At 45.3% G+C, this 111,910-nt stretch overlaps 3 protein-coding genes, 1 long non-coding RNA gene and 1 other non-coding gene across 11 annotated transcripts; 3 read left to right on the top strand and 2 right to left on the bottom strand.

The window, feature by feature from the left end:
- Window positions 1-10,552: 10,552 nt before the first annotated feature.
- Window positions 10,553-10,685, bottom strand: LOC127696888 (small nucleolar RNA SNORA42/SNORA80 family). The gene has a single exon (XR_007980337.1). It is a non-coding gene; the product is annotated as a small nucleolar RNA SNORA42/SNORA80 family (small nucleolar RNA).
- Window positions 10,686-21,199: 10,514 nt separating this feature from the next.
- On the top strand, window positions 21,200-40,246 carry Abraxas1 (abraxas 1, BRCA1 A complex subunit). Of its 3 annotated transcripts, none has more exons than XM_052199595.1 (9): window positions 21,200-21,336; window positions 23,566-23,656; window positions 24,262-24,298; window positions 27,750-27,816; window positions 30,576-30,769; window positions 33,072-33,191; window positions 33,326-33,410; window positions 35,780-35,891; window positions 36,229-40,246. In XM_052199595.1, the coding sequence occupies exons 1-9, from the start codon at window positions 21,250-21,252 to the stop codon at window positions 36,657-36,659; spliced, it is 1,224 nt and encodes a 407-aa protein (XP_052055555.1). In that variant the 5' UTR covers window positions 21,200-21,249; the 3' UTR covers window positions 36,660-40,246. The 3 variants fall into 3 exon arrangements, with proteins under 3 accessions (XP_052055555.1, XP_052055556.1, XP_052055557.1); XM_052199596.1 differs by lacking the exon at window positions 21,200-21,336 and adding an exon at window positions 21,343-21,640; XM_052199597.1 differs by lacking the exon at window positions 21,200-21,336 and adding an exon at window positions 21,655-21,742.
- Mrps18c (mitochondrial ribosomal protein S18C) lies at window positions 38,877-44,566 on the bottom strand. The gene is made up of 6 exons (XM_052199598.1): window positions 44,381-44,566; window positions 43,293-43,354; window positions 41,195-41,278; window positions 40,098-40,155; window positions 39,083-39,142; window positions 38,877-38,997 (listed from the first exon to the last, which is right to left on the bottom strand). The coding sequence occupies exons 1-6, from the start codon at window positions 44,469-44,471 to the stop codon at window positions 38,921-38,923; spliced, it is 432 nt and encodes a 143-aa protein (XP_052055558.1). The 5' UTR covers window positions 44,472-44,566; the 3' UTR covers window positions 38,877-38,920.
- Window positions 44,567-44,643: 77 nt separating this feature from the next.
- Window positions 44,644-85,780, top strand: Helq (helicase, POLQ like). 4 transcript variants are annotated; one of them, XM_052199590.1, is made up of 18 exons: window positions 44,644-44,953; window positions 46,151-46,823; window positions 50,778-50,956; window positions 51,590-51,790; window positions 52,153-52,225; window positions 54,187-54,284; window positions 57,369-57,467; window positions 59,384-59,529; window positions 61,836-62,075; window positions 67,030-67,171; window positions 67,425-67,529; window positions 72,551-72,764; window positions 74,868-75,025; window positions 76,067-76,165; window positions 78,922-79,095; window positions 80,568-80,681; window positions 82,422-82,556; window positions 85,293-85,780. In XM_052199590.1, the coding sequence occupies exons 1-18, from the start codon at window positions 44,771-44,773 to the stop codon at window positions 85,428-85,430; spliced, it is 3,171 nt and encodes a 1,056-aa protein (XP_052055550.1). In that variant the 5' UTR covers window positions 44,644-44,770; the 3' UTR covers window positions 85,431-85,780. The 4 variants fall into 4 exon arrangements, with proteins under 4 accessions (XP_052055550.1, XP_052055551.1, XP_052055552.1 ...); XM_052199591.1 differs by lacking the exon at window positions 76,067-76,165; XM_052199592.1 differs by lacking the exons at window positions 44,644-44,953; window positions 46,151-46,823; window positions 50,778-50,956; window positions 51,590-51,790; window positions 54,187-54,284 and having other exon boundaries at window positions 52,155-52,225.
- LOC127696681 (uncharacterized) lies at window positions 69,222-70,253 on the top strand. 2 transcript variants are annotated; one of them, XR_007980302.1, is made up of 3 exons: window positions 69,222-69,344; window positions 69,501-69,604; window positions 69,657-70,253. It is a non-coding gene; the product is annotated as an uncharacterized LOC127696681 (long non-coding RNA). The 2 variants fall into 2 exon arrangements; XR_007980301.1 differs by having other exon boundaries at window positions 69,813-70,253.
- Window positions 85,781-111,910: the final 26,130 nt, after the last annotated feature.

The raw sequence follows: 111,910 nt of genomic DNA on the forward strand, positions 1-111,910 counted from the left end.
TTACAGTGAACAGTCGGGAGTTGGTTTTGGAAGTAGGAGGGCCAGCAAAAACGAACTGAAAGTATTTACAGCAAATATAGCAGAGAAAGCCGCCCCTGCCCCCAGGAGGAATGGAGGAAGAGGGAAGCCGCCCTCCAAAGACTGTCGGAGTTTGTTCTCTGCGCCTCCTGCCAGGTGCAGACACTCTTCCCACTGAGAAGGGGGAGGGGAGGATAATGAAGTTATGAAGGAAAGGGCGTCCCGGGCTTACTCTCAAAACAGCTTCTGGGGCCAGTGAGCTGGCCCATCCCCAAGGGTGCCTAATGCCAATCAGTTATGATGAACGGTCAATCTTAGGACACCACCACTACCCCTGTATAAGGGAAGAAAGAAGCAATTTATGTCCTGACCACATGTGCTGGGTGGCATGCCTTGCTAGGCCGGTCATAATATGCCTCCCACACACACAAAATAAATAAAACATAGTACAAATTGTTTTTTGAAAAGCATCTACCAGGCATGATGTGGAAAACCTGTAATCCCAGGAATGGAGACAAGAGGCTCAAGAGTCCAAGAGCAGCATGGGCTTTTTTAGACCCCATCTAAAAATAAAACAATGTCTGTGTATGCGCAGAAAGAAACTGGAAGCTGGTCAACATATCCCTGTGTATGTGTGTGGTTTGTACAGTTAGGCCACAAGCTAGGATTTATTAGCTCATTTAATGTTGCTCAGGTAAAATATTTAAGCTCTGTTATTTCCTCCTGAAACAACTGAAGTGATTAAGGGCTCCTGAGTGGTTGCTCCCTTGTCTGCCCTGCAGAGGAAACCAACAGGCGGCCCCTGTTTCTGCTTAACCACGCACTGGTGTTCAGCACACACACACACACACACCAGCACCCAGGAAGGTCTGTTGTTCATAGCCAAATGTGTGAATGCTTTGATTTGAGGTTTTGATTCGGAATGTCTTCATAAGTAAACCGGAAATCAGAAAACAGGAGAGCAGCATTCCTTCCCACCTGACGCCCAGCAATATCAACAAAGCCTGCTAAAAGACACAGGCTCACCTTGGCAGCCTTGGAAAAGCAGAAACTCAGGGCTTGCCTCTCCCTATCTCCCTTTACCTCCCCAGAAATTCCTTCCCTTCCTGGAGTGATACCCACCTGCCTTAACAGATCATCCCTGCAGCCTTTACCTATAAGGAAGCCAGAAACCTGAAATTAAGGTGTCTGTAATGCACTGTCAGGGTCCTCGCAAGAGCTCCCGGGGAGAATCGTTCCTCTTCAAGCTTCTGCTGTTCGAAGAGTTCCGTGGTTTCTGTGACTCTAGTCTCTGTTCTCATAACCTTCTCCCTGGGCATCTTTTTGGCATTTAAATGAACTGGAGGAACAGATAGGAATCTGTCCGGTGTGGTTCTGTTACTTAGGTCTCTTATTCTGGGACAGACTGAGACCTCAGGGTCGGGTGGGAGACAGGATGCAATCTGACCTTAATGCAGATAAGGGGTTCCAGAGAGGCTCTTCCTTCACGTGCAGTGCTTTAGGTCAGATGTGCAACTGAAGGGCAAGATCTCCACTCTTGGGTTTTTGCTCCCTAAGCCCAATAGCAGACAGCGGTCCAGGGAAAGATCTCCATACTGTGTTTGAGTTTCAATCTCAATGGTCATCATTTTGATCTTCTGTTGAGGGATAGAAGGAATTGTGTTTCACCGGGAAGGAAAGGGAAGGAAAGAAGGAAGGAAGGAAGAATGGAAGGAAGGAAGGATGCAGCCTGAGAATGCCAGGGGGGCACATGTACAAGGCCCTGGGTTCAAATAAAATAACATAGCAGCAATTCTATTTGGTTGGTTGGTTATTGAAGTACTAACAGTCAACCCCAAGGCCTTGCATGATAGAGCTAAACCAATGCTCTATCATGAGCTGCAGCCCTAAGATTAGAGAGGAAAATCACTTTTTATCCTCTCTCTCTCTCTCTCTCTCCCTCCCTCCCTCCCTCTCTCTCTTTGTCTTTTCTTGTTTGTTTTGAGGTTTGTCTTTTTATTTTGTTTTGTTTTGTTTTTAGGCAGGGGCTGTCTATAGCTGTGTATATCAGACTTTCCTTGAACTCACAGAGATCTACTTACCTCTGCCTCCAGAGGCTTGGGATTAAAGGCATGCACCATCACATTCAGTTTCTAAGTTGTTGTTTGAGACAAGGTCTTCTATAGCCCAGTGTAGCAGAATTTTAATCCAGCAACATGGTTACTCTGGCAAGGAATCACATCTAAGGACCTTCTAGGTCTGTGTGATCTAACTGGGTTTTTTGGTTTGGGTTTTGTTTGTTTGTTTGTTTTATTTTTTCGAGACTGGGTTCCTCTGTTTAGCCCTGGCTGTCCTGGAACTCACTCTGTAGACCAGACTGGCCTTGAACTCAGAAATCCCGCCTGCCTCTGCCTCCCAAGTGCTGGGATGAAAGGCATGCACCACCACTACCCAATGATCCAACTGGAAGAACACACGTTTTATCCCTCTGGCTGGAACTCAGGCAGCCCTTAGTACATACCTTTAATTCCAAACAAGGAAGATAAGGTTAGTTAGTAGAAGGAAACAGCCGTTTTGGAAGGGGCATACACGACGTGACAAATCACAGAAATATTTGACAGAATGAGTCAGAGATAGGACACACCCAGCCCTCAGTAGAACAGACAGGAAAAGAGGCGGCTTAAGAGCAGCAGAGAGTGAGTGGTGGAGGAAGGCAGTTCAGTTGAGTTTATGCAGTCAGTGAAGTCAGTTCTATTCAGTTTGTGGAAGTCAGAGGCAGTTTTCCCAAGCAGAGCAATTCAGTGAGAAGCCAGTTTGAATCAGTCAGCTGGAAAGGAGTTTTGAGCCAGAACAGCTGAGTTGAACAAGCCAGCCAGAGTTCAGAAAGCACTAGAAAAATTGAGCTTACTCAGCAGTAAGTCTCCAAGATGACAATTACATCTAGAGAATAAAAGCAATCCTACTAACTATGTGAGGCTAGACTTGAACTCCTAATCCTAATTCCAAAATAGGATTATAGACCTGGGCCCCAACACCCAGTTCAGTTCCCCAAGGCATCCTAATTTAGCAAGACAGCATCTTGAATTCTCCACATTCCGCAGTTTGTATTAACTTGAACACACTGCAAACAGACTTTTCTTGTGTGCTCCCTCCAACCCCAAATCTCATACAGGGGTTCTTCTGTAGGTCCTTTTACCAGAATGCAATGCTTTTCTCTGTGGCCAAATACACATCTTTCCCTCAAGTCTCTAGTGCTACATGTCATGGAGTCAATGCAGACTATATCAGTTGCTGAATATAGGACAGACCTTGAGCATTCTAGAACTGAACAAAACAACCACTGTGTGTTTAAGGGCTCATTGGATCCCATGCAAATGACCTGAGCTTAAAATCAATCACCTCCATAAGCTCCAAACTTTACTACTGGACAAAGTGACGTTTGGGGTATCTGAGCATTGGCATTGATCTAAAGACAATATCAGCATTCCCTGAAAGTCTGACTATTTACCTTTCATTCAATGTGTGGTCAGGTCACTTCATGGGTCCCTTTGGGGAAGACAGAGAAACACACTAGTAAATACAAATCTTGTCAGGGTTCCAGTAGCCTGGCTTCCAAGAGGGTCTAGGTCTGCACATTGGCTCAAGTTAAAGAATTAAGTGAAGGATCATGACTGTTTTCTGATTCAAGTTGGACTTCCATGCTCTGTTCAAATCATATGGAAATACTGTAAAGCATTGGTCTATTTCATCATAAACCACAATCCAGTGCTAAAGCAGCTATTCTGATACAGCACCACACACAGCACATCTATAGACCCTCTTAGCCTTTGGAAATCTCTGGAATTCCATTCTCCCATCACATCTATGGATCCTACTTCAAAGGCAGTAGTTCTCACTGTAAATGCTGACCTGCAGAGAGGATATAAAGGGATAGTAAGCGATACTGGGGCCACCAGGGACCAGTTTGGTGTCAATTGTCTGTGCTGTCACCAGAAAACATGTGGAGGTCCAGGATCTGTGCAGGCCCTGGCTGTTACCGGTGAGGAATCTCCTTTGGCAATGGTATCAATGGCTGTGGACAATGAGAGATGTGGAAGGCTTTTAGGACAAAAGAAACACTATAGACAGAAAGCCATTAAAAAAGAATCCTTTAAAATTTTGCTAATGATGCTGACATGTAGTTCTTCAGAGCTGATGGCTTCTGGATAGGATGGGGACTCAGTTATCTTTAAGGGGCTGGCCACAGAGAGATTGATCGTGCTTCAGTGGGTATATGGACAACACAAACTGGACTTGGTGTATTTTTTTTCTTTTTTGAGGGAAGGGCACAAAGGTGGAAGGTAAACCTGAAAGGAATGGAAGTGAGAGTGGTTGGGCTGCACTGTATGAAATTCCCAAGTAATTAATAAAAATATTATCCTGGGGTGGAAAAAGAGATACTTAAGAAGGCTAGAATGTAAGTTTGTAAATTAAAGGTCAATAATACATTGCATATACCATGACAGCAAGGGTCAGCCAAGGCTACATGAGACTTTGTAGAAAGAGCAAATACCAAACTATGTCTTTAATTCCAGCACTTGGGAGGCAAAGGCAGGTGGATCAGAGTTCAAGGCCAGCCTGGTCTACAGAGTAAACATGTGGTGAACGAGAACTCTAGGGGATATTCAGTCTTAGCCCTGGCCGGTCAGTAAAAGCCGTTCTGAAGAGGTCTTAATTGAAATGAAGAACAGTTGTTTTTGGAAACTGGAGGGAAGACCACCAATACTAATAAGATACCCAACAGAAGGAACTTAAGGAAGGATTTATTTTTGGTTGTGTTTGGTGATTTACTATTCTTTCTCATTTTGATTCATAAACATATACCACACACACACACACACATTTCACACACAAACACAAACACACAGAGACATATATATCACACACAAACACACACAGACATATATACATATACCCCACACAAACATACATGTACACACACATATACACACATATATACACATATACACTTACCACACACAAACACACAAACATACACACACACACACACACGCGCGCATACACCACATACACACATGTACACACACGCACACATATACTACCACACATACATGCATGCACATATATACATGTACAAATTTACATACACATGAACATATACACATGTACATACACATATGCACACACATACACATATACACATACACACATGTACACACACACGTTTGACCATATTCCCTCAAGTATTCCCTCATACCTGCCTCCCAATCCCTTTCTTCCCGACAAGTCCTCCCTATTGTACTCATGCCTTTCTTTTTTTTTTAATGTGCCCTGATACTTTTAATAAGTCGTTACTTCCTGAAGATGGAGGATGGGTGGGGTGTTACTTATTTGAGAAATTCTCAATGGCTACACCATTGAGAAATATGGCCCACACCCCCACTCTATGGTGGTTTGAATGTTTATCATAAGCTCATGTAGCTGAACACTTGGGCCTCAGTTGGTGGTGCTGTCTCTCCTTCCCTCCCTCCTCTGTCTCTCCTCCTGCCCCCCACCCCCACCAATCCCTCCACCCCCACCCTCCCACCCCAGCTTTCATGCTTGTGATGTGAGCTCTGAGCTTCCTCCTGCTGTAAGTCTGACCCTTGCTGTCACATTGTCTCAGCCATTTTGGGCTCTAGCCCATAAGCCTGTTGCCTCTGTCATGGTGTTTTAACATTGCAATATAAAAGTAACCAATACACCTCTCTCAACAAAGAGTAACTGCTTATAGCTCCTCAGGAGAGGGAAGGGCCTGTTAGCTCTCCCCCATCCATGATGGAATGTTGATGGGCTGCATTTTTGTAAAGGTAGCTGCAGCTGCTGTGAGTTGGGGGAGGAGAGGGGAGGGGAAGAGAAGGGGAGGGGATAGCTATGTATATATGTATATACATAGGAGAATAAATTGTAAATCAGACACCAGGAACCATGTACAACACTGTATGTATTTTTCAAAATTGTCCTTCACTGTGTCAAAACGTGACATTGAGGGTTCTCTTGGTGAGCCAGGAACAGGATGGGTGCTGTGTGGCCAAGAATAGGCACATCACCTATCTTACGTTTTTACTGCTGTGAACAAATGCCATGACCAAGACAGCTCTTATAAGAACAACATTTAATTGGGGTTGGCTTACAAGTTAAAGGTTCAGTCCATTATCATCAAGGTGGGAACATGACAGTGTACAGGCAGACATGGTACAGGAGGAGCTGAGAGTTCTACATCTTCATCTGAGAGCTGCTAGCAGAATACTGACCTCTAGGTAGCTAGGATGGGGGTCTTAAAGCCCACACCCACAATGACACACCTACTCCAACAAGGCTACACCTTCTAATAATGCCACTCCCTGGGCCAAGCATACACAAACCATCACATAACACAAGTCAGCACCTCCTTTCTCCTCCTTCCTGATACCATCTCGGCTCCTCTTTAACAAGACTGATAATCAGAAAGAGTTGTTTCTCTTATTTCAGTCCCATTCTTGTCAACCCTAGGAAAATATACTTGCTGGGTGTTACCTCTCGTCAGCAACACACTTACCAGTTTTGGTCTTGGGTGCAGTTTGTCTGTTTCGAGACTGTCTTATGTGTATCCGAGCTAACCTTTTACTCAGGATCCTCCTGCTCAGCCTCCCAAGTGCTGGGATGACAGATATGTGCTCCAAGCCTGCTTTCCCAGGTTGTTTTATTCATGTGGTTGGTTGGGTTTTGTCCTGATGGACTTTATTGGTAGAAATGTCTCATCATGCAGGATTCATTTGTCCTCTTGGATCAAAATAAGTAATTGGGGGAGCTGGTGGAAAGTCTGTGTTTATAATCTCACCACTCCACAGGCTGAGGCAGGGGAGTTGCTGTACTTTCTAGATCAGTAATATGTCCCCGGGACTATGTCGTGAGACCCAGGCTGGCCTGGGGATGTGATTTAAGATGCTGTCTCTGGGAAAAAATATAACAGAGAACTGAGAAGAAATAAGGAAATAAATACGATTTTGAATTCTGGTGATCAAGGTATATCTTCACACTCTGTATAATGATTTTATTAGCTATATATAATGAAAAAATCTATTTGTTCAGAAAGCAAGTATAGAGGACACTGGAGATAGATAGATATGTAAGGGCTCATGATTCGCTGGAGAATGATGCTCCAGACTCAAATAGTATGTAAACACAAAGAGTGCTTGATTCTGCAGCAGTCCATCATGCTGGGCTCTCCATTACCAGGACAGAGAGACAACCAAGTGAGTGCACGTGCCTGGTGTTATTATTTGCTGCGTGCGTCATTAATCTTGTTTCTACAATCCTTCGACTCGACAACAAATACAAAAAATTTCCAACCAAACTATTAATTAGTTCCTGTTACAGGATTACCAGCCTTTGTCCACAGAGGAACCTGATGCGAACATTTACCAAGTGGATCCTGTTGGTAAAAGTCAGCTACACCCCAAAATTGACGATGCCCCTAGACAGCAGGGAGCAGTTTAAGAGACACAACACCCCTATTCCCTTTTCACCATCGGCTTCTCCCTCCCCCCTTTTCCTTCTCTTTATGATAAGAAAAAGGGAGGTATGTCGGTAACAGGAACCAGTGTGGCATCACACATAGGCGAGAGAGACCCACATACATCTGTTGCCATGGCTACCACCATACATTCCCAGAGTCTACTTGGCTCACCTCCCACCTTTACCACCAAGCAGGGAGCATGGCAGTGGTAAACATGGGGCTGGAGCAGCTGCTGAGAGCTCCCGTCTGGAGACGCAAGCATGAGTCGGAGAGGACACTGGGAATGCTGTGGGCTTTTGAAACCTCAAAGCCTGACCTCAGTGACACACCTCCTCCAACAAGGCCACACCTGTGATCCTTCCCAAACAGTTCCACCAATTGGGGCTCAAGTATTCAAACTCATGAGCCTATGGGAGCCATTCTCCTTCCAGCCGCCACCCCAAGTTTCTAGTTGTTCTTTCATACAGTCAAGTCGGCACCTGTAACTAAGCACAACAGAGGTGATAGGGCTGAGAGCTGCAAACGGAGCTTCCCTAGGCTCAGCGACCCGCCCTGTGCCCTGCACTGTTCCAGAGACACTGGCTCACCCACAGGGAGCTTAAGAGAAGCTCAAGGACTTGGAGTCAGACCACAGGGAGGATTTGGATCACAGGAAGGCATCTAGGCTCACTTGCTTCCTAGTTTATGAAAAGGCCCTGGCCAGATTAGTAAAGTTAGTCCAAGGACTGTGGGGTGCTGATCCAGAGTAAGCATTTGCCTCCAGCTAATTGCAGGAACAGCAGCGCTCCCCAGCGATGACCTGCTGTAATCGCCTCCCCAGGGACTTGCTCTGAAGGGACAGAGCACACAGCCACAGCACACATTCTTTCTCATCCCCACGCCCCCCCCCCCACCCCCAGCCAGCCAGCTCTTAGGTTACACAAAACCCTGACACGTCTTTGGGAAGAGCAAGTTACCTTAATCAAAGCAGTGAGCAGAGGGCGTGTGGGACAGCTTAGTCAGTCACGTCCTTGCTGCACAAGCAGAGGACCTGAGTCTGATCAGTTAGCCCTCACCTACAGAGCTGGCTCGGCTGTGTGTGTGTGTGTGTGTGCGTGTGTGTGTGTAAGCCCTGTGACTGATCGGTGAGACGGGAGGACCCCGAGGGTTACTGGCCAGCTAGCCTAGTCAAATCAGGGAGCCCCAGGTCTCAGTGGGAGACGCTATCTCAAAAAACAAGAGGACCACCATGCATGGTTGATCTCTGGCTACACACACACACACACACACACACACACACACACGTGTCAGTTCAGAATAATACATCAGACACCAAATTCTCAGCACAAAGGAGATTAGTTACCCCTGGGGGCCAGGGGCCCCTGGATCAGACAAAGGTTGACAGCAAATAGCAGGGGTTTTTATTTTGTTTTGTTTTGTTTTGTTCATTTTTTTTCAGGGGTGAGTTTTGTTTTTTTGTTTTTTGTTTTTTGGTTTGTTTGTTTTTTTGTTTTGTTTTGTTTTTTTAAAGGAGAAAGGGGGAAGTCTGTGCTAAGGTAAGTCCTGATTGACAGGTTAGCTATGTAACCAAATAATGAATTTTGATTACTGGACCTTGGTGTTTAGTCTGGGGAATGAGTCAGTGGCCAAATGAAGGAACAGACCTTGGGGCCTGGCTTTAGCCAAGGGAGAGGGAAAGGAGTGTACAGACCCATCAGCAATGCTTGGGCCTATTAGAGAGAGCTCTTCAGTATCCTTTTAAGAAAACCCAGGCCCACATAACAAGGCAGCACACAAGTATCCTTCCATGTGCACCAGGAGGGCATGCAACAGGGCACTGAGGTCTCCTCTGATGGCCAAGAAAATTTGAAAGAAGAACCAAACTCTTGCAAATTAAGCTACTTCCAACACTAGCTTTTCTGACAAATCCCACAACTGTTGAGTGGGAAGTCATTTAGGTTACCTCTCAGAAAGATGGAGCAGGAGGATTACCTTGGGTTCAAGACCAGCCTGGGCTACAGAGTTCAAGACAGTCTGGCTATAGAGTGAGATCTCTCTACCCCAACCCCAGACCACCACCCCTAAAAAAAAAAAACAAGGTTGATACCATGGCTGAGCAGGTAAAAATGCTGTGTAACACACACGCTCACATACACACACACACATACACTCACAAACACACACACTCACATACACACATATACATACACATACTCACATACACACATATACACACATACATACACACACTCACAAACACACACTCACATATACACATATACACACACATACACAGACACACTCACATACACCCACACACACACACACACACATACACACACACACACACACACAGGCACCCATGTGCACCCACACACATGATGATGCTGCCTCTGATAATAATGTTGCTGACTAGTACTGACTGCTTGCTTATGCTTGAGGCCCTGTGTTCTCAGCATTGAAACAAAGATGGCTCAGTGGTTAAAAGCACTTGCTACTGCTACAGAGGACCACAAGGGTAGTGGTGGCCAGAGCTCCTGACTTCCTGTGACTGTAGGTCCATGGAATCTGGTGCCCTCTTCTGGACTCTGAAGGTGCAAACATAACACCTGCACAACACTACATTCAGATACACACATACATTGATAATTGAAACATTTTAAAAAACAATATTTTAACAGAAAAAACAAGCTCATCTTAAAAATGTATTTTTTTGTGTGTGTACACTAGAACCCATATGTTTCTATGTTAAAAATATTAATGAGTCCGGCAGTGGTGGTGCAAGCCTTTAATCCCAGCACTTGGGAGGCAGAGGCAGGCGGATTTCTGAGTTTGAGGCCAGCCTGGTCTACAGAGTGAGTTCCAGGACAGCCAGGGCTACACAGAGAAACCCTGTCTCAAGAAAACAATACATATATATCACATATACATATCACATATATAAATATGTGATATGTATAAATGATATATAATTATTACAAAAGTTTTACAATCAGTTTTACCCAACAAATTGTTTATTATTTTTTCTTCTTCCCTTCTTCTTGTGTGACCTACATCGCTGCCAGCAGCCTACAGACACAGGCAGGCAATGGTTCGGGGCCGCGGGCTGCTCCAGCACAGGATACTGTAAGACACCCAGAGGAACGGGCCTGCCATAAATACAAACCCATGCACTTGACCCGACGAATTTAACATTCTCTCTGCCTTTACATGTTTTTATTTGGTTATGTAGTTTTCAGAGAAAAAAAAAGGTTAAGGAGATTAAAAAAAGTCATCTCATAAAAATTTTTAAAAACTCATTTTTATGCTATTTTATAAGTAATATTTCTACTTCAGTCTAAACATGATTTACAAAGGAAGAAAATATGCTAACATTCTCTTTATTAATTCATTAAATATTCATTTGTGTAAATTTTTTTACATAAAGAAATGTTTAATGATTATATATCATGTTACATATATGTGTGTATAAATTATATATAATTACATTATATATATATATTATATTATATATGTGTGTGTAAATGAGAGGCAAGGTTTTCCTGTTTACTCCAAGAATTCAGTATTCTCCTGCCTCTACTTCCTGAGAGTGGGGGATTACAAACGTGAACCATTATGTCTGGCTACTCTTTATATATCTTTGAACTACAACTAGAAACTTAGTTACAGCTCAGTATGTGACTATTGTTCTGCTATTATTCAAGAGAAAAATAAAAGCTGGGCTTTAAAAATTGTAGAGATGGCTCGATGGTTAAGAGTACTTGTTCTTGCAGAGGACCCCGTTCAACTTCCAGACTCACACGCCTGCTCACATCTGTCTGTAACTCCAGTTCCAGGGATCTAATAATGCCTTCTTCTGACTTCTACAGGTGCCAGGCACACACATGGTGCACACACATGTATGAACAAATATTCATAGACATAAAAATAAAGTAGATAAACCTAAAATATTTTAAGTTTAACTTAACAAATATTTTAAATTTGACTTAAGTCTTTGTGACATTAAAAAAACTTTTTCATATTTTTATGCATGGTAGACAGTAACAGAGAGTTTTCTGTAAGCAGTAACAATGTTTTTCTTTGGACATCAAATATTCTTAGTAATTACAAAAGACTGAAGGTTGTTGGGGTTAAGCCTTTTTATTTACTTACTTTTATTTTTTATTTTTATTGGATATTTTAGGTATTTACATTTCAAATGTTATCCCCTTTCCTGGTTTCCCCTCCAGAGCCTCTTCTCCCCTTTCCCTCCCCCTGCTTCTATGAGGATGCTCCCCCGCCCACCCACTCACACCTCACTGCCCTGGCCTTCCTCTACACTGGGGAATCAAGTCTTCACAGGACCAAGGGCTTCTCCTCCTATTGATGGCAGACAAGGCCATCATCTGCTGCACATGTAGCTGGAGCTAGGGGTCCCTCGCCTTTTTATTCTTTAACACTGAACATTTGGATCAAGTGAAGAAAAGACACTTCAAATCCTTGTCAAATCTAATGTACGCATCAGACTGTCGGATTGAAACATACACAGCTGAATATTTTAGGCTTTTATACCACCAACAGGCTTTATATCATCTGTTTCCCCTCAATATTAAAAACTCCATAAATCAACTTGATATACAAAAGGTAAAAGCACAGACCCCAGCAAAATCCAGCAAGTTCTATAACGTGGGACACAGGTATCTCAAAGATGCAAGGGAATCAGAGTTTCTCAGAAGCGAAGGTGAGGTGAATTCTATTGCACAGACTTGTGTGGTACCACTTTCCAGGCCTGAGCGTCTGTACACTGTTAGCACATTGCAGATGTTCAGTGTGCTAAGCAAATGAATGTGTGGATGGATAGATGGATGGATGGATGGATGGATGGATGGATGGATGGATGGATGGGTGGATGGATGGACGGACGGACAAATGGACAGCAGAACAGATGGATGGATGGACAATCTAGGTCAACAGGTGCCCCACTTCACCAGACACCAATGACACAACAGACGTCCTTAGTAGCTTCTGTGCTTAAGCCCTTGACAGTTGCTACTTCCCACCTCTCTTTACAACCAGAGACTTAAAAACATTCCTCGAACCCCTGAGCCAGTGAGTCAGACCTATTACATGTCTGTGTCTTGCTGGAAGCATTTGGCAATCTTGGCCAATTGTGGAATTAAAACAAACTTACTTACATAGATGAACTATGTGGCTTCTCCAGGAAAGGGTAAAATTAATGCCTGCTCCTATTGCTGCAAAGGTACCAACAATTTCATGGAGCCCAAGTCTACAGGAAAGCTAATCTGAAACCTAGATTCGGAGTTCTACAGCAGTGGAGGCAACTACAGACTCCCCACAGACAAAACCAGTGTCTGGGAAGGTGTGCTGGCTGCTTTTATGTCTGCTTGACACAAGCTGGAGTCATCTGAGAGGAGGGAACTCAATTGAGACATTGCCTCCATAAGACTAGGCGGTAGACAGACAGGCCTGCAGGGTATTTTCTTAATTAGCGGTGGATGAGGCATCCCTCAAAAGTCTGTGATTCAGGATATGTAAGGCAGATACACCCTTTTTTCTCCAAATTGCTTTTGGTCGTGGTGTTTCCTCACAGCAGTAATAACCGTAAGACAGGGGTCACCAGTTTATGTGCACCGCACTGCGCTTACCAGCGATTCCGCTGGTCTTGGCACACACTAACCTACCTTGCCAGGGGGATTTGTCTTGTTGTAGTTGGGCACATAAAACAGCTCGGTGGTAGCTTGCTGTAAGATACAGTCACTCTAGGTGGGATTCAGAATACTATTCTCACTACAAGAAATTTTTACGTTTGTTTCTCTCTAAATCTTGTGTCTGTGTGCAGGTATGTACAAGTGTGGACATGTGTGACCACAGCACACATGGGGGGGTCAGAGGACAACCTTGGATTTCGGTTCTTACTTTCAAGCTCATGTTTACCACTGGGTATGTCAGGCCAGCTGACTTGTGAACTTCTGGGGAATCTCCTGCCTCTGATCCCATATTGACATAGGAACATTAGAACTGCTGGTATGGTGTGGGCTGCAGGCCCAGCTTAGAGTGGTTCTGAGGACTCAGACCCAGTTCTTCACATTTGCATAGTGAGTGCTTTACTAAGTCAGACATTTCCTCAGCCCTTTATAAATCTGTGTGTGTGTGTGTGTGTGCGTTTCATATGGTATGTAGATGTGTGTAATATGTATCTATGTGTACATATGTGTATATTGTGTATGTGTAGGTGTGAGTATGTAAAATTTGTATTTTTTATATAATCTGGTGATGGTTACTATCAGTAAAGTTGTGGCACAGGAGCTTGTTCCAAAGAGAATGATTAAAAGATCAGTGGACACTTCAGAAATGTCTACGTCCATTTGGTTAATCAAGAAGTATGCATCCAGATGCTACATACCATAGAACTCTTGCAACTGCAGTGTTTTAAATCTGTCCTTTAAAGGATGATGGGGCTAGAGGGATGGCTCAGCTGCTAAGAGCAGAGGTCCTGCTCTTCCAGAGGTCCTGAGTTCAATTCCCAGCAACTACAGGGTAGGTCACAACCATCGGTAATGGGATCTGACGCCTTCTTCTGGTGTGTCTGAAGACAGATATAATTGTACTTATACATAAAATAAATCTTTAAAAAATAAATTGTGATGATGATGACAGCTTTATTAAGATACAATTCAAGAATTTTAAAATTCAATCTCAACATGTGCAACAGTTTCTTATGAAGGACACTAAGATCCACTCTGAGATTTTTTTAGGCTGGAGATATGGATCTGTCGTTAAGAGCACTGGCTGCTCTTCCAGAGGACCTGGGTTCAACTCCCAGGACCCCTGGGGTGGCTCATGACCATCTGTAATTCCAGTTGTACAGGATCTGACACCCTCTTCTGGCTGTCACCTGCACCAGGCATGCCCACAGTATACAGATAAAATTCTCAAATACATAAAATTAAAATTGTTTTAAACGTATAAGAAAAGAAGCTTGAGGACAGCTTTCTTATAATTTAAGTGAAAACAAACAAAACAAAACAAAACAAACCAGGACAGACAAGTTATAAATCTTGGAGAAGAGAAAGGGAAGGGCAAGAGAAAGAATTAAGCCACCAGCACTGGCGGCCGACAAGCACCCAGGTGGAAAGAGAGGGGACTGCGGGGAAGTGGACAGGCACAGAGCACGCCTGGGAAAAGGGAGAAAAGCTTACACTTCTCTGAGTAACTTAAGAAAATGGGCAAGTCTTGTGGTGGATATCCTGACAGTGACTTCAAGGGGGCTTCTGGGAAGGAAAAGTGTGCTACCTCAATAGAGATGAGACAAAATACGTGCTTGTCTATTTACCCCCAGTGGGGAACCCACAACAGACCAAAGTACAGACAACACGAAGTCCAACTTGGTGAACCATGAGTTTTATCGGGGTTACTGACAGGAGCAGAAACCACTCAGAGACGGCTGCACCCAAGTGTAGCAGGTTTCTGGAGAGCTGAGCTGCTCTCAAGAGTCCCCTTCTTGGCAGCTTGGCTCTGCTCTTGTGAGAGAGATCACCCTGGCAGGGAGGGGCCTAGTCACTGCGCTGGGTTTGGGGACTTCCTGAAGCTGTTTTGTTTACCTTCCTGCTTGAGGAGCTTCCCTGCATTGTTGTAGTAAATATTAACTGGGGGTTTCTACCCCCCCTTAGATCATGTAGTCCCCAGCTAAAAGACACAGAACGTTTATGTATGTATAATAAGCCTTAAAGCACCAGAGCTGGGCTGCTATCACCCCCCCTGTGCTAGTCTGTCTCCTTCCCTGTCGGTAACCCTGAGACATCACGTGCCACCATCACCTCTTACTCCAACTGGCCAGCCCTCATGGTCATGTTCTCATGATTCACCTACCTTCTCTTCACCTCGCTCCTCTCCACGTGATCTCTGCTTCTGACCCCAAGCCCTGGGAACCAAGGCCCAGCCTACTTCTCTTCTGCCCAACTATAAGCTGTAGGCATCTTTAGTCAACCACTATTTTCAAATTAAGTAGCAAGGTTACATAGTGTTACTTAGTGGACTGAGGATGTCCTCATCCCTGGAGGGGGGCAACCAGACCCTGGGGGCCAGTATTTATCATCACAATTGACAGCAACAGTTCAAACTTCAACCCTGCAGGGTGGAACAAAGCTAGACACCTCCGCTTGCACATATGGGATTTTAACTTTCAAGGAATGGTAAAACGGGTGCTTGCATTTCTAGTGTTACTAGGGAAACGACTCTGTGTTTGTGTGTGTGTGTGTGTGTGTGTGTGTACCCGTGCACTCAAAGCTCCAGTAGTCTAAGGCTACTTGGCAAGGTTTTAGAACACATATGTACTGTGGATCATGGTGCCTGCTTTGCTGAGTACCTCTGTTACTTTGTGACAAGTACCATGTATCACGGAGAACAACCACAAGCTGCTTGCTCCACAGGTTACAAAGTGTTTGTGTTTCTGTTATCTCAGGTGCTCTTGCCACACCCACCTGGAGCAATAGTCAGAAATAGCTGGTGATGAGGTCAGCTTGACTCACTCCTCTAGTTAAAGACTGGAGTGAGGGGTGGAATCAACAACAGCTTGTTCTGTCAGGTCCGCTGTCTGGAGAGAGCTTCCACACGGCAGTCAAACTCCAGAGGAAGGACAGCCAGTCCAGAATGCAGCATTTGAAACCCAACAGCCCACTTCCCAGCCAGCCAGATGAACAGTCAGCCCACTCCTCCACTGAGTGGGCAAGCCTGTCTGTGGACTGCTGTCTGTGGGCTTCAAAGATAGAACTGCCAGGACTCAGGAAGACTCATCCTTTCTCCCTGGTTCTTTCCCCATAGAGCTACTTATATTGTCTTTATATTGATAAAGGAAGACTTGCCCAAGCTTATTCATGACCCGCAAGATTATCCATTCTTAAAATTATGACAATAGCATGAATATTCTTCTAGAAATCAGTTATTTATAAAATTGGGCCTGGAGTTCAGTGGTTAAGACCACCAGCTGCTCTCTCAGAAGACCAGGCTTAACTCCTTTTTTTTTTTTTTCGAGACAGGGTTTCTCTGTGTACCCCTGGCTGTCCTGGAGCTCACTCTGTAGACCAGGCTGGCCTCGAACTCAGAAATACACCTGCCTCTGCCTCCCAAGTGCTGGGATTAAAGGTGTGTGCCACCACCACCCCGCCAGGCTTAACTCTTAATACCCACGTGGCACCTCACAACTATCTGCAACTCAAAACCCAAGGGATCTGATGCCCTCTTCTGGCCTCCAAGAATATTATACCAGAGCTTGGTGGACAGACATAATGTAGATAAACACTCAGACATATAAAATAATGAAATAAAACTTAGGACTCCCATCATCATCATACTGAAAAGGTTTCAATGCTTGGGCATCATCCTCGGTGATTTTGATTCATTTCATCTGCAGGACCTGGGAACAATTTGGCTTTTTTAATTAATATTTGGGGGGGGGGGTATGGTGTTCTAGTAGCTTTAATCATTACCTGAGAAGGGAGGGATTACCCAGATTATTCTGTGAACACTTTCGTGTGGGACTGTCTTGGTTGTTGTTTTATATAAGAAGGCATAGCCCCTGTGGGTGGTACTGTTCCTCTAGGCAGGAGGTCCTAGCATAAGCCTGCTAGCAAGCAAGCCAAAGAGCAGGGGCTCTGCTTCAAGTTCCTGTCCTGACAGTCTTCATTGATGGACTATAGCTTGTAAGCGTGTATAAACTCTTTCCTCCCCTAAACTACTTTTAGCCAGAGTTTCTGTTCCCAGTCCTTCAGTATCTCTTGCTACTTTAAAAAGCTGCTTTTGGGGGGAGAGGGGGGACTGGATAGACTAGCGGTTAAGGGCACTTGTTGCTCTTCCAGAGGACTGAGATCTTAGCACACACAGAGTGGCTCACTCACAGCCTTCTGTATCTCCAGCAGATCAGAGGATCCGAGGTCCTCTCCTGGCCTCCAAGGGCAGCAGGCGTAGACATGCATGCAGGCAAAACACCTACACACATAACAATAAACTGATTTTAAAAGTTTTTCTGGTTTGTTTTTTTTTTTTCCCAGACAAGGTTCCTGTGTCCTGGAATTCCATCTGTAGACCAGGCTGACTTGAACTCAGACATCTACCTGCCTCTGCCTCCTGAGGACTGGGGTTAAAGTGGAGTGCCACCATGCCCAAATGTCAGAGTGCTTTTTTGTTTTGTTTTGCTTTGCTTTGCTTTGTTTTATCATAGCAACAAAGATGAAACTAAAACCAATGTTCCTCTGTGTTGACCCAGCTGGGTTCTGAAGTCTTGGGCTCCAGCAAGCCTCTTGCACCAGCCTCCTCAGGAGCAGTGACCACCTAAGCACAAACCACCCCAGTTTTATAAAAAGCAACTTATACTTTTTAAATCAGTTTATTGTTATGTGTGTAGGTGTTTTGCCTGCATGCATGTCTACGCCTGCTGCCCTTGGAGGCCAGGAGAGGACCTCGGATCCTCTGATCGGCTGGAGATGCAGAAAGCTGTGAACGAGTCACTCTGTGTGTGCTAAGATCTAGGTCCTCTGGAAGAGCAAGTGCCCTTAACCACTAGTCTATCCAGTCTCCCCCACCCCACCCCACCCCCAAAAAGCAGCTTTTTACAGGTAGCAAGAGATGCTGAAGGACTGGGAACAGAAATCAGAAAGATATATACCCGTGTATGCTCAATTGTACCAACTGTCTGGAAGGGAAACCACATGTCATCAAGACCCCTCTCACAACCACAGTGGTCTGCGTGAATGATACACATATGAGGTTGCTTCTGGTGGAAAGTTCAGCCCGAGAGCTGTGTCAGCAGTGAAAATGCATTCAGACTTCAACGCAAAGCCGACGGACCCAAAGCAAAACTGAATATGTCAAGCTTTCGCCCTGTGTCTCGTTGCCCTGGAGACGAGTCAACGCTCATTACCCTTGGTGCTTGTCTTACTCATGCTGCAAGCCTTCAAGGTGAATGAGGGAGAGTTTAAAGGACAAAATCCTGGGGACAAGAAAAATACCTCCCCAATATCAAAAATCGGTTTCTGAGTGAGTTGTTTCGAAGCCCCTTCATCAATTATGGCTGCTGCCAAGGTGCTTGGATGCCCACTTTTGACTGGTCAGGCTGGCCTTGTCTTCTTGCTTAACCAATGAACTTGCTAATTTTACATTACTCTAATTCATGCAGAAATCCTTTTCTTTTTAAAATTTTTATTATTTTTTTTTGTAATTATTGCACACTGTCACTGTCTTCAGACACCCCAGAAGAGGGCATCAGATTTCATTACAGATGGTTGTGAGCCACCATGTGGTTGCTGGGAATTGAACTCAGGACCTCTGGAAGAGCAGTCAGTGCTCTTAACCACTGAGCCATCTCTCCAGCCCCAGAAATTCTTTACTATCAGACAACAGGGACCTGGGTGAACTAGAAGAGTATCACCCCCAACCCCAGGCCAACGTGTCCAGTTACGTTCCTGCTTCCTGTGTCTGGAATGACCTTGATAATGATTCCTCGGGTGAAGTTTCATGGCATTTCCTGATGTAGTCTTCATGAAGCAGACGAACAGACACTCATGAAAAGGCAGGGCTACCTCTGCAACTTACAGGGATGCAAGTAAGGAAGGTGTCCAGTGAGCTCAGCTAACTGCTCAAAGAGTTAAAAAGCATTGACTCGTCTCCAGGGCAACGAGACGCAGGGAGAAAGGTTGGCATTTCTGGTTTTGCTTTGGGTCCGTCTGCTTTGCGTTGAAGCCTGAATGCATTTTCACTGCTGACACAGCTTTCAGGATGGACTTTCCACCAGGAGCAACCTCATATGTACATCATTCACACAGGCCCCTGTGGTTGCGAGAGGGGTCTTGATGACATGTGGTTTCCCTCCCAGACACTTGGTACAACTGAGCTGAAAGAATGGCCTCTTATTTTCTTTCTGCACAGGGGTTAATAATACAATATTAGATTTCCCTCATCATGCAACCCACAGATTCATACTCGCACCTTTACTTTTAGTTCTGCGAGGGCTAAAGTTGTGTGTTAAGTTTTAACTACTGTGCTTAAGAGATCTATAAAACAAAACTGCCTCTAGCCTGTAAGCCCCACTTGCCCAAGGACAGACAACTTCCTGGACTTCCAGGGGCTGCGGTTCAAGTAAGATACCAAGCCAGGTGTTTTCACTTCCGTAAAGAAGGTTGGTTGCTCCAACTGCACAGGATGTGCTTGGTCACATGTAGGCTAAAGGTATGTAGGCAGGAAGCATGTCAGAAGATGTGTGCTTGCTTCTGATTGGACGAAGGCGGGAATACTTACTCCTGTGGAGTTTGTAAGGTTCCTTGGTTGTGGTAGTTTATCATAGCAACAGAAAAGCAACTAATACTCAGCAGTAATGCCACCACACCCAAGATCATCTGCTCCATCCTTAAAGCTAATATTCAGAGAATGAGAGTTAGTGGAAGGAAATCGGGGTTATTCAAGAGTTAATATTCTGAGATGAGGGAAACTGTCTCCCCTCAAACTTCCGTATTGGGGAACTCGGGTACATGAAAATCCTTTTACAAGGAGGGAAAGGAGGTGCAGAGACCAAAGGGCTGGAAATGTAGGACAAGCTGGGTTGGACCTTTGTCATCTAGGACTCGTCTTTATTCTCTTGTCACAATCAGCCTTGAACTCCTGTGGCTAGCTCATGTAATTCTTCAGATAAACATACTACTTTTCTGAAAATTAAATGTCATGGCACTTTATATATATTATGTATAATTATATATGTGATACATATGATACGTACCACAGAAATGTATATCTATTAACTATATACTTGATGTAGGTACGGCTCTCCTGTAAGACATTTGCACCTTTGCTTGGGTATTGCTTATCCTTTCCCTGAGCATTTCTGCTAACCCCTATGCTGAAAATCTATGTTTAAGTTGTCTTTTAACAAACTCTTCCTCTGCTCCATACTGTCATCCTGAAATTCCCTGGGAGGAAGAGAACTCTACAAGCAATAAGTGGCCACAGAGTGGAGCTGTGCCTTCTTCCATGTTGCCACTGACAAGCCAATCCTGGTTATTGCACAACAAAACCCAGACATGCAATACTAACTCAGTTCAGGAGCACGCCACTTTGCCAACTTGCAATTATTTAAAAACCATCGGATTCTTAATTGTGTATGTGCACACATGTGGAATACATATCGAGCCCTCCCCTTTCCACTTAATTTTCTCATATCAAACAATCCAGCACAATATGACGGTGCTTATCATTAAACTGTCACAATGTTATAAACATATGTAGTCCTTAAACTAGACTCAGTTCATAATTTTCTAATTGCAAGGAAACAAACCAAAGAATCAAATACACACAGACAGTATAATGCAACATGGCTGGAATACTCTAGAGAATATAATCCCCACGCTCTGGTTATTGGTCTTCTATCAATTCGAATAGATGAAGGGCAGTGGAATACAGTTAGAAATCCCAAACAAGACATATCCGTGGTATTAAAATATTGCTAAGTGATGCTTACATTTAGAAAAATTAGTTGCCTTAAACTAGCCATAAACAGGGTTTCCGTGCATCCTGCAGGAGGTGTCAGAGCCAATTTGATGAAAGAACCGCCCCCTGGGCTGGAGGGCGTCCGCATTCCAACACGCCCCTGCCGGTGCGCAGGCGCAGGCGCCCCCTTAGGTCCCGCCCCCAGCCTCCAGCCTCCCGTCATGCGCCGCGACAGTGATTGTGGCGGCAGCGACTGATACGGCATTATGGAGGGCGAGAGCACATTGGGGGTGCTGTCTGGCTTCGTGCTCGGCGCGCTCACCTTCCATCATCTCAACACAGACTCAGACACGGTGAGCCGGGCGCGGCTGCCGACTCCGCCGTCCCTACCCGCGGTCCCGGCTCGCCCCGCGGGTTCGCGGACCAGGGCGCCTTCCCCTGCTCTCATCCGGGCTCTATCTGCTCACGCTTGGACGTGAAGTCCGTCCGGCTCGGCGGGGAAAGTCGGGCCGCTTTCCTGCCTCGCTACCCTGCTATGCGCGGGATCCCGGCGTCGGTTCCTACCCGCAATGAGCGTGCATCGCCAGAATCCGGAGGACGACCCCGCTGCCAGCCGCAGGGGGTTGGCCAGTTCTAGGGCTAACCTGGCATGAGGCAGTAAGATCCGACTACTTGTGTGCCATTTTCCGTTACAAACGCAGTTTGTCCAGGACCAGATGTGTAAATGCATTTTTAAGCCTTTGCCTACTTTCAAAACCAGTGAGTGATACTGAAAACAACTTTTAAGCCTGTTTTTTAAAACGTAGGTTAAAAACTTTCTGTAAAACTTTGAGGTCTGGCAGTAGCATCTTGTAATAAGTTCTTTAGTAACATAAACTTGAAACATCTAAAGTGAATTTGGGGACAGCACGAATACAGTGCATCCTGACCAGTGTAGAGTAACGTATGTGAAGTGTTGGGTCCTTCGCTTTAAGTGTTAGATTTGCCTTGCCTAAAGTTGAAAGTTGCTTCTCAGCACAGCCCCAATGATAGGAGTGTACAATAATTTAATGTAAATTACATCAAAATACCAACTAGAAACAAATGACATCTTCGAATGTGCGTTGCGCACACTGGACAGCAAATAATAATGGACTGATACTGAATTGGCAAGGCTCTACAGGAGAATGTTATACAAATTGAAGCACTTTATGTAAAAAAAAAGTACATGCTTATCTGTGGGACTTATTTTAGAAGATGTTAGTGTGAACATAAGTAACCTGCCCTGAGCCTGTATAGGATTAGCTCTTGTGAACTACATTTTGGTGTTAGACCCTAGTTTCTCAGATATTTCAACTATAGTTTTTTTTGTTTATTTGAAGATTCATTTATTTTTATATGTGTGTCTTACCTACTGAGCATCCGTGGGTCGTGCATGCGCAGTGCCCATGTGGACCAGAAGAGGCCATCACACCCCTGGAACTTAGTGGGCACTATGGATGTGGGCGCTGTGAACTAAACCCTGGTCTTTTGCAAGAGCAGCCACTGCCCTTAATGACTGAATTGTCCCTTCAGCTCTACTAAAGTTTTTAGAGTTGGCTTCTGAATAATTGTACTTAGAATTGACTAGTACTTTTCCTAGTTTTTAACATTAGGAGTATCAAAATCAAGAACCTTTGCAATTACAAATTTTTACCCTCGTGATACTGTTAAAAGACTGGGACATTCCTCTGTGGTCTTTTTTGTTTGTTTTGTTTTGTTTTGGTTGATTGGTTAGTCTATTATTTTCATAAAATGGAGGCAGGGCATTATAAACTAAATTTAATGAATAGAAGAGTTCACTTGATCTTTAAGTGCACCTAAAGGAATAACAAGTCACTGAAAAAAAAAAACAAACAAACTGCCTGTGTTTTAAAAGAAAACAGGCACACAGTAGGCCCTTTGGGAGGCAGATGCTGTAACTGAGGTACAATCTTTATTTTTTTCATAATTTTTAAGGCAGATTTAAATCTGAAAACATTGATCACTTTGGCCTTCCATAGCTAAGAAATCTCCATTGACGCTCATAAATATGTGTGAAGTCCAGGCTTTGGCTGCTCATTTGGACCTGTCCACAGGAGTTTCAAGACAACCTGCTCTGCTGGGCTCTTAGACTTTAAAAAGCTTTTATGCTTTTGACTTAGGGGTACTTCTCTCTGCCTTTCCAAGCTATTACCCAGCCCCTTAAAGTCAGTTCCATTCTCTCTCCCTCACAGCCTTTCCCAGTTACCCATATGCCCACTACCTGTAACACACTTGCACGTCGTTTTTTTTTTAATTTATTTATTATATGTAAGTATACTGTAGCTGTCTTCAGATACACACCAGAAGAGGGAATTAGATCTCATTACATCTCATTACAGATGGCTGTGAGCTACCACATGGTTGCTGGGATTTGAACTCAGAACCTCTGGAAGAGCAGTTGGTGCTCTTACCCACTGAGCCATCTCTCCAGCCGCCCCCCACTTGCATATTGTGAAATGCTGAGACGATATGATGAAGAGACAGAACATGGATCCTATCCAGTGTGTTTCATGTGCTGCTTCTTGTGTTTACTCTCATAGGAAGGCTTTCTCCTCGGCGAAATGAAAGGTGAAGCCAAGAATAGCATTACTGATTCACAGATGGACAGTGTCAAAGTTGTTTATACAATTGGTGAGTCACTTAGTTCTGTGGTTCTGGTCGTTTACACGCCAAGTGTAAAGCAGCATCAATGTTACTTTCACATTTTAGTTGTGAGGAATATACATGTGTCTAGGGGTGTGTGTGTGTTTAGAATGTTAAAATGTATACTGTAATATTTTTAAAAGCACTGCAAAGAATGGAAAAGAAAGAAAGAAAGAAAAGAAAGAAAGAAAGAAAGAAAGAAAGAAAGAAAGAAAGAAAGAAAGAAAGAAAGAAAGAGAAAGAAAGAAAAGAAAAAGGAGGAAAAATACCCTAAAGCCAAAAGCGTGGGTGCAGTGGTACACACTTGTAATCCCCACACTTAAAAAGTGGAGGCAAGAGGGCCAGAAGTTCAGCTCTGCGCCCTGCCCTTGCCTAGGGGGTGCAGCACTGGGTTCCAGGTGGGACCCCAGGCTGGACTTTCAGCCCTGCATGTCTGGGGAGTCGCTTGGTTTCTGAGTAAGAGTGGTCTGTCTTAGGGGTGTGAGGAGGGAGTGGGCTCTGCACAGCGAAGCTCCTGACCGGAGGTAAAAGGTTGCTCAGTGTGGTGGGCAAGCCATCAGTACACTCATAACTAGAAATCCTTTCTCTCCTAGACATTCAGAAATACATTCCATGCTACCGGCTTTTTAGGTGAGTAATAGTATTAGTAAAAACAAGTAAATTACCCATTATGAAAGTTGTTTGCAAATTAAATAATTTTAAAAACTAACAGTGTCTTAGTAGCCAGACATCATAACTTAGTGTCTTGGTTACATGGAAGAATTTTTTTTCAGAACCCAAGGTACACTAGTCTACGTTAGCTGCATCTGTAATTCAGTGGTTGTATTACCTTTAGCTGCTTTCCACTGAAAACCCAGTTTTCTTTGAGAATTGCTTTATCTTCCCACACACAGTCCTCTCGTTTCATATTATAAACTCATGACCGATGTGTATGCTAATGTCACTAACAGCCACCATACAAACAACACGATGGTGTCATTTTAAAGGCTGTTTTATGATTTATATCAGCCACACAGAAAAATAATGACTGTTGTACACTCACATACAGTGTCTACCTGTGTAAGACAGTATGAGTTACAAAGGCATTCATGGTAAAGAAGGCTCTGTGTGGCCGGGCAGTGGTGGCGCGCACACCTGTAATCCCAGCACTCTGGGAGGCAGAGGCAGGCGGATTTCTGAGTTCGAGGCCAGCCTGGACTACAGAGTGAGTACCAGGACAGCTAGGGCTATACAGAGAAACCCTGTCTGGAAAAAAAAAACAAAAAAAAAAAAAAAAAGAAGAAGAAGAAGAAGAAGAAGGCGGCTCTGCGGGGGAAGAGGGTACGATAAGACAGCCTGGTGTGTTCTTAAATTAATATTCCAGGAACATTGGTCAGATCTATTCACTGAACGAGGAGTTCTTAGTGGAACCTCCTGAAAGGAACTTCTTGAAGGGCCTTCTGGACCAGCAAAGGATGAAGAGAACTGTATTTCTGGGTAACTACCTTAAGAATCAGGCTAATTTAATAGTGCCTGAGCTGCAGAAGCCACCTCATCCGTTAATGTCTGGGCCTTGTCAGAAGACATGAGGAGAGCTACTTCTCATTCATAAAGTTACTGTACACTTCATCTTCAGTTAGAACCATAATATTAGGCTGAAGTTCATGATTTAGTGGAAACCACAGAACTCCTTAGTGTAGTGGTTCTCAGCCTGTGGTAGTGGCCCCCATGGGGGGGGGGGGGTTGAACAATCCTTTTACAGGGGTCACCTAAGACCATTGGAAAATACAGATATTTATTTATTCATTTATAAAGATTTGTTTATTTATTATATATATATATATAAGTACACTGTAGCTGTCTTTAGACACACCAGAAGAGGGCATCAGATCTCATTACAGATGGTATTGAACCATGTGGTTGCTCAAGACCTTCAGAAGAGCAGTTGGCGCTCTTAACCACTGAGCGATCTCTCCAGCCCAACACAGATATTTATATTATGATTCATAACAGTAGCAAAATTACAGCTAGAAGTAGCAATGAAGATAATTTTATGGTTGTGGGTCACCACAACGTGAAAAACTATATTAAAGGGTTGCAGCACTAGGAAGGTTGAGAACCACTGACTTAATGGTAGGACAAACTAGAAGAAATGGGGATGGGAGTGCAACCTAGACATGTATGCTGAGCCAAGGCCCAGCCCAGCCTCTGGGTTCCTAACAACCCACCGTGCTGGTGTGTCCCCTTACAAATAACATAGGTGAGTATATGGAAAACTAAGTCTTCCGATGACATCTCTTCAAGACCAAGCTAGATACGTATTAATGCAGTTTTATTTGACAGCCCTACAAAGACTGTGGAAACAGAGCCCCGTGACCTGTTTTAATGTCATGGGAGAAGTGAGAGAATATATGGTAGAAAGCAGAGATGGTGGAGAAGCTTAAACTGTTCAGCTGGCTGTTTACAGAGAAGTTGTGCCAGCTCTGCACTGTATTGCCTCTCAGACTTTTCAATCTAAGACACTGATTTGTTCATCTCCCAAGTCTACAAGTTCCTTGAAAGAAGGTCATTGAAACCTAAAACTTATTACTATTATTTATCCTATTATAGTATTATTTATACTATTATTAGCCCGTGCATACACACCCAGGGCTCTTACTACCTTCGGCACCAGGTGGAATGCTTAGCGATGGACCGCGCTAGAGAAATACAGCACTATTCTTCTTGTTATTATTTCTCCTCTCCTCTTTCTTCTCTCTGTTCCCTTCTCCTCCTCTGGGGATTGAACACAGGAACTGGGCATTGGTTTCTGGACCTGTCACAATTTCAGTCTTTATTGAAGTCACAAATGTCACAGCAGATCTTTGAGTGAACCCAGCTACCCCTCAGCCCATTAAAGCATTTTTAATGGGGAGTTTTTTTTTTTACTTGTGGTACTGAGATTGAACCAAGGGCTTTACTTGTACTAGGTAAGCACTATGTCACTAAGCTGTAATCCCGGGTGTGTGTTTGTTTTGAGACATTGTCTTACTAAGTTATTGCCTGGCCTTAAACTCACTCTTGTAGCCTAGGCAGGCCTTGAGCTTGAGATCTTTTTCCCTTCACCTGTTTAGTAGTTGGTTTTATAGGCTATACCACCAAGCTCAGCTAAACATGTTACCAAATAGGATATAGTTGGTCAGTTCCATGTAAATTAATGTTTCCAGTATATACTTAAGGATTTCAAGGGAAAAAAAAACCCTAACAAATTCTATAGGGTTTTGTTTAGTATTTCAGCATTATAAACAGGAATATTATCTCCTCAATGCTGAAGAGAAGGACTAGGACTGAGGTGGCGGCTCCGCTGCTAACTCCCTGCCACACAGGAGTGAAGATCTGAGTTTGGCTCCAGGTTCTGTGAGACACATGATCAAGCAGTAAGGTGCCGGCTGATGGAGGAAAGCAGCATCACCTCTGGCTTTTCTGTGTATGTAAACCCAATTACACAGTGCACACACACGGACTCCACCCACACAGGGAGGGAACTATTACTTGGAGACTCTCACAGGAAGAGAAAACAAAGCTAAAAGTAAATGGTGTAGAATAATTGGAATTATTCTTTCTATATCTGAGACAGTCCAGTTACAAAAACCCACTGGACTAAGTCAAATTATTCCCCCCTTCCCAATCTCCCCAAATACTCTAAGCATACAGCTTTTGGAATTAGCAATGAATCCTTGTCCTTTTGTACTGTTCTTCAAACTCATTGTATATTCTACCAAAGGTTATCAGTTATCAGGAAGTAAATTGTGAACTGGCTATATGAACGGTCTGACTCTTGTATTAATGAATAGTTTATTGTTCTGATTTAGTTTAAAAATGTGATAGACAAACTCATACCTGGAAGTTTTTCTATTTTTGTTATTGTTGCTTATAGATATAATGTTTCTACTATTTAAGTGTTAATTTTTAAATTTTCTCTATTATTATTGGAGTTCATATGATAAGCAAGTAGATGCACATTTTTGTTGGATAGTGTGGGTTAAGAGTAACTAAAATTAAAAATGCTAATAAAATTCTATTTTACTTGAAAACTCTTTAATTTTTATTTTTATTTTTATAGCTTTTATAATTCTTCAGGTGACGTAAACGAACCGGCACTGAAGAAAATTCTTTCAAATGTCAAAAAGGTATTATTGTTAGTATTATTTGTGCTATTTTATGATCCTAAAAACTAGTACTTTTACAGAACTTTTAAGCAGTTCTGGACCTGTCACAATTTCAGTCTTTATTGAAGTCACAAATGTCATAGCAGATCTTTCAATGAACCCAGCTACCCCTCAGCCCATTAAAGCATTTTTAATGGGGATTTTTTTTTTTTTTTTTACTTATGGTACTGAGATTGAACCAAGGGCTTTACTTATACTAGGTAAGCACTCTATCGCTAAGCTGAATCCTGGGTGTGTGTATTAATGGCATTCATTAGAGCATGTAAGAAAAAGACTTATTCTTCCCAGAAATTCAAGCAGTATTTCTCTGAAAGCAAAACTACTCATTTAAAGTATCCAACGTTGCTCTTCCAGAGGACTTGGATTTGGCTTCCCAGCTCACAATCAGATATAAATCCAGTCCCAAGGGATACAATGCTTTTTTCTGTCCCCTGGATACATGCATGCACATGGTACACAGACATACAAGCAGGCTAAGCATGCATAGAAAACAAATGGAAAAGTGTCATCTTACTGTTGGTTTGACTGCTATGCTACACTCACTTCTCTGGCCTATTGCTTAACCACAGCCTTTTCCAGTCTGATTTATTCTAGGAGTTAACAATTTCTGTTATTTTCACATGACTAAATTTTATTATTGTTTCTCTTGTTATTGTCTCAGACTGCTGTATTTAAGTAGCTGGGATTCAGGTGTATATCACAGACCCTGGCTTTGCAGTTACTGTTTTATATAAATGCAGTTTCCTATACAGCAATTACGTCTAAACCTTCATGTACTTTGTGTTCAGATAAAAGTTATGAAACATTCAGAATCCTACCCCCAATCTAAGCTTTTTCTGAGGTATGCATTTTTGTCTTTAAAATTTTATATGTCTGAGAATAAAAGAAAATTTCAGGAAAAGTTTCAGTCACTTGGGATGGTAACACACGTCTGATTTTAGAATGGAAGTAGATTTAATAATGTAAGTTCTTTCAGATAGTGGGTGTATACATGTAATCCCAGGTCTGCAGGAAGCCAAGACAGAGGAGGATTTCAATTCTGAGGCCTGCCTGGGCAGCCTAGTGAGACCCCTGTGGACATGTTCTAGTGGTCACCTGACTTGCATAGAGGCTCTGGGTGCACTTCTCTAGCATTAAAGCACAAGGCCTGACGCCTGAGTTTAATCTCTAGAAACCATCCGGTAGAGGGAAAGAACTGAGTCCTGTTTGCTATCCTCAGACCTCCCCATGGACAAAGCATTCATACATAACTGCATACATGCATAAATACACGCATGCACATGTAAAAACATCTTAAAGTGATTGAACTTAAAAATAATTATTACTTGGAACCAACAAGATGGCTTAGTGGGAAAATGCTCTGGCTTTGTAGCCAGATGACCCGAGTTTAATCCCTTGACTACCAGGATGGATAGAGAGAGAGAAGTGACTCTGACAAGGTGTCCTCTGACCACACTTTATCTCTGCATGCACATGCAAGAGTGCACGCATGCTGTAGAGAGCCATATTGGGGTGCTATGCCACCTGGCAGGAACTTGACATTGACCAAGGTGAAGTTCCTCTCCCAGCCTATGAGTGGGAACTCCTGTGTTAGCCATAATCCCCTCTACCTAGGGTGGAGGCCTTAGACCCAGGCAAAGCCCATTGTTCTCCAAGGACCTGCAGTTTCCAGCCTTTGGGGGAAGGGTCTTCCCCTGCCTATATATATTTGGAGACCCCCATTAAATTTCGAGCCTTGATCAGAAAACCTATTTGTCTTGGCTTCAGTTTCCTCTTGCCACCGCTTTCTATCCCCAGCTTTCCTTCCTGGTAACCCCGTAACCTGTTCAATGAAACTGCGGGCGGTTACAGCATGCACACACCCACACACATGCACACCACATGTACACAAACACAGGAAATGTAATTTACTCTTCATTTGTTTAGGAAGTATATCTATGAGAACATTTTCCTTCAAAATGAGTATGTTTGGTTTTTGAGATGACCTCACCATACAGGCCACTTCATCTTTGAACTTGTTATCCTCTGAATTCCAAAAACTGAGATTACAAGTTTAAGAGCCATTTCTAATTTCTTGACTTTGTACAAATAAATATATTTTTTGTTATAATTACTATTCAGTAATGAGAATTATTTTTCAGTGTAAGAGTTTATTGATTTAATCATGGATTTGTTGGCCCAGGTCTTCATGAACAAGCACTTTACAAACTGAGCTACACCCACAGCTCCTACTGATTCAACAACCACAACCACAGTGCTGCCTTGCAATCCCTAAAAATACCAATGCTATTATTTTACACAGTAGGGAGTCACTCCCTGAAAACATTCATATCCTGGGTAAATACTTGTTAAATGTTAAACTCTTTAAATTGATTTTAAGATCATTTGAAAGGTTTCTGTTAATAAGTATATTCTTGACTTATTATAACCCAAGCTTTACCAACACTTAGAAAAGCCATTTTAAGACAGGTTTTGCCAAGCTGGTGATGATGCCTTTAATCCCAGCACTTGGGAAGCAGAGGCAGGTGGATCTCTATGTTTGAGGCCAGCCTGGTCTACCAATTGGGTCTCGGACAAAGAGACCCTGGCAAACTTGTTTAGTTCTGTTGAATCCCCAGGCTACATATACCACAGTCTGTTGCCTCAGCCCCAGTGTCCTGGAGCCACTGGGTACCTGCAGCTACTGCCTCAAGACTTAATTTTTCCTGTATTCTCTTCAGACTGTGGTGGGTTGGTACAAGTTCCGTCGTCACTCGGATCAGATGATGACATTTAGAGAGCAGCTGCTCCACAGAAACTTACAGACGCATCTTTCGAGCCCAGAGCTTGTTTTTCTGTTGCTAACACCAAGTATGGCAACAGAGAGTTGCTCCACTCACTGCCTGGAACATGCCTTGTATAAGCCTCAAAGCGGGTAAGTGCTGGCTGGCCCTGGCTGTCTTCATAGAATTCTTATAGTGCTTTGTAGCTCTAAGTGTCTTCATACAGTGTTGCACTGGGTGTCATAATAATAGGAAAGTAAATCTTAGTATTAATAATAGATGAGAAAACAAAGGCTAGGCAAAGAAGTGGAGCCCAGGGGCAGTGATGACTTGGATTCTTGTGTTCTGGAACCGAAAGTTATTGTACTCATGTGCGTATGAACCGCTATGGACACAGACTCATCAAAGTCTTCACTCGAAAGACTGCAGTAAGTCCAGGCAGTTCCCTTGGGTATAATTGTATTCTCCTTGAATATAAGAATTAAGTTAAAAGAGCACTACCAATTAAGATTCATTTTATTGCTTATGGAGGATAAGATAAATCTCAACATAATACCTTAAAATTGAAATATCGCTTATCTCAAACACATTTAGGACTACACAGAACCAGACACTTTGTTCAGATTTTGGAATATTTGCATATACCCACTGAAATATCTTGGGATTGGGACAAGCTCATGTCTGAACAAAAGTTCAAATATATCCTATAAATATAACCTGAAGTTAATTTTTTAACAATATTGTACTTTTTTTTTTTTTGGAGACCGTGTAGCCTAGGCTGGCCTTGAACTTGAGGTTTTATCACCTCTCTACTGCTAGGATTACAGATAATGGATTATCATACAAAGCTTGGAACATATTGGCACTAATCTGGCGCGTGAAGGTCAGATGGGCAATCTTCTTTTGTTTTTGTTGTGTTTCCTTGAAACATGGCTTCACCATGTGAACTGAGCTAGAGAAGGAATCAGTAGATTGGCCTGTCTGGCTTTGAACTCACAATCTTCCTGTGTTAGCCTTTCGAGAAATTTTTTGTGTAACAGTGTTCAGAAGTTTTCACATTCTAAGCTGTGTGTAGTGGTGCACACTGACAGTCCCAGGAAGTGGAGGCAGGAGGATTTCGAGTTTGAGGCTCAGGTTGCAAGCCTTTGGATCAGGGATGCTGAATTTGTTCCTGTTCTGCCCTTTTGGAGGGCCAAGGACACAGTGCAGGCTTCACACTGGCGGGGAAGCGTCTCCGCTGAGCTGCATCTCCAGCAACATTTCTTTTCCTTCTTTACCCCCTTCCTTTAAGGGTCTCATGTAAGTATAGTGGTGCATTCCTGTAATCCTTGTGCTTGAGTGAGCGCAGGATTGTGAGTCCAAGGTTATGCTCTGCGGGAAATTAAGTTGGACTCAAAACAAAAACCACCCAGAAAACCAGTGCCAGTGCTCAGCTGGTGAAGAGCTTCGTCCCACAAGCCCAAGACCTGAGGTCCGAGGTCCATCCCTAGAACCTTCATTGGAAGAGAAGGACCAACTTGTGACATTGTCTCTGACACTAAAACACTGTAAACATACACACAGGATGAAAGCAGGGCCGCAAAGCGCATGGTCTCACCCGTGTGGCTTGTCATGGCCTTTCAACTCCGTTCTCCCAGCCGCTGGGGTAGCTTTAAGTCCCTGCTTTACATGTCCCTGGTAGGAGACATAGCCATTGACCTGTCTTCACACAACTCTTACGCTGTGTACATCTTGACTGTGTTCTGTGAGACAGGGTTTCTCTGTGCAGCTCTGACTGTCCTGGAACCTTCTCTGTAGAACAAGTTAGCCTCAAACTTTGCCTGCCTCTGCCTCCTGGGTGACATCTTTTATTTTTATATACATACATACATACATACATACATACATACATACATACCATACATACATTTGGTTTTTTCGAGACAGGGTTTCTCTGTATTGCCCTGGCTGTCCTGGAACTCACTCTGTAGACCAGGCTGGCCTCAAACTCAGAAATCTGCCTGCCTCCGCCTCCCAAGTGCTAGGATTAAAGGCAGGCGCCACCACCACCCAGCTCAAGACATCTTTTAAAAGCTAGTTGCTTCAGGAGCTAGAGATGGGTTAGCACTTAAGGGCATTGGCTGCTCTTCCAGAAGACTCCAGTCCAATTCCCAGCACTCATCTCACAGCTGACAACCATGTGTAACTCCCGTTTCAGGGAGATGTGACAGTCTTTGGCCTCCAAGGGCAGCAGTGGTGCACAGCCATACATACATGCAGTCAAAACATCCATATACATAAAGCAATAAAAATTAAAAAACAACTAACTGCTTTAATCTGGCTCATCTGGGAAAATTATTCTATCTTGCTAAATAATAAGGTGGGGGAGTATTTTAATGCTGTTAGAAAAGTGGCCTGCTCTGATGGCAGATAGCCTTTTATTTGAAATTCTATCTTACATGTTTTTTTCATCAGGCTTTTTCACAGGGTGCCTTTGGTGGTTACCAATCTGGGAATGTCTGATCAGCTCGGCTATAAGACAGAGTCTGCTTCCTGCACGTCCGCTGTCTTCAGTAGAGCTGTGAAGATACACAGGTGAGATTTGCTCACAGATGATCAAGGCTAACAAATCCTCACCTAACTGAACATTTTCACCTTCATGTTTCCTTTTAGACCTGTCTGCTTAAAGTTCTGTTTATTTACCAAAGGAAATCATCATTTTCTTACAGTTCTCAATTTTTTAATGAAGATGGATCATTAAAGGAAGTGCACAAGATAAATGAAATGTATGCTGCTATACAAGAAGAATTAAAGGTAAGCTAACACAAAGCATGCAGGGACCACTTCAGAGCTCGCATGAATAGATTGCTATGAATTGTTTCATAGAAACCTTGACATTTGTGGGCTGGAGCGATGGCTCAGCAGTAAAGAACGCAGGCTCTCTTCCAGAGGACCCGGGTTCAGTTCCCAGCCACATGGCCATTCACAGCTGTCTGTAACTCCAGATCCAGGGATCTGACACACACACACACACACAGAAAGACAGGTAAAACACCAGTGCACACAATTAAAAAGAAAAGAAAAGTTGACATTTGTGGGGTGTATTGTATTCCTATGACTGCCATAATAGAGACTCCAGCCCCTGGGAGAAGCTGTGCAAGTTTAATTTTATTCTCAGTATTCATGGCGATATTTTCTTCTTTTTTTGAAAAATGGTGTCACTGAAGCTCTGGTCGGCCTGGAACTTGCTGTGTAGGCTGAGCTGACTTTGGAGTCATAGCCTCCTGTCCCTGACCCCAAATGCTGGGACTAAAGGCATTTGCCACCAGGCCCAGTCTTTTTGCAAGATGAAGGGGGAAGCAGACATTTAGAAGCACAGCCGTCACTGCAGTATTATAGTCTGTCTTACTGTTTCAGTGCAGCCCACTGTAGTGACGAATTCTAACTGCAGGACACTTACCCGGCCAGTGTAAAGAAGGGGATGGGATTGAGAACTGTAGTATAATCTGACCTGAGAGATGGAGATTGTACCATTCTAAGAAAGCTTACCTGAGCATAGCCTCAACTCTAATCCTCCTCTCACCTAAGCACAGGGGTTACAGAAATGCACCACTTTGCCTGGCCAAGACACACACACACACACACACACACACACACTCTCTCTCTCTCTCTCTCTCCCTCCCTCCCTCCCTTCCTTCCTCTTTTTTCTGTACTATGGGTGGGGCTGGGAGTCAGAATTCTGATCTTAAGCACAAAATAGTGGTGCTGTACACATATGTTTGCAGCATTGGGAAGGTGAAGGCAGGAAGATGAGAAGCTCAGGGTCATCCTTAGCTGCATAGTAAATTGGAGACCAGCCTGGGATACACAAGGTTTTCTCTAGTAAGTTGAAAAATCATGAATCCAAACTGGGAACATCAGTCAGTATCCTTAGTTGGATATCTAAAAAGTCTATTTTCGTGGCAACCATACTTGTAAGAAAAAAAAAGGCTAGTACATTTTTATATACTACTAACATTACATACTATTTTTTTAAAGATTTATTTTGATGTGTGTTTTTGCCTTCATGTTTTTGTGTACAGTGTGTATCTAGTGCCATCTGAAGCCAGAAGAGGCATTAGTTCCCATGGGTCTAGAAGTACACACAGTTAGGAGCTGCTGTGTGAGTCCTGGAAACCTAACTCAGGTCCTGTTAACTGCTGAGCCATTTCTAGCCCCACAGAGCATTTTATGGAATGAGTAAATAATACAGAAACGTTGAAAATAACACTGAGAGTGGCAGAGAAAGTGACTGCCCAGAGCTCCGACCTTCACTGCATCTCCCACGTGGATGTATGTGCTCAGCCTCTGAGGCCTTTCAGTGGACATGGACACTCATTCATGTCTGGTTATCTAATTGTTCTGGGAAAATACCCAACGAGGATCTGCTACAAATGGTATACTTAAATTCTGATCTATAATTTGACATTAATGATGTTTGATTTAGACATCATTATTCTGCAAAAAACCTTTATTAGGTATATTTCCAAAATGGAATTACTTGTTCTTTTAAAACTGAGACACAAGGCATCAGTTAACTTTTCAAATGTAGCTTTTCTTACAGGAATATTGTCTCCATGATTTCCTTAGAGCATAGTCACCTTTTGCCTTATTATTTTAGGTTTTTGGTTTTGTTTGTCTCTTGGGTGTTAGGACATAGCCTCTCCTGTAGCCCAGGTTGGCCTTGAACTCCCCTCTAGATCAGGATAACCTTTAGCTGCTAATCCTGCCTCTACATCCTAAATCTGTTCTGTTTGGGGTATATGTGTTGGGACTTGGATCTAGGTCGCACATGGGCTAGGCAAGTGCTGTATCCCTGAGCTCTGTCCTCAACCCAATGTGTATATTTTATTTCAAAATTAATTTTATCTTATTTCTATAACCAGCAAAATATCTGGTATATAAGTCCAAAAACAATGCAAAGTTAACACATCCAAAAAGCATGTCATTGTCTACAAAGCAACATAAAACTTGTTATTAAGGCCCTCCAAAAATAATTCCAAATAAAAATAAGGTTTGCATGAAAGATAAATGTTATTTTGCATTCTGTGCCACTGAAAATTTTATATTGTGAGCTTAGATTCCCATTAGTACAAAACTTAGATTTTTTTTTTTTAAATCTGTGCCCTTATTGTATTTTGTAGAGTATATGCAAAAAAGTTGAACAAAGTGAACGAGAAGTGGAGAAACTATTGATGGATGTAAACCGATTAAAAGAAGTTAGGAAAAAACAGCAAGCACAGGCTAAAGGAGCAGGTAAGCAACAGATGAGCAGCCTGTCTTCACTCTGCTGTGCCTCAGAGTGTGAGCCGGCTGCCCGGACTCATGACCTGATGTGCTGGGATTGTGAGCGGTGACTCCACTGCTCTTCAGTGTTCCCAGAACAGGGCGCTGTAGTGGTTGTGTTGGGTTTGATAAGAAAACGAACGACTGACGTTCTCATAGAATAGTATGGCACATAAATAGAGATTGGGTGTTACATCATTCTTATTCTGAATAATCAATTTGTTGGGATTATTTTGACTTTACTGACCCAGCTACTTACAAAAGACTGTGAAATAAACACGTACCACACTTGTCCTTGTTTTCTTAGGAGAGAAGACTGTCCAGAAGAATCCCCAGGAGAACAGTCTTCTTTGTCAAGCTTTACGAACGTTTTTTCCAGAATCTGAAGTTCTTCATTCTTGTGTTATATCTTTGAAAAATAGACTTATTTCTCACAGTGGGTGTAACGTTAACCACCATCTGGATGTAGTGGATAAGCTGACCTTAATGGTAGAGTACGTTTCCAGTCCTGAAGCTAGTCCAGTGCCCGCAGCCCAGCTCAGTAAACGGAAAGCTCTAGACACACAGGACCAGAGGCCGGGGAAGAAACCACGGATGCCGGAGACGGAACGCAGACCTTCTGCAACAGCATCCCGCAGCAGGCACCAAGACAAAGCTTCCTCAGGCAGCCCGGAGATTGACATAGAGATGGGGAGCCTGGAAGACGACGCTGGCTATCCTCGCTCTCCCACATTTTGATTCTTTTTAGATGACATTTTTACTAGACTGAGGTTTAGGGCACTTGTTTTATTTTTACTCTTTGCCTCCTGGAGTAATACATAGAAAAGTTCATGTTTTCACTCTGTTCAGCTGTTCATAATACATGGATATTTTTACTGTTCAACTGCTTATAATATGTAGGTAAGTTAATATTTTATACAGTATCTTAAACTTCTTATTTATAAATAAGAATGTTATAAATGCTATGGAGAGAGAGAGACAGACAGACAGACAGACAGACAGAAAGTAGTTACATATCTAAACTTGTGGTGTGGAAATTGTGAATGGTAGGCAACTTCTCTACCACTGAGCTATAGTCCAAATGTGTTTGGTTGGTTGGTTGGTTTTGGGTTTTTTTGGTTTGGCTTGGGGTTTTTTTGTGGGTTGGGGAATGCATTGGACAGGGTCTCTGTGTAGCTCTGGCTATTCTAAACCTCACAAATATCTACCTCCTTTGCCTCTCATGCTGAGATTAAAGGTGTGTACCAGCTAAAATTTTATTTCAAAACCACAAAACGTTCAGCTCCCTCCACCCCCTAACTGTTGAGGGAAGGACTTAAATAGATACATTCTTTTCAACTAGAACACGCTTCAAGTTGGGAAAAGAGAAACTAGCCGTATTCACAGCATGGAAGGAAGCGCAGATGTGCACAAACCTGGGCCCGGACTTGGGTCAGCGGGCACAGGCATCTCCTATCAAGACTGGTAACCTGAGTTTCTGAGAATCTCACAGTGAAGGAAAGAACCAACTCCCTCAGGCTCTTCTGACTTCCACATATATATAGACTGTGGCATATACATGAACCCCATATATAAATGGAGTAAAAATGTTAAGTTGGTAAAATCTTATTTTTATCTAAGTTTTAAAATTCTTACTGAAGAGAGCCCAGCAGTTTAGAGTGCTTGAAGCGCTTCCAGAGGACTGGAGTTTGGCCCCAGCACTCACATTAGGCAACTGTAACTAACCACAGCCTAAACCTCTAGCTCTGGGCATCCAGTGCCCTCTTGTGCCTGCCAAAGCATGCCCGCATGTGCACACTCACACATACATGTGCATGCCACACACATAAAAGAACTCTGACTTAAAGTGACAACAGCACTTTAAGGTAGACTTACTGGTATGTATCTACAAGCACTTCTATTCTACCAGTTCAGGCTAGATGACTACTTGAGCTGAGGGAATCTCAGAAACGGTCCTTGTAGATGTATTTGTCTTCTCACCTGTTTTATGAGGTGTACACTTGGCACCTTCCTGTTTCAGTCAGTGGGTGCTAACACTGAGTGCACACTCTACCCTTGGTCTTCCACTTGTTGCTTCCTAGAGAAACTACATAAGACACAGATGGCAGTGACACTTTGGTCGGAGTGTTGCTATGCACTGCTTAGGTGAGGTCTGAAGCCTGCCCAGGGGAGACTGCATATATTGCTGGGGTGTTTCACTGGTGATGTAAGTAAACTGGTACTGTGCAGGGCAGGAAAAGGCGGGCCCCAGCTGTCAGCTGAGCCTCCTCACATCACAGGCCATTGTGTGCTGTCCTTTCCTTAAGGACACTATCTAAGGATAGGCTGGTCCAGGGCTGGCCCAGTATCAATCCCAGTGCACATCTCTGCAAAGAGAACCCTCACAATCAGGTACAATAAACATTTACTAGTTATTCTCTGGCATGAGCCAAGTACACACAGTTGTTCTGTTTAAACCTGGGCTAAGTGGTGTACACATGGAGTCCTAGCACTGACAATGCAGGGTAAGAGGGTGCCTGGGGCTTGTTAATCAGCTGGTCTAGCCTAAGTGTACTTTACAATCAGTTGAGACACATTGAGGAAGACACCTGATATCAACCTCTGGCCTTCATAAACCCCTGTGCACATGTGCACAACAAACAAAAATCAAAATGACTCCAAGCAAACTTAATGCCACAGCCATTCCCGTGGGATTCAAACACGCTGGCTTTCTAGTACCATTCACTTAAAACCATCCCATTGTAAGAACAAAATCTGGGCTGGGTTGGAATTCTAATAGAAGCCCTCTCCTTCCATACTCTGTACTATATAAGTTGTGACAACCAGGGGAACCACTGTTACCAAAATGAACAACATCACATTACCATCAAAAGCACTGTCTAGAGAAGACTCACTGGTGTGGAGAGGACTGATCCACTGAAAGACATTTCTACTCAAATTAGTTGGAGTCTGTGCTGACATAACCACTTACAGGTTTATTGGCAGGAACTTCACAAAATTTATTCTCGGTATCTAATGTTACAAACTTTAGGGTCTTTGAGATATGCAGGATCCTTGTATGTAACCGGCATAAACCCTGTAAAGAGATAATTAAAGTTCTTGAAAAAGACAATGAGCAAAATCTTAAATTGAGTACAACTCAGTCGTGCAGATGAACTTACCCATTTTCTGAGCCCTTTTAATGGCTTTAGTTATTTCCCTCTGTTTCTTTCCACAAAGTCCTGTGAAAATAGAAGAGGTGATTTTACATGCCAGAGAATGTTATTACTACATTTACAAGTTTTCTTTTTCTTTTTTGTTTTAAGATTTATTTTATATATGTGAGTACACTGTTTCTGTCTTCAGAAGCACACCAGAAGAGCGCATCATATCCTATTACAGATGGTCGTGAGCCACCATGTGGTTGCTGGGAATTGAACTTAGGACCTCTGGTAGCGCAGTCACTGTTCTTAACCACTGAGCCATCTCTCCGGCCCTACAACAGTTTTCTACGTTGAAGATGCCAAGTTTTTTCTGTGAAGAGTCAGAAAAGTCCATCTCACACACTTGACTCTGTTACTGCAACTGAGTATCGAGTGACAACCATGTGGCAAAAAACAAACAAAAAACCAAACAACAGTTTGGATATAGCTATCAAGTAATTTAAAAATGGATTTAGTTTTATTATTTTCAGTTGAGTGCAGATGCTTGTAGAAGCCAAGTGTGCTGGGAATGGAGTATTCTCTAGTCCTCAGTAAGATCAGTATGCATTTTAAATCACTGGGCGACCTGTCTAGACCCAAGACACAGGTTTCCTGTTCTCCTTAAGCCTAGCTTTCTGTATTTTGTCACCCTGTAGTTACTGTGAGTAACGGCAATGGCCCCTTACACTGAAGACAGTTCTCTCTAAGGACCGCATTCCAGGCCCTGTGGCAGTGGGTTTAATAGTCACTTGGCATGATTTGAAATAACAAGCAGTCAATGTTATTCTTATCTATACTTAAATTTATTTCTTTCTGTTTCTCGTTTTCGAGTCAGGGTTCCTCTTTGTAGCCCTAGCTGTTTTGGACTCAATTTGTAGACCAGGCTCGTCTTGGATTCAGAAATTCCAGGGCCCTGTTTCCAGAATGCTGGAATTAAAGGCATGCACCACCACACCCAGCTTACAATTAAACTTCTATGTTTTAAAAAAAGTACCTGTTATGTGCCTTCCATAAATGCATCCGGTAAATGGAGAAATAAACTGAGACAAAAGCTGTTTGGGGTTATATAGAGGAGGAAAAATAATATTAGTATATTTGTTATTCAACTAACTCTAAATGAATAAATTTACATTTTTTAATAAACGACCTTCAAGTTATGTAAACATTTAATATGTTTCAGACAAAGTTCGTAACGTGAAATAAAATACTTGTAGCAACAAGCCATCTTTAAGAGTTAACATCTAGTGTATCAGACACTACACGTGATCAAGTAGCATGGATCAGCCTGTGTGTTCAGTACTGTGCCCACAGACTCCCCACACTACAGGCATCTACTGCTGCTCAGTCAGTGGAGCAATTTCCTGTCAAGGCAGCCTGTCAGTCACAGGTTAGGGCAGTTACTCCCACTTTTATAGAACCCTTTAACAACACTTTCTAGGTACCAGGCACTGTATGGCTTCTCCCACAGTTATTGCTGCACTGTAGTTTTTAATAATTTGTTGCATTTTCTCCTTCAAAAGTGGCTATCATTTTACACTACTGTGAAAACACTTAATTGTAATATATCATTCACTTTCCCTAAATTTGTTACTTTGTTTTGTTTGAGATAAGGTTTCTCTGTGTAGTCCTGGCTGTCCTGTAACTCACTCTGTAGACCAGGCTGGCCTCAAACTCAGATCTGCCTCCTCCTGCTTCCCTAGTGCTGGGATTACAGGTGTGCACTGCCATCGCCCAGCTAACCTTGCTATTTCTAATTTGCCAGAAGCTTAAGGAGAAGCAGTATTTAAAGCAATAGCACATGATAGTGAACTGCAAAGGTCAAACTTCCCAAGAGGAGCTTTTCCCAAAACACATGACTATCATGTGCAGTGAGCTTCTGTGCAGAAACAGAGAAAAGGAAGAAATACAAACCCAAATACTAGTGAAATGAGAGTAGGGGGCTCCAAATTGAACAGAGCTAACATAGGAAGGCATAACAAGATTTGATATCCTCAAGTTGCTGAATCCACCCTACATAAAACCTGCTGACAGTGACAATCCTCTGAGCAAATGAACAGAGCAGACTCCTAGGCAAGTGTTCCCAATGCTTACCTGGACATTCTTGTAATCTACACGTTTCTCACACAAGACACACTTCTTAAGAGGCTCCTTATAGGGGTTTTCCATTGGGATTGGCTAGGATAAAGGACAGCCTCATGATGAAATGTGTTAAGACTGATTCAGAAAAGCTAAAGCTACAGTTATACGTTTTTATTTTTTATATAGGTACTTTATTTTGGGTCAATCTGGCTAAAGAGAGATTGCCACATTAAATGTTCTGCCTTGAAGCAGAAAAGGACTTCCAAAATTAGCAACTTGATAAAAGGATTCTTGTTCAAATGCTGCCTTTCAATCGCATATAATCGAAGCATCTTAGTTTATTTTAAAATTAATTCAATAAATTTATTTCAAGACAATTTCTTGGTATAAACAATTTTATCATTCATTTTCTTTTAATTTATTAAAATTATACATGCGCTAAGTCATTTATCCATCCACAAACTTCCTGTCAGGTGCTTTTCACCATTTCACTTTATAAATAGACAATGTTCCATGGTGCACTGCAATAAAAGGTTTGTGAGTCTGTATGGCCCTTGCAGTTTTTTACCTTGCTGTTCCTGACACAACGCCTCCTTCTAACTATGAGAATAGTTGTCACCAATATAGTGACATTTAAGGTTTTGGTGAGCATACAAACAGGATTCAGTGTGTGTGTGTGTGTGTAATTATGCTTTGTTCTTACCCTCTACTGCTCTCCCTGCCGTGCCCCTCCCTCTCTCCTCTTGCTGGTTCCCTTCTTCATTCCTAATAATATTCCTTTCTGCTCTTACGCTAACACAACGTATATATTCCATGAACCTCTTTTGTCTTCCTGCCCTTTCCAACTCTTTTCTCACCACAGTCCCCTTTCTAGGTTCCTGTTTCCTTTTTTTTTTTTTTTTTTTGAGTGTGTGTGTTTCTTGAAATAGGGTCTCCCTATGTAGCTCCAGCTGTCCTACAACTCTCTCCATAACACATGGTAATCTCAAACTCCCCATCCTTCTGCGCCAGCCTTCCAAATGCTGAAATTGCAGGTTATACCAACACACCCTGGAACAGGGTCTTATTTTAGAAAAGGCTTTGAAATCTAGTTGCCCTTAATTGTGATAAAGGAGTATGACTAGGTGCATTTTTCTGTGGAAAAGAAACAAAATTTTCATTAGTCACATGATCTAAAAAATGTAAATTTCCTTTATTCTTTTAAAGTATGATGCATGAATTAGATGACTAAGGTGAATTCACATGTGTTTAGACAACTTCCTTGGTATTTAACAGTCCTTTAAGATTTGTTTTCTTGTTTCCTTTTTTTACATTTGATTTAGCCAAAAGGCCAAACAGTGATTGTTTTTGTTGTTATAGCCCAGGATGTATCCAACTTACACACTCCTCTTGCCTCAGCTCCCTAAGTGCTATCACAATATCTAGCTTGCCTTGAATATAAGCTGTATCCTTCTCAACTCCAGCTAAGTTCTCGTGTGCTGTGATTAGGCACACACATTCATGTTCACACTTTAAACCCATAAAAATACACCTACAGTTAAGAAGCAACTAGTAGAATGTCTTACTGTAAAACTTGAATTTGGATCTTTTATCAAGGTAGCCTGTCAGATCTAACAAATGAGATGAAGATAGTGCCTCCCAAATTTCTATTACCTACAATTATCCTATCCACCGAAGCTATCTTTAGACATTCCCAAATCATGTATCCTTATATTTAATATCTAGGAAGAAAAATACATTACAGACTGAATCTAGGAATTCTTTTCAAAATCCAAGTGACTATAGTAACTAAAAGGTAACCATTAATTTGTCCTATAATTGAATTCTAAATAGTAAAAACATAAAAAATTAGGCTGAATTTGGAAATGAATTAGTAATATAGGCGAGGCAGTATCTGGGACTGGACAGATGTTAGTGGTTAAAAGCACTCCCTAATCTTACTGAGTACAGGGTTTGGATCTCAGCACCCACATCCAGGGGCTCACAACCACCTCTAATTCCAGCTCCAGGAGAATCCAGTACCCTCTTCTGGCTTCCACAGCTCCCCTCCTCCAGGTTCACACAAATAATAAAATAATGTTTTCTTTAAAAAATAAAAAGGAAATCTTACCAGGTCCTCATTGCTGGTTACCTGTTCATACTGTGAAACATATCTTCTCCACAGCACAGAAACTAAAGAGAAAATGGCGACAATACAATAGTTTTCATTCGCTGAATATCTAACCAAGATTTACGTTTTTAAAGAGGCTGGGTGATCAAAAGGCACAATATGAAACGTTCTTTACACTCATTGATTAGTTAGCATCCAATGATTAGTTAGATTTGGGACACAATAGGGCTCAAAATGAGCGATTCCAATGGCTTTGGATAAAGGAGATATATATTTCCTCTCATAAATCCTTTCCCCTTTCTACAGTTACGGATTGAAATGCAAATATGTACAGAGAAAAACAAAATGGTACTGTCACTCCAAAGAGAAAATAAAAAGATTCAAGCCGTTGACAAAGAAGCATAAAAAACAGAAAAACTAAAAGAGTTGGCTACACCTTGTAGACAAGAGCCTAAATAGCCTGTTTCCTGAGAGGGAGGCTTCATCCAGCAGCAGAGGGAAACATGCAGAGAGCCACAGCCAACAACAGGCGGTGTCCAACAAGTCTTATTGAAGAGTCGAGATATGTTTGAGCGATTCAGAGGGGTCAAGAACACCGCGAGAAAATCTGCAGCCAGCCAATCTGGGCCCCCTACCCATATGTAGCAGACGTGCAGCTTGGTCTTCATGTGGGCCCCCTAACAGCTGGAGCGGGGCCTGTCTCTGACCGTTGCCTGCACTGCCTGGTCGGGCCTCAGTGGAAGAAAATGTGCCTAGTTCTGTGGTTTAATATCCGAGGCCGGGGTGGTACCCACGGGGGTGGGGGTGGGCATACCCTTATCTGAGAATGGGGGAAGTGTAAATGAGAGAGGAGGGGTTTGTGAGGATAGGACCAGGAGGAGGGGCCTGCGATCCGGATGTAAAGTGTATAAATAATGGGCAAAAGTAGTTGGCTACACCTCAAAGTCCTCTTTAGCTCCAGGAAACCAGTCTAGAGCGACTCGAGCCTCCCACTTATCTCAAACCTAGTCGTACAGAAATAGTCATTTTGCTAATGACGAGGACCCCACCGACAATCAGCGGCTACAATGCTATGCCGGACTTTTTACCCGCGTGAGTTCCGCGATCCGTGAAGCAGCCAGCCGCGGTTCTCAAATTCTTCCTCCCTATACCACTGCACACAGCAACCATAGCTGCCATGGTTCTCCGCCCTTTCTCTTCCCTTCCGATTCCCTAAGCGCCCCGACAGGTCCCTTCCGGTGCTCTTCCCCTGCCTGCCGGCAATGCTACGCAAAGGTTCCGGTGCGAATGCGGCCGGGGTCTCAAAGCACAGCACCTTCGTGTTCCCGCGCTCCCCGGACCGGAAGTCACGTGACACGGGGCTGCGCTGCGGAGAGATGGAGAGCTGATGCTGGGTTACTTAACTTACGCTCCAGAACGGCGGCACCAGCCCCGGTCTGCACCGAGGGCGGCTGTCGCAGGGACTCTGGGCCGTTGTCATGGAGGGCGGCTGTTCCCGCATCCGCCGGCGGGTGTCTGTCCGCAAAAGGAACCGCGGCAGCCCAGAGAGCCTCGGTGCCTCCCCGACCCGGGCCGAGCTCCAGGCCACCGAGGACACGGAGGACGAAGCTGCAGCCGAAAGCCGCCGCCGCCGGAAAACCGGGAGCCCGGAGTCCGCCCAGGTACAGCCCTGCTGAGTCCCCGCATCCCCGCTGACTCGCCCGGTCCTGTCATCCTAGGGCCGCGGTAACAACCCCTTCCTCCGCCCCGGGCACGGCTGCGCCGGCAGGTGCACAGCATGAGTAGCCTTCACTCGCTTTTCTCACCGTTGTTATCCTTGATCTCCAGCACTTGGGAGATGCTGCTTAAACCCCGGACTTCTAGATCGATGTCAAACCCACACATTCCCTCCATCCCCTGTCGTAAAAAGTTTTCACGGAGCAATTAACTGACGTGACAGACAGAAAGCTAGCCTTCCAAATGGCTTGTTTCTACTTTACTAATAAGTTTTTAATGATGACCCATTAAGTGCTAGTTACGTTATTAAACTAGCCATACTATGTAGATTTTACAACGGTAACTAAGTCCTAGGAAGTTGAAAGACTAAGTTGTGACTCAATAAGTAATTATTATCTCCCAGTTTACATCTCTGTTCTGTAAGCCTCCCTACATGAGTGTGCACATAACTGCCTCAATTCCAAGTTCAGAACAGAATTTCATTGTAGTGTCTAGTGGTAAATGATGATTTTGTAGCAGACCAGCTTCTACCTTAGCGCCTTGGCCGGAATTACTGCAGTTATCAGAAGCATCTATTGAATGTTGTAAATGATTACTGTTCTTTCGGTCCTTAATGCTTTAGCATAGGTCTGAGAATTAAAATGCCAAAACCTGGGGTTTGAGCTCAGCAGTGGAGCCTGGGGCAGGCCCTGGGCTTACACCACATCACTGGAATATTTAGAATTCCGGTATCACCCCTTGGGCTGAGCTGGGGATATAGCCGAGCTGGTAGAATGCTTACTTAGAATGCCCAATGCCCTGGGATTGAGCCCAGTACCTCATAAAACCAGGTATGGTGATGTGATGCACTCAGGAGACTGGCAGGAGGAGCAAGACTGTAGCCTCTGGTAGATGAGATCCTGTCCTGGTTCAAAAAAAAATATTTTTAAGCATCCTGATATCCCATAATAATCCAGCAGTACTGTTTAGGCAAGACAGAACGACTCTCTGGACTTGTTTCTTTTATTTGGTGATGATGATAAGTATTCAGAGAATAATTTGTATATGGTGATACTTTTGGGATAGTCCTTTGCCAGAACATTCTTTTTTTTTTTAAAAAAAATGAGGATGGAATGAATGTGTGTATCTTTGTTTCTTCTCAGGGAAATGACAGTGAAGAGGATATGTTTGGTGACTATAACAGCTTTACAGAAAATTCCTTCTTAGCTCAAGTTGATGACCTGGAACAGAGATATATACAACTGTCTGAATGTGGGAGCCATGGCGTCAAAGACAGCCTCGGGGTTGCTGCTGTGAACGACGCTGCTGACTCTGAACCTAGAGAACACATAAGGAAGCAGACTGATCAAGGCAGCCCTGCTGAACCAGAAGCTGGAGATGATCTTTCTTTTGATGTGCCTTCTTCTCAGATTTTGTATTTTGAAAACATGCAGAACTCTTCAAAAGCTTTGGGTGACCAGTCTACTAAGGAAAGAGACAGAAGCTCACATAAGTCATCAAATGAAGAATTGGCCTGCAACCACCTAGAGCAACCCCGGCAAAATGCTGACTCCTCTAACGTTGGGGCTTCTTCAGAGACAAACAGGAGAAAAAGCATTAAAGACCGTCTGAAAAGTGCCATGGCCGAGAACGCCAGGGCCCAGGCCCCAGTATTCCCCAGGAGTAAACAACTCAAAGAGACGCTCCTGTCTGAGGAGATCAGCGTCGCTAAGAAAGCCATTGAGTCACCATCAGATGATCTTGGTCCCTTTTATTCGCTGCCCAGCAAAGTGAGAGACCTTTACATTCAGTTGAAAGGAATCAAAAAACTATATGGTAATACTTTTTGTAAAACGGAAACCAAAGTTATAATTCAAATAGTATTATAGTTTTAATCCAAATCGGTGGAGACAGGTGATTCCCTGGCTCCGTTTCTAATCTTGAAGGACCAGAATATGAGCTGCGTTGTTAACCCTGCATCCCTCTCCTGGACTTCCTTCCTTCCTTGTGCCCTTATGTCCTTCTCACGGCAGGCATCTGGCTTTGTCTCCTGCCTGAGCAGTCTTCAGTCAGCTCGCTTCTCTGCCGTCACCTAAGGCATGCTTCCAGAGCAGCTGCAGGGCCTGCTGTGGCCCACGCAACAGCTTCCGTCCCTTCACATCTGCTTCTGGCTCTCCTCTGGTTAGCTCTTACTGTTTCCTTGGCATTTGGTTGTTGAAATTCCTTTGAATGCTCAGAATCTCAAGTGAAAGAAGTCAGTCGTAGCCGCTAAAATTAAACACATTTAAAGACGGCTAAGATTTAAGTGCAGAAAGACTGCAGTAGGGTGCTAGAGAGTTGGCTCAGCAGTTAAGAGCACCAGCTACCCTTCCAGAGGACTCAGAACAGTAGCCAGTTCAATTCCCAGTACCCACACCACAGCTGTCACTGCCTGTAACTCCAGTTCACACACATACAAGCAAGAAGAACACCAATGCACATACAATAAAATTTTTTTAAAACGACTGCAGTAATAATAGCTATGTGATGTTTTTCGAAAGTCCTGAGTCCTTGCATATATTTCAGATAGACCATGGTAAACAAGGGGACAGCAGCTGCCATCCTAGGAGATGAGTCTGTCAGCCATCACTGACAGCATCCTTGGGAGAACTTTTGAACTATTTGAAGACATGGATTGTCAGAAGACAGGTTGGAGAAGTAGAATGATAGGAAAATAAAGGCTCCCTTCCTTCAGACAGTAAGAGTCTAGACATTCTAGATGGCTCCGCAGCTAAGAGGCCTGTTCCCTCAGGACTGTCTGCTCACAGCGCCCACACGGTGGCTTACGGCCATCTGTAACTCCAGCTCCAGGGGATCTGAGGCCCTCTTCAGACCACTGGGACTAGATATACACTTGTACACATAAACATGGAATCCAAGGCATTCTAAGTTGTGAGGCACGTGGCTTGGGAGCAAACAGTCCAGTGCTGGGTATTGCGTACAGCCCTGCAGTCCTAAGTACATGCTAACTTTCTTCCCTCTGCCCTTCTACCGCTGCTTCATTGAGTCTCAGTCTGCTACCAAAGGGGTTCCTTGAGGGTAGGACTGTAGGACTCTCCTACTTTGTCTTGCTTTTGGAGTAGGTAGGTAGTCTGTGGTATTCAACACTGAACCCATGACGTGAAAGCTACCCTGCCTCTGAACTACATTCCTAGCCTTCAGGTTTTAAAACAGGATCTCGTAGCACAGGCTTGTCCCAAACTGATGCTCTTTCTACATTGGTGTCCCAAAGACTGAGGCTATAATACAGTGCTCGGCTAGGACATGGATGGAACTCTACGTTTAAGTATCTAGCACTGTACTTAGTCAATTGTGCTTTATAGAGTCCTCAACTGCCAGATTTTGTCAGCCTCTAACTCTGGCCTTGTTACTTAAACAGTGCCTTATCTATTTAAAAGGGGGTGGGGGTGGGGCAAACAATTGTTTTGTAGTGTAGTTAGATACTTTGCCAAATATATGATAATTTAATTATAATGACTGTCAGTTATATATATCATGTCTAAGTAAAAGCCTCAGCACACAGCTTTGCATACGTGAGGGTAATGCATGTGTGCACATGCCTCTGTGGCCAAGTTTCCGTATGAACACCTGCAGTTTCATAACTGGTAACTGATACCAATCTGAAATACTTAATTTACATTTTAAATATTTTGGTTTATTCGTCTTCTAATGCCTTGCACATTAAGCACACACTTTACTACTGAGATGAACCTCTCAGCTTAATTTCTTTTTAAAGATTTATTTATTTTATTTATATGAGTACACTGTAGCTGTTTTCATAGATATCAGAAGAGGTCATTGGATCCCGTTACACGTGGTTGTGAGCCACCAGGTGGTTGCTGGGAATTGAACTCAGGACCTCTGGAAACAGCACTCTCAACTGCTGAGCCATCTCTCCAGCTTAATATTTTCAAAACAGAAAGTCATTATGTGTATTTGGGAATCACTAAAAAATAAAGTTGCATTTGTTACTCAGGCATAACTATTTTAATGCCTTGTTTTTAGGAGGAGGAGGAGTCTCACTGGCCCTGGCTGCCTGGAATTCACAGCAGCCTACCTGCCCCTCCTCCCTAGTACTAGGATTAAAGGTCTGCATACACTTCCAGTCTCACTTTTTAAAACAATATATTCAAACCCTTTAAGTTTGGGGTGAGTTTTCTTAACCCACAGAAATGTGTAAATTGCCCAAATTTAGACTCAGTTTTTAACTTTTTTCCCATTTATTTTGTATACTTGTACGTGTGGGGTGCACATGGGAGTCAGGCAGCACATGGGACTTAGTTCCGTCCATTCACTGTGTGAGTCCTTGGGATAAAGCTTGGCAACAAATGACCTCACGCACCAGACCTCCTTTCTCTCTGCCCCGGATTCCCATTTTTAAGCTTTGAATTGCTTAATTGTGGTAGCATTTTAACTTGTCCTCACCCTATCCCACAGTACCTGTTAGACAATGATTTGATTAACGTTCTATTCGTACTGTTTGCGCCCTCCTCTGTGTCAATGGAGAATCCCAGAGGAAACGCCGACTTCCCAAAAGAGCCTGGCAGCTGATGTTCTCACAAACCGTACAGTGGTTTCTTCCCTCTGTACTCTGCTCTGGGTTTCTGTGTGCAATTTTTTTCCCTTCCTGTTGGTAGTTTGTTTTTATGTATTGATTACTTTGCCTGTTTCTCTAATGATAAAATACTGCTGCTCGGGCTAGAGAAATGGTTCAACAGTAAAGAACATTCACTGGGTCCTGGGTCCAAGTCTCAGCACCAGGCAGGGTACATGTAAGTGGTGGATGGCATATATGTGTGTATTCATATACATACATGCAAGCTAAACAACCACACAGAAAAGCATACTAACATTCACTGTTGATATTCACCTCAAATTACTTCCATTATTATTTTAAACCAGGGCCTGGTGGAACCCAGTCTAGCTAAGTAGTTGGGGATGAACTTGCACTTCTGATCTGTCTCCATACTCAGGTGCTAGAATGACAGGCATGAGCCCCTGTCCCTCAGTGGGTGCTGGAGATGAAATGCAGGCCTTCGTACATGCTGAGTGGGCACTACCAGGCCAAGTGCATCCCCAGCCTTTATTGCATGGAGTGCCAGTTTTTACAATGTCTCCCTGCCCTACTCTCCTCGATTATTTCTCACTGACTGGGGGCGGGAGCAACATGAGCCTGGGTGTGCCAGTTAGTAACCGAAGCCTTTTATGCTTTAAATCATATGCCTTTTATGCCTCACTTAAAAGGATGTCTGGGCTCGTCAAAGGCCATCTGGATGCAGAGGAACCAAAGCACCATAGGAATTTGAATTGTCCGTAAGAAAGCTAACTGAAGACTTGTGGTTTGTGCTAGAGCTTGCAGATTTTCTTTTCTTCCTCTCCCTATTTCTGCAAAGAGACTCTTCAGTGGGTGAGGGAGGTAAGCTTATATGATCTTAAAAAAGAAGGAAGGTTTTAAAATGGACACAGGTTCTCATGCTGCTCTTGGCCACAGGCAACTGTCTGCCCTGTTGGAATTTGACCCCTTCGACTGTAACTGTTGTGGGGTGAGCCGGTTTACTACCTATTGACAAGTCTGAGCTCACCTGAGCAGACAGCAGGCTGCACACATTCAGGGTTTGGGGCATTTACCATCCCTAAGAGTCACATTTCTCCTCATGAGAAGATCGCCACATCTGGATTTCCTCCCAGGAAAAAAATCCAGAGAGCATAGAAGGGAAAATAATCTCTTGCATTTTTCTTTAAATTCTACAGACTGGCAGCATACATGTTTAACGTTAAGTTCTGTGCAAGAAAGAAAAAATTTAATATATTCCTTGCCAACGAGTGGCGGAAAGACCCTTGTGGCTGAGATCTTAATGCTGCAAGAACTGCTCTGCCGACAGAAAGATGTTTTGATGATCCTTCCGTACGTGGCAATTGTCCAAGAAAAGGTCTGTGCTTAAGGAGTTGTCACTTTCTAATATGACACTAAGATCTAAAAACTAACTTTGAGCTAAGTCATATTTTTTCAGTATGTACAAAACTAATACCAAGCACTTAACTATTTTCTAGTAGCAACTGCATATAGTTTTTCATAAGTTACTTTGCACTGTGTTTTAAATGTTCCATTAACATTTAGCCTGCTTTTTTAACCAGAAACCGGCTCTTTACCTCATCAGGATAAATGATGTAGCTTTCATAAGAAAGGTGACGGGTAAAGCCTGTTTTCATGTTGTAGTTTAAAAGTTAGCACATACCGGGGTTGGAGAGCAGGGTAAGAGTCTGGCCACTCCTCCAGGAGCCTTAGGGTTAGGCCTGAGCAGCCACTCGTGGCTGAGTCCGAGGGAATCCATCACCATCTTTGGCCTCTGGCTCTGCATGCACTGTGCACGGGTGTGTATGCAGACAGAACACCCGTCCTCATATAATAAAGTGTTGCACATACTTATTTGGTAAAGATCAACCAGCAGTTCCTAGCTAGGCGATCCTAGATTGGACCCACAGAGGGGGACGATTTTAGATTAATGGGATCCCTCTGACTTTTAACTCAACCTCTTACTGTTTTTGTTTATTTAATATCCTAGATTTCTAGTTTGTCGAGTTTTGGGATAGAACTTGGTTTCTTTGTTGAAGAATACGCTGGAAGCAAAGGAAGATTCCCTCCGATTAAAAGGAGGGAAAAGAAGTCGCTGTATATCGCCACCATCGAGAAAGGGCACAGCCTGGTGAACGCTTTTATCGAAACCGGAAGGATAGGCACTCTGGGTCTGGTCGTCGTCGATGAGGTTGGTTAATGTCATATTTCTGATACTAGCTCGTTTCCCCAGTTTGGATCTTCTTAGTAACTAACAACGTGCAAGAGAGCACAAGGGGGCATTCCATGGTGGATAATCTTAAATTAGGTTTCTTGCAGATGTTTCTGAAATGTGAATGTGTATCTGTGAAGATGTTTTATAATGCTACTCATCAGTCCCAGATGTATCAGGATCCTGCCCCAATTTTTAACAACCTAAGGCATTAGAGAAATGGTATATATGTACTAGAGTTCCAAAACCCAGTGTATGCTCATTCTGCACAAAACAGCCATTTTATATAAACAGGAAATGAAATCTGACTTTCACTCCCCACCCCCACCTTTAAATCACAGTTGCACATGATTGGTGAAGGGAGCCGTGGTGCCATACTGGAGATGACCCTGGCAAAAGTCCTCTACACCAGCAGTGAGTATTGACCTGTAGTCAGCTCTGTGTGTAAGCGGCGTGATTCTATCGCTAGATTACATCGCCTCGAACAAGATATTTAAGCTTCCTGCCTCAGCCTAGAAGCTCATAAATTTCTGTTGAAAGAGTATGGGTGGGTGAGGGCTACAGCGGGCCTTGAAGTGGGCCTGTTCCCAGACAGCTGCCATTGCCTGCTTAGGCATACCAGGGGCCTCCATGTCTCTGTGAGATGGGGACCGTGGCGGGGCTGGCCTGGCGAGACAGTGGGAAGGTTACATGAGGACCCGTGCTGCTCCTCCGTGGCACACGTGGCACTGGGCACGGCCTGCTTCCATCACCACTCCAGCGCCATCACCATCCTCCCAATGGAGCCATATGGACTTATTTTGAATTTTCTTTTTTTTTTCTTTTTTTGTTTGGTTTTGTTTGTTTGTTTGTTTGTTTGTTTGGATTTGGTTTTTTCGAGACAGGGTTTCTCTGTATAGCCCTGGCTGTCCTGGAACTCACTCTGTAGATCAGGCTGGCCTCAAACTCAGAAATCCGCCTGCCTCTGTCTCCCAGAGTGCTGGGATTACAGGTGTGCACCACCACCGCCCGGCTTTTTTTTTTTCTTTAAGACAGGGTCTTACTGTATAGCTCTGGCTGGCTTGGAACTTGCTTGTAAACAGGGTAGCCTCAAAGGCCCAGAAAACCTGCCTGTGCCTTCTGAGTGCCGAGATACAGAACTGCACCACCCCACCTCCCCACCCCCCCATCCCCTAAGCCCCCCCACCCCCCACCTGGCAAGCTGCATTCCAGGGGTCACATTAAGGGACTATTTTGCAGCACCCAATTGTCTTTTAATATTCATAAAATGTTCTAAAGACATCTGCTTATCTATGTGCTGTTGTAGTGCTTACCTTATCTATGGAAAGATCATTTGATATAATGTCATTTCGTTGGAGGGTGCTAGCACTTGAGTCCAGTACATCACATATTCTGATCATGTGCTCAAGCACTGAGCTACACCCCTGGCCCCAAGAATAGTTTTTTTTAAATTATGAAAAGTAATCGCACTTATGCAGATTGTAGCACCATGCAGTCTTGTCTTTTCTTTCCTTTTCAAGTTACCAGGCAGCTACTGTTTCTAGTGCTAGAGTTGGGGGGGGCAGCGGGGGGGGGGGGGGGGAGCTGCAGTTCCTGCCGGCATCCAACGAATATCTCAGGGAGAATGAAAGGACAGGGATAGCAAGCGATGGGACATTCTACAGTTCCATCAAGGCAGAGGTGACAGTGATGGGGCATTCTACAGTTCCATCAAGGCAGAGGTGACAGTGATGGGGCATTCTACAGTTCCATCAAGGCAGAGGTGACAGTGATGGGGCATTCTACAGTTCCATCAAAGCAGAGGTGACAGTGATGGGACATTGTACAGTTTGACCAAAGAGAGAGGCATGCAGTCCTGGCCAGTGTGCAGTGTTGCCCATCACTGGCTCGTCACCGTCCCAGCTGGAGTCTTTCCAGATTTGCTGGAAATAGGAAATCTCTTTCTAGGAGGCAGGCTCCTGCTCTGGGTACGAGGGCCCCAGCATGAGACCCCTAGGGAAGTTACCTTTCCTGAAGTCCATCATTTCAGTGGTCTGATCAATAAAAAGGAACCTAACTGTCTCCTTAGAATATCTTCAGGATATTCTACCTTCAGGATATCTATCTATCTTCAGGATATCTAACCAGGATGGTTACACTACTGTCATCTTCCTCCAGGCTTGGAGGACTGGCTGTGTGCTGTGGTCTGTATTTCCAGGTTACAATTCCTTTCCAAGGGGAAGGTTCTGTGAGCAGCCACCGTCACAGGTGGCTAAAGTTCATTTCCTTCAAACCCATTCCTCTGTGAAATTCCCATACAGAATAGCACTGAAGTATTGCTAATGTTTCTTTCAGACATAAAGGAGATAGTTCCCTAATGCTTTGGTTTGTTCTAGAGACAACTCAGATTATCGGCATGAGTGCAACATTAAACAATGTAGAAGACCTGCAGGCGTTCCTTAAAGCCGAGTATTACAGCAGTCAGTTCCGACCAGTATGTACCCAAGGTTTGCGCTGTGCTGCTTATAATGTGTTCATTTCAGAAACTAGAGCGGTGAGCGTGGTGTGTTACAGAATAGCTGAGCGGTGAGCATGGTGTGTTACAGAACAGCCGGGTGGGAAAGGCACAGCCGTCCCTCCACACACCCATATGATAACAGCTTGGTATGGAGAGTGTCAGCTGAGGCAGGGACCTTGTCTTCAGTCACTCACACCTGCAACAGTTGCCGGAGAGCAAACCCCAGTGGGCACTCACTGAATGGGCTTTCCCAGAACTTGTATCAGTATCTGAAGTCAGGGCTTTAACTGGGCAGGATTTCAAGAGAGATGTGCAGACCTACTGTCAACATCCAAAAGTTACCTTAGTTCCCACTTCAGGAGCCTGTGTACTAAAATCAACAGCGCAGACAGCATGGCTCCCATACAAGGGCGATGTGAAAATTAATTACACATGCCACAGTTTTAGTCTCATAAAGCCCTGCCCTAGATGTAGAGCCACCACCTGTCAGTTTTACTAAAAGGGAATCAGTCTGGAGAGATGGCTAAGTGGTCACAGTACTGCCGGCTCTTCCAGAGGTCCTGGGTTCAATTTTCAGCATCCATGTGGTGGCTCACTAAGTTCTTGTATACTCCGGTCCCATGGGACTCAGTGCCCTCTGGCTCCCAGTGACACTGCACACATGTGGCACACAGGGAAAATGCAGGCAAATCATCCATACTTAAAAGTTAAAGAAATAAAACAAGAGACAGAGAATCAGACTTCTCAGGGAAGAATACCCTGACAGGTTAACCAGCCCCAAGGGTTCAGACCCCTAAACACTTATGAATACAAACAATTCTGAATGAACTCAGAAGGAAGGGTGTGTGCGCGTGAGCATGCAACAATAATTTTTGAAAACGAGGTAATAAACTTAGAGGTAGAGATGGGGTGCAAATGATGTAAATTTAATATTTGTATATGGAATCTGTAAAAGAAAAATGTTTTATTTATTTTATTTAAAGAAATCCCTTTAGCCAGGCTTGGTGATGCAGACATGTAATCCTAGCATTCAGGAGACTAAGGTAGGGGAGCTCGAGTTCTAGGCCAGCCAGAGCTACATCCTGAGCTCAGAGTAGCCCTGGGCTGTCTAGCAAGACTCTGTCAAGGAGAAAGCTTGTAAAATCTTATCAAGTGCGTGTGCTTCAGTAGTTGCAGTTCTTCTAAAGATAAGCCAAGGCTTGACCTGGACTTTCCCCTTGGTTTTGAGACAAGGTCTCGCATCCCAGACTATTCTGGAACTATCTACCTAGCTGTACTGGCTGGTTTTGTGTGTCAATTTGACACAGGCTGGAGTTATCACAGAGAAAGGAGCTTCAGTTGGGGAAGTGCCTCCATGAGATCCAGCTGTGGGGCATTTTCTCAATTAATGATCAAGTGGTGAGGGGCCCTTGTGGGTGGTACCATCTTTGGGCTAGTGCACTTGGGTTCTATAAGAAAGCAAGCTGAGCAAGCCGGGGGAAGCAAGCCAGTAAGAAACATCTCTCCATTGCCTCTGCATCAGCTCCTGCTTCCTGACCTGCTTGAGTTCCAGTCCTGACTTCCTTTAGTGATGAACTGCAATGTGGAAGTGTAAGCTGAATAAACCCTTTCCTCCCCAGCTTGCTTCTTGGTCATGGTGTTTGTACAGGAATAGAACCCTGACTAAGCCACTAGCCAAGGATGACCCTGAACTCCTAATCCTCCTGTCTCCACCTCCCAAGTGCTGGGATATAGGTTCAATACTACACTCATATGGATTTAAATTTCAATCTAATAACAGCATTCCTAAAATGCTTGGCTAAAGTAAAAGTATAACTCATAGCTACTTGAAGACTGTGTGCAATGTACTTCTACTGTCTGTCCAAAGTTCCAGTGTGGAGGTTCTGTGTCTAGGTTCTTAAATAGTAATCTTGAAAGTCACTAAATACTATCTTGAAATGTATTGTTTTACACTTGTGCAAAATATAAAAGTTTTCAGGAAATATTTTCTGACCTTAGATGTCTTTTTTTTTTTTTGGCTGGTCTGTGGTGGTACATGCCTTTAATCCCAGGCAGAAGCAAGGCCAGCCTGGTCTACAGTTCCAGGGCTACATAGACAAGCACCCTTCTTTGGAAAACAGACAGACAAACAAAAATCCCTCAAGATTGCACCTTTAAAACCCAGTGAACTGAGGGCAGGGGAGATAGGCAGTTGCTAAGGTGCTGGCTGTGCAATCTTCTGTCCTCAGGGCCCCACAGCGCAGCCAGGCGCACTCTGTGTCCTGTAATCCCAGTGCTAAGACAGGAGGTCTGTCCTGGCCTCCTTGGCAAGGTTCAGGGAAGTAAGAGGCTTGTCAGGAATAAGACAGTGCCTAAGGAGAAACACCTGAAGTGTGTCCTCTCTCCTCATGTATGTGCACACACATGTGAGCACCTACACACACACACACACACACACACACACACACACACTGAAAGAACATCTGTTTGCAGACTTCCTATCCATGAGTACTCAAGTGGCATTTAAAATGAAAACTGATGACTAACACAGAAAGTTGTAGATCTTAAGAAATAATACAAAAGAGAAAATGGCACTACCACCTGTTCCTACATATTCTCTTACCTAGTTTTCATTCATGTGGATGTGTCTGAGTATCTGCCGGGTTTGTGGTGCCTGCAGAGACCAGCAAAGGGCACCAGGCTCGCTGCAGCAGGAGTCTCAGGCAGTTGTAAGTAAGCTGTTGTGGGTGCTGAGACCTGAGGGTCCTCTGGGGAGCAGACTTAACCACTGAGCCACTCTGCAGCCCTCATCCCTACCATTCGTAGCAAATCCAGAAGCATCTGGCCGCCTTTGGAATGTATACTGTCCAACTCAAAAGTGATTTTTTTTCCAGGATGTTAATTCCTGTTTTTATGCAAAGAAAGAGGCAGAGGAAAGGAGGAAGCTTAGCATTTAATCTAAAGCCCATCTGTCGGGTCTGAGAAACGCCCAGGTCTCTGTGCAGCTGCCCCGTGTTAAAACATTTTATAGGATTTCAATCTACAAACTGTATATTAATTGACGGTTTCCTTTAACTCCAGGTGGAATTAAAAGAGTTCCTGAAAGTAAATGACACCATCTATGAGGTGGACAGCCAGGCTGAGAACGGCATGACCTTTTCCCGGCTCCTGACGTACAAGGTGCGAGGGGAAGCCTCGTCCAGGCTCCTGGCCTTTGTGCCCAGGTGTGCTGGGCCCTGCAGCAGACCCCAGGGGGCCTCGTCGGTCTGTATTTGGGGAAGATTTGAGGTGAGAGGTGCCTGATCTGCCATGGAAAACAAGGTGCTGACTGAATACAGCTGCTTTCCTCTTTGTTTTGTTTGTAGTGCTAGGGCTAGAACCAGGGCCTTTAAGGCACACAGCAGCACTGAGTTACACCATACAAGGCACACAGCAGCACTGAGTTACACCATACAAGGCACACAGCAGCACTGAGTTACACCATACAAGGCACACAGCAGCACTGAGTTACACCATACAAGGCACACAGCGGCACTGAGTTACACCATACAAGGCACACAGCGGCACTGAGTTACACCATACAAGGCACACAGCAGCACTGAGTTACACCATACAAGGCACACAGCGGCACTGAGTTACACCATACAAGGCACACAGCGGCACTGAGTTACACCATACAGGGCACACAGCGACACTGAGTTACACCATACAGGGCACACAGCGGCACTGAGTTACACCATACAGGGCACACAGCGGCACTGAGTTACACCATACAGGGCACACAGCGGCACTGAGTTACACCATACAGGGCACACAGCGGCACTGAGTTACACCATACAGGGCACACAGCGGCACTGAGTTACACCATACAGGGCACACAGCAGCACTGAGTTACACCATACAGGGGCACTGAGTTACACCATACAGGGCACACAGCGGCACTGAGTTACACCATACAGGGCACACAGCGGCACTGAGTTACACCATACAAGGCACACAGCGGCACTGAGTTACACCATACAAGGCACACAGCAGCACTGAGTTACACCATACAGGGCACACAGCGGCACTGAGTTACACCATACAAGGCACACACCACTGAGCCACACCTAGCCCCTAGTTCATTTTTCATGTCAGATCCCACTGGATTCTTTTCTCTGGCATATCTTGGTGAAGTTGGGTATTTTATAGCTGGTGGACACAACACTGTATAAAAACTGTAGAACAGGGCTGTACGCAGTCCCACTCTAAAGTTAGAGAGACAAGACCTCCTTGTGCACACATTACTTTTTGTGTCAGTAAAGTGCTTACTAAGCAAATGACTACTGAATTTTGAGGAAGTACTTCTTAGGTCATTTGCACCTGACTAATGAACCAGCCCCTGAACCATGAAAATGTGGAGACATATCTTATAGATATGTCATTCACCGGGCAACAAGAAGAGCATAACATATGGTCTGTAACAGACACATTGCTGCATAGAGGTGCTCACGTCTGCATGCTCGCGGCTTGCAGTCAGCATGAGGCACATTTAAAGGGGAAGCAGTTTTACCCCAGCCTTAGGATTTCATGAGGTGTATTCTACACCCATACATTAGTTTTCAGTAACAGGAACTGAGGAAGTTTAAATGACTCCCTTTATTGCACGTCCTCCCAGCCGTGCTCCAAACTGTCATAATTCACTGTTGTTTCACTTCTGACGGTTCAGGACAGGACAAGGCGTTGTTCCTTATGCGGTCCTTTGACTGTTGGTAGCTGCAATCCTTCTCTCTCTCTGGCTTTTTGTTCTGCTCGGATGGAGGTGGGCATAAAATAGTTATTGATAACTAGAGCTGGTTTCATCCTTGGTTCTTAATCATTTAATCCTTTTTTTAATATTTATTTATTTGTGTGCATGAGTGCACTGTCGCTGTCTTTAGACACACCAGAAGAGGGCATCAGAGTAACCTATGAAGAAAATTGACCGTTTGCTGTTTAGTGCGGCTGTCATCCCCTGTTTTAGTAATGGATAACTGCAGCGTTTAATTCTGGAGACGGTTTACATGTTTTTCAAGTCACACTTGCGTGGTTGCAGCGTGTAACTTCTTGTTTTGCAGTACTCTGATGCCCTGAAGAAGATGGATCCCGACGGCTTAGTGGCATTGGTGACAGAAGTTATTCCTAACTACTCCTGCCTGGTTTTTTGTCCCAGTAAGAAGAACTGTGAAAATGTAGCAGAAATGTTGTGCAAATTTTTAAGCAAGTATGTTAATTTTTTTTAATAAATCGCTCCTATTTTCGTCATAAATCACAAACATGAATGAAATGTTCTGTTTGTTGGATGATCACTATCTTCTCAGCAGAGCACCATGTTGTTTTACAGGTTCTGAAGGAACTGACCTCGAAGAAAGCTTAACTGACATTCACACTAACGTAGAGAATTCTAGAGTTGCAAGAGAGTGATCACCACGCCTTAGATTTGGCTGAACAGTGACCCAGGGTTCAGCTGTGTCTTAGTCAGCATGTCCGGGAGTGGGCCAGGCAGGGTGCAGCAGCAAGGCAGGGTAACCACTGTCACAGCTCCACAGCCAGCCATGGCTGCAGCTGAGCCTTCTCTTTCTTAACACGTCCCTCCTTTTCTTATCTTGGGCACTAGATAGAATTTCCTACACATTTTAGAGATGCCTTGGTTTGGGAGTTGAGCTGTTTGGCCATGAGCTCTGCGGTATCCACCAGGAAGTGTCGGTGCCTATGGTTCTGTCCTCCTCCCTGTTTGTCTTCTGTGGGTTTTTAACCTTTACACCCTTTTGACCCTTACCTGAGGCTTTCAGTAGTCAGAGGCTACCAATGGGAACTTCTAATCTGGCCACTCTCCACCCACCTCCCAATCCCACTGGCATAGACTGGTCTAAATCAGGATTACATTTTTCTGGCTGGTAGAATGATAAAAATGTTTAGGGAACAGTCAAGGAGTTGAATTTCAGTGATTGATAGCCTGCCTTTACAATGATGGTTTTGATTATTTAAGAAACAAAACAAAACAGCCAGGCATGATAGCTCATGCCTTTAATCCCTGCGCTTGGAAGCCAGAGCAAGAGGATCTCTGTGAGTTTGAGGCCAGCCTGGTCTACAGAGTGAATTCCAGGATAGACAGAGCGAATATAAGGAGACACTGTCTCAAACAAACAAGAAAGCTAAGTACGCTGGGCTGGAGAGATGGTGGTGGTTGGTTGTGAGCACTTCCTGCTCTTTCAGAGAGCCTGACAAGTTCTGACACCCAGCTCCAATAGAAGTCAGACCCTCTGGCCCCCATGGACACCTGCACCCATGTACACACACACACACACACACACACACACACACACACACGCAAGCACAAACTCATAGACAAGCATTTTTAAATACATACACACAAATTTTAAAAACTTAGGGAAGGATGGAAATTAATGATTTAAGCTTTCTTATAAAAACCATTCACCTTTTTGGCATAATTTAAGATATCATTGAAGTTTCTACAGTGTTAGTGTTTAGACATTGTTTTGCTATATGGTATGTTTCCATTTTAAGAGCAGAAAATTTACGCCTTAAAATTAAACAGACCATCTCCCCAAAAGACATATATTGTAGAAGAAATAATAATAATATCTAGAGCAGGAGCTAACCTGATATCATATGAAGTTTAGTGACAAACTCAGGAAGTCCATGAAGCATCTGAAATGTCTCTAAAGTCTTGTGTTTATATGAATAGCTGGACTTTTCCTTAGTTTTATTTTTGTGAGGTTCTGTGATCCACAAAAGACTTGGAGAGTATTTCTAATGGTTAATGAAGTAATAATTAAAAGAACATTTATGAGCCTGGGGAGATGGCCCAGTCAGATAACCCAAGTTAACATTCTAGCATCCTGGTGAAAGCCAGGCGTTCTGACACACGCCTGTGATGCCATCCTGGGGAGATACACGAGGCCCCTGCAGCAGGCACGCGCGCCCGCGCTCACACACATACACACACACATACACACACACACACGCGCGCGAGGCCCCTGCAGCTCAGTCTCACACACACACACACACACACACACGCACACACACGCACGCACACGGCCACCGGCAGCTCGCTGGCCAGCTAGGCTTGCTGAATAGTGAATTCCAGGTTTAGTGAGAGATGAGAAAACCACTTGATGTCAGCCTTTGGCCTCTGTGCAGACGTGTCCACACTCAGTACACAGATACAGACACAGGCATGTACATACAAAATATGCAGAAAGAACATTTTGTGTACTTAACTGATAAAAGGGATATATAACTAAAAGGGATGCTAACATGGTGTATCAAAGGAAAATGGTAAGCACTTCCAGCTGTAATTCAAGATATGCATGCACCCACCCTGTGTATGCCTGATGCCTTCAGAGATCACTAAACGGCATCAGATCCCCTGAAACTGGAGTTCTAGATGATTGTGAGGTGCCATGTGGGTGCAGGAAACTGAACCCCCATCGTCTGGAAGAGCAGCCGGTGTTCCTAACTGCCGCGCCGTAACCGCAGTCCCAAGCTGATGGTCTTTTTTCCTAGGGACTATCTAAACCACAGAGAGAAAGAAAAATGCGACGTGATTAGAAGTCTGAGGAATGTGGGCCACGGCAAAGTGTGCCCTGTCCTGAAGCGCACTGTCCCTTTCGGCATTGCCTACCACCACAGCGGGTTAACTAATGACGAGCGGAAGCTTCTGGAAGAGGCCTACTCCAAAGGTGTGCTCTGTCTCTTCACCTGTACGTCCACCCTGGCAGCTGGGGTCAACCTGCCTGCAAGGAGGTACGCTCTCCTCTGCTGAGTTGATTTCTTTGTTTCCTTTAATGTTTTAATGAAAAACCACATTTCCTGAGATTCAATCCCTCCCTTTTGTGGCCTCTCTCTTCTATGTGTTTGGTTGTCTGTGTCTTCAACTTGTGGGACTGGATCTAACTGAGGGAGTCCTGCCTCAGCCTCCTTCCTAGTGCTGGAATTAGAGACACGACTCCTGGGATCTGTTCTACTGTCTGGGGAGGTTTGACAAGACCTAAAGAGTTCGTTTAGTAAATCTCCTTGAAACGTTAGTGGACTGATTTGGAAAGCCAGTTGGGTGGAGTTCAGTGGCCAGAACCTTGTCTGACCTGTGTTCAACGCACAGGAAATGGGCTGAGTAAAGCCATCTGAATGCATTAGTGTGTTTGTTTGTTGTCTGTCTGAGACAGGGTTTCTCTGTGTAGCCCTGGCTGGCCTGGAACTTATTCTGTAGACCAGGATAGCCTGAAACTTAGAGATTTACCTGCCTCTGCCTCTGCTTCTCCCTCCCAATTGCTAGGATTCAACGCCTGCATCACAGCCCCCTGGCATGAATGGAATAGCTTTGTCTCAGGTAGGTTTCCATTGCTGTGAAGAGACACCATGCCCAAGGCAACTGTTCTAAAGGACAACAGTTAATTGGGGCTGGCTTTCAGTCTCAGATTCAGTTCATGGTTCTCATGGTGGGAGCACTGCAGCATGTAGGAAGGGCCTACACTTAGATCCTAAGGCAGCCAGGAGGAGACTCGCTTCCACACTGGGCGGAGCTTGAGCTCTAGGAGACCTCAGAGCCTGCCCCACAGTGACAACTTCCTCCAACACAGCCACACCTCCTCCTTGTGCCACTCCCCTGGGCAGAGCAGATCCAACCACCACAAACTCTTTAAGGTCACAACCTCTGTCCCCTTTTCAGAGATTTCCAAACAGTAGAGAACTGTATGCCTGACTTCTCTTTATAATTCATTACTTGGGGTGTGGGGCAGTGGTGGTGGTGGGAGTTCTAGCAATACTTTATTTTTATAAAATGTTTATGAACATTAAACAGAGTGTTTTTCTGCTGGGTATACAGCCTTACGTCTCTGTCATAGTCATTAGTTATAGTGCCCCCTCCATATTCATGTATATTTATCTATTTATAGACAGGGTCACACTGTGTAGCCCTGGCTGGTCTGGAACTCACTATGTAAACCTGCCTTTAAGACAGAGGTCCATCTGCCCCTGCCTCCAGCTGCTGGGACTGAAGCCTGCACCACCATTCCCAGCGTGGAGCCGGCTGTGTGTCTGTGTGGGCCTCTAGTTCTCTTCTCCCCACAGCTCCTTCTCTGTATTCACAGTGTCGGGTAGAGGAGCGTGCATGTCGCAGTGTGGTTGTGGAGGTCAGAGGTGAATGCTGGGGTTCAGGAGTGAGGCTGCTGCTCATCTCTGTCCACCTTGGGGGTCCTGGGGTAGAGGTCAGCGGCAGGCAGCCCTGGTGGCCAGTGTGCTCCCCAGAGCTGCTCCCGGCAGCTTTTCACTCTCCCTTATCCCCTGCCGTCTCCTCGTGCTGAGGAGGACGCTTGTTACAATCGCCCTGTCCTCCCTCTGTCCCCACATCGCCATCCACACCACCTGGCACCTACCTGCTTACTATGCATTTATTTACTCAGCCCTCACAATTTATGACCAATATTTTATGCGATTCAAATCTGTAAAATAATTAACTTTCCCATATTTATGGGAAGAGGCAGAGGCAGGAGGATCTCTGAGTTCAAGCCCAGCCTGGTCTGCAGAGTGAGTTCCAGGACAGCCAGGGCTACACAGAGAAACCCTGTCTCGATAGATAGATAGATAGATAGATAGATAGATAGATAGATAGATAGATAGATAGATAGACCGATAGTTACAGTCCATGGGTCTGTCTCGGGATATCCAGGATTCCTTGGTCTAGGAAGGTACGGGTCCGGTTAAGATGACAGACAGAACAAACCACACACACACACAGGCGGTTTGAATCTGAATGTTTTTTTGGGTATCTCCCAAAGTCCAGTCAAGTTAACATCAAAAATTAAGCATCGCATAGATCTGTAAACTGCTTCTTCACCTTGGTCTCGATGTCGCACCGGCCCGGGAGCTGAAGAAGGAGGGTTCTCGTGCCTAGCCTCCTGGCGAAAATGGCGGCATTGTAGAGCTTGGGAAGCTGCCTGGCTCACGCTGTCTTTCAAGAGTACTTCTGCCTAGTCTGCCTGTTGCATTCTTCTCTGTGCCATGCCTGGGGCCATTGTAGGCTGCCCTAGGCCCTGGATGATTAGCTGGATCTGCTCCAGCCTCTAGCCCTTAGCTTGATGAATTAACTAACTCATTCCTACTCTGAGTCAGTCTCTCTCTCTCTCTCTCTCAATTCAGTCTTCCTGAGTTAATTAACAGTTAAAGGCAGAACTAGATTAACTTGTAGGGAAAGGTAGCTAGGGAACCAACTCAAATGTAAATTCTTTCTACCTTGACCAGTCTGTATGGCAGGGACCTCATAAGATTTTTCAGATGTAAATACCCTTAGTCTGGGCTATTGTTTGGAATACACCTGCCCTGAAAGGCAGTGACTGGAATTTCTGGAATGCCTTTTCTACCATAATAACATAGATGGTTGGAGCAAAGCAAAGCAGATTTTTTTGCTATAAGATGGATTCTTACACATCTGTATTTGCTTGGTTAAGCCATGTCTCGGCTATAAGGAAATAGGAGAGTTTAAGAAATTGCCAAGTGAGATTTATCTGCTTCTAAATGTACGGGGATGTCCGTTATTCCCAGGAGACATTTTTTCTTTCACCTCTGTCTGTAAAATATCATTTTTACAGACTTTACTGGGCCACCTCGGCGATAGATAGATAGATAGATAGATAGATAGATAGATAGATAGATAGATAGATAACAATAGATAGATAGATAGATAGATAGATAGATAGATAGATAGATAACGATAGATAGATAGATAGATAGATAGATAACGATAGATAGATAGATAATGATAACGATAGAGATAGATAGATAGATAGATAGATAGATAGATAGATAGATATAGATAGATAGATAGATATAGATGGATAGATGGATAGATAGATAGATGGATGGATGGATGGATGGATAGATGAATAGGTAGATAGATGGATAGATGGATAGATAACGATAGATAGATAGATAGATAGATAGATAGATAGATAGATAGATAGATGGATAGATAGATGGATAGATAGATGGATGGATAGATGGATGGATAGATAACGATAGATAACGATAGATAACGATAGATAACGATAGATAGATAGATAGGTAACGATAGATGGATAGATAGATAACGATAGATAGATAATGATAGATAGATAGCGATAGATAGATAATGATAGATAGATGATAGATAGATAGATAGATAGATGATAGATAGATAACAATAGATAATGATAGAATGATAGAAGGGGGGAGAGGGAAGGGGGAGATCCGAAGCCACATTGGAACCCAGGCAGCTTGATCATATAACCCTTGCACTCCCGGTTCACTTGTCTTTTGTTAGGGCGTGGCACATGGTGGAGGCTCCATCTTGAGCTCTGTGGTTTCTCTGTCTTAGAGTTGTTGCTGGTCATTTCTGTAGTCCATCTTTCCATGAGCTTCGTTCTCTTCTCTTCTGAGAGAAGCTTACTCAGGCTAACCTGGGTTAAAAACATGTGGTTACAGCTATCAACTCCTTTTTTCCTCCAATTTCACCTTCCATTTAAAATTCAAGTTTTTAGTGGACTGGACGACAATATAGTGCAGAGTGCTTGCCTAACACCTAGAAAGTCCTAGATTCAAACCCAGGTACCACTACCCCCAAATCCATTTTCTATTAAAGACACAGAAATAGGAGATTAGTGAAGTAGGATGGGGTAAAAGGATGTGGGATGGATACAACGGCAACAATACACGTGTAGGGTGTCGGGATACTACACGTGTGGGGTGTGAAACAGCGTGCCTATGGGATGCCAGGATACTACACGTGTGGGGTGTCGGGACAGCATGCCCATGGGATGTCGGGATACTACACATGTGGGATGCTGGGACACTGCAAAGGGATACTACACGAGTGGGGTGTTGGGACAGAAAAAGCTAGCTTTTTACTGTTCTGTTATGTTTATTCGTTACATCTTTAGATTTTAAATGCATTTTAAATTTTCAAGAATTCTGTTATACTTCTTGTAGAAGAAATCAGTGGATATGATTCCCTCTGGAATTTTCTGTGAACTCTATTTACAATTTTCCCAAATTATTTATTGTATTTGTTGTATGCAGTCATTTTTCTGCGTTCTCTTACTTTTCCTTCATTTTGTTTTTTTCAAGTTTTCACCAGTCTACATAGTCTCTTGAGATTTATAAATACAGGAGTTGATAATGTGGGCAAATGATGGATTCTTCAGTTGCCTTTGAAGAGGAAAGCTGACTACAGATTTGTTTATGCCTGAGCAGGATTGAAATTGATGTTTTCGTAGACTACAGCCATTGAAATCTGCAGTGCCTTATAGTTAAAGATAACATAAGTTCATATGTCGGTAGCATACGGTGGTGGTGGTATAAGACCAGATCTCTCAGTTCTGAGGTATAAATCAGGAAGCTTTGGAGGCTGCTGCTCTAGACTGACCACAGGCCTCTCAGCGCCGAGGCCTGGGCTCCAGTGATGGCGCTGGCATCCACTCATTGGCTGTTTAAGCCACTAGTGAACTTCAGACAATGTCTTCATAGGAGAGGAAAATAAGGATATTGCTAAGCATTTTGTAAGAATTACAGGTAATATATGTAAGAACCTAGGACATCAAAGATGCAGTGTAAGTGCAGTTTTACTTAAAGTGAATGTGTCATTACACTTAATAAAACCGATAAAACAGAATTGGGTTTAAAGAGTAGTTGCTGGCGTAGAGGATCACTTTAATTTTATACCTTCCAGAGTCATCTTAAGAGCTCCCTACGTGGCTAACGCGTTCTTAAAGAGGAATCAGTACAAGCAGATGATCGGCAGGGCTGGCCGGGCGGGGATAGACACAGCCGGGGAGAGCATCCTTCTGCTGCAAGAGAAAGACAAGCAGCAGGTGAGGCTCGGCTGGACCACGCCCACGTAAGATCATGCAGTGCTCCTTAAACTGAGGAAGAGAGTTCAAATACGGTTGTATTTCAGACATTGTTCTAGAACATCTGTTCATTCTTGCTCCTTTTGTGATTGTGTTTTGTTTTGGCTTTGGAGGAGTCTGGGGCTTCTGGAGATCTTACAAAGTGTGAGTTCTTATTGTGGAACACTGTTTAGATTGAGTAACAGCACAAACAATACCACTCTAACTTTTGTAGGTCCTGGAACTAATAAACGGACCGCTGGAGGACTGCCACAGCCGCCTCGTTGAGGAAGTCACCAAGGGACTGCAGAGTCTGTTTCTCTCCTTAATTGGCCTGAAGGTATTTTTTTTAAAGATCATTTTTATTTTTGGAATTGGGTATTTTTTTCGAGACAGGGTTTCTCTGTGTAGCCCTGTCTGTCCTGGAACTCACTCTGCAAACCAGGCTGGCCTCGAACTCAGAAATCCACCTGCCTCTGCCTCCCAGAGTGCTGGGATTACAGGAGTGTGCCACCACCGCCGCCTGGTTAAAGATCTTCTTAAATGTGATGAGTATTACCTGAGATAATAGAGATTTTTAAAAATTCAGGCAAAATACAAAATGAAAAGGTAACCTCTAATGTAATAGGAAACAGAACAGTCTGTGACATAAAAAAAAAAAAAATCTAAATCTGGGAACTGGAGAGATGGCTCAGCAAATAAGAGTACACTGGCTGCTCCCTAAGGACCTGGGTTCAGGTCCCAGCACCCGTATGTCAGCTCGAAACTGTCTGTAACTCCACTTCCAGGAGATCCAACTCCTTTACACAGATATACATGCAAGCAAAGCACTAATGTGCTTAAAATAAAACTAAATTATATTTTAAAAAGACTGAATTCATAGAGGAAAGTTAGAATAAGAAATCAGATACTAATCGATACCTACCTGAAGTTACTTTATGGGAGACAGTGGATCCAGCCGCGTGACAAGCCCTCACCCCTGCTCACATCAGAAGGGAGGCGTGCCTGTCATCGTACGCTGCAGTCCCACAGCCACAGTTCTGCAGACATGAAGGGCGCAGCCGATGCTCCACAGAGGAGAATGTTACCACCCAGCTCCGCAGGCTGGGTGGACTGTGTGCAGTTTCAGTTACAATATTTTCAACCTCTGATGGGTTTACTAACATGAAAACTGAATCTTAGAGATTCATTTTTATCAAGTATGAAGAATACTGAGCCGGGTGGTGGTGGTGCACACCTTAAATCCCAGCACTTGGGAGGCAGAGGCAGGTGAATTGCTGAGCTCGAGGCCAGCCTGGTCTACAGAGTGAGTTCCAGGACAGCCAGGAAATTTTTTTAGAGTTTTTCATTAATCTCTTTTAGACTCTTTTTGTTTTGGTTTGGTTTTTTGATTTTTTGTTTTCTCAAGATAGGGTTTCTCTGTATAGCCCTGGCTGTCCTGGAACTCACTCTGTAGACCAGGCTGGCCTTGCACTCAGAAATCTGCCTGCCTCTGCCTCCCAAGTGCTGGGATTACAGGCGTGTGCCACCACCACACAGCTAGACTTATTTTTAAGTTAACTAAATTCAGTCCTTGTGCCCAAAGTACAGTTAGCCACAACAACAAAAATTAGTAAAGGAGTTTGAATCTAGCTTTTTCTAACTGCAAAACAATTGTTCTTAGCTCATCACATGGCTTGTCCTCATTAGGATGAACTGGGAGTAAAATGTATGTGAGACATAAGTGAAACAGAGATATCACAGGGATTGGTCCTTGCAGACAGATGATGATAATCCTTACCGCGTCACCTGCCACACTAGAACCGTGAACGTCTAAAGAAGAATATGACGAATTGCACTGAGGTTGAAGGAGAGACTCAGACACGGAAGGAAGAGATAAGCCACACTAGATATTTAGAGTAGAACGCAAGAACAAAAGCTTAATGTGGCATGGGTAACAGTCACCAGGCTTGACCCTGTAACACTGGAGAGGGGCTGTGACATGGGTAACAGTCAGCAGGTTAGACCCTGTAACACTGGAGAGGGGCTGTGACATGGGTAACAGTCACCAGGCTTGACCCTGTAACACTGGAGAGGGGCTGTGACATGGGTAACAGTCAGCAGGTTAGACCCTGTAACACTGGAGAGGGGCTGTGACATGGGTAACAGTCAGCAGGTTAGACCCTGTAACGCTGGAGAGGGACTGTGACATGGGTAACAGTCACCAGGCTTGACCCTGTAACACTGGAGAGGGGCTGTGACATGGGTAACAGTCAGCAGGTTAGACCCTGTAACGCTGGAGAGGGGCTGTGACATGGGTAACAGTCAGCAGGTTAGACCCTGTAACACTGGAGAGGGGCTGTGACATGGGTAACAGTCAGCAGGTTAGACCCTGTAACACTGGAGAGGGGCTGTGACATGGGTAACAGTCAGCAGGTTAGACCCTGTAACACTGGAAACGGGATGTGACATGGGTAACAGTCAGCAGGTTAGACCCTGTAACACTGGAGAGGGGCTGTGACATGGGTAACAGTCAGCAGGATAGACCCTGTAACACTGGAGAGGGGCTGTGACATGGATAACAGTCACCAGGCTTGACCCTGTAACACTGGAGAGGGGCTGTGACATGGGTAACAGTCAGCAGGTTAGACCCTGTAACACTGGAGAGGGGCTGTGACATGGGTAACAGTCAGCAGGTTAGACCCTGTAACGCTGGGGAGGAATACTGAGGAGTTGAAGTTTGTATGGAAACAGGTGCCCCAAACCATATGGCTTTGATTGGGGTCATAGGGGAGCATGTTTAACCACCAGAGATGTAATAGTCCTCAGAGACTTTGTCAGAACTTGGCTCTGACACCAACCAAGGACTTGTGACTTGCACAGTGTGAGACCAGAGGCTAAAGAGACAGAGGTGAGCGTCCCTAGAGACACGAGAGGACAGGAAGAGAAGGAACCTCCAGGGAGAGGAAGTGGCAGTTACATCGTGGGAACTCAGGGAATTCCCGGTTATTTATCACAGCCATGTTCCAGACACCTTGCCAGATACTTATGTTTTATCTCCAGTCCTTGAACTGAGTCTAATTTCTGTTTTACAAACACTAGATTAGATGTATCCAGCAGGGCTGCTCTACTGTAGACCTGTACTGCGTGCCTGAACCCGCACTTTCCTGTCTCCTCCTGCCAAGTAATGCTTCACGCAGAATAGTCACACAGCGTGAACAATAAGTCACTCCTTCCACGTAAACTCACTCGGTCAGCGGTTTCCTAATGCCGTAAAAATTGAACCCAAGCATCCGGGCATGGTTGTGTGCATTTCTAATACCAGCACTTGGGAGAAAGAGGCAGCCTCATCTCTGTGAGTTCAAGGCTAGCCTGGTCTATAAAGAAAGTCTAGGACAGCCAGAGCTCTGTTTTTAAAAAAACTGTTTTGAAAAACGAAAAAGCAAATAAATGAAAAACAACCCAAGCGTGTTCCCATGATGCCTTTAATACCAGCACTGGGAAGACAGATTTTTGTGTTTCCAAGCCAGCTAGGGCTACCTGGTAAGACTCTTGTCTCTTAAAATAATTAACTAACTAAACCCGAAAGCTAGGCTGTTATTGCACATGCCTGCAGTCCCAGCGCCTGGGAGGTAGAGGCAGACATATCAGAAGCTGAAGGCAGGCCAGGCTGCGTGAAACCTGGTCTGAAAGAAAGAAAAACCTGGAAAAATGTCAAAGGTTAACCCCAAATTTCTCACCTGCACTTTTAGAAGAAAGAGTTCGTTTGGGCTCACGGTCCTAGGGGGTTAGTGTCCACCATGGTGGACGCAGGATGCAGCCGCTAACTGACGTGACCACTGGAGCTGGAGGCCGAGAGCTCACATCTCAAACTGCACGCAGGAAGCAGAGGCCCAGAACAGGAATGCCTGTGGCTTTAAGCCTTCAAAGCCCACCCCAGTGATCTGCTTCCTCCAGGAAGGCCCCTCTCAGACGGCACCACAGCTAGAGACCAAATGCCTGAGCCCATGAGAACACGTCATTCAGAGGTACACAAAGGCTGGAGTACTTTAATGATCCACAAACAGCATCATCCCAAAAATCTCATAAGTGCATCTGAGCTTGAATATTAAGAATGATTGTTAATAAAGGAGAGGGAGAAGCAATGCAAAAATGAGTACTCCATAATATTTTATCATGGAGCATTATATTGGTTTAATATGAAATGACTACTTAAATATTCCCGTTGAAGTATCATCAGAATTATATGAGAGCTATTGATCTGTCCTTTTTTAATATAACATGCTGATTTTGGTGAAGTTGGCTAATAAAAGTGTGTTCTAATTCTGAGTGTTTTACACCTAGATGCCAAGTGCAGAGTATTAGGATCACTGCTGTGAGCTATAAATATCCGGCTGGTGGGCAGTGGGGAGAAGACAAGGAAGGAAGGAAGGGAGGGAGGGAGGGAGGGAGGGAGGGAGGGAAGGAGGGAGGGAGGGAAGGAGGGAAGGAAGGAAGGAAGGAAGGAAGGACAGGAAGAGGAATGGAGCCCACAGAGAGAGAGGCTGACTGATCACTAGCTGACCCTTCTGCTTGACACCTCCTTGCCTGCTGCCGGCACACCACACAGGATTCCTTCTCCTATGGTCTCCATGTTTCTTTGTTAGGTTTATTGTGGTCTTTAGAGCTAAGCGTGCCTCCATGGGTAGGCGGAAGTAGGTGAAGGGAGGATTCCAAAAGGAGCCTGAGTAGATTTGAGGAATGCTGCTGGAGAGGTTGGACAGAGCACAGCTTTGGGAATAATATAATAACTAATAGCAGTTTGGGGAGGGGGATAGCTCAGGGGTTAAGACCTAGCCCTGTTCTTGCAAAGGACCCACTTTCAGTTCCCAGATCCTACACCAGGTGATTTGTAACCACCCAGAACACCAGCTCCAGAGGATCCAATACCTCTGCCGTCGACAGCATCTGCACTGATATGTGTGTATCTCACCACACACAGGCATGAACTAAAAATAATAAACAGGAGCCAGAGAGGTGGCATACATCTTAATCCCAGCACTCCGGAGGCAGACGCAAGTGGATCTCTGTGAGTTCAAGGCTAGCCTGGTCTAGAGTGAGTTCCAAGACAGCCAGGACTACACAGAGAAGCCCTGCCTCAAAACAAAGCAAAACATAATAATAGTAATAATAATAAAATATTTTATTAAAATTAATATACTGAAAAAATGTGTATAAGAAGCATAAACATGATAACTGTCTTTTCCTTCAGTTGTTTTTCCTGTTTTTAATTCTGTAGATTTTGTGCTAATTTTTTCTTCAAATAGTTTTAAGATATGAATGTAAGTAATCTTGTTCCTTGAACTAAGAAAAATGTCCCAGCAATGTCCTGAATTCTTTCAGATTGCAGCCAGTCTTGGTGACATATATCAGTTTATGAATGGTACACTTTTTGGTGTTCAGCAAAAGATTTTATTGAAAGAAAAAAGTCTCTGGGAAGTAACAGTTGACGCTCTTGAACACCTGACAGAGAAAGGACTTCTACAGAAAGATAGCCACAAGGAGAAGTTACAGTGTCACTTCCGGATTACAAAGCTGGGTCAAGCTTCCTTTAAGGGTAAGTGTATCTAAATCTCAGAGCTTTCTCAGGGAATGTACTGGAAACAATAGAAGTTAAGGTATTTTCTTTATTTAAATTGGATTTGTGATTTCATATTAGAAGCATTACTCTTAAGAGCTATTTCAGCTTTCCGAAGTTGAAAATACTTTGAATTGTAAGTAAATGCACATGTAGATAGAGGAGAGAGCACCTTGTCACCTTCCCCCTCCCTCCCTCACTCCCTCCCTCCATTGGCAATGCACAGCTTAACTTGCCTGAAGTAACACCTGACTCTGTTTTACTTCAGCTTACAGTCCATGCTATAAACAGATTCAAATTTTGTTTTAAACAATATTTACTGTTGTTCTGGAACTTGCTTTTTGCTTAATCTATAGGCTGTGTCTGAACGGAGAATTAATTAATTGATTTTTATTTTTATTTTTGAAGACAGGGTTTTTCTGTGTAGCCTTGGTTATCCTGGAAAAATTTACTACTTTTTTTTTTTTAATTGCCAATGGTAAAACATTTCCCGATATCCCCTTCCCCTAAGACCCCCCAACCCCTCCCCAAGAATTTACTTCTTAATGAGTAATTTACTTATTGAAAAATATCTGCTCTTTAAAAAATGTTAGGTTAGGGAGAGGTCTCATTCAGTAAAGTCAGTCAGTAAAATCCTAAAGACCAACCTGAGTTCAGATTCCCAGCACCCACATGAAAGGCCAGCCGAGCAGGGGGCGTGGCCTGCCGTCCCAGCAGGAGGGCGATAGAGGCAGCTAGGGCCTGGGAGCCTGCTGCTCAACCGGCCTAGCCTAATAGTGAGCTTATGGTTCAGTCAAAGAGTCATGTGGGGAGTGACATCCTCCTGCACACATGTGCACACACACACACACCAACCATCCTAAGAACTCAGGATTGTGTTATCAGAGGTCCATACACCTGCCCCATCCCACGCCTCGGGAACTCCCAGTGTTCCCAGTTCATGATCTAACATAGTCTATCAGGCAACACTGACCACATACCCCACAGCAGTTCAAAAGGATCATATGTCATCTAACGGCGGTGTTGGCCATCTCTGGTGTTTGCACAAGGGCAGCACGTCCCTGGCAGGTGGCGCCTGGCCACTTCTGCGCAGACACGCGTGTGTTTACATACATCATTCACTTTTCAATGGAATCGTGCTCATTTATAAATTACCGAGGACCCATGGCATCGCGAGTGTCAGCCAGGCACTGTGCCCGAGCTCCGTCCTCAGCTCTCTTTCCTTTGTGAATCTAGATCTCACTCAGTTGACGGAGCTGGTCTGCTGTAGTTCAGGCCGACCATGACTGTGCAGTCCTCCTGCCTCGGCCTCCAGGTAGCCGACCAAGATCACCTGTGGGCTCACACTAAGAGTCCAGACCCACACCGCTTTTATGCTGCACTCATCCATAATTGGGCTGGATCATAACTTATGTAACCCTCTATTTATAAACATTTTCATTGCTTGTGATTTTTTTTCTGATTATAGCCACATGACTTATAAACAGAGTGTCTCAATTTATTTTGAGTACACGTTGAGATTTTTTTTTTACCAGATTACCAAAAATAGAGTAATTGATCAGAAAATGTGATGCATACTATTAAAATAACCTCCAAAACTATTACAAATAAGAGAATTTGAGGACTTACTGGTAGGGTTTAATTCAGGACTGAGCCATATGCAGGAGTAGAGCCCCTGGCGTGCATGGGCCTTCCTTGACCTCCTCAGCAAACAAGAATAGCAAGCAAGTCTTTGTCACTTCTCAGTCAGAGTGTTGGGTTTAATGCAGTATAATACCACAGGTGCAAACACACCAGAATTATGATAGCTTTGTGTATTTCACATACATTCATGATATTTGTACTGGAATTTTTCTAATTAACAAAGCCCAAATGTTCACTGTATGTTTTCTTATTTTGATTCAGTTGTGCTTGCTTTATTGTCTCTTAAACCTGAGGAAAATAAAACTCTGAGAGGTCAGATAGACTTCTCAAATCAAACTAATCCGAACTGGGTTTGGGTACTGGGTCTGTCTGTGGCTGGGACAGACATGTACGGCACACCTGGCTGAGAGCGTGCCCTGTGTTTTCGTATTTCTTTAGGAGCCATTGATTTGGCCTATTGTGGCACTCTGTACAGAGACTTGAAGAAAGGTCTGGAAGGACTTGTGCTGGAGAGCCTTCTCCATCTGGTCTACCTAACCACACCCTACGACCATGCTGCTCAGTTGGAGCCTGACTGGATGGTGTACTTCAGGCAGGTGAGAGAGTGGGGCTGTTGTCACGTGACCTGGTGAGACCTTTGGAACTGGGCCTTTTGTCTTTCAGAGTTGCTCTTCCTTGTTGAGGCTACTGTATGTGAATTGTACAGAACTATAGGTCTTATTGTGGCATTCACACAAATGTGTATATGTCTCTCAGGTTTTGAACACTGTTTGTGTGGATGTGTGTGTTCAGGTGGTGTGCATGTTCATGCATGAATGTGGAGTCAGGTCAAGCTTAGGTGTCATTCCCCAGAGCCATCCACTTGTTTTTTTGGGACAAGATCTCCCTCTGGGACCTGGAGCCCCCCACTCATCTAGGCTAACTCGCAGATGAGCTGCAGGGATCCTCCTGGCTCCCACCTCCGTGCTGAGATCACAGTGCAGGGCTCCCACAGCTGGCTTTTCACAGTTCTAGGATGGCCCGTGCCTCACGCCTGTGCAGCAAGCACTTTCCTAGCTTAGCCGTTTCCAGCCCACAGAGAGCTCGCATAATACACCCCATAGCGGTAAGACTGAACCTAAAGCCTTGTGGATAATAAGTATGTGTGTTCTGCTTTGAAACCACACCCTCACGCCCCAGTCTACAGCTTCTTAATCTCAGGAAATTAATTTCCACAGTGTCGTTTTTAAGTTGTTAAGTTTTTCAAGTCGTATATGGCGCAGTTACTTTCAGATCCTTCCTGCCTGTCTCCTCTTCTAGCTCACTGTAAATTAAACACAGTCACAGTCATAAAAGGTGCTCCCCGCCTTGTCTTCATGCACAGTAGACATGTTCTGAGAGATACAGTAAGCCAAGCTCACAGCACACACTCACACAGGCAGACAGCTGTGCGTCACTAGGTCGCTAGGTCACGGAACTGAGGAGCCACCATCATAGGTAGCCAGGGTTGACAAAGCTTTCCTCTGCTTAGGATAAGTCGTGGGGTTTTTCTTGTCCATTAAAATCATATGTCCTCAGAATTAACCCTGGCGTTGGCTGACACGAGACTTTTAAAGCTGCAATTTTATTTTTTCACTGTTTATTCCTTCTCTACGTAGTTTAGTCAACTCAGCCCAGCAGAGCAAAATGTAGCCGCTCTTCTTGGAATCTCCGAAAGTTTTATCGGGAAAAAAGCATCAGGACAAGCCATCAGAAAGGTGCTGTATCTTTCTTATTTTCTAAATAAGAGTCATTCAAGAAAACGAGTGTCCTATATCATCTCCTTTACTGACTTGATCTTTTTGTTTCCTAACACTTGGGAGATAGAGGCAGGTAGATCTCTGTGAGTTCAAGGCCAGCCTGGTCTACATAGTGAGTTCCAGGCAAGGCAGAGCTACACAAGTGAGACCCTGTCTTTTTCTTTTTTTTTTTAAACAATTTATTTATGAGTACACTGTCACTGTCTTCAGACACCCCAGAAGAGGGCATCCAATCTCATTACAGATGGTTGTGAGCCACCATGTGGTTGCTGGGAATTATAGCAGGACCTCTGGAAGAGCAGCCAGTGCTCTTAACCACTGAGCTATCTATCTCTCCAGCCCTGACACCTGTAGTTAAAAAAAGACAAAAAAAAAATGTCTGCACATTAATCTGTTAGGTTTATATTATAAAATATTTGTACAATATCATAAAACTGTATATATAAGTTGAATTTAAAATGTTTTTATATACATTATGTATGCAGGTTTATATATAGTGTGCACACGCGCATGTGTTTGTGTGTGTGTGTGTATGTGTGTGTGTGTGTGTGTCTATGTGTGTGTGTAGTGCTGATGAAAGCACTTTACGGAGCACTTTACCACTAGGTTTCCATCCCCTAAAGAGGCCAGTATGGTTCCCAGTATCTCCATATGAGCTGTCCTACTTGCATATGTGTGTGCACGTGTGCATGATGTATATATGTTTGTGTTCAAGTCACGGCACTGATGCGGAAGTCCTAGGACAGCTTTGTGGAGTTGGCGCGCTCTCTCTCTCTCTCTCTCTCTCTCTCTCTCTCTCGTGCACTCCCTCTTCTTTCTCTCTCTCTCTCTCTTTCTCACTCTCTCACGCACGCTTCCTCTTCTTTCTCTCTCTCTCTCTCTCTCTCTCTCTCTCTCTCTCTCTTCCTTTACACGGTTCCAGCGTCAGGCTCAGGCGGTCAGCCTTGCACAAGTGCTTTAACTGCAGAGCCGTCTCACCAGCCCCTAACTCTTCTTATTGGCATTTCTTACAAAAGCTTGAAATTGTCATTAAGACATCTATCCTGCCATGTAATAATTCTGTCATTTTTCCTGGCTTTGGAATTACATTCTAAGCAAAGTCTACATTAACTCAATTTATAGTTAATGGTAAAAGCACATTAAAAATGCCAAATTAAAAAGCTATCTTTGCCTATCCAGAATTCAATATACTTTTTTAGCTTAATGCTTTTAAAAGGATGGTCCATTATATACATGCTGATCTGTAATTCAAAATCCACTGACACATAGCCTTTATCTCAATATTCTTTCATATTTATGTTTTCATTTTCAGACAGGGACTTGCTATGTAACTCAGGTCTTGATTTCCCACTGGGCCTTCAAGGGCTAGGAGTGCAGGCCCCTCATGCAGGCCAGCGCTGCTCTGTGACTACTCCCCTCCTTCCAGGACGTCTGTGAAATCGTTTCTTAGGTTACCTGGTTAGGAGAGATGCAGTTCTCTGCACTAGATCACTGGCACAGGCAAAAGCTGACCACAGAGCAGAAACTGCAGCCACCGGCAGTCTTCCTGTCTCTGTTCAGCTTTGGGACACTGATATCACGACCCTGGGGAAATCAGAGCGTACTCCCTTGCAGTTTATAGTACAGGCAAGCTCACCATTTAGTTAATGTGTTTTTCTAACTTCCATTCACATGCAAATGCAGTTTACAAACGCACAGTCACTGTGGAGGTCTCCCTAACTTCCAACAGAGTGTGGATCCACACAGAGTGCTGGGGGAGGGGAGTGTCACTCTGTCCCACACAACTCAGTAGCCCATATTTTTCAGACTTTGAGAGTTTGGTCCCAGGTTAGTTATTTTAGGCATATGTAAGCAGGGCACAATTTGGTAAACATTAATTTGGTAAACATTTTCCTAGTAATAAGTAACTCAATCCCATGTGCACATCAGAGAGCTTTGTAAAGTACATGTGACATCTTCCCTAAAGATAGGTTCTACAGATTGAGGAAACAAGGCCATGAGAAGCACAAAGGTCACCAGGCTGTTAAACACATCGCCCCCAGCCTCCTAGGTGTATACGACATTGTACATCTCTTCCTGTGAAGGAACACCTCCGAGTGTTAGCATTCCTGGTCCCTGCTGCTTATCCATGAGCACAGGAGCCTCCTTCCCTCCAACAGGGCGGGCGACTGAGCAGCCAGCCCAGCTGCAGCTCAGGGTAGAGCACGCCCTCAGCGCCCTCAGCGTGTGTGAGGCCCGGCTGATCCCTCACAGTTCAGGAGGCTGCACTGGCTTCTTGGCTGCCAGGAGAAGCCTCCCGTGCTCCCTCCTAGTCGTGTGGCTTGGGTCCGGCAGCTCTTTGGCTCCCGAGTGCATCTCTCTGAGCTGAGCCTTGCTTTTCGTTGACCTCCATGTCTCCTTGTCCTGTCCTCATGTGTGAAGGTTCCAGTCAGTAAGTTCAGGGCTGTGGTAAATCCTGGCTGGTGTGCATCATTTACAGGTCCTGAACTAACCACATCTGCAAAGGCCCTCGTCCCAGGTTGTCACAGTTGAGTGCCGGGTGCCAGCCTTGAGCATTTCCATCCTCTGTCCTCCGGCACAGCGAGTGTCCCTACACTGGGAACAGCTGTCTCCTCCGGGGCTGACGGGTGCATGAGGTGCCAGGGGCCTCTGTGCTGCCTCTGTCCTTGCAGCTGCAGCCTCAGCCACTCATGATGCCTTTCGTGTCTTTCTAGAAGGTGGACAAGAACGTTGTCAACAGACTCTATCTGTCTTTCGTCCTTTATTCCTTGCTGAGAGAGACCAACGTTTGGAGTGTGTCTGAGAAATTTAACATGCCCCGAGGATACGTGCAGAGCCTGCTTATGGGAGCTGCCTCGTTCTCCTCCTGCATACTGCACTTCTGTGAGGTAATCAGCTAACCGTGGGACTCGACCTGTCTTCTCATGGAAACTGCTGGTAAACTCTAAGCAGTTGCCTCTCCTCCCTGCTGAGTCACTGTGGCTGTCAAAGCATGCAGATTTATGTAAAGCCTGTCTTCGTTTCTGCCTAGACCAGGACTGTGTTGAGCTCAGGGAAATGATGCAGAAATTCCTGAGTCAGCTAAAACGCTGCAGCAGTGGAAAGCGCAGCGCTGGCCTGTTCTCAGGACCAGGGCTGACGGTTCCAGGCTGTCCCTTACATCCTGGCCTCTGTGCGACGACTCAGGAGGGATGAGGGGTTTGGTCAATTACCCAAGTCCATCCGCGGGCACGTGACTGCTCAGTCCCACATCTTCTAGAAGGCCATGGAAACATACACATTTACTCCTAGTGCCAGGCAGGCAGCCCTGCGTTAAACATAGGCTCTACATGATCGGTGTATGTGTATATAAAGGATCGTAAAATTAACATATATATCATATATATATGGCAGCCTCTGCCTCCTGAGTGCTGGGATTAAAGGTGTTCACCACCACACCCAGCTCACCAGGTTTCAATTTCAATTTTCTTTCATATCTTAAACCTCTGTAGTCTGCGAATGTGAATGCTAGTGAAGGGTGAGTGGTGTATTTTTACTTGTTAACTCTTATGTTCAGCAGCTGTGTTAGTGAGGATGATTTTTAACCAGGATTAGAAGTGAGAACTTAGTGGAGTTCTTCCCATGCGGCGGGAGGGCTCATGCAGGGCAGTGGGGTACGGGGGAGGGCAGCGTGGCTTGGTGCAGGGTGGCGTGCGCGCGCGCGCGCGCGCGCACACACACACACACACACCCGGCGCTGCTGTTAGTGCGGTGTGAGTCGGGCTCTCACGGAGCCTGGAGCTCGCCACTTTGACTGCGCCCCCGTGTACAGCACACAGTGCGGGGTGACAGGCGTGCGGCCCTGAACTGCACAGGCTCTTCTGGGGGTGCTGAAGCTCTGAACTCCGCTCAAGCCTGTGCACTTCACCCAGAGCCAGGGCCCCAGGACCCCCGAGTAGATCTCACACAGACAGGCTGGCATGATGCCTACCAAGCCACGCCCCATGCCTCACTCAGACCTCCTGTTCTCATTAGCCTAAGTGTTTGTTGATTATCATGTTGCATACGACACTGTCCTTACTTAATACTTCGTCTCTCAGTTAACTCCCACAAGTAAAAACTGTTTATAGTCACTCGACAAACAAAACTGTACAGACACTTCTGAAATTTTGATTAGAATAACTTTTTTCCTTAATTTTCAGTCTTTTTTCCTCCTCCAAAAGCTGGTTCGTCAAGCTCCCAAGACCCCATGCGTCCTTGCCATGTGAGGACCATCCTTACCTTAGCTCGTCCAAGCCGCGGGAAACCCTTAGGAGTAGCTCACCCGGGTCAATGCGTAACTTACATAAAGTAATTTACTGATGTGTCTCTGTCTGCTCAGGAGCTGGAGGAACTGTGGGTTTACAAAGCCCTTTTGGTGGAACTCACCAAGAAGCTGACATACTGCGTGAAGGCGGAGCTGATCCCTCTCATGGAAGTGACCGGGGTCCTAGAGGTCAGCGTCACCCGGGCCCTGACTGAGCTCATGGCTTCTAACAGAAAACCAAGTTTTACCGCTTTCTGACACATTATTGCATCGTAGGTTCTAGAAAGAACCCTACTGTTCCAGGTCCCGTGGAGGAACAGAACCGATGCAATCAGCACATAGAAACAAAGAGGACTTGATAGACGGCCGCATGGCTGGCTGGCCTGAGACTGCCCGCAGCAGTTCCTGGCCAATCTCCACGGTCTCCACGCTGAAAACGAAGAAGCTGGCTTTCAGCAGCGCAGCAGGGTTGGGCATGCAGGGATAATCTCGTGCATCGCTGGTCAGCAAAGAGCTGGGAGGCCAGTCGCTTGAGGGAGAGAGAGGCAGAAGGTTCTCACCACCCAGACTCAGGAAGGCGGGAAGGCAGATGTGAGAGACTGAGGGAAGGAACCATCCACCTGGCAGACAGGAATAGTGGAAATGGGTTGGGAGAAGCAAAAAGCTGGTTGGTTGGGAGCAAGCTAAGCTAAGGCTGTAAGCACTGTTAATTAAATGGCCTCCATGGGAGCAAGCAAGGTGCAGAAGAGCCCCACACTGCCACAGGACAGGACAGCCATCCCTGCCCCTGCTTTCCACAGACCTCTCCCTCCCTTTCCCCTTCCCGCCATCTCTCTCTGTTTCTTAAAACAGGGTTTCATTTTGTAGCCCTAGATGTCCTTGAATTCTCTTCACACCAGGTTGGCCTCAAAGTCAGAGCTCTGCCTGCCTCTGCCTTTCTGCTTCTCTTTGTCTCTCTGCCTCTGCCTCTGCCTCTGCCTCTGCCTCTGCCTCTGCCTCTGCCCCTGCCCCTGCCCCTGCCCCTGCCCCTGCCCCTGCCCCTGCCCCTGCCCCTGCCCCTGCCCCTGCCCCTGCCCCTGCCCCTGCCCCCTGCCCCTGCCCCCTGCCCCCTGCCCCCTGCCCCTGCCCCTGCCCCTGCCCCTGCCTCTTGGTATTAAAGGTGTGCACCACCACTGCCCAGCTTCCCTCTGCGCTCTCTCTGCCTGGACTTCTGGCAGACCATAGAAAGTATGTGTACTCTAGGGTCTTCCCCTTCAGTCAAACCTTCCTAGACATGAGACTCAGCTGATCCCAGATCAGATCACCCAGAAGCCTTTTTTATTTCCTTCTTTTTAAATAAAATGAAGCCATGGCCTCCCAGGAAGCTATTTGAGAAATGGATATGATGGAGGATCTCGGTTATGAACTCGTGGGCTCTGCTCTCCCCCAAGAATGTGTATCCTGCGTGGCAACCATAGCTCCTCTTTCTCCTCTGGAGGAAAGAGTTACTCTGTCAGTTTGTACCCAGTGCAGTGATGATGCACAGACGTCAGGAAGGTCATTTCCATTCTCTAAGACAGCGGGGACAAAGGATCCTCGGTCGGGTGCCTGCTTTCTGTTAGCAACACACATCAGCCTCAGTCCTTCCTGCCGTTTGCCTTTCATTCTGCTTAGGAAGTACACATACACGCATGTGTAAATGCACACATGCGTGCATCTCCCGAGTGCCTAACTGGGTTCCCATCCCTGGTTTTGTCCCAGCAGCCGACTTACACTGAAAGCCACCCTCTGTCAGAGGAGAGCCTCCCAAACATCCTCAAAGCTCTGCAGAGCTCTGCTGGGGCATGTCTTCATATTTACATTACTGTCTGTCTGTGCATTACTGCTGCATGTGGGTTTTTTTTAATAATCCCAAATACTCATAGTATTTCTTTTTCCTTAATACTTTAGGGCCGAGCAAAGCAGTTATATAGCGCAGGTTACAGAAGTGTCACGCACTTAGCCAATGCCAACCCAGAAGTGCTGGTGAAGACGATTGATCATCTGTCCAGATGGCAAGCCAAGCAGATTGTTTCCTCAGCCAAGGTGAGTGAGCCTTGTAAACGTGCCATAGCGTCGCGATCGGACACGTGTGCCATAGCGCCACGATCGGACACATGTGCCATAGCGTCGCGATTGGACACGTGTGCCATAGCGTCGCGATCGGACACGTGTGCCATAGCGCCACGATCGGACACATGTGCCATAGCGTCGCGATCGGACACGTGTGCCATAGCGTCGTGATCGGACACGTGTGCCATAGCGTCGTGATCGGACACGTATGCCATAGCGCCACGATCGGACATGTGTGCCATAGCGTCGTGATCGGACACGTGTGCCATAGCGTCACAATCGGACACATGTGCCATAGCGCCACGATCGGACACGTGAGCCATAGCGCCATGATCGGACACGTGAGCCATAGCGTCACGATCGGACACGTGTGCCATAGCGTCGCGATCGGACACGTGTGCCATAGTGTCGCGATCAGACACGTGTGCCATAGCGTCGCGATCGGACACGTGTGCCATATAGCATCGCTATCGGACACGTGTGCCATAGCGTCGCGATCGGACACGTGTGCTATAGCGCCGCGATTGGACACGTGTGCCATAGCGTCGCGATTGGACACGTGAGCAAAGCACTTCACATGGGATCATAGTTTACAAAGCCATGTATGCAGCTCACAGCTCACTGTAACTCCAGGTTTAGGGCATCCGGTGTCCTTCTGACCTCTAAGGGCCCTACGCACACAGGGTGCACAGACATGCCTGCAGCAAACAGGGCCCTGCACACATGGGGTGCACCTGATTTGGCACAGGATTGCTGGGAAGAGGAGAGAGGCCCTAAAACTTGATGCTGTTCTGAGGCAGTCTCACAGCCTCCTCACAGAAGTCCTCTCCACTGTGCCCAACTTCAGTCTCTCAGCCTGCAAGCTCCTTCACTGACAGGAGCGTTTCCAAGGTCATCGCAGTGTGTTGAGGTTAGACTTTACCTGAGATTTCTCCCACTGCACGTGTGCTGCCCTCTGGAGCCAGCCCGCTCCTTCTGACTGTAGTTCTCCCACATTTGAAGCAGGAGTTTCTCTTCCCTATGTTGAGTTCTGCAGCTTCAGGCTGTCCGCTTTCTACAGCCCTTTCCAAGACTGCCGTTGTACTGTGTGTGTGGCTGAAGCCTTTACAGCCTTTCGGTATTGTGTCCTCGGCCACAACTGTATAACTTGCTTAGCTTTTTAAAACGTCATTATTACATTATTGTGCTGGATAGTCCTATGTCAGCTTGACACACAAACTAGAGTTATCTGAAAGGGGGAACCTCATCGAGAAAATGCCTCCATAAGATCAGGCCTTTACATTTTCTTAATTAGTGACTGTTGGGGAAGGGCCCAGCCCATTCGGGTGGTCATCCCTGGGCTGGCGGTCCGGAACAAGGGCTGAGCAAACTGGTGAGCAGCGCCCCGTGGCCTCTGCACCAGCTCCTGCCTCCAGGTCCCGCACTGTGTGAGTTCCTGCCCTGCCTTCTGTTGGTGGTAAATAGCAATGTGGAAGTCTGAGCCCCAAACCCTCTCCTCCCCAAGTTGCTTTTTGGTCACGGTGTTTTGTTGAAGCATTAGAAGGCCTAACTAAGAAAGTCATTTGCATACGTGAAGCAGAATTGATTTAAAAAAAAATGGCCTTCTTTCTCCCGGTTTTGAGAGGTGCTCACATATGAACATTGCCTTACTTGATCTTGGCTCTGATCTGTGATGGAGACATTTTGAGTGTTTACAGATACAGCGTCCAAGACGGGCTGTGTCCCAGCAGACGGTGTTCTTGCATGGGTCAGGGCGCCCTTGCCTCTGCTCCTGCCCGAGAGAGCTAAGGCAGCCCAGCACACAGGCTGCGCACTGTGCTTGGGAATACTTTCTTTCTTGTGTGCTGTTTTTGAAATTGGCCACATTTCCAGGCATGGCAGCATGCATGTTCATTATCTTGACACAGGAAGATCACAATTTTAAGGTCAGCCTAGACTATATAGTGAAATCCTACCTGAGAAACTATAGGAAGGGAGCTGGAGAGGTTGCTCAGTGGTTAGAGCACTGGCTGGTCTTCCAGAGGACTTGGGTTCGTGCTCCCAGCTCCCACATGGCCATCACAACATCTGTGACTCCGGTCTCAGCAACTGGGCAACTCACAAAGCACCCATACACAGTTAATTAGTTAGTTGGCTAATTAACTAATTAAAACAAACAACACAGAAGGGAAAATGACAGAGAGGAAGCGAGTGGAGGAGGGAGAACGATCCGGTCACGTCCCTGTAGGAGCTTCAGTAAAAAGGGTAATAGATCCAATCGTGTTTCTGTGGGAGCCTTAGTAAAACTTCTTTCTACAATACTGATGGGCTCTTAAGAGCACACTAAATTAAACAGTTTGCAGAGCTAATTAAATGCATATGTAAAGGATAACAGTTTCAAGAGCTAATTAAATTTTTGCAAATTTTTCTGAAATTTTATAGATTATAAATTAAGTCTAAGTGCCTGAGTCCTGTGTGACACAGATCCTTGAGTGGAGGAGAGCTCTTTATTCTCGGTGCGCAGAACGCTGTGATCAGCTAAAGCGGCTGTAACAGGACACCTCGTCTTCCTTTACTGAGTCTCTGGATCTAAAGTGGGCGTTTTCCAGTCTCACTGTTTCAGTTCCCGCGTTAGCTCTCGGTGTGTCAGGACTCGGGGTTTACAGACATAAAATGTGGACAACTCTCTAGCCAGATCCATTTGCCTCATGACTGGGTTTTTATTTGCAGATGCTGTTGCATGAAAAGGCAGAGGCGTTGCAAGAAGAAGCAGAAGAATTACTAAGATTGCCTGCAGACCTCCCTGGGCTTGGGGGTTCCAACTCTGAAAGGACAGGAGGCCATGCTGGGGACGTGACTCTGAGCTAGGGCGTTTGCCTGAGATGCCTCGGGCCCATGTTAGATCCTCAGTACCTCCAAGAAAGAAGAAGAAGCTGCAGTGCTGAGACCTGCATGCAGTGAGCGCCTGTAATCCCAGCACGTGGGAGGCAGAGGACGCACAATGCGTGTCAGAAGTCCGCTCCAACTACAGAGTCAGATGCTAGCCTGGGCTGCGGGAGGGAGTCCCTGTCTCCAAAAGGGAAAAAAAAAAACATGAAGCTGTCTGATGTATGTTTTTTAATTTGACTTATTTATTATATATATATCTTATTGAAAATCCCCTATGTAAATGAGATATGTATTTTAATTATACATTAAAACCTGTGGGTGAGCTTTTAGACGGTGGTCCAGGTGATTACTTGTATGTACCATCACTTGTATGTATGTATACACACACACACACACACACACACACACACACACACGCACGTACGCACGTACGCACACACACACACATGCTGACTGGCTCCTGCTGCCTGACCCGTGCTGACTGACACTGCTGACTTGTGCTGTGATGCCGTTGTAAACTCAACCTTCACCCTCATTTCTCCCATCAGTTTGCACCGAAATTCCCAGAACCCTGTGTGTCCTAACTGATGTAAGTTATTACTGCTACATCAAATTGTTAATCTAGGTCTAGTGCCAACTCAGCACTCAAATCCTGTGTCTGTGAAGTTACCCCGTACCCATCACGTGACCCTACAGGGTGCTCCCCGCTCTGAGCACTATGGGTTTATTTTCTTTTTTGCTATTGCTTTCAAGAATGTTTTGTGTTTTTACTAATCACGTTCATATGCCACCTAGCACCCACCACAGTTCACAGAATAAGAACATCTGTGGGGAAGAACCACATTAACAATGTGAAGATTCTATATTTTATTATTTTATAAACTTTATTATTAAAAAAAAACAACTTGCAAATGACTAAACACACTTATACCAAAATTAACCAGAAATAATTCTTTTTGAGAATCTCTTAAGCACAACATTTCCTTTAGCAGAACTGCAGTGAAAAAAGAATTAACCTGGGACTGTGGAGAGACTCAGTGGTCAGGAGCACTGATTGCTCCTGCAGAGGACCAGGCTTCCACATCCACGTGGCAGCTCACAGCCACCCATAACCGACCCCAGGGGATCCACGCCCCATTCTGGTCTCTACAACACATGTGGCACACACACCTGCAGGCAAAACACCCACGCACATTAAATAAAAATAAAAACTGTTTAGCAGCTAAGCCAGGATAAGGAAAGATGGGTCCCAGCAACATTACCAGCACTGGACTGGCTTGGGTAAGTTCTGATCACCTGAGCAGCTTCTATTGGAAAGTTGTCAGAGGGGAGTTCACAACCACATTCTGTGTCCTAACGTAACAGATAGCGTCCCACTCCCCAACATGTTGTCTACTGTGTGTCAGAAGCGGCCGCTTGGACAGGGTAACCAGGAGTCGTCCTAGGACTGTGAGGCAGGTGCACGGGGGAGTGAACTGGAAGGCTAAGGCAGTTCGTCCAAGGCCGTAGAGTGCTAATTGCTAAACAGGAATCCAGATCCGTGTGGTCCCAGCCTGGTGGCCATGTGTGTGTTATGTAATATTATTGAAGGGACTGGTGTCAGCGCAAGATACACCATGACCAAGTTATCAACACAAAGGAGATTTAGTTGTCCCAGAGACAAAGGACAGGGAATAAGAGACATAAGACAGGAGAGAGAGGGTGAGGGAGAAGGGGAAGGGAACAGAGATGGGAAGGGATATTTACCCCAGAGGGACAAAGGACTGCCTCTGAAGAGAGAGGACAGACGTGACCCATACGGAAATGGTGCTGTCTGTGTTAGGATGAGGTGTTTCATTTTAATTGGGCATGTTAATTAGATGGGCAAAAGGGATCTTTTTGATAGCTGGACTTTAATAATTTTGCTAGCTGGACCTTGGTAGTCAATCTCGGGAGAAAGTGGCCAAATAAGGGAGTAGACCTGTGGCCAGCTTTAGGAATGGAATCTATTAGTTGTTACCAAGGCAGAGGGAAGCAGGGAAGGGCGAGGCCTGCCACAGCCATGTTTGCCATGCTGGGGCCTGCTAGAACCTTCGGTCATTTTAGAGGTTCTGTCCCTGTTTCCTTTCCAAGTGTTTTCTTTCCTCTTGAGTGACAGGACTTTTCCTGGAGAGATACAACATACATATCTACTAAACCTAGCTAAATAGTCCATAGCAGACCTAAGCGCAGATACCACTTAAGTCCCACTTGGTGAACCAATGAGTTTTATTGGGGTTACTTACAATGACTGAAAGGCAGCTGCACCACCAAATCCCACCCCAGCTTGAGTGACAGCTCACAGAGTTGGGAACCTGAGGCACACTGCACAGCCTACATGCCGCTCAGAGGGTTGACGATGTTCCAGGTGGCTCAGTTCATCTAAGCCTCCTCTCAGCACCTGGGCTGGGTGAATCTTTGCACCTTGGCGGGTCTTTATTGCTTACCCCGAGAGGGAGGAGCTTAGTGAATCTGGTCAGTTTCAGGGACTTCCTGAGACTATTCTGAGTTGTTCCCCTGTCTTAAGAAGCTTTTCTGGGAGGTGGAATGATTCAGTCTCAGAGGAAACTGCTACGCAACACCCCCAGCCTTGACTTTATCCTTACATAGCATCCCTTATTCATGCACCATCTCTAAACGTCTTCACCCATACCGAAGTCTGACATCCTAATGGTTTAGGAGACGCCTGGGCATCTCTGCACGTACTTTTGAATACAGCCAAGCATTATGAAAGAGCGGCTGGCTAGCCTGCTGGCTGCTTTGACCATCTGATAGATCTTCCCAGTGGGGACATCCCTCCTCGGTTTCGTTACACCTAGAAACCCCAACTTTATTTATTCGGTTTTCCCAATTAAGCAAGGTTGTACTAGCTAATTAATAAGAGAGGTTTATAATTCAAAAGTAGTTTGCTATCTTTAAAATTAGAGGTGGGGAAGGGGAAGGGTTCCTTCATAGTAACTGGCACACCTGTATCTGCAGGTCCAGGACAGCACCCCCTATCGATGCTGTCTAGGCTGCCAAAGATGAGGTAATGGTGACAGTATGTCTCCTAAATCTCAAAGTCCCTGTGTTGAAGGTTTGGTACTTAGGTGACTAAGAAACTATTGGCAAGTAATGAGACCTTTTGGAAGGTGGCACCTATTAAAAGTGAATTAAGACACTGGAAATGCACCTGTCGTGGGGGTTACTGAGTCCCTGACTCCTCTGATGTGCCCCCACCATGACATCCTGTGCCAAGTAGGCATGGTCTGCAAAGCTGTAAACCTTTAAGTTGGTTTATTCCAGCTATTTGCAAACTGATCAAGGTGGGCATTATTAGCTTGTAGAGATATTAAAAGCCTGAAGGAACTAAAACAATTTAATTCTAGAAAAGAATAGAAAAGTGCATCAGCAGGGAGTAACAGGCCCAAACTCATTTCAGAGTTCATAACAAGCACGGCTTCACTTTCGTGTTTTAGAAATCTGACGATAACTAACCTAAGCAAAAAGGGCTGAGTCTACTGACCAAATCCTGGGCCTGTGGGCAGCCGCACGCACACCTAAGGGCAGCTAGAACCAGAGACGCCTCGCCCTCAGGGCTTTCAGCCTTCACCTTGTCAGGCAGCTCTAGGACTGACTTCATTTGTGGCTTCAGGATCAAAGCACAGTGGTCCCCACGGCCATGCCCCACCCCTCTGCCAGGGTCTGAGTTTGGGCTTTCAGAAGACAAGGAACATGAACGGTAGGTAGGGAACGATAGAGCAGGTGACGCCTCATGGAGGAGGGTAAAAGAGCACCAAGTTAGTCAACTGTGTTAGAACAGAGACTGCATGGTGTTAAAGATCCAGATATGGACACTTAGCGGTGTCGCGTCTCTGAAAACCTAGGAATAGACTTCACATTCATATGAGGATCAAAAACCAAAAGTGCAGCAATCCCAAAATGCCATCAAGTCTGCCATCCCCTTGTTTTAAATATTATTTGTATGTGTCTGAGTGTCTTGTCTGCATGCATGCAGGTAGACCATGGGTATGCCTGGTGTCTGCAGACGTCAGTCTCATATAGCCTGGAACTGGAGTTAGGGATGGCTGGGAGCCTCTGTGGGTGCTGGGAAGCTGGCCTGTGCCCTCAGCAAGAACAAGCGCCAGTTCCCCAGCCCCTCCGGTTTTCATGCAGTTGCTTTTGTGGGTTTTGTTACTGCTACAGAGGCAGGGTTCTCACCACGGGGCATGAGTGTGGAGGTCTGAGGACAACTGGACATCTTCTTCCATCTTTACTGGGGTCCTGGAGATTGAACTCAGGTCATCAGGCATGGGCAGTAAATGGTTTTCCCTATTGAGGGGTCTCAACAGCCCAGGGTTTCTTCTCCTCCTCCTCCTCCTCCTCCTCCTCCTCCTCCTCCTCCTCCTCCTCCTCTTCCTCCTCTCCTCCTCCTCTTCTCTTCTTCCTCAGCCTCCACCTCTTCCTCCTCCTCCTCCTCCTTCCCCTTTCTTCCTAGCTGTCCGCCATGTTTCTAGGATCTCAATCCCCACTGAGCTCTTTCTAATCACCAAGATTCTTTTGCCTTACACTGTAAATTTAGACACCAAAACAAGACTTTCTCTTGTGCCACTCCCAAATTGTGGCCAGGTGTACTTTTCAAGTGTAGCCACACTCCATGTTCTCCACAGTGGTGGCATTACTCGGAAACACTGGTGGAAGGACATCCACCGTTGTGCTTCCAGTTCTGAGAACATGCCCGCTTAATCCTCACTGTGGTCTCTGACGTCTGTCCCACTCTGACAAGAGTAACGCTGAGGGCACGGGACTGCTACACTTGGTTTTCTTTGACAGCCTCTATTGACAAGTGTGTATTCTTCTCTTACTGCTTTCTGTGACTAGAGATAGGGACTCCCAGCCTCTGTGTATAGAGTGCTGGCCATGTGCCTCCACTAAATACTTTGCATTAAACCATTTCGAAGATTTCTTCTGCAGACATCTGAGGCTTTATGATATACTCTGTCCAAAAAAAAAAAAAAAAAAAAAAAAAGGTGTGGCTAGCCCAGAACTTGTTGTGTAGACAGGGTGGGTTCAGCCTCAAAGAGGCCACCTGGCTCTGCCTCCCAAGTGCCAGGATCACTCATGGTGGATCACAGGGTGTGCCACCATGCCAGTTCCTTTTAGTTTTTCCTTAATAGGTTTCTAAGTTTGCTCTCTCTCTCTCTCTCTCTCTCTCTCTCTCTCTCTCTCTCTCCTTTCTATCTGTCTAACCCCCACTGTGTGTGTGTGTGTGTGTGTGTGTGTGTGTGTGTGTGTGTGTAGTGTGTGTATACCATAGCCTGTGTGTAGAGATCAGATGACCACTATCAGAAGTCAGTCTACAACTCTCTTTAAAGATGGCGGCAGCCAGGGCCCACATTCAGTCACACTCACAGTTGTTTTATTTGTTGTTCAGTATTGGTTGTTTTGAGACAGAATCTCATAGTACTCAGGCTGGTTTTGAACTCACCTTGTAGCCAAGTTCAGCCTTCAGTTTCTGATCCTCCTGCTTCTACCTCCTAAGGGCTGGGATTACAGATGTAAAGTTCTGTCCTTGACGACAGTTGGCTCTGGGCAGTCTGAGGGAGAATGGCGCTCACCAGGTCACATGCTCGAGTCCTTGGACTCCAGTTGGTGAGAATGTTTGGGAAGGTTTAGGAGGTGTGGCCTTGTTAGAGGACGTGTGTCAGGCTCTTGTTTCAAAGGCCTGGGGCCATTCCCAACGAGCCTTCTCTGCCTTTGTTTACAGCTGGAGATGTGTGCTCTCCGCCCCTGCCTCAGCTGGGCTTCACCCCGCCATCTTGAACTCTAACCCTCTTAAACTGTACACTAAATTAAATTTTTTCTTTTATAAGTTGCCTTAGTCATGGTGTTTATCGCAGCAATAGAAAAGTAATTAAGACACCGTCCTACAAGTGTTTGAAGGTGATCAAGAGGGCGGGCTGAGCATGGTGTGCTCGTTCAGCCATTGAGCTGTCTAACATGGCTAGAATCGGAAAGGTGAGACTCACTGGGCATAAAAGCAGAGACAGGCAGATCGTTGTGAGTTCAAGGCCAGCCAGCGCTGCAGAGTGAGTTCCAGGACAGCCAGAGTTGTGCAATGGCAAGAACCCGTCTCAAAACAAAACAGAAAGAATGGAAGAAAAAGAAAAAAGATCGGATATTTAATTCACCCAATATAAAATAGAAATATGCCCATTTTTAGAATCCATTCTGACACCAGATTTGTATCTGAAGCTCTCTCTAAACTCTCAGGAAGGTACAAGATCCCTGGGTTAAAGCAAGGTTTAATCAAACTATTATGCCTCTTCCATTTTTATTTCTTTTCTTTTTCCCGTCCCCCAGCTCCTCCCTCCTCCCTCCACACCCATACTTTATGTTCCCCCACCTCTCTCTCTTCCAAAAAAAAAAAAAAATCAAATGAAAATCAAAACAGGCAAAAGACCAATAAGACAAAAAATGCCAAAAGGAAAAAAATTTCCACAAAATAAAAAATTATACATATGTTGAATTTAATAACCCCGTGGCCACCCTTCTGGCTGGACTCCACCCCCACAGTCACCCAGCTACAGCCAGGTTTCCCCACCTCACAGTTACCTGGCAACAGTCAGGTAACACAACCCACTTCTTGCTTTTTCTCTCTTGCCCTTGGTTCTCTCTTTGTCTCGTGTCTCCCTGTTCCCCCCTCTCTCCCCATTCTTCTCCCCTTCCCACGTGGTCATGGCCAGCTCTCACCCCTCCATCCTTTCTTTCTCTCTTTACTTCTCTATCTCTTTTTCTTTTCCTACTTCTCAATAATAAAGCGTTGAAACCATGGGCTGCCTCTTCTTATCAAAACCCGCCTTGTAAGAGCAATGGAACCGGCCTCAGCATCTCCAGCCACCAGACAGGACCAAAGACTCTTCCGCCCAGCCAGGCTTCCTCTACAGGCACAGGGGGTCCATGCTGGAACAGCCCCGCCTTCTGGGCAAGGACCTTCCTTGCTAATGGGGCACCTCCCTTTACAGATACTCGAAAGTCCGCCATCCCTATACATGTATGCTGACCCTGCTCGTTTTACATACATACATACATACATACATACACACATACATACAGTGTGTGTGTGTGTGTGTGTGTGTGTGTGTGTGTGTGTGTATTGGCTAACTACTCCTGAGCGTGTGTATTGGCTAACTACTCCTGAGCATGGAGCCTGCCTTGGACTAGGGTTGATATACACAGTGACACTCAATTGGAGAAAATGGTTTTTCTTTTTGCCTTCAGGTATCAATTGCACATAGCTTCCTGGTTAGGGTGGTCCCCAATGTCCACTTCCCTTCTCAGTGCTGGGACACCATTTGGTTTCTACTTGCCCAGGTCTTGTGCATGCTGCCACAGTCTCTGAGTTCATATGTAGTCAGTCCTGTTATGTCTAGAAAACACTGTCTTAATTACGGTTACTATTACTGTGATGAAACACCATGACCAAAACCAACCTGGGGAGGAAAAGTTTTATTTGGCTTACATGTCCCAAGACACAGTCCACTGAGGGAAGCCCAAAGCAGGGACTCAAACAGGGTAGAACCTGGAAACAAGAGCTGATGCAGAGGCCATAGAAGGTGAGCGTCCGGGCTTGTTGAGTCTGCTTTCCTGTAGATCCCAGTCCCACCAGCCCAGGATGGCGCCACCCACAACGGGTTGGGGCCTCCCACATTAATCACTAATGAAAAAAATGCCCTGCAGGCTTGCAGAGACACATTTTCAACGGAAGTCTCCTCTTCTCAGATGACTGTATCTTGTGTCAAGTGGGACATAAAACTCGCCAGCACACTGCTTCCTGGGAGTTAGCCATCACCCTTAAAGTCTTTCTTGGTGAAAACATCCTGTTTAGAATTGAGTGTTCCAAAGTTATTTCCCTCCCCACTCCTCCCTCTCCCTCTCTCTTTCTCTCCCCTCCCCCCCATGTGTGTGTGTGTGTGTGTGTGTGTGTGTGCTTCCTCCTTTGCCCTGCTCTCCCATCCCTCCCTATCAAACCCTACTACATTCTCCCCTCAGTCTCTCCACAATGATGTAGTCTATTTCCCCTTCCTTAGGAGAGACTCTCCTCCCCTCCAACACCTTACTAGCTACCCAGTCCCTGCGATTATTCAGATTGTAGCACACACATCTAACACTTAGAATCTGGCATCCAAATACAAGAACACAATATTTGTCTTTTGGGTCTGGGGTACCTCATGCAGCATCATTTCTTTCATTTCCCTATGAATGAAATGAATGAAGCTCCATCCATTTCCCATGAATGTCATCATTTCACTCCTAAAGGTTTATTTTTATTATCAATCATGTGCATCTATGTCCTTGCATGTAAGTAAATTCAGGTGCTCACAGAGGCCAGGGCATTGGACATCCCTAGAGCTGGAATGACAGGCAGTGGTGAACTGCCTAATGTGGGTGCTGGGAAGTGAACTCAGGTCCTCTGGAAGGCTAGTGTGTGCTCTTAACTGCTAAGCCATCTCTCTGTTCCCTATAACTTAACAGCTGGATGGTATTCCACTGTATAAATGTACCACATCACCATGATGAAATGTCTCACATTCCATTACCCAGTCATCAACTGGACATCTAGGCTGTTTCAGTGTCTGGTGATTACACATAGAGCAGCCGTGACCATGGACGAGCCAGCGTCTGTGCAGAAAGACTCAGTGTCCTTTGGGTATGTGCCTGGGAGTGGTAGAGCTGGATCTTGAGGTGGGGCTATCCTTAGGATCCTAAGGAACAGCCACACTGATTTCCACAATGGCTGTTGAGTTTCTAATCCCACACACACCCCACCCCCACCCCAGCAAGTGTTTCTCAGCCACTGGTGTTTCGTCTTTTGAGAGTTTCCTGCTTCATTCTCTACATTTAATTGGGTTGTTTTCTTGATGTCCAGTTTTATGTTGTTGTTGTTGGTGGTGGTGGTGGTGTTTTTTATTACTGTTGTTCATTGGTTGTTGTTCTTTATATATTGCCTCCTAAACACACAGTCTCTTTCTCTCTCTCTCTCTCTCTCTCTCTCTCTCTCTCTGTCTCTGTCTCTCTGTCTCTCTCTTTCTCTCTGTCTCTCTGTCTCTCTCTGTCTGTCTCTCTCTCTATCTGTCTCTCTCTGTGTCTGCTCTGTCTGTCTCTCTGTCTGCTCTGTCTCTCTCTCTCTCTGTCTCTCTCTGTCTGTCTCTGTCTCTCTCTGTGTCTGCTCTGTCTGTCTCTCTCTCTGTCTGCTCTGTCTCTCTCTCTCTCTGTCTCTCTCTCTCTCTGTCTCTGTCTCTCTCTGTGTCTCTCTGTCTCTCTCTTTCTGTCTCTGTCTCTCTCTGTCTCTGTCTCTCTCTATCTCTGTCTCTCTCTCTCTGTCTCTGTCTCTGTCTCTGTCTCTCTCTCTCTCTCTCTCTCTGGTTCCACTCTCTGGAGGTAGCCGTCCTTGAGGTGTCTCTTGGCTCTGACATGTCTAGGATCTTAGTATCCCCACCACAGCCCAGCCTTGCCTTCACAGCTTCCCCCACTGGCCTCCCACATCCTTGCAGGGATTCCATCCTTGCTACAAGTTGCCCAGATTCAGCGGCTTTCTGAAACCGTGAAAGAAGAATCCATAACCCCTCCACTCTTGCATCTTTCATTCCTCCAAAGCCGACATCTCACAGGTGGCACTGGCAGCTTGGCAGCCATCTTGGGATGGATGTCCGTCCCGCACCCCACAGCACATTCTCAGCAGCTTTGTGTGAAGAACTGAGAAGAGTTCCCTGCTGAATCCGGGAATTGCCAGTTTCTATGGGGTTTTAGGAGCCATCTAGTCTAGGACATCAAAGCTACTTTTCCTTCTTGGGGAGAAGATACATTGTCATAAAAAAAAAATCCATACAGCTATGAAAATGTAAGCTATCAGCAGCTTAAGTATGAAGAACCGACTATTGTCGTGGAGGGATGACTCTGGCTGAGAGCACTGGCTGCTTTTCATGAGAACCAGGCTTCTGTTCTAGGAACTCCAACACTATGTCCTCTGTGGGCAACACCCACACACATAAATTTGAAAATAACAGGGCCAGGAGTGGTGCATATCCTTTTAATTCCAGCACCCAGGAGGCAGTGGCAGGTGGGTGCCTGTGAGTTTGAGGCCAGCCTGTTCTACATAGTGAGACCCTGTTCAAAAAAAGAAGAAAGAAGGAAAGAGAGAGAGAGAGAGAGAGAGAGAGAGAGAGAGAGAGAGAGAGCGCACTCAGGGAGGCAGAGGCAGGTGGATTTCTGAGTTCGAGTCCAGCCTGGTCTACAGAGTGAGTCCAGGACAGCCAGGGCTACACCGAGAAACCCTGTCTTAAAAAAAACAAATACAAAAAACAAAAAACAAACAGAAAGAAAGAAAGAAAGAAAGAAAGAAAGAAAGAAAGAAAGAAAGAAAGAAAGAAAGAAAGAAAGAAAGAAAGAAAGAAAGGAAGGAAGAAGGAAGGAAGGAAGGAAAGGAAGAAAGAAGGAAAGGAAGAAAGAAAGAAAGAAAGAAAGAAAGAAAGAAAGAAAGAAAGAAAGAAAGAAAGAAAGAAAGAAAGAAAGAAAGAAAGAAAGAAAGAAAGAAAGGTGGTGGTATGGCACACCTTTGATCTCAACACTCAGGAGGTAGAGGCTCAAAGAGGATCTTTGAGTTTGAGGCCAACCTGGTCTACAATGAAAGTTCCAGGACAGCCAGGGCTACACAGAGAAACCAAGTCTCAAAAACAACAACAACAAAAATAGGAAGGAAGAGGAAAAGGAGGAGGAGGAGGAGAAAGAGGAGGAGGAGACAAGCCGTGGGAGCTATAACAACAACACCATATTCTGGAGGTTTGTGGTTAGGTGCGTTGCTCTGATTACATAAAATGGGAGAGTTATAAGCAATAAATGTCTCTATAAAAAGTACAATAACGCCGGTGGTGGTGGCACACACCTTTAATCCCAGAACTTGGGAGGCAGAGGCAGGCATTTTTCTGAGTTCGAGGCCAGCCTGGTCTACAGAGTGAGTTCCAGGACAGTCAGGACTACACAGAGAAACCCTGTCTGGAAAAAAAAGTATAATAACACACTAGTTTGACTGTGTACTCTGGTAAGCATGTTGAAGATTATAATAAAAGTCTACAGCATGCCCTAGAATTGATGAAGGGACTCAACATAATTCTGTGGAAATCCGTCAAAGTCACTTGTTTCAATATAGCTAGCCGAGACACAGAGCAGAAGGGGGGGGGGGGTGCTCTCTTGTCCTCACTCCTTTCTGATGCAGGAAAGCATGAAGATATGAACCGTGAGTCACGGCAAGGACAAAATTAGTCGGCACAAGGAAGATAAATTTTTTGCATACCAGGGTGAGGGGACTGGGAGGCGGAGTGTCTGCACGGGAACTGTGAAGGAGATGGACCATGAAATAGATGCTGAAGGAACAGGAGAACTTAGAGTGTGTCTGTGATAAATCATGGGAAAGCATCTGCAGGGGGGGAGGGAGGGAGGCAGGGAGGGAGGGAGAGAGGGAGGCAGGGAGGGAGGGAGAGAGGGAGAGAGAGGACAGGTGCTGTCCCAGCTGAGGTGCATAAAGGGGCAGTGAGCCACGTCATCTTGATACTGCATTCTTAAACAGTCACGAGGAGCCCAGAAGGTCCAAGGCTTGTGCTGAGCCAACTCTGCTCTCTCATCTGGAGTCCCCTGTGACCTAGGGAAAGCATTTGAGAAACACCCGAGAGATGACAGATGGGACCACAGTACTGGGAGAACCGTATGGAGATTAGGTTCATAGCCTCAGCCTTCTCGGCTCTGTGGACGGTCTAAATGCATGCACCTCTCTGCCAGGGTAAAGCTGGACATGAGGTATGATGCTGCACTTAGGACCACTTAGGGGACTATGCCAAGCCACTGCAAGGGACTCTGCTCAGCTGCCGAGAGGGCAGGGGACTGGGGGAGTCAGGTGGGGACAGTGGAGCCTTGGGCAGTCTGGTGTGCTAGGGTGCTTGCTTGCTTGGAGCAGAAGCAAACTTGTCAGACCCTTTTGGCTTGACAGGAGGTGACAGAGCAAGTTGGAGCCGGATGCTGACGGCTGAGAGAAGTTAGTTCCTGAATGTCAGCATTTCTAAAAGGCTTTAAGATCCTAAAAGCAGCCAAGAATGAGAGACTCTATGCATCTGTGTGAGAGGAGTGCATATATGAGTGTGTGGCGGTGTATATATATAATGTGTGTATATATGTGTGTGTCGGTGAGTATATGTATATGTGAGTGTGTCTGTGTGAGTCTGTATATATGTGCATGTGTATATATTTCTGTGTGTGCATATGTGGGTGTGAGTGTGTGAGTATGTGTATGAGTCTGTATATGTGTGTATTTGTGTGTATGTGTGGGTATGTTTGTGTGTGTGCATATGTGACTGTGTAAGTGTGTGTGAATGTGTCTGAGTGTGTATGTGTATGTGTATTTGTGTGTTTGTATGCATATGTGTGTATGTGTGTATATGAATGTGTAAGTGTGTGTGAATGTGTCTAAGTGTGTATGTGTGAGTATTTGTGTGTTTGTGTGTATGCATATGTGAGTGTGTATGTGTGTATATGAATGTGTGACTGTGTGTGTATGTGTGAGTCTGTATATGTGTGTGTATTTGTGTGTGTATGCATATATGAGTGTGTATGTGTGTGTATGAATGTGAGTGTGTGTATATATGAGTCTGTATATGTGTATTTGTGTCTGTGTATGCATATGTGAGTGTGTATGCGTGTGTGTGTGTGTGTGAGTCTGTATATGTGTGTATGTTTGTGTGTGTGCATATGTGAGTGTGTTTGTGTGTGAATTGTGAGTCTGTACATGTGTAAGTCTGTATATGTGTGTGTATGTTTGTGTGTGTATGTGTGTATGTGTTTGTGAATGTGTATGTGAGTGTGTGTGTGTGTGTGTGTGTATGTGTGAATGCATGTTAGAAGACTAGCAGCATGGAGGAAAGGGCTGCACATCAGCCCAAGCTCTCTAAAGGGACCGTCCTGGGGTTTTTCTCTCACCAGGCTTAGTGGGAACAGAATTCCTGCAAAGCTCTGAGCTTTGCCACAGTCACTTTAAGAGGAGCTGGGTTTATCCTACAAGAACAGGCTTGAGCTGTTAGAAGTTGTGCTGTCTTTTAGTGAATGGCAAAATCATTCATCACTTTGAGGCCGAAGCTGGGAGCTACTGCCCAAAGTTTCATCACGGGAGTCTTTGCTGTCTTCCAATCTGAGTGCTGAATGTTCTGTGTAGATCACTGTTTAAAATGGCATCACTAAGACCCATGCTGCGCTGCCTTCTCGCTGTCATGTGCCTGGGTATCTATCTCAGTGTCCTCTCCTCTCTCTTGTACAGTCACGGAGGAAAAGAGGAGCCGTGCTTGCCAGTCATTCCAGCAGCTGGCTTAGCTCTTCTGTTCCACTTCCAAGAGTTCTGCAGCAGCCTTCAGAAGCCAGTGACCTTGAAAAGCTTCCCACACCTTCGCTTGGGCCTGAGCAGGTGCAGTTTGGAATGACCTCAAGAAGGGCTGAACTTTTATAGGCAACAGTCTGCATTTAGCTGGCCCTGCCTGCGCACACTTACTAAATCAAAATTAAATGTTAATGACAGCAGTGTCTGTACTCCTCTGCTGGGGAAACTAAAATGCAGAGAGAGGAGATGCTAACAGCTGTCAGTAATCGGGTCACTGCCTTCCCCTGGGCCCGGACTGGTAGGATCCACACCAACACCTAATAACTGTCCAGTTCTGTGATATACTCCCTTCTGTCACCATGTCTGACTGGAGGAGTGTGTTCTTCAGAGACTGAAGGTCCTTGAGAGAAGCACAGAGAAGGGAGGGGACAGATACGAGTAGAAAACAGATGTTAAAAAGCAGAGTGATCCTCTGCCCCTCAAAATAGTGCCTCTCCCAGGAGGTTGCAGATGCTGCCTCACAGCTGCTGTGACCAGCACATTGTCCAGGGCCGGCTGGCTTCCCCACATGCCGATAAGATGTGCTTTTGTTGTCTTTTCCTACAATGAGAACATCCTACTGTTCTGCAAAATGTTCTTGTCAGCTGTTGTATGATTGCAGGCTTCAGACCCCGAAGGAGTCAAGGTTCCATTCACAAGTAATGGCTGGTTGGATTCCAGTGTCTGATATAGGCACTGAGAAGTGAACTTCAGGGGCATAGGCCGAGTGAGGAGTATGGGTCCCAGCCTTGGGGCAGCCCTGGATCTTCTGCATGGTTGTTTCACTGGTGACTCAAGTGGCCCTTGAGGCGTGAACTCCAGCCCATGTCTCTCAAATCAACAGGAGAATTATATGTGTGTGCTTACTGGGGGCAGTAGAGTTCTCATGGATTTAAAAAGAGAAAAAGAAAGAGAAGAGGGTGGAAGAGGAGGAGGAAGAAGAGGAAGAGAAGAAGAGGAAGCGACAGCAGCTGTCCTTGCTTCTCAGGCAGTGCCATCGGGGCAGCTGGTTGAGTAGAGCAGAGGCACTAGTGAACGGTGGGGTTTGCTCTTTGATGCTAGACTCCGATTCCTTCACCACAGGGTACTTACAAGAGGCACGTGGGAAAACCGTCACATGTGACTATTGAAAAAGAGGCAGGCCAGGCATGGTGGCCTGCAAGTTTGAGGTTATCTCCCTCTGCATAGCAAGTTCTGGGCTAGCCAGGGCTACACAGTGAAACCCTGTCTAAAAAAAACCACAAACTTAATTCTTTACTGGATGGAACGATGGTTCAGTGCTTAACAGGACTTGCTGCTTTTAGAAAGAACCTGAGTTCAGTTCCTACCTGCTTACATCTGGAGGCTCACGATTACCCATAACTCCAGCAAGGGTATCCAATGTCGTCGTCGTCGTCTTCTTCTTCTTCTTCTTCTTCTTCTTCTTCTTCTTCTTCTTCTTCTTCTTCTTCTTTTTCTTCTTCTTCTTCTTCGTCTTCGTCTTCGTCTTCGTCTTCGTCTTCTTCTTCTTCTCTCCCCCTTCCCCTTCCCCTTCTCCTTCTCCATCTCCTCCTCCTCCTCCTCCTTCTTTTGGTTTTATTTTTTTGAGACAGGGTCTATCTGTGTAGCCCTGGCTGTCCTGGAACTCACTCTGTAGACCAAGCTGGCCTCAAACTCAGAAATCCACCTGCCTCTGCCTCCCAAGTGCTGGGATTAAAGTGTGCACCACCACTGCCTGGCCTCTTCTAGCTTCTATGGTCACCCTTACCCATGTGTGTATAGTCAAAGACACACATACACAGACACACACATGCACACCACACATGCACATGCATACACATATACGCACACATGTGCGTAATTAATAATAAACCCCAGAACCCTGGTGGTTGGGGGTCATGCTGGGACCCAGAGATTGATACCTTCCAGAATGTCTGTGTAGGGCATGCTAAGCAATTTGATCTAAAGGAAATGATGAGATCCTCAGAGCAGTAAAGAGTGGAGGTCCTTCAATCCCGCCTTGCTCCTCCTTTCCTGAACTAGGAGACAGTCTTTGGAACTCCCTTAAGTTCTGCATTAAGGCTGCACAAGAGGAAACCCTGCCTTCACCCCAGCCTCCTGCTATGTCAGCCTAATTCAGAAAACAAGGCAGAGAGATGGAGCCCCAGGGTACGGACTGCGCCTACAAAGTGATGCCTGTCCCTTAAACTCATCCAGATTGCAGAGAGAGCCACTTGGCGAGCTCTGCCTCCGACAACCCTCCATTTGCCTCCCCATCACCACAGGCCTCCACGCTGTCCGCATCTCCCACCTCACCCTCCTGAGAGAACAGGGATGCGAGCTCGTGAGCCATGTCATGCTGGAGGTCTTACCCCGTCATCGCCTTTGTGCAACAACAAAACGGATGATCCTTTCTCCAACTCATCTTTGTCATGGCCCTGAATCTCTGTGGAGGGCGTCTCATCACCTACAGTCACAGCGGAGAAGAAAATTAAGGTTACGTTAGGGGCAGGAGAAGAATCTGTCTATAGGGCTGGACTGTACGTGGTCTTCTGTGTCATCTGTGAAAAGCCACACTAAGGCCATGTGCCACCAAATATTCCCACAATGTACCTTAGTCAGGCCAGACTATGGTGAAATTTAAGACATATTGGAATCCCAGACCTCACTGGGGCCCAACTGGTCTGTATGTCTTGATGATTGTCCACTGATGAAGCCAGTGGTGTCAGGTCCGCTGGGGTTAGAGGCAGTGTGAGCCACTTATGCATGTGCCGGGACTTGAACTCGGGTCCTCGTGGAGAGCATTCTGTGCTTTCAACCACTGAGACATCTCTCCAGCCCTAGCCTCGGGTCTGCTGGGACCTACCCCTCGGGTTCACCCACTCTTCTCCTCACTGCCCACTCTTCCTCAGACGGAAGAGCTCACACTAACCCTGTTTCTCTGGGCTCTCACCCCTGAAGACTCATATGTTCCATAAAACTCTTCAAATGAGCTGTCATGCTTTTCTCTTATTAGTTTGTTTGTCGTAGGAGTGTCAGCCATGGGCGTTGTGACATTGAGGGAAAGATGTTACTGTTTCTCCTTTACGTCTTTCTGCTAATTGCATGCTTTGGATCTTAAATGGCCCCCGAAGGCCCACATGTTAAAGTTTTAGTCTCCAGCACGGTGTTATTAGGAGGTAATGGAGTGGTACCTCCTTGGAGGGTATTTGGGTAATTGAGGTATGTCCTTAAAGGAAATCATAAGACTCAGACCTCTGTCTCTGTCTCTGTCTCTGTCTCTGTCTCTCTCTGTCTCTCTCTGTCTCTCTCTGTCTCTCTCTCTCTCTCTCTCTCTCTCTCTCTCTCTCTCTCTCTCTCTCTCTCTCTGGCTTTCCAGCCAGATGAGATGAGCAATGTTACTGTACTGAGAGCTCCCACCATGATAGGGTGGAGAACAAAAGGACCCAAAGGACTGGGACCAATCAGTCATTCAAGGCCCAAATGTCCCAAACCACAAGTCAAAACAAACCTTAGCCAGGCACAGTGGGGTGTGTCTACTTAGGAGGACAAGGCGGAGAGTACTGCAAGTTCCAGACCAGACCAGCCTCAACCTCAAAGCAGGGCCGCCCATGTCAGGGAGGAAGGAAGTGGGGACAGTCCTCAGGGCGGAGAAATTGAGGAGACAGCGTGCTCCCAGCAGGTGGAAGTCACCAGGCTCAGCAGCAAGCATTGACACACGCAAATCCCATTAATTGTCTCTGGTATTTATCACAGTGATGGAAAGCTAACACAACCACACACACACACACACACACTTTAAAAAAATAAAAATTTTCATCTTTCATTAGCAGGAGGTTTGCTTAAAAATTAATTCCCATGGCCATAAAAAGTAGTAATTAGCTGTTCAGCTGCAAAACAAGAAAAATGAACTCCAGGTGGGGAGGCAGATGTTGACCCCTTGCAGAGACAGTGGAACCCCAAGGGAAGACCTTCCTTCTGGTTCACTTACACCCAGCAGAGAGCGGGACTGGTGACCGCCCATTGGCGCTTACACCGCGGTGGCAAGTAAGGACCGAAGGTCTGAGGAAAAGACAGTGAATAGCAGCTAAAGGGAGTGACCCAGAAGAGGTCGTGCCTCTCTTACACCGTGGTGGCCTTTTGTCATTTACTTACTGTCATGCGAGAAAGGCTTTGCTATGTTGAGAAAACAAACTCACCTGTTAAAAATTTAGAACACAGAGAACATTTAAAAAATGTCCCCATCCAGAAATAATTCATGCTGACATAGTACTCGGTCATTCTGGTTTGCTTCAGACATACTCACCTTTACAGTGTGCCCAACTGTCCTCCTAATTATTGGCCCTGCGTGGATGAGGCATCTATGGCTTAGCGTGCAGCAGTTGACAGAAGTTTGTGGGAGCGACAATGTCACACCTCTCAGGTGACGGTCAGGTAATGGTGTCCTGAGGTGGTCAGAGCAAGGCTGCTATGCAGATGTGGGACAAGCCAGGAAGAGGAAACCTCTGCCCCAATGGGAAAACAATGGCGGATGCCTCCCAAAGCCTGAGACATGAGGTTGATCTGTGATCTCCACAGGTAGTGTGCATGCTCACATACCTGTGCACGTGCGCACGTGCACACACACAGACACATAGGCACACAGGCACACGCATACATGCACAAACATACACACATTCACAAGCACACAGACTCACAAGGACACATATGCATGCATGAGCACACAGGCACACATTCATACAAGTGCACACACAAGAAGATGTGTTGGACTGGTGGGCCAGGCAAACACACAAAGTGAGAGAACACATACACACACACACACACGCACTCACACAGGAAGACATGTTGAACTGCACCAAGCTGGTCAGATATGGGTTCAAGGCAGGTTCTGAGCTTATATACCCAAAGCTGCAGGCCAGTCAGCTCCCCTTTCTGTGCCTAAGCTAACCAACCCAAAATGAGGGGAGAGGGGCCTATCCCAGATGCACTGGTCTGAATGACAAGGTCCCCCACAGGCTCATAGATTTGAACGCTTGGTCACCAGCGTTTTCATTATTTGAAAAGATTAGGAGGTGTGGCCTTGTTGGAGGAGGAGGAGGAGGCTTTGAGATTTCAAACGTCCTAGCCAATCCAAGTGCCTCACCGTCTTCCTGCTGCCTGCTGGTCCAGATGTAGAACTCTAGCTCCTTCTCCAGCACTGTGTGGATTCATGTGACATGTGATGATGACGGACTGCACCTCTGAGACTGTAAGCTAGCCCCTTAAATGTCGGTCTTTATATGAGTTGCCATGGTCCCCCCACTCTCTCTCTCCCTCTCTCTCTCTCTCTCCCTCCCTCCCTTCCTCCATATATGTGTGCGTATGTGTGTCTGTCTGTCTTGTGGGGGGTGGTGTAGAAGCAGATGTGTGCACACACACACTACCTTACCTTTAATGAGATTATTCACCTGTTGCTGCCTTTTATGTCTGAGATTTTCTATGCCTTTTAATTCAATAGTTGAAAAAAAAAAAGAACCCAATCAAGACCCCTAGACAGAAATAATTTTGTGACTCCCCTTAGTAGAATGCATACTTAGCATGTACCAGGCCCTGGGTTCCTCCCTTCACCATAAACACACACACACATATACACACACAGAGGAATGCACACACACACACACACACACACACACACACACACATGCACGTGCAAGGAGGGAAAATGTCACATACAAGGGCAGAGGCAGCGGTAGGAAGTGTTGGTCTATAATCCAAGATGGCCTCTCTGGTACTTGGACTTTGATCTCCAAGTCCTCAGAATCATAAAGAATAAATTGTTGTTGTTTGAAGCCCTGCAGGTCAAAGCACTTCGTTAGAGCGGCTCTAGGACATCGCTCTCCAGCCTCACTTTAGGGTGTGAGGACGCTCCTGGTGGCTTCTTGACTCTGGTCTTCCCTTCTGGGTCCTGGGAGCTCCACAGTCTTGATAGCCACGCCTCTCTCCGTCTCTTCTCACCCTTCCCCCAGGGTGAAGGAGGAGGAAATTCTGACTGAGGACGAGACCACTATCCAGGATCCATCTTCCACCCTGCTCTGGGAAGGCCTCCTGTTCAGCTCCACCATGCTATGTGTGATGGCTTCCAGAGAAGTCGCGCCTGGGACAGTATCTGAGACCACCCTCCTCAACCCTCTCTCGGATGGATCCACCAATGTGGATACATTAAACCACTTGATTGACAACCTTGTTCTCCTGCCGTGAAACTGCTTCTGTGTTGGAACATGGAGCCTGGGCTGACCGGCTCCCTGTTTCCAGGGCTGTGGTCACTCAAAGGCCCCACTACATTCTCAGTTAAAGTGGCCCACCTCTCCCTGTTTTATTTTCTTGGCACTGATTCCTTTAAAACCAATGGAGACTGTGAGGTCAGCCCAGCCAAGGGAGAAGACACAGTCAGCCACCTGCCTTAGAATAAAACCCAGTGACTTCCTGTCTCTGCACCCCAGGTGCACTCTCTTGATGAAGAGCAAAGGTTTGTGGTGTTGAGATGTGTCAGCTGAGTGGTGATCTCTTTTCTACCACCCCAAACTTATCCTTAATCCCTTTGTTGTGTGAGCTGTGACAGTCCTTACAAAAGAGGTGACCGTGATTTCCAAATCACAACAAGCTCCCGAAATATGAAGGAAACCGACAGACAGACGTCCACGGAGCTTGTGATTAGCATTTAGGGTTGTTTGCTTGTTTTTAAAGGAAGCATTTTTTAAGATTTATTTTTTAGGGTCATAGATTTCTGTCTTGCCAGCATGTGTGTCTGTGTGAGGTGTTGGATCCCCTGGAACTGGAGTTACAGACAGGTGCAAGCTGCCATGTGGGTGCTGGGAACTGATCCCAGGTCCACTGGACGAGCAGCCAGTGCTTTTAACCCCTGAGCCATCACTCCAGGCCCAAAGAAAGCATGTCTCGTTGTGCCAAAAATCAGTGAAGCAGAAACATCAACATTTATGTTAAATGTGTAGCTTCTACCCACACAATAAAAGCAGGCAACAAGCTAAGCTCAGCCTCCGTCTTTTTCTCTTAATGATTAGTGGGGTTTTTGACATAGGATCTGCCCTGGAACTTGGGTAAGTGAGATCTCCTTGGGCTTCTGACATCTGCCTCCGCTCTCTGAGATCACAGGGACGTATCCATGTGCCTAGCTTGTCCGGTCTTATCCAGACAGAAATGAGTGGCAGCTACAATCCAGACCTAGTGAATAGCTGTGATAGGGTTCCGTGGTGAGCTTATCTCGGAACAACCGATGGAGAGCAGATTAGATTCTGACCGCTGACTTTCGCTGTGGCACGTTCGCTACAGCAACCCTGGCTCTGTTCTGCAGCTGCCGCTGGTGGATGGGTAGGGCAGACAACCACATGACTGCTACCGCGATCCCAGTCTACTGTGCTAAAAATAAATAAATAAATAAGTAAATAAATAAACAAAAATCCCCTGCTTCAAGCCTGGACATGATGGTACACAGCTTTAATTCCAGTATCTACTAGGGAAGCAGGAGCGGAAGGGGTATCTGTGAGTTCTTTGAGGCCAGCCTGAACTACAAATTCCAGGCCAGCCAGGGAGGCACAGTGAGACCCCATCTTCCTTCCTTCCTTCCTTCCTTCCTTCCTTCCTTCCTTCCTTCCTTCCTTCCTTCCTTCCTTCCTTTCCCTTCCTTCCTTCCTTCCTTCCTTCCTTCCTTCCTTCCTTCCTTCCTTCCTTCCTTTCTTTCTTTCTTTCTTTCTTTCTTTCTTTCTTTCGATTTGGTTTTTTCGAGACAGGGTTTCTCTGTATAGCCCTGGCTGTCCTGGAACTCACTCCGTAGACCAGGCTGGCCTCGAACTCAGAAATCTGCCTGCCTCTGCCTCCCAGAGTGCTGGGATTACAGGCGTGTGCCACCACTGCCCGGTAGTGAGACCCCATCTTAAAACTATAATAACAAAACTCAATACTGTTTATAGCTAGGTATTACTTATCTCAAGGGGATGCAGGGACATCTCTTCTGCTGTTTTCTTCCCATGTGACTTTCTGATTACTCTCCTACCTCAGTTTCCTTGTCTGTACCATGAGGTTAATAACTGAACAAAAAGATGAATGAATTGGGGCGCGGGGTGGGGGCGGGCGGGGAGACACGACCTCTCCTAAAGTATGGAGAAGAGTTTTAGTGTAGATATAAGGGAGAAAGCAGGCAGAGGGAAAAGTTCAGGCAGGCCGGGAGGCTAAAGCAGACCATGAGAAGAGAAGGGGAGGGCGGGCAAAGGGGAGCTGCCTATCAAGAGATGCCAAGAGCGGCAAAGCCAACCCGGCTGAGTGATACGGGGATCAGGCTGGGGGAAGGGAAGCGGAAGGCCTGTCCCTGGGAGGGAGAGGTTTAGGTAGGATGCAGGGTGAGAGGTGCTGGGCGGAGCCGCAGGTACTGAGGGATGCTGGGAGAGCTGGCGGGTGGCAGCTTTGATCTTTATAGCCACCTCAGTTAGCAATTACAGCATCTGCCTCGCTTACATAAGAACCGAGCCGGTTATATAATCGTTTCGCTGGGTAAGTGGTACCCGTAAGCCTTAGCTTTATTAGAGTCTCTCTCAATGTCGCTGTGTTCTACGGTGAGCGTGAGGAAGAGGTCATCTTCCCAGTGAGACTGACCTTCTGGCAAGGGCTGTGAGGATCCTCAGGAGGGCCAAGCCTGCCTCATCGGAATCATGCCAGAGGGCTGGCTTTGAGCCTATTTTCTAGCTCCCTGGGCAATTTTGAAAGCGCCTAATGACCTCAATAAAAAGTTCCTAGCCGGGGCTGGAGAGATGGCACAGTGGATAGGAACATTTGCTGTGCAAACATAAGGACCCGAGTTCAAATCCCCGGGACCCACTCAAAAAAGCCAAATGTGACCGAACCCACTGGTTATTTCTGTGGAGTGTGCTGGCTGTCAGCCTGAGAATACAGTGGAACCGGGTAGGGCAGGACACTCGATGTCTTCCACCGGCCTCCATGAGCACAGGAAGCGGCACACACACACACACACACACACACACACAGTCTCCCTAAAACACGAGTTGTGCCCAGCTCCTATAAATAAACCCTTCACACCCTGAGTTTCTGTCTTAGTCACTGCTGCGAAGAGTCGCCGTACCAAGACACCTTAGGAAAGAAAGCATTTAACCGGGGCTGCTTACAGCTTTAGAAGGTGACTCTGTGCCCACTGTGGCCGTGGGTCAGGCGTGGTGCTGGAACAGTAGCTGAGAGCTTACTTCGTATTCACAAGCTGGCAGAGACAGACAGACGGACAGACAGACAGACTGGGCCTGGCATAGGCATTTGAAAGCCCAGCCTGGCTTCAGATCTCCATTCTAGACAGTGTTTTTAAGTTGTTAGCCCAAAGAATCTACTGGAAGAGACTCAGCACCTAAGACCAGACATCCTATAAACAATGCTCATTTCCCTGATCCCTAGAGGCTGGGGTCCAGGTCTAGGTCCCCGCGGGCTCCGCGCCTGGTGAGGGTGAGCTTGGGGGCAGGGTGAGCTCAGGGGCAGGGTGAGCTCAGGGGCACTCTTCTCTACGGTTTTGTTTTTACTTTTTTTCATGACAGGAGCACAGTCTTTTTTAAAATTTATATTTATATTTTATTTTTTACATTTATATATTTATTTATTTTATTTATATGAGTACGCTGTAACTGTCTTCAGACACACCAGAAGAGGGCGTCAGATCCCATTACAGATGGTTGTGAGCCACCATGTGGTTGATGGGAATTGAACTCAGGACCTCTGGAAGAGCAGGCAGTGCTCTTAACCGCTGAGCTATCTCTCCAGCCCCAGGAGCTCCGTCTTAAAAGTGCTTCTGTAAGAACACTAATCTGAGCCGGGCAGTGGTGGTGCACACCTGTAATCCCAGCACTCTGGGAGGCAGAGGCAGGTGGATTTCTGAGTTCCAGGCCAGCCTGGTCTACAGAGTGAGTTCCAGGACAGCTGGGCTATACAGAGAAGCCCTGTCTCGGAAAAAACCAAATCCAAAAAAACCAAACCAAAAAAAGAGAAAAAAAAAAAAAAAAAAAAAAAAGAACAACATTAATCTGGTCTGAGAGGACTCTGCCTCTGTGACCTGTCCGTACCTTCCAAAGCTACTGTCTCGGAATGCGATCACTCTGGACTAAAGCATTTAGTACGTGGCAGTGGTGTTCTCTGTTGACACATGCTTTGAGGCCAGAGACTTATCTGTGCCTCCAAATAACACAGTCTGTCTTAGACTTATCAAATGTCTCCGCTCTTGGCCTCAGGGTGTGGTAGTATTGATACATCTCCACTGAGAAGTAAAAGTTCCTGAGACAACCAAGAAGACAGTGTAGTATGGTTGTCTCTATACATGTGTGGTGTAGCATTTTGCTTTATTTCATTTTATGCATTTTTATTTTGTTGTGTGTAAGAGTTTTTGCCTGGGTGTATGTATTTCTTTCCCTGTATATATGTGTACCATATGCTCCAAGAGGCCAGAGAGGTCGTTGATCCCCTGGAAATAGAGAGACGGGTGATTGAGAACACTAGAATATAGGTGCTGAGAACTGAACTCAGGCCCTCTGCAAAAGCAGCAAGTGCCCTTAACCACGGACCAATCTCTCCAGGCAGCCATGAATAGGCCTTTACTTCACAACCACAGTTGTTTGGGTTGTAATTAGTGAATGCTGAGCAGTATAACTGGGAAAAAGCAGAGGCTTGGCTGTGACCACCCAGGAGTTCGTAGGTCAGACCAGCAGGGCTCATGGGGGCTTGGACCAAGGAAGCAGAAGGCGGTGGGGAACCAGCTGGGTTGTCTCTCTGCCATGCCCCAAGCCTGACCTACCTTTGCTGGGCACATCTGTTTCTGTCTCTGCAGAGGGGCTCCTCAGCCTCTGTAGATACAATTCTGGGGTAAGGGTGCTCCCCACAGTGACTTCAGTATCCTTATTACAAGACCTGGCATACATACACCAACAGGAGCTCATGGGACAAATTTACCACCCCAGAATCACTTCTGAATAACTGTGTGTGTGTGTGTGTGTGTTGGTGATATGGAAGTAAGAATACTTCAGGGAACAAGGACATTGTAAGTTTAAAAACCTTTCTTTTCATACAAGCATAGCTAATACATTGAGCACAGTCTCCTAGCCCTCCCTTCCCTTTTCTCAGTAGACGTTGCTACTTTAATAGGAAAACCATGTGATGGTTATGTTTACGTAAAAGAACGTGATGACATTCACATTTGAAACAGATACTCTTTACATATAATATGCATCCCTGTGTAGCCCCCCTGAAAGTGCTCACAGCTACAGCTCAATGGCTTTAGAGTTTTCCTTATCCAAAAATACCATCTGGTAACTCCAAGAAGTTATCAGAGTAAGTACAAAGATAATAATGAGATAAATAAAAATAGAACTCTGGAAGTTGTCCAATGGCCAAGTCGTGCTCAGGATGCAATTAGGCAGTTGGAAAGGGGCATCCATTTACCAGAGCCACTGGGCACCACTGAAGAGATCTTTACTCCAGTAAATGAGAGTAAATGGGCCTCTAGTGACTGGGAAACTTGAGGCTGTTTTCAAAAGTTCTGCTTTGCACCCAGGAAGTACAAGGAAGAATCTGGGTGGAATGAATAGCTAGATAAATAATGCAAGAGCGGAGCCTGGGCCAAGATGGAAGCCGGAGTTGAGAGTGAGCGGGAGCTGACGGACGTTTCAAGAGTCACAGGAAGGTGATCGCAGTGCGCATTGATCGGCTCTGACACCGGGTGTCCGCAAGGGCAAGGGTGCGCATGGATTCACTTATGTATTCCTAGCTGAACCCATGGCTGAGCTGAGGACAGAGACCCCAGCCACTGCAAGTACAAAGCTCAGAGGAGAGTAACCGGGCCTTCCCGGAGCCCCTGTCGGTCTCTCCCGGAGCCTCTGCTCCACACACCTGCTTTCCTCGCTGCAGACGCAACGCCGTCCTCTGTGGGACTTACAGTCAGTGCAAGGAGTTTCTCTGTATCTTCATGGGTCTGCAGACAGAACGTCATTTGTTATTTTCACTTTAGAAATTAGTTTAGAAAATAGTTTCTATTTGGGGGACAGCGTGGTGCCTCGGTGGATAAATACACTTGCTACACAATCCGAGTTTGATCCCCCAGCAGAGGAAGAGAAGGTATGACCAGAAGTTGTCCTCTGACCTCCACTCATGTGACGTGACCCTCACTCACCCACGGATCACACACTACCATAGTAACTAATGTCAACATTTTAAAGAGTTTTTAATTCAGTAAGTAAACCAGCCTTGGTTATTTCCAGATAGACTAATGCATTCACCATCTTTGAATTTCCCCATCATTGCCATGTAAACAAACACAATGTTCCCACGTTCTTGGATATCTTAAGACCTAACAAACTCGTTAACATGACAACTTAAAAATACCAGCTGTGGCCTGGCAGTGGTGGCACATTCTTTAATCCCAACACCCAAGCTGACTAACGGGCGACTCTCTTGAGTTTGAGGCCAGCCTGGCCTACAGAGTGAGTTCCAGGACAGTCATGGCTACACAGAGACACCCTGTCTCGAAAAAAGCAAAAGAAAACAAAGGCAAATTAGAGCTGTAACTTGTTGAAGTGCTCAGATGATCTGGATAATGAAGCTATAATATTACTCTGACAGGCCAAGTTATTTTAAGCATTTCTATATCAGAAATGGACGTTCAGGGGCTAGAGAGGTAAGGGCTGCCCTGTCAGTTAAGAGCATCGGTCCAATTCTCAGCACCCCACGGTAGCTCATAACATCTGTGTCCCGGGGGATCTGATGCCCTCTTCTGGTCTCTGCAGGCACGAGGCATGCATGTGGTGCACAGACACACTTGCAGGCAAATGCTCATTCACATAAAATAAAAATAAACATACCTTTAAAAATAAATCAACAGCTGGGGCTGGTGAGATGGCTCAGTGGTTAAGAGCACTGACTGCTCTTTTAGAGGTCCTGAGATCAAATCCCAGCAACCACATGGTGGCTCAAAACCACCAGTAACAGGATCTGATGTGTC

The sequence above is a fragment of the Apodemus sylvaticus genome, chromosome 11 (genome assembly GCF_947179515.1).
Source record: "Apodemus sylvaticus chromosome 11, mApoSyl1.1, whole genome shotgun sequence".
NCBI classification, from domain to species: Eukaryota; Metazoa; Chordata; class Mammalia; order Rodentia; family Muridae; genus Apodemus; species Apodemus sylvaticus.

Bases quoted from the DNA above. Each gene is read 5' to 3' on its own strand.
- Helq (XM_052199590.1), top strand. From the start codon at position 44,771: ATGGAGGGCGGCTGTTCCCGCATCCGCCGGCGGGTGTCTGTCCGCAAA. The intron at 57,468-59,383 runs GTGCGAGGGGAA...CTTGTTTTGCAG, and splicing joins CCCGGCTCCTGACGTACAAG to TACTCTGATGCCCTGAAGAA. The intron at 67,172-67,424 runs GTGAGGCTCGGC...TAACTTTTGTAG, and splicing joins AAGAGAAAGACAAGCAGCAG to GTCCTGGAACTAATAAACGG.
- Abraxas1 (XM_052199595.1), top strand. From the start codon at position 21,250: ATGGAGGGCGAGAGCACATTGGGGGTGCTGTCTGGCTTCGTGCTCGGC. The intron at 33,411-35,779 runs GTAAGCTAACAC...TGTATTTTGTAG, and splicing joins CTATACAAGAAGAATTAAAG to AGTATATGCAAAAAAGTTGA. The intron at 35,892-36,228 runs GTAAGCAACAGA...TTGTTTTCTTAG, and splicing joins AGCACAGGCTAAAGGAGCAG to GAGAGAAGACTGTCCAGAAG.
- Mrps18c (XM_052199598.1), bottom strand. From the start codon at position 44,471: ATGGCAGCTATGGTTGCTGTGTGCAGTGGTATAGGGAGGAAGAATTTG. The intron at 43,355-44,380 runs GTAAAAAGTCCG...TTTTCTCTTTAG, and splicing joins GGATCGCGGAACTCACGCGG to TTTCTGTGCTGTGGAGAAGA. The intron at 41,279-43,292 runs GTAAGATTTCCT...CCTTTATCCTAG, and splicing joins TAACCAGCAATGAGGACCTG to CCAATCCCAATGGAAAACCC.